At 41.8% G+C, this 114,855-nt stretch overlaps 11 protein-coding genes and 1 non-coding gene across 20 annotated transcripts; 6 read left to right on the forward strand and 6 right to left on the reverse strand.

Annotated features, from left to right (window-relative positions):
- Window positions 1-3,644: 3,644 nt before the first annotated feature.
- Window positions 3,645-7,507, forward strand: zgc:162144 (RD3 domain-containing protein). Its single transcript, XM_056439462.1, has 4 exons — window positions 3,645-3,702; window positions 3,782-4,391; window positions 4,737-5,017; window positions 5,683-7,507. The coding sequence occupies exons 2-4, from the start codon at window positions 4,386-4,388 to the stop codon at window positions 6,053-6,055; spliced, it is 660 nt and encodes a 219-aa protein (XP_056295437.1). The 5' UTR covers window positions 3,645-3,702; window positions 3,782-4,385; the 3' UTR covers window positions 6,056-7,507.
- Window positions 7,508-7,649: 142 nt separating this feature from the next.
- On the reverse strand, window positions 7,650-14,463 carry stx5a (syntaxin 5A). 2 transcript variants are annotated; one of them, XM_056440061.1, is made up of 12 exons: window positions 14,365-14,463; window positions 13,643-13,856; window positions 12,609-12,679; window positions 12,202-12,257; window positions 12,029-12,099; window positions 11,780-11,896; window positions 11,425-11,481; window positions 11,224-11,305; window positions 10,029-10,115; window positions 9,778-9,881; window positions 9,415-9,536; window positions 7,650-9,022 (listed from the first exon to the last, which is right to left on the reverse strand). In XM_056440061.1, exons 2-12 carry the CDS (start codon window positions 13,703-13,705, stop codon window positions 8,863-8,865), a joined length of 990 nt encoding a protein of 329 aa, XP_056296036.1. In that variant the 5' UTR covers window positions 13,706-13,856; window positions 14,365-14,463; the 3' UTR covers window positions 7,650-8,862. The 2 variants fall into 2 exon arrangements, with proteins under 2 accessions (XP_056296036.1, XP_056296037.1); XM_056440062.1 differs by lacking the exon at window positions 10,029-10,115.
- Window positions 14,464-17,283: 2,820 nt separating this feature from the next.
- On the reverse strand, window positions 17,284-33,341 carry vegfba (vascular endothelial growth factor Ba). Of its 2 annotated transcripts, XM_056439635.1 has the most exons (8): window positions 32,305-33,341; window positions 28,034-28,085; window positions 27,759-27,955; window positions 27,579-27,652; window positions 27,449-27,484; window positions 24,288-24,371; window positions 22,903-23,139; window positions 17,284-22,393 (listed from the first exon to the last, which is right to left on the reverse strand). In XM_056439635.1, exons 1-8 carry the CDS (start codon window positions 32,380-32,382, stop codon window positions 22,372-22,374), a joined length of 780 nt encoding a protein of 259 aa, XP_056295610.1. In that variant the 5' UTR covers window positions 32,383-33,341; the 3' UTR covers window positions 17,284-22,371. The 2 variants fall into 2 exon arrangements, with proteins under 2 accessions (XP_056295610.1, XP_056295608.1); XM_056439633.1 differs by lacking the exon at window positions 32,305-33,341 and having other exon boundaries at window positions 28,034-31,161.
- Window positions 33,342-34,892: 1,551 nt separating this feature from the next.
- dnajc4 (DnaJ (Hsp40) homolog, subfamily C, member 4) lies at window positions 34,893-44,093 on the reverse strand. Of its 5 annotated transcripts, none has more exons than XM_056440121.1 (8): window positions 43,851-44,093; window positions 38,987-39,052; window positions 38,380-38,503; window positions 38,116-38,206; window positions 37,527-37,708; window positions 36,672-36,839; window positions 36,139-36,225; window positions 34,893-36,017 (listed from the first exon to the last, which is right to left on the reverse strand). In XM_056440121.1, the coding sequence occupies exons 1-8, from the start codon at window positions 43,942-43,944 to the stop codon at window positions 35,921-35,923; spliced, it is 909 nt and encodes a 302-aa protein (XP_056296096.1). In that variant the 5' UTR covers window positions 43,945-44,093; the 3' UTR covers window positions 34,893-35,920. The 5 variants fall into 5 exon arrangements, with proteins under 5 accessions (XP_056296096.1, XP_056296097.1, XP_056296099.1 ...); XM_056440122.1 differs by having other exon boundaries at window positions 38,977-39,052; window positions 43,851-44,091; XM_056440124.1 differs by lacking the exon at window positions 43,851-44,093 and adding an exon at window positions 39,864-40,604 and having other exon boundaries at window positions 38,977-39,052.
- Window positions 44,094-45,872: 1,779 nt separating this feature from the next.
- On the forward strand, window positions 45,873-50,233 carry nudt22 (nudix (nucleoside diphosphate linked moiety X)-type motif 22). Its single transcript, XM_056439854.1, has 7 exons — window positions 45,873-45,930; window positions 46,924-47,056; window positions 47,774-48,455; window positions 48,526-48,645; window positions 49,501-49,598; window positions 49,698-49,791; window positions 49,888-50,233. The coding sequence occupies exons 2-7, from the start codon at window positions 46,968-46,970 to the stop codon at window positions 50,035-50,037; spliced, it is 1,233 nt and encodes a 410-aa protein (XP_056295829.1). The 5' UTR covers window positions 45,873-45,930; window positions 46,924-46,967; the 3' UTR covers window positions 50,038-50,233.
- Window positions 50,055-63,302, reverse strand: si:ch211-107m4.1 (heterogeneous nuclear ribonucleoprotein U-like protein 2). Its single transcript, XM_056439855.1, has 12 exons — window positions 62,747-63,302; window positions 62,561-62,632; window positions 61,837-61,913; window positions 61,478-61,720; window positions 61,227-61,339; window positions 60,826-61,092; window positions 60,288-60,410; window positions 60,085-60,186; window positions 51,619-51,787; window positions 50,876-51,100; window positions 50,744-50,796; window positions 50,055-50,452 (listed from the first exon to the last, which is right to left on the reverse strand). The coding sequence occupies exons 1-12, from the start codon at window positions 63,169-63,171 to the stop codon at window positions 50,396-50,398; spliced, it is 1,926 nt and encodes a 641-aa protein (XP_056295830.1). The 5' UTR covers window positions 63,172-63,302; the 3' UTR covers window positions 50,055-50,395.
- Window positions 63,303-64,295: 993 nt separating this feature from the next.
- Window positions 64,296-68,291, reverse strand: zgc:153018 (Transmembrane protein 179-like). Its single transcript, XM_056439270.1, has 4 exons — window positions 67,838-68,291; window positions 66,864-67,001; window positions 66,645-66,723; window positions 64,296-66,245 (listed from the first exon to the last, which is right to left on the reverse strand). Exons 1-4 carry the CDS (start codon window positions 68,158-68,160, stop codon window positions 66,048-66,050), a joined length of 738 nt encoding a protein of 245 aa, XP_056295245.1. The 5' UTR covers window positions 68,161-68,291; the 3' UTR covers window positions 64,296-66,047.
- Window positions 68,292-69,499: 1,208 nt separating this feature from the next.
- trnaf-gaa (transfer RNA phenylalanine (anticodon GAA)) lies at window positions 69,500-69,572 on the reverse strand. Its single transcript has one exon. It is a non-coding gene; the product is annotated as a tRNA-Phe (tRNA).
- Window positions 69,573-69,880: 308 nt separating this feature from the next.
- hs6st2 (heparan sulfate 6-O-sulfotransferase 2) lies at window positions 69,881-73,814 on the forward strand. Its single transcript, XM_056439265.1, has 2 exons — window positions 69,881-71,143; window positions 71,612-73,814. Exons 1-2 carry the CDS (start codon window positions 70,563-70,565, stop codon window positions 72,438-72,440), a joined length of 1,410 nt encoding a protein of 469 aa, XP_056295240.1. The 5' UTR covers window positions 69,881-70,562; the 3' UTR covers window positions 72,441-73,814.
- A 1,070-nt stretch (window positions 73,815-74,884) lies between these two features.
- On the forward strand, window positions 74,885-101,664 carry mbnl3 (muscleblind-like splicing regulator 3). 3 transcript variants are annotated; one of them, XM_056439190.1, is made up of 8 exons: window positions 74,885-75,043; window positions 81,022-81,985; window positions 88,702-88,866; window positions 89,163-89,366; window positions 89,454-89,693; window positions 90,468-90,615; window positions 94,543-94,637; window positions 95,397-101,664. In XM_056439190.1, exons 2-8 carry the CDS (start codon window positions 81,812-81,814, stop codon window positions 95,397-95,399), a joined length of 1,029 nt encoding a protein of 342 aa, XP_056295165.1. In that variant the 5' UTR covers window positions 74,885-75,043; window positions 81,022-81,811; the 3' UTR covers window positions 95,400-101,664. The 3 variants fall into 3 exon arrangements, with proteins under 3 accessions (XP_056295165.1, XP_056295167.1, XP_056295168.1); XM_056439192.1 differs by lacking the exon at window positions 74,885-75,043 and adding an exon at window positions 79,670-79,754; XM_056439193.1 differs by lacking the exon at window positions 74,885-75,043 and adding an exon at window positions 80,870-80,925.
- A 1,006-nt stretch (window positions 101,665-102,670) lies between these two features.
- rap2c (RAP2C, member of RAS oncogene family) lies at window positions 102,671-106,515 on the forward strand. The gene is made up of 3 exons (XM_056439848.1): window positions 102,671-103,610; window positions 104,448-104,733; window positions 105,308-106,515. The coding sequence occupies exons 1-2, from the start codon at window positions 103,338-103,340 to the stop codon at window positions 104,724-104,726; spliced, it is 552 nt and encodes a 183-aa protein (XP_056295823.1). The 5' UTR covers window positions 102,671-103,337; the 3' UTR covers window positions 104,727-104,733; window positions 105,308-106,515.
- Window positions 106,516-110,059: 3,544 nt separating this feature from the next.
- Window positions 110,060-113,033, forward strand: zgc:92907 (uncharacterized protein LOC436733 homolog). The gene is made up of 4 exons (XM_056440143.1): window positions 110,060-110,222; window positions 111,841-112,003; window positions 112,543-112,681; window positions 112,764-113,033. Exons 1-4 carry the CDS (start codon window positions 110,142-110,144, stop codon window positions 112,873-112,875), a joined length of 495 nt encoding a protein of 164 aa, XP_056296118.1. The 5' UTR covers window positions 110,060-110,141; the 3' UTR covers window positions 112,876-113,033.
- The last annotated feature ends 1,822 nt before the right edge of the window (window positions 113,034-114,855 follow it).

Consider the following 114,855-nt stretch of genomic DNA (forward strand, 5'->3'; position numbering starts at 1 on the left):
TACAGCTAACCCTTCACTACCCGACTCACCGGAGACCGCTACAGAGGTTCACACAGACCTGGAGCTCCGATACCGACGCTCGCCGGTAACGGCTGCCTCTGGTCCTTCACCGCGACACACCGGACGGAACGTCGTTTCGAGCAGACCCGACGCGAACAACTGACGTTAGCTAACGGGTTTCATATCAGAGACAAGATGCCGCGCGTCTCGTGCAGCTGACAAGCCAACTGAGTCGTTGTGGCGCGAGGAGGGGGTGGAGCCTAGTGACGTAGATCGGGAATGTTTTGAGGAAAGTCCTCGCGACGGTGTGACTTACTGGTGACCTCTAGCGGTCAGACGTGTGAGCGAAGCTGCCGCTTTCCATCGAAACATATCTTTATATTGATTTTGTTTGAAAATAATTTGATTATTTATCGTTTTCTTTGGTACAACGGGAATAAGCTCCACTCATGAACTGATGAGGCCTTCAGGCAGATGTGCTTGATAACCAGAAAGTGAAGGACTGTCTTCCGAGTTCAAATCTGGTTTTAGGACTTTCTTTATTACTGCTGATACATGTTGTGTTCATTAAAATCAACACACATTAAAGCTGTAGCAATGAAATGCTTCAGAGTAGAATTAATTGACATACGTGTGTTCAGGGAGTTGTGGGAAAACGGGACTTCAAAGGGACCCAGCAGCTAATTTCCACCCTTGGCGTTAATTTGTCCATGTTTCCAGCAATAGTTTAGTTTGTTCGTTGTTTTTTACTACTTAACAAATTCAACGATTAATTTCTCACAAACATTTGACATTTTTATTACATTAAGTAAGTTTTCAATCACCAAGTGCAAGTGCGCGGTTGACAAATTCAATTCAATTCAGTTTATTTGTATAGCCCAATTTCACAAATTACAAATTTGTCTCGGAGTGCTTTACAATCTGTACACATAGACATCCCTGCCCCAAAACCTCGCATCGGACCAGGAAAAACTCCCAAATAACCCTGCAGGGGGAAAAAAAGGGAAGAAACCTTCAGGAGAGCAACAGAGGATGATCCCTCTCCAGGATGGACAGGTGCAATAGATGTAATGTGTACAGAAGGACAGATTTAGAGTTTAAATACATTCAATGAATGTGACAGAGTGTATGAATAGTTCATAGTAGGCATATTCCACGATGGAGACCTCCACGATCCATCAGGCAGATGGCGGTAGGGAGGAGGAGTGGGCGGAGTCTCAACAGTGGGCGGAGTCTCAACAGGACAGTGGCGTAGTCAGGAGCAGGAATTCCACGACCCAGACCTCGATGATCCATCAGGCAGATAGGATCTATGTCGTCTCATAGGGTCCGATGACCCCATGAGATGTGAAGTCAAAAGGACTCCGGGGAGAAAGCAGAGTTAGTAACGTGTGATTGAGAGATGAAAATGCATCCTTAAGGAGAGAAAAAAGAGGAGATAGGTACTCAGTGCATCCTAAACGTCCCCCGGCAGCTATAAGCCTATAGCAGCATATCAAGGGGCTGGACCAGGGCAAACCTGATTCAGCCCTAACTATAAGCTCTGTCAAAGAGGAAAGTCTTAAGTCTACCAGGGCTCTCAAGTTTTGAAGACAGGCAAGCGTGAGATTTCCATCAGCACCCGATACAGCTGACCGTTGCGCGCGTCGGCATCGAGCCGAAAAGAGTTGTTGACGGCTAGTGACTATTTTTTTGCTCCATCCCAATGCGCGCAGACCGGCGTCGGAGCTCTGCAGCGGAACAATCGATCGGCGTATTGAGCACCCCTGCATTCAAGCATTAAATAGCCGAGAGGTTTTTTCAGCGTGAGGTATTCGATGTGTGGCGGGAGTGCGTGAGATAAGACCGAAATGCGTGAGACTTGAGAGCCCTGAGTCTACTCTTAAACGAGGTGACTGTGTCTGCCTCCCGGACTGAAGGTGGAAGCTGGTTCCATAGAAGAGGAGCTTGATAACTAAAGGCTCTGGCTCCCATTCTACTTTTTAAGACTCTAGGAACTACAAGTAGTCCCGCATTTAGTGAGCGTAGCTCTCTAGTGGGGCAATATGGTACTACAAGCTCCTTAAGATATGATGGTGCATCACCAATCAAGGCTTTGTAGGTTAAGAGAAGAATTTTAAAAGTGATTCTTGATTTTACTGGGAGCCAGTGCAGAGCAGCTAGTGCAGGAGTGATGTGATCTCTTTTCTTAGTTTTAGTGAGAACACGAGCTGCAGCATTCTGGATCAACTGGAGGGACCTAAGAGACTTATTAGAGCAGCCTGATAATAAGGAGTTGCAGTAATCCAGTCTCGAAGTAACGAACGTGTGAACCAATTTTTCTGCATCTTTTTGAGACAAGATGTGCCTGATTTTTGAAATATTACGTAGATGAAAGAATGCAGTCCTTGAGATTTGCTTTACGTGGGAGTTAAAGGACAAATCCCGATCAAAGATAACGCCAAGATTCTTTACAGTGGTGTTGGATGCCAGGGCAATGCCGTCTACAAATGTAAACACATATTGACAAAGGGTTGATTCCATTAAGATTTTGGTGGCCTTAACGACCTTTGATTGCCACTTGCTAACCCCCAACATTACCAGTGTTATCAATAGGAATGTGTTGTATGATTGTAAAGATACTGTTCAAAATGTAAATTATCCACGCTCACACACATACTTATTGATGATGAGGTAGCTAATTGTGAAAATAGAAATCGGCAAACTTGATTCATATACTGTTACTCAATACCTGTATTACCATTGCAATTGAGATATGAGTGGATAGTGCAGCTATATCACAAACCACATGCTAAAAATAAATGGCATTAACTAATTACACTTCACGCTTCGAGGGTACATGTTGGTGACCCCAAAACAAAACAAATTCCTACATATGTAGTCATGTAAAACAATATTTATAATTATATTGTTATCCAGTAGAGCATGTTTCTTAGTCAGTACAGCTGTACATATTCTTGCTAAAGTTTCAGGTCACTTTGGCCAACTTTTAAAATTGTTAAACAAAACAGTGCAATTGTGCTGATGGATACTCTGTGTGTGTTGTGTTGATGGATAATCTGGATACTCTGATAAAAGACAGCAATTCCACATAAAATAGTACAATAAAATATATACAATATAATTGTAGGGGTCTGATATGTAAAAATAGGAATAAATGCAAATTCATCTCCTCTACTGCAGCACAATGAACATTTCCTACACGTCTAAAGTGGATCAATACTTCAAAAGTGGCCTTTAAAAGGTGGTTCATAAGCTTAGTGACTCTGCATATGTGTTCGTCTTGTGTTGTTTGTTGGATGTTGGAGGAACACAATGGATGTAATACTTTAAATAGTTTGTATGTCTGATGATTGCAGCTATTGCGAAGAATTCTATTATTTTTAACAATCAAATACATTAAATCAGTAAATACTGTTGATCACTTACAGTCCCTGTGTATTTACAGCAGTAACAGCATCCATTCACTGCAGGCAACTGTAATTAGATTATAATAGTCATAGTCACTCATTCTTCCAGGTAGGCTCTGGATTTGAATCTAATCTGGGATTTGGTTGCTCAATGCTGAGTGGTGCGGAAACCCAGGAACTAGCCTGCAGTTACTTTACATATAAAACCACTCGCTAGCCAGTGGCACAAACAAGAGAGTTTATCTGTGAGAAAGAGATTACTTGGGTATCTAATCTATTCCATAACCGTCTGGTAATTACAGTTGTGCCTGAAGGATTATTGTCTGTGAACCGGGAGCCCATTTTGAGACGTATGTTGTGTTCTGTTCCAGGATTGAGCGTGTTGTGATGGCAGCAGGGTAACAGTTTGAAACCAGAAAGTATGCTGGTTACAATTTTCATGAATCCATAAATACCTGTCAGACACTGGGGAAGTGGTTTGAAGGACCTTTAAACACAACAACTGTCCAGACAGCTTGTGGGAGTGAGCTGAAATCTTCAATTTATAGCACAAAAAAGTAAGAAAAAACATAGTAAAAATAAATAAATAAATTAGTCAAAATTCCCAGGCTATTATATAAACACACCACCTAAATTGTCAGTCACAAGCACCAACACACACGACTCGCCCAGTCGTACTCTCATCACTCGCTCATTATTAATACAGGATTACATTTATTCTCAATCCCAAACTCACACACACAGTCCACAGGCTCCTCACAGAAGTGCACACCCTTTCTGTCGAGGACCGTCAACGGTAGCAAGGCAGTCTGGTAGCCGTGTGCCGCCAGCTGGAGTCCGAGGAGTTTCACTCTCTTTGAATGTCACAAGCTCATAGAGACCTGCTGTTCATCTGGCTGCTAACGGAGGTTTTACCAGGCAACGGGTGGATTTCTGTCCGACAACAGTTCACTGAAGATTTGTAAACCCCGTTTCATGACGGTAAGACACAAGTTCAACTTCTGAGAGCATTTAGAGCAAGAGAATAACCAGTGATGATATTCTTCTTTTTAGAAAACAAGGTTTGTATTGATCAGTTGTTTGTCATTCACATTATTGTGAGTCCTGTTTTACTTGAACGAACTGTACTGATAAGATGCATCTGGCACGAAGGTTATACAGTGAGTTTTCTGTGTAATTCTTGAAGCTTCCATTCTCTAAACAACAACAGTACACATGATTAAGTCCCTATATCTGGTAAAAATTGTATCCAAAGTGTAAAAAAATGCTGCGGTTGTATTTAATGGTCAGCAAATGTTAATGACAATTTCCTTTCCTCTGTCCCAGATGTTTCCTTGGTCAGCTGTTTTCTCCCTTGAGCCCAAAGTGCCCGGCCAGCGCAGCTCTGAGGAGTTGGTGACCAATACTCTGATGTTAGAGCTGGAGGCCATGGTGAAGCGCACTGAACGCATCCGCTTGGAGTGGGCGACGGAGGGTCGCCGCCGCCGTCGCAGCTCCTCCACCGCCCCGACCCCACAGCCGTACGAGCTGACCCCCAGCGACCTGCTGGGCCTGCAGGACCTCTGCGTCAAGATCCCCCCTGCACAGTGTGGCCCTCTGATCGTCAGGTGAGACAGACAGGGAGACACGGAGACAGCTGGACATGGAGGAAACTAAAAGGGTATCCTACCGTCATTGAAATTGAAATAGTGAGCCAGACTGAAACAGAGAGACACAGAGCTGGAGAAAGAGCTTAAATACAGGCTGGAAAATAGAATATGAAGAAACAGATGAAGAGCGAGCTGCAAGGTTTCAATTAGGCCGATACGCTCAGATCCAGAACCATTCTTTCTCCAAGAGATGACGAGATGTGACATCCCAACCAGAGATCTTAAACAGTCCTCAAACGCACGTTTTGTTTTTTCATTACAAAGGTCTAAAGCTGAAAGCAATTAGTTCACTTTCATTTTCTATGATTCAACATATTGAAATGTTCCCACTGTGGGACGAATAAAGGAATATCATATCATATCATATTGTTCTGGTTTTATGGAATCCCCCTTCCAGCACCAGTGTGATGAGGGTGCATTTGCTAACAGGGGCATCGTGAGGGATTCTGCACCGCTTTAAAAAAGACTGCACTGCCCACTTGGTGGTGGTGGCACCTCCATTTTTAGGACGACAACTCCCTTCTCTTTTGTTTCTGTGTTGTTTTGTCAAGTACTATGTAAATGCTTGTGTAATTTTACATCAAGCTGTTCATAGAAGTGTTGTGTTGTTGCTCCCACTGCAGGTTCAGGAGGCTTGTGACGCAGATGGAGCCGGAGGTTCACGAGGTCCTCCGGCTGTTTCGCTCGGTGCTACGCGACTGCATGGACGAGGTGACCGGAAACGACGACATGCAGACGGAGGACGCCGTCTATGAGAAGCTACAGCGCAGCAAGAGTCTTCTGTCTTTTGTAAGCTTCCGCAGCAAGTTCCGCACAGGTCCGTTGTTCAGGGGCAGCAACACAAGAGGCTCCAGGGGGAACTTGCACCAGCAGGTAGATTGGTCCGACGAGGAGGATGCAGAAGGGGAGGAAGAGGCCATCAAGGCCAGGGCGAGGAAGGGAAGGAGCAGGAGCATGCCAGAGATCAGCCCTATGGAGCAGAGTGCCCCGGGGTGAGAGAGTCAGGGGAAAGACAATGCAGAGAGGATGGTGGGATGGACCTATGGAGAAGTTCGTTCTGAAAGGGGGAGAACATGAGGAGTAAGAGAAGGAGGGACTGTAGAGAGATGGGTCAGCTGAATGCAAATAAGGAGAGGAGAGTTTTTTTCTTTCTCTTGTTCCAAATATATTTCAAAAGCAGATAAGAGTGAGCTTAGGAGGATTTCTTCCCTTTCAGCCAACCGGTCTAATTGCTATTGAACTTGAAGTCTTTTGTTTCCAAAAGCATCGCCGTTTTGGCTTTAAGATTCTGAAACATGTGATTAGCATTTAAATGTGCTGACAGCAACAAGACAAAGTGTCTCGTCATGCGAGCAGCTCTGTGAGGCTGTACAGTTGTATCTTTCCCATGTTCACCATCTTAGTTGAGCTAATATTTGCTAATTTGCACTAAACACTACAGCAAATGCCAACCTGCTGGTTGGCAAGAAGAGTGGTCAAAGGATCATTCAAATCATTAGGATGCCTTGTCTGGGGACCATAGACGTCTGTAATCCATGCTTTAGTTGTTGTAATATAGATATGAATGGTCATAAAGCCACATCACTAGCATGTAATAACTCAAATGTGCTGCATGGGGTTTAGTTAAATAGAATATTTTTGACTTGAATTGCTGACCTTTACATGCTTCAGGTATCCTTAAAATCAAAAAGCTGCTGAATCATATCATGAACTCTGATCGCTCTTTTAATGAAGTATCGAAACTAAAAATATGCTAAATCACATCGTTTTTAACGTACGGGTACTTTGTTAGTATCGCTACACCGTGTGCAGCGTGACAGCAGCAGATGTAGCGGACTAACATTCAAGCTAACCTAACTTCCCAAACGCTGTGGACATCTGAACGCTGATTGGCCGAGACGCGACACGTCCCATCAAAGATGTTCTATTGCGAAGAGCACCACTCCACATTTTCTCCGCGTCTCACTGTAATCTCAACGGCAGCGGGCCAGGTGAAAAAAATAATAAATCGGAACGCGTCTCTGGTATTGTTCAGGGGGCCGGTCCAAATGGGGAGGCGGGCCGGATACGGCCCGCGGGTCGTAGTTTGGGGACCACTGATCAAGCACATCCTTGGAGGCAGGACATAACTAGAATCATCTTTAAAAGAAATTGTGAATATATGTATTTGGGGATATAATCAGTGTCATCATTATTTCTATGCAGTTATAACATGTTTCCCCCCATAAAGATGTGGTCTTTGTTTAGATACAGTTGTGTAGCATTTGAGACTAACTGTGACTCTTGCATGTTTGCCCATTTATATCCGTCCACATTTTTAAAGTCTAGAAGCCTTTTAAGAAAAGGAATAAAAGCTACAAGGACCTTTATCCCTTTCTTGTGGTTGAGAAGGTTACATGTTTATGTGAAAATGTCTGGGGCCTGTAAATAAATATTAGTATAAGTGTCTTTCTGGTGTAAATATGTTGAATATGTCATACAAAGCTGCACCTGCTTAGCACATCTCTTTCAGCTAATCTTAGCCTCCCAGCATGGCTAATTATATCACTGCCGACTAATCCTCTTATCCCAAGAAAATCTCAGCCACGAATGCCAACACCCCATTATCATTTTATTAATATGCACTTTCTTATCAATACATCATTATTTGCACTTTATACACTGAAGTCAAGGCATTTGGCTAAAAAAAAAAGAATAGACAGGGAAAAAAATAGGAAGAATGTTTTCTCTTTCTTTTAAAAAAGATGTGGTCCTTTAATAGTAACATCCGATAAGTTTAGAAAGATTAAGAGGGGAAGCAACTACAACATGGCATCCAACCAGACACTTCCAGGGAATCCGGCTGATTGAGTCACTTCATTAGACAGCCTTCACAACCAGCGAGCCTAACCCCTTCATAAGCACTGATGTCAAACCCTTCCGATACTTGACCCATTTCTGCAGCATTTAACGTGCAAGGTTTTCACTTTTTCAACCTGCCCAAAGCCGAACAACCAAACAGTTTCGTATAAAACAGTTTTGTGACATCTTGTGATTTCGTTCAGCTTGTATCTGAATACTACTGCAAACGTCCCTTCAGCCGTCTGTAACTTCTTGTGCCTTCCGGACACGACATGCCGGACCACAATACGCCTCTTTCTTTGTGTCACAGTTCTATACGAGTACCCATTTGGCAAATACAGTTTGAAAACATAACAGAATGAGAAAAAAGAAAGAAAGAAAATCATGAAGTGATGAATTGTTGATAAAGAAGGGACACAGTCGTGCTCTTCAATAATAAGTAAACTAAGAAGCAAAATTATCTGACGATAAAAGTTCTGTTGTTCGTCTTTGAAATCGTATGATTATTATATAATTAGAATTATGATAATAATCATAGTTAGAATATTAGAATATGTGGGGTAAACAAGAAAATCAAAGTTAAAAAGACAGTTTGCAGAATCAAACCATTAAATTATAGACATTTTGATTAAATGTTTATGAATAAATTGGTCAAAGTACAATACTGAGCAACCTTTTGCTCTCTCTCTATACAAAGTGGGGATTTTAGATAATTTATTCTTTCATTTGGACAGAATTCAACATCTTCATTCGTCACTGAATTGTCGAGTCCGTGGCTTGGGAATAACCGGAAAGTCTGTTTAATTAATCTGAGCGGGTCCCAGGCCTCCATCAAAGTGTCACTTTGAGAGTGAAGTCTGTCCATTAAATACGTCGCCTGGACATGTCGTCTTAGTCCGGCTTCAGTTTCACTTCACCTCGTTCAATGTGCTTTCCCCTCCTCTAAGCTGCTTCTCCTTTCTTCAAGCAAAGAAGACAACAAAGATGATGAAGAAGACGACGAGGACGAGAAAGATCTTGATCATCAGCCAGCGGTTGGAGGAGACTGACTGGAAGTATTTGAGGATCTCTGTGTGGGCGGACTCCACGTTAAGCTGCGTGTCCTCCACGTTAGCGTCGATCCTGTGTGAGAAGGACGACAGGAGGTTCAGTTTTTAAACAGATGATAATTATCTTAACTTCATACATTTTCTTTAAGACCAGTCAGTTTGGGAGATAAATGGCAAGTTATATATGTGACTCAGAGTTCCTATATTATTTATATATATAAATTCCTATATGGGTCCATTTAGTGAAATATATCCATGTGAATTGATCACAAGCAACACAATTCTGCATGAAATCAAGTCAGATGCTCACCACCCAAATTATAGCAGCAATTCCCTTTTTTACTCACAGTTTCCTGTTTCCTATTGCTTGTGTATTAAAAGAGTAGCTTTTGGGATAGTTGCTAGTTCGCTCGCTTGATCCCCCCCCCACCCACACACACACACACAATTCTTGCTCCGTCTAACCTCTGAATGGTTTCCTCTTGCTCCTTGACCATGTGTGCGAGCTGCTGGAATATAGAGCCCAGCTCCACGATGGTGCCCTCAATGTTCTGCATGGTGTCTGCACGGCTCTGGATGTACGAGTCCTGTAACGGCACAGCAAGATCTCAAAAAGGGCCACATTACAGCACAGCCTATCCATTAAGTTTAAATGTAGTCAAATATTACTAAAAAGTTTAATTTTGATACATTTTCTACTACTAATAATAATACACATTGACTAAATAAAAAAATCAACCATAACTAATAATAATTTTCCAAAAGATATTGCTGGCACACATTCTTCTATCTCTGCCTGATTTTGACAATCACACAGCAGCAGTCTACCTGCTCATCAATAAGCTGGAGCTGCAGGGGATTGGTCTGAGAGTCCATATTGATGGCCACATCGCCCATACTCCTGGACTCATCCTGCATCAGGACCGAGCTCTCTGAAGGGACACAACAAGCAAAACACACACATGTTCAACGAGATCAGACGGAGATCCTCAAGGGTAGAGGGTGAAACAAACAGAACAGCGGGCACATACAGTGGCTAGTTATACCCGCTGGGAGAGTCAAGTGTTCCAGGGAAATACCTTTTAAATTTGAGGTTGTATTGCCCTGGTAACCATTGCGTGGCGAACGAGCTGCATGCGGCTCCTGGGCCCCTTTTTTGCGGCTCCCTAAAATATTTTTTAATTTTTGCATTATAGATGACCAAATACAATAATAATCATTCACAAGGACTTCGATCAGTTCCTCATCACAACAGCTGTTATAAAAATACACTGACAGTCAAAATCATTCTGTACATCAACGGCTAAATTTCAACTAATTGGCTCATGGTAAATAAGCTACAGTCAGGATATCTTTCAGTTAACAGGTGTACAATAACTTTTTAAATGATAAAAGTTGCATTCACAAGTGTTCCACGGATAGAAACTTTTCTATTGAAGTACAGTACCCGTTTCTGACAATGACTTCGAAGATCATAGTATAATATCTATATTATTAAAAAGGTGTACTGGACAGGTCAACCAGTTAAGGACTGTTGTATTCTAATGTCGTCTAATAATTACTGCGATAATAATAAAACTAATTTTCAATTAGTGGTTGGTTATTACAAATATATTTCAAAATAAAAATACTTTTTTTTCACACATTAATTTGTTACCTATAATTCATTGGAGGTAACGGTGAGCACAATTTTTGCGGTGAAATAATACCGTTCATAAGCATTTTACTCGCAGTGTAAACGCCCCCAGAGAAAGCAGCTGTGCTCACTCAAGGACAACATTTGGCTATTTGTATAAAAATGTAAAAAAGGTAAGCTGAGAAGGAAGGCAAGACATTAATGTTTGCCTATAAGCCAAAACAAATACTCAATAAAAAGATGTGTTTACTCCATTAGACAATGTTTATGTTAGATGAAGAGATGTTGAGCAAGCAATGTTTTTGTTAACTATTTTTTTATTGAGAAATTAAAAAAATGAATAAAGAAGAAATTAGCAGTATATAATTTGTATTGCATGTTAAAGTTACACCAGATGGTATGACATGGGTGCCTTTCATCTTTGTCTGTGCTTTAAGAGATTATTTTTAGGTTGTGATGTGAATGCGACACTGCAGCGTTAAGCATTTACTCAGCACACAATGTGGATGAGGTGAAACTTTTCCCACAAACAATAATCAGTAGAGTGAACACACCCTCATGAAGCTGCAACATAATGCTGTGTTTACCCCTTGGTGCCATTACTTTCTATTGTGAAGCCAAGATGTGGACAGACTTACTGAAGTTGTTGGCCATCAGAGGAGAAGACGAGACTGGGGGCTGGGAGAACTGCTCTCTCCTGCTGCGTTGCTGCTTCAGATTCTACAGGAAAAGAGACAAATGATGGAGGAGGTGAATACGGCCGAGAAGAAACCTGTACCGAATCCAATACCTTGTTTTGGATCTTTATAGATGATACAAGTAAGACAAACACCTCTCACCTCTGTTCTGACTTCTAGGACTGACTTGAAGTCATTGGACATTGTAGCCAGTTTGGACTGTAGAAAACAAAAAGATACAACAGGGTTCAAAGTGCAGCTTAATTCATCAGTGTAGAATAGAGCACCAATCTGTGGGAAATAAATCTAAAATGTTCTCCTGATGCCATTATAAATGGAGATTTTACTATTTTGAAAATGAAATTGTCTATTAACAAAAGCACACAATTAAAAAGTTCCAGAAATTAAAAACATGTTAATAAAGAATATTTAAAAAATTGTTTTAAACATTTGCAGGAAAAGCAAAGTAATTAAGAAACGTGGACTCAATGCATGTCCATTACAGTATGAATTGTACCTGTAAGGACACCACGATAGTGTTAGAGTGGGTTTGGATGTGTCGGCCACCTGGAGCTCCGCGGGACCTCACCAAGTCCTGCAGCTGTGCAATCTGTTTGTTTAGACTGTTGATGTCCTAAAAACACAAGAGATAGAAAACAGGGTGTATAGTTTTACAAGATAATACAGGATTAAATATTGCTGCACTATTTATAAATAATGTACATGTTGGTAAAACCACATTTCATGGGATTTTAACTCAACTTACTTGTTTAATGATGTACGTTAGCTCCTCAATCTCCACTGCCTTGTCGTCAAATAGAGATTTTCTTTTTGCCACTAAAATATTATAACAATAACATGAAGAATCAGCACTTTGAACAATATGACACAAAAATAGATGATTTAAGCTAAAATAACATTATAAAAAGAAACACTTACAAATAGTGAGCTTTTCCAGTTTGGCAAATGTATTGCTCAAGTCTTTTCCAATTCTCCTACAAGAAAACAGACAGAAATGTAGCCTTCATTGTCATGCACATACTAAAAGGTGGACTCTAACATGTTGTTGAAGAGACTTATTTACATTGTTACAGGGAATACAATGTTATCAATGTAATCTCTGGGCTGTATGTCTCCCCGTTTACAGTCTTTGTGCAAATCCGCCAAACAAGCCCTGAACCAGCTTTTCCACTAAAAATGTATTTCAATGTTCTCAATCCTTACACAATAAGCATGAGGAGGTGAGAATGTGCAAACGCAAATATTGCAACACCCAAATCCATCACAAAAGAACTGGTACATTCAGCAAATATGTATCAGCTGGTGAAAGACGCAAGAAGACTTACTTGGCCATAACTGTGAAGTCGCTGCGCTGCCTGAGAGCGCTGAGAGTTGGTTTACTGGGCTGGACTCCATTCTGCCAGGAGAGAGGATGAAATACAATTAGAGATGAAATAAAATAAAAGGCTGAGGAGTAACTGTGATAATATGGCTACAGAAATCATCAAGATGTTTATATAAGTGACAGGGAATTTATTTATTCCAACTTATTGACAGACTAAACATTGAAGTCAATAATTTCCTTATTACACGCTTCCTTCCGTCAATAATGCAACTAAAATGTTTACGGTGTTACTGAGATCAGTGGTAACCTCGGATTATAGTCCTTTCAACTCTGGAATATTTAGGCTGGTAACAATGGTGACATTGGAGGGTTTAAAAACATAGAAGAGCACGATAAATTGGCCGATATTATGATCATGGATTAATAACATAAACAACCAAGTTAAAAAATAATCTCCTTGAATTGAATTTCAGACAAAGAACTGGGACAACAATGGCCACCGAGTGGAACATTTTTAAGGTTAAAAAATATATAAAAGCATATATTTGGCATTTCTATTCTCCAATCCGTTGTTTTACATCAGCCAACATATATCAGTATCTGTGATAACTAATAGCTGCTAATACCGTGGCACAGTTGACAGACTTCCTTTCATAATTATATTAGAGATTGGAAATCACACGTCACCACTTTGTGATTTACATTAAAATAGGTTTGAAACATGACTGAAAGACAACAAGAACACCAACTTGTACTTAACTTGAGAGTGCACAGGTGTTTGACGTCTTTGCGTATACAAATAAACAAAACAAAAATATCTATTTTATAGCTATTATTCTATTTAAAACATATATACATGTTGTGCATTCTTGTATTTAATATTGCTTTACTTGTATGCATAAATGCTGCTGTAGCTAAATAACTTCCCCTTGCGTGATGACAAAAGTAACTGGTAATGTCCACGTTGTACAGTTTGGGAGGAAAGGCCTTATTTGACAAAGCGATCAGTGAATGTGCTGCGACGAGTCCACTCACCGGTCTGCTCTGGAGAGATTTACAGGCGGACTGGAACTCGAGGGTTCGGTCACGGCACGTCATCCTGCCGCCGGTAGAGGGTCACCAGCCGGCTCTCGAACCTGGGACTACCGGGTACCTTTCCGTCTGGTCTGTGTGGTCGATAAACAAGGAAGCCCTCCCAAAACTCACATCCACGGTGGGTTATCCTTCAGGGGCAACTGTACACACATGTCTGCAGAAAACAACTCATGAGCTTACAGTTTGAAATGTAACTGATGAATAAACACAGTTTATAATGTAACTGCTACATAAAAATGGTGTATAATGTCGTTAGCTAATTGATACATAAACAGTTGTAAATGCAACTAACTGTTAGCATAAAAATAAACACAGCGCGAGGTCTTACGTTAGTTAGCCGTTAGCTAACATCAGGAGATCGACTGAACCGCAACTAACAGACAAAACGTGACAACTGACTGCCACTGCTCACAAATGAGGCCCCATGTGAGTTAGCTACAAATACAACGAGGTAACAACAGCTCTCTGCGAGTAAAGGCCGTCCATCACGACACACAGCTGATCGCGGCCTGACCGGTGACGCTAACATTAGCTTCAGAGAGCTAACCGTGCTCTCCATACGGTGTCTCCTGCTCTAACGTTGCCTTGTTAAATTCGACCTAAACTCACCATGAGAGGTTACATCTTATTCAAAAGACACAAGATGATCATTTCCTACTCACTTGAATAAACATCACATCATATTTCGGGAGCCCTCGACGTTTCTGGTTTAAACTAATCAACCCAGGAGTTAAACTTCCGATCCGGGTTGTTTCCGTCTCTGACGTCACTGCCACGTCGACTTTACCGAGGGTGAAAGTCCCTGCAGGTTCAACGCGTCAGCACCAGGGGGCGCAACTCCTCCCTCCCCTGTTTGGAGTGGAGCTTCATCCCGTCGTATGTACATTATTACCTTCGCATTGAAAATGCGGAAGGTTATGTTTTGATCGCCGTGTATTTATTTATTTATTTGTATGCGTGTTACTCGCATAACTCAAAAAGTATTAAACCGAATCGCATGAAATTTGGTGGGATGATTGGTTATTATCCGGGGACCATTTGATTAGATTTTGGGATCGATCGGGTCAAAGGTCAAACTATTCTTTGAATCGCATGCAATTTGGTGGGATGATTGGTTATTATCCGGGGATCATTTGATTAGATTTTGGGATCGATCGGGTCAAAGGTCAAGGTCACGGTCATGAAAATGTCAAAATCTTCTTTTTACCATAGCGCGGTCAATTTTTATCCAACTGACATGCAACTAATGCCAAAATGTGACTGCGGCGAAGGTATGCGCTCTACCGAGTGCCCGTTCTAGTTTAGTTTATATGACAGTAAGAAAAGAGGAATATTGGGGACATACCAGAAAACCAATAAAATAAATAGCCAACCTTAATACTATAGGTCTCTGGGTCAAACAGCACTTCCAAGACTTTAATCGCCCACTTTTATTGTGATGGTGGTTTCATTTTGTATTATGCAATGGTATCTATAAATCTTAGAATCATGGCCAAGTTAATCTGCGAGTCTTCCAGTAAAAAATAGTAGCTTGGCCCATAGTAATCCTCATTTCTGCACAGAGAGGGTACTAGAACATTACATATTCTCAGGTGAGTAGATCCAAATCTCATACTATTTGATTTAATTAATCTGAAAAGATTCCGTTGCATTATTTTGTCTAATCAGGATTTATATTTCTCAGGTGGTAGATTGGAGCATCCTCAATGCTGTGTGCTATTAAACCAAAATTATTAACAGAAACCTGTGTAAGTGCACTTATAGAATAAGAGGAACAAAATGATCAATCGGTCACGACAGGCTGACGCCTGCTGAAACCAAAACATGATGTGTCATTAGTGATGTTATGCTGATGTAGTACTGAACCTTTGAGTTTTTTGAGAGGGATCAGACAGACAGAGGATGTGATTAGCTTCTGGCTCAGGTAAGTCGACCTGCATGTAAGGTATGGACAGAGAGATAACATCCAGCAGGCTCTCTGATCTCCTCTGACTCCTACTGGTACCCGCATCCTCCGCCTGACAGGCTCCAGCACGCCAGACCACAGCTATGCTTTCGCCTCTTTACCGGTTATAGACCCCAACCACAAGATCCCTTCACCCGCTCCCTATGCCCTGCACCACCCCTCATCTACGCTCCCTTTCACCTTTTATACCTCACGATAATCCACTGTACTTATCTCTTCATCTGAAACACCAACCTCCATGCTCTCACACATTTTTGATCTCTTTGCCGAACATCAGGACGGAACAGAAAAGTTTCTAATTTGTATCTCTTTTCATGTCTCATTTCATCATATATTGTCTATATTTGTATCCATGCCGTGGCATCTATATGACTGGTGTACCAGCATTCATGGTCCCAAGATGATGAACCTTATTTAGACTTTTCTCAAGCGCAACTATGTGAATTGTGGAGTTGAATAAAATGTTTCAACAACTATTGGATGGGTTGCTATGACATTTGGTGTGTTTATGTATGTATGTATGCTTTTATAATTAAAGAAACACACACACACACACACACACTCCCCACAGAATGATCAGTAATACTTTTGATGATCCTCTGACTTTAACTCCAACACTTTGATTTATCACTAAAGATCTGCAAAACTAATGATATTCCCATCAGCTTCGTGTTTAGCAAGCTTAGGATTCACATCATACCTGCTGAATGTTGGCTTCTGAACATTGTCAACAGTGAGTGTGTTACAGCAGCTCGTTGACATTAGCACACATAGGCACAGCTGTGCATTAGAGTAGTCTCACAGAGCCGATAGCAAGACTGACTCTTAGCCTTGTTAATGATTACATCATGTCAGTGTGTTTATGTTAAAACCATCTGTTGTCTTTTAATATTCTGAATTCTTCCATTTATGTCTTGAATGGACACAACTAGACTTAATTATGGTCATGACAATTGAGTAACGATTGGATTTCTTTGGGGACTTTTCAGATGTTGGTTTCCCATGTCGTAACAGGAGTCGTACATCTTTTATCAAGGTTGATGCCCTTCAGTGGACTGAAAGAGACGAGGCCGGTGGATCCATGTTTCGGTTGCAGATAACACTGTTTGTTTATTTTGTGAAAAAAAACGTTCTTTGTATTCACAAGAGATCCTAGAAAACATTCGCTTTCCTGTCAGTTTAACAGAAACCAACGAACACACGTGAGTCGTCTTTGCAATGCACATATTAAACTCAGTCTTTTATCTCTGTCTCTCTCACTCCCCCCCCCCTCCCCCCACACACACAGGGGTGCTGATATCATCTAAAAAAACACACTTGCAGGCCAGATAGCGTCCAGTACCTGCTTCAACACAGCTGCTGCTACAAAAGCAGGGAGGACTGCGTAGCAAGTTATTAGAACAACATGGCTCTGAACGCAAAGAGAACATGGTGGAAAAATACAGGAAGTCCTGACACAAGTGCAAAGACCGAGAGGTGCGGAGGGAGATGGATGAAGTGTGAGGGCGTAGGGATGGAGGGAGGCAGACATGTGAGCTTATTGGTTGAATATACAGTACACAAGCTAAATGAATGCATGAAATGTATGAGAACGTAATGATGAATAAGACCCAAATGAAATTCTGTGCAGCGCTTCTGCCTCTCCATTTTTATTCATCCGTACAATTACATATCTTTGGGGGTTTCTGACATGCACATAGCTTTAAAAAGCTGATTTTGGAGTAAAAGCATCTTTTCTGTATCGTGATGGATGACTCACTATGCCCTTTTCTCTTTCTCCCTCTCTCTGTCTCCCTAATCTTGCAGCTATATTTAGTACTGGCAGAATGCCCTTCCAGACAGATAGGTTGGCAGCAGCAATTAGCTTCTCTTTCCTCTCCTCTCCTCTTTCATCCTCTCTTCTCTTCTTCACACTGTAGAGTCACGATGGCCAAATTCGGCTAATATGAACGCCATCAATCATTATAACACAATAATATTGTCATGGAAGCGTATCAATTTATAGCTCATACAAATGAGCATAGTCATTAACATATCACCCGTCCTTTGGTCTAAAGTCTGCTCTGTAATGTGAGATGATAATTTGGGAACAAACATCAAATTTGCCAGCCACTTTCATCATCATTATCCTCATCAACATCGTCATCATCGTCACATCTATCACAATCCATGCCAAGAAGATATAAAGTGCCAGCAATAGCAAAGAAGAGAGTACACAGACACAATCTTTATCTCCCCATCTCTCACAGAAACACAAACCACACTGAAACTTTAGTTGAACAGCAACTATTATGGCCACAACTGGTAATTTTGGGTAACTGCTGACAATCAGGTCATAATAGCAAAAGTAGAGAGTGAAGCAACTCAGTTCCACATAAATAGCAGTTTTTCTAAAGTTGCTCATTAGCGCCATAACCTATTGGTCATACCGGCATACAGCGGCAAAACCCCTGAGTGCAATAACTAAGCAATTAGTGCTTATAAACTTAAGTTTTCATCTGTAAAAGATGAATATGGTTATTTAAAAATCAGTAAGTAACCCTATAATGTAAAAATAAATAAAAACTTGTTTTTGTTATAATCTTGACACAGCAGAATGACCCTTGCAAATGTTAAAACATGATATGTTAGATAACTGTCTCAAATAAATAAAAAGTCCAACATTTGGCTCTGAAATGAAGTGGAGTAGAAGTATTGAGTAAGTTGAAGTGACTCATAACTGCCCTTGAGTAAATGAACTTTTGTGTGTGGCTGCACACCTTTGTACTAGACCAGCTTCTGACTCAGCAGTATAAACGAGAGGAGGAGAGGGAGCAATATTATGTCTCATAACACCACGACACATCACACACGCACTTTATCCGTACCCAACTCCCAGGGTGTCACTGTAATCAAAAGTGTCTGTTTACCTTTCATTATCGTCAAAGGAGAGATTAAAACAAAGAGATGGGGGAGATGACGTCAGAGCAGACGGACGTTAGAGAGGATAAACAGTGACAGGAAGAAAGCAAGAGTTTTATATGAAAAATATGACATTTCCTTTAATAATATATGTAACATCACGGTTGTATCCTGGTATCATTTTCAATATATTTGACGATTTAGTATAGACTTCCATGTGGACATTGAATCAATTAATTGGCATTTATATACTAATACAACATAAGACTGCATTGTTTTCTACAAAGACATCATAAAAGGGCACAAATGGTGTAGCAGCAAAAAAAGAGTGTTTTCTTTATACATAGGCTACAGTAGTACAACGTATTGGCAGCGAAGAGATTCATTGCAAGGTTTAGCTAAAATGAAGTGACAAATACATCTCTAAAGTATGCACGACGTCATACACAAGGTCAGGTTAGAGATTATAAAATATGATATAGTTTAGTGAGTGGTCTCTATAGGCTAAGACACTGGAGGCTAGAACAGGGCTACCTTTACAGTACAATGTAGACTGTGCAGATACAAAGCACACTGATGTTTGATACTGACACAGGATCAGGACGTTTGAATAGGATATTAATATGTCCAAGTTGTACATCTTAAAGAGTTGTGACGTTGAAAGGATGGGCGGCAATAGCAGATACGAATGCTTTCTTTTTTGAAGATAGTGTTTTGGGGGCATGTTTTTTCTTTGATAGCTGAGGGTGGAGAGAAAGGAGACAACCTGCAGCAAATGGTCCTGGGAAGCCTGGTCTCCCAGTACGGTTCTGAAGGCAATTTGCTGTTGTTGCTCTTATTGTTCAGAATTTGTACTTTGAAATAAAAGAATTTGGTAACAAGAAATAAACACTGGAGCCCCAGAGTGCCTAAAAAAGAGATCTCAGCGCCACAACTCTTTTAGGTGGAATGTCTTTGATATGTCGTACATATCTGTGTGAGCAGAACTTTTCATTCTGAGTCCATTTGCTCCTTTAGGTGATGTTTTTATCAGTGGACTAATGTAAAGTGTGTACTTTACAGTCTGAAACACAGTGCAATCTATACTGAGGTGCAGGGACTCTTAGATTCCCCAAAACATTTGTCCACAAAACGCAACATTATACAAAAAATGAAGGCTAGAAAATTGGCAAATAATTAAGGCTAGCTGTTTCCCCCTCTTTCCAGTCTTTATGCTAAGCTAAGCTTACTGATTGATGCTCCAGCTTCAAATTAGTGAAGCTGGAGCAGCAGTCAGTGTGCTATCGATCTTCTTTTTTAACTCAAAGCAAGAAAGGGAATGAGTGTATGTCCCAAAATGGCAAACATCTCATTTAAAGCCAAGACTTCAACATCACCAGTAGTTTGAGGCAACAAACACTTTGGGGGACCTTCTCCTGTTCCACATTATCACACAGTGTCTGGTCTGTACTCAGAGGACCAGTTCAGTTCTCCTCATATGAAAAATGCTTCACATCTGATTATTAAGACGGACACACAAAACTCCTATAGGTTCCTCTAAACCAGTAATTATCACTACATATCTGCTGCAGCTCCACATATCTACATTAAACTGTGCTTGTTGCTAAATGTAAATATAAAAATGTCTTATCTTAAAAGAGGTCTGAAATAACTCAAGAGAAAGTAACAACAAGGCTCTAATACTTGGTCATTAATATGTTGTGATATAGAGGTAGTGATTGAAGCATTGATTGACAGGAATAGCAAACACTGAACAATGGACTCAAGCGTGGAAAAATAATCTAATCTCAGGAGTATAAATACAGAGTTTATCACACCAGCCACCGAAACAAAGTTCTTTAGCTCAAGGCTGACCCACAAATGATTCAGGTTTTAATCAGCAGGATCGTATACATCCTGGGTAGAGTAGCGACATTAATTATGGAATTCCAAATATACTGTTTGTCAGAATGATAAGATGTCACTGGCAAAATGCTCTCAGGAAATCATGCACTTGACGAAGTGTCTGAATGAGAGTCAAAAGACGGGTTTAAACTCCATGACCCGTCATAATGGGTCCTCTGAGCTCTGGCCCGTCACGCTGACTGACAAGCTGCTCAAGACCTCGTCCTTTCTGAATTCAAGTCAAGGTTCCCACCCAACGGCCAAGCAGTCATGAGCTAACATGGAGTTAAACCGTGAGATTCGGTCAGAATACAAACAAGTTATGTTCCAAATGAATAATACTCTTTCCATCCCAGCTGTCACATGCAACAAAAACAGCCATGTGTTCATTCACTGCACTGTGAACGGCTATTAGCTTCTTTTCTATGTGCTGCGGACAACACTGCCCTGCTTATTGTTTGAATTACACATTATAATGTATATAGTCTCCCATTTGTGGCCTGTGTGAGCCGTGTCTGTTTGAATTCAATACATTTGGGTATCAGTTTAGATGCTGACTGTATACATAGAAGGCCACCCAGCGTGACTCTTTATGCAGACAGTTAAAGATGAACAAACAAAACAAAGACTCACATTCTACAATATAGAATTTTCAATCAACTTGACAGAATTAAAATAAAATATAAAACAGAGGCATATAATACAATATTAAATGAAGACTTTGCAGTAAATTGCAAATATAAACTACTAAAATGTGGATAATTGCGTGCATTGTGCCTACCTGCATTCATTTCACATTGTGTGTGTGTATATGTGTGTGTGTGTGTGTGTGTGTAAATATGAATGTATGTGTGCCTGCTATAGCACAGAGTGAGTGAGGCTGTGTGTGTCTGCATTTGCAGTGTTGTCTGTGTTCCCAGAATTAGAAGTGTGAATGTTTGTGTGTGTGTGTGTGAAGCAGTGGACAGCCGCCAGGCCTCATTATTATCATTCTCCTCACTGCCTAAAAGAGAGGCAAAGAGAGGCAAAGCGGCTGCTTTCAATCCAGGAGCCAAGGGAAGATGGAGACAAAAGACCCAAATAAAACAAATGCCGGAAAGCGGCTTGGCGAGCCAGCCCATGGTCATACGCTTTGAATGAGAGAGAACGGCTGCAGGGATATCCCATCTGGGTCTTTCAGTGTAGAGACCACACAGATACTCTCCATGCCAGCATTCAGCTCAGCTATAGGCCCACGCACACTGGGGTGCCAGTTCATGTGCATGTCCTATGTCCTTCTGGTATGCCTGAATGTGGACGTGCACATCTATAATCTGTTATGGTCGCTTTTCAAATCCTCCACACAAAAAATTGGCCTTGACACTGAAGCGTCAACACGTAGGACTCTTGCGTAAGACCGACCGACGTCCTATCCATTGTTCTTGTATAATCAGTCAAGTGTACACTGCTCTCTTGTATCATTAGTTCAGAGCAAAAGAACCTCCAAATCACAGTAGAGCAGGAGTTCCAGTGATTGTGTCCACCGAGACAGAATTCTTCTGAAATCCGTGTCTCTCAAAGTTGCCATTAAGCTGCCACTTCATCCCTCCACTCATGGGATGCGTCTGTGACTCTACATGTCTGGACACGCATGTTCATGTGGACTGACAAAAGCTTTGCCACAGATGAAGAGGAAGTGGTAAGATGTTTGGCTGCACATGCATACGTAGATCTATATTCCGGCTATAATGCTGCACGTGTTGCTTAACTAAGAGCACTGCTACAGGTTCTTGTGTGTGCTTCCGTTAATATATCCTTCAGTCTGAGGTTTCTGGATGTCCAAGCGTCTGTATGCTCCATGGCGCTGATGCATAGAGCGGGCAATGAATCAACAGGGGTGGGTGGAAAGAAGGAGGTGAAAAGAAAGTGAGCAGACACATCAAGTCCTCATGGCATCACACCTGGAACAGTAAACATTAAAGAGAAGAAGGTTTTAGATTAAATTGTTTTAGACAGGTTTCAATGCTGATTCACACATGCATTTACTTTTTCCTGACGTTATTGTCCAAACGGCAGACATTTTATTAATTAAATATGCTCACTCTGGGTGCAATGTAAGGTCCAGATACTGTGGAATCAGCACCAACGCTACAACTAATAGTCAACCCACTCTACAATTTGAGTTTCAGCCACTCCCAACAAAACTTTCTCACTGCCTCAAAAGATGAAACATCTGATCAACTGTCCAACTCGCATAATCTGTCTAGAGAATGGATTATGGGTTAAAGAGCACGAGAAGGACACCCTGAATCGGAAACACACCATTTTTAACCAGAGACAGCCTTATGCATTACCTCTCTGCCTGTGTGTTGTATTTGAGTTACATATTGTTCAAAAACAATTACACAGAATTATAATTTTTAAAGTTCTGAGGTATTTTTTGGTTCGTATTTGGTGCCCGTGAACTGACCGACAGCGGCGAGGGTTGAGCGTACGCTCTTTTCGGCTGCAGCTCTCGGCTGTGATGGTGCAGCGGCACTGGCAAGACGTCGCATCCAGTGCCCACTTCCTCCCTCTGCAGGGGCGGCAACGAGACGTCGGAGATGGCGACGGAGAGGGAGTAAGGCTGGTGGGCGGGTGTGATGGAGGATGAGGCGATGTAGGAGGAGGGGTGGATGGGGGAGGAAGAGTTGGGGGAGCATGAGTCCTGGATGGAAGGAAGAAGAGGGGTGTAAGAACAGTGTGGTTAGACAAAGAAGGTCTGTACACCTCACCATACAATGGGTGGAGGAGCCACACAGCAACACGCTGACAGCCACGCTCCAGGATCAATAAGGGTCTAAAAAGATTTCGCTATTTCGCTATTGATCTCGCACCACGCTGCTAAAAATGAAATCCACGGTTTGTTTAACCATGCAGTGCCAGACTGACACAAACCCCAAACATGTAGTGTGTGTGGGAGATGTGTGACTAATGTGGGATACTGTTTCCTTTGCTGATGACAAACGTTCTGCTCTTTGTCTTTCTGTGCTTCTGTTTGTTACCATGGCAATAGTCACATAGCTGCCTATGAGGCTTTCAGCTTCTCCTCTCGACGCTCTGTACTTTTTTTCTCAGAGTCTGAGAGAGTTGCCTGCATCAGTTGGTCCATTAACTGGAGCTGGTTCTGTCTCAGTCTTCCCGGGAGGCCGGCGGCTTTAATGAAGTTATTTAATGAAGCAGAGAGGGGCAATCTTTCTCCAGACCCCGATGACCACGCCTGCCGCTGGCATAGAAAGAGGAGGTGGCATTTGGGAACAAATTACACAGATTTCACCCCTGCCAGAGACTGAATAAAGCCTGTTTTGAGTGATGGATGGTTGCTGAGGGACATCACACCCAAACCGAGTCACCTCTTGCCCCCCGGGGGCCGGAAATGACTGACAGCAAAGTGAAGAGGAAGCAGATGGAAAAAGAGACCGAACTGTTTCATCCTTTGCTGCTCAGGACTGAATCATGGGAATCAGAAACAGAAGCAGACACTCATAGCTCAAACTCACCTGTTCCTATAAGATTACAGTGTAAAAGGTTTTTGTTGTATGTGTGTGTGTGTGTGTGTGTGTGTGTGTGTGTGTGTGTGTGTGTGTGTGAGAGACCTTGACTGCCGTGGCTGTAAAGCTAACTAAGTTATGTGGTCTACATTAGTACTGAAGGACTTCAGTACTAATTTAGACCACATAATTTAGTTTTTGTTCTCATCCAAATATTCATAATGGTAATCAACTGAAGTAAGAACCTCAATTTAAAGCTTGTAACTGAGATTAAAAGCTATATAAAAATAGTAAAATACATGTGTGTACTGAATATTCAACATACGCAGCTCTGATGGTGCCACTTGTCTTCTGCCTGGACTTCCTTCTCTCTTTTTTCTTGTCTGTTCTTGTTGGCTTCAGAAAGTGCCTGGGGATAGCAGACAAACCAAATATTTCACACATTAATGGGTCAGTAGTTATATGTTTGACACGTTTGGATCAAAGAATGTAAGTAGAATGCAACAACAACAACAAAACTAAAATCAGTGAATATATTGAATGCCTCCTCGGATGAAGCCAATGTGTTGCAAATGGTTTTGTAGAAAAAGTTTTTATATTTCTCAAAGGAAAGGATCAAAAGACCGTTTTATTTTAGTGTTGGGACCAAACGTCATGTTTCGTATCTGCACTAAGTTATTGAAAAAATGTCAAACAACACCCAGTTCCCATATATTTCATCTCCAAATTTTGTTTTCACAAAAAACATAGCTTTTAAGTAAGGATCTAATCCAAACATATATGCCTTCAAAAAACATGATAAATCTTTTTTTCAAAACAGGACACTCACAGTGGAGATGTCCAAGTAAACTCCTCATACTGTATGTTCTATGGTGTATAATGTATTACCGTGACACAATATGTATTCAAATACTCCTAAAGTGTCTTATGATATTTGTCTGGTATCAGTATTTTATTTTGTAACTTTGATTTATCTGATCATGCAGTAACATAGTTTCTGTTGTAGCTACTCAACAGTGAGTTTTGAATATTTTTCTCATATCTTTTTATTTGCATTAATAATAATTCAAAGTTATTGCAAGTATCAGTGACATAAGTTGAAAAGAAAAATCACAAATTAAGCATAATTGAATGCTTTTGATACCACTATGTGTATTTAAAATATGTAGGACGATGGTGAAAAGTTAATTTCCTCAACTAGTGTTGTACCTCTATATAGTTCTGAGGTACGTGTACTTAACTTTATACTATTTTAGTTTCATTATACTTTACTTCAATGCCACTACATTTCAGAGCGAAATATTGCACTTTTTACTCCAATACATTTATTCATCAGCTTAAGTAAGAAGTCATCTTGCAGAAAACATATTACTTCAATTCAATCCAGTTACGAAATAATGTGAATTATTGTTCAATATGACCAAATCTAACCATCCATCATTTTATAAAATTTTGAGAAATAACTAGACAAAAATAGTGACATTCTCTGCTGCATTTTGAAAATTTGAAACTTTAGGCACATTTTGCATTTTACTTGTAAAGGATTATTTTCACAGACCAATATTGGTACTTTTACTCATGTAAAAGATCTGAAAACGTAATGAAGGCAGTCTATTATATATTATATTATTATTATTATTATAATATATATTTATGATATATAAAGGAATATCATATCATATTCACATGACATTAACACAAATCAATCAAAGCAATGATGTCTGTGTTGGCAATAAGCAGAAGAGAGAGAGAGACACTCCCCAAAAGGTGGAGACAATGCTTTGGAAACATTACACATATTACTGCCAAGTTTCATCTTGGGGTTATGTCCACATTGCCTGATGTTTACCATGCTCTGTCCATTTCCCTGTCTTCCTTATCATATTAAGTGCTCTGTCTTTATTGAGCACAATCTGATTGACTTTAATGCATCCTGGTGCCCTCAACAACAAAGTGCATCTGCTCACTGTGTAACGCCCTGTTCTGTGTTTCCCTAGCGTGTCTTGATTGTTTCATTCCCTTCATCTGCCCTCAGCCACTCATGTTCCTCTGATTGTTACATGCCCTGCACCTGCCCTCAGCCACTCTTGTCTCGTTATTGGCTAATGCCGTACACCTGTTTTCCACCCCATATATTGTCCCAGTCTTTCCCCCGTGTGCTGTTGGATTGTTGTCTTTAGTTGTGTCTGCGTTAGTCTCTGTGTACCTGCCTTGATGGTCTGCCTTTGTTCCTGGTGCCAACCTGAGTTGTTGTGCCAGTAAAAACGAGTTTTTGTTTAATTTAAACAGAGTCCTGCCTTGCTTCCTCTGCACATGAGCTCTGCCCTGTAACACACTGCTTTGGTTTCTGGCATGACTGGTTTAACTTCCTCTCATCTCATCCGCTATAAACTATGTTAAACTTTTATTAAATCACGAGCACAGTGTCCATTAATAGGCCTAGCTCTGACAATATTAACTGAGTGTGCTGCTGCTGCTGTCTTTGGAGTTCTGATTTACTATCACTGATGTGTGACTCTGAGAGAGCACATGGCAGGGGAGATAAAATCATCGCTATGGTGACAACAGGATGCGGGCCATCCCAGGGGACGCAGGGAGAGTCACACAGATGCTAACTCACTGGTGGACACGCACACACACGCGCGCACACATACACACACACACACACACACACACAGCAATATTATCACACAGACTTATACTCAGACATAGAGAATGTACACACATGGAAATACATGCAGAGATTCAGAGAACAAGCGCAGTCACACAGACTCATGAACAGGGGGAAATAAGATTGTATACACACACATACATTGGAATCCTTTATTTATGTCCACAACCTAACAGGAAGTAGGAGAACATAAACATTAAAGATGCAATCATATGATTGTGTGGTTGGACCTGCCAGTATGAGGTACACAAACAAACATCAGGGATCCATCTGAAATTTTCCTTTTACAGTGAACAGCTGTCAGTCCTGGCTGAACCGCAACATTGATCACTCACCCAAATGCAATTTGTTATAAAGATTCAGGGTGATGATGGAGTTGTTTGTTGTGTTTTTTTGACTTTGTTGATGCTGTATTTAAGACACTTTTCAGTCCAGTCCACTGCAGTAAAGCGTATCAACAGCATACATTGTAATTATTGTCCTACTAGCTGATTATTCACCATGTTTATTCATAATTAAACCTACTTATGGCTACTTGGGTTTCATCTTCTGAATATCTCCTTATCGATATCATCCTCATCAGAAATATTAGAGCATCATTAGTGAACATGGCTTCATATTAGAGATGATGGAACATGACATTTCACAACAGCTGCTCACTCACACACAATTTAACAGGAACAGACAAGGAGAGATTAAATTGGAAAGAAGGGAAGCGGAAGGGGAAATAATACCAATACTAATAATACATTTAATTAAGAGCTTTTCATGAAGACATTTTAACTACACAAGATATAACACAATATGAATTGTACCTTATTGTAGGTGTTGGCTGGATTTCTTCCTTTAATCTGCTCACAAATAAAAAAAGATGTGTCAGTATAAAGGTGCAATCAACAACAGGTATACCAAGTATTTCTGAACACAGACTGTGTGTTTTATTACCTGCACTCACACTGACTGTGCTCGACGAACGACAGCTCCATGAGCTCATGTTTCAAGAAGGAGGTCCTCATCAGCTGCACACAGATCAGAAACATATTCAAACATAATCTCACTGTTTCCAACATTAATCCTCTACACTGAAGCAGGGATTTGTGTGTGTGTGTGTGTGTGTGTGCTTACTTCCATGGTGAGTGTGTGTGTGAGCGAAGGAACACACTCCAGGGCCTCATCAGCACAGCAGCCACCACATCGCCTCACCGACACACAGGATGGGACGAAGAGATGGTGCGTCTCCGCCGGCAACTCCCGCCAAACCTCCACCAGAGTGTCCCGAGGCTCACAGGCGCTGCGCGAATAAACCTCCAACCACCGGCGCACTGGTGGAGATAAATCAATACAGTCAGGGTCTTATTTCTCACTCTCAGCTCCATAACGTGGTGCAGGGGTCAGCCTACCTTCTCGACCTTCCCTGGATTTTGAGGAGTCTGCTGGCCGCCAGTGAGCAAGCTGGAGGGGGGAAATAGAAATAATGAGCACATGTGAAAAGCACTGTTTCAATAAGTTTAGGGTTTCCTGGTCATGTTGACTTGTTAGATAGCATTCAGCTTTGCACTTTGGAGTCATGACAAGTGGTTGAATTTCAATCCAACAAAAACTTAGACGTAATTGTAGTCAGTAGTCAGTAGGCCAACTAGTACTTCTGTATAAAAAGAAAAAAAGAAAACATTTTTAGATTTAAAATACATTTAATACATATAACAACATACAGAATATCTGCTGTTATTGATCAATAATCAAGATTTTTTTCTGAATTTATTATTATATAACAGTAATCTGACTGTATTTCCTGCCACATCCTGTTTGACACTGTTGTAAAAAGACCGCTGGTGCTTAACAGATCAAAGTATTTCATATTAATGACTCCCACAATGTTTCCCACCTGGCACCTCAATATGACAGGCTCCATAATGTATGGTGGTAAATGGAAAGTAAGAAGCTGATTATTGAACTTTGATACACATGTCAGAGCCGCCATACAGTAGTTTTAAGGCTAAATAAACAATTATGTAACTGAACATGTCAACGCTCCCGACCAAGATTCAACCATATTTCAACAACTTGACTGTACTCACTGAACAAAATGAGGGAGGGTGCTGCTGGATTACCTTTGCCCTCAAGTCTATCACCTGACTAGCGTTTGAAACGCTTTCAGTAGCCACGCAGTGGTAGATAGTGAGCGTATCTGCCACTTTCTTAACAATAAATGTCTACAATCTATGAAGCTTTGAGTTGACAAGCAAGACGCCTCATATTATTTCATCAAATGAGCTGACGGGAGTGTAGGTGTTTGATCTGACAGTAATATCAAGCCGATATATAATACTATTTACTGCTGTTAAACTTGCTCACATGCAACAACTGTGGGAGGGAAAATAAGCATGTACAATTTTGAGTTACTATATAATTCAACTCTACATTTCAATGGCAAATATTATTACTCCACTCTATGCATCTTACTGCTATCGTTACAATTTAATTTGCAGATTAATAATAAATCATATTGAATTCAAATCATATGATAACTTTTTTTAAACAGTATAATTACATAAGTCAATGAGTTGAGCAGTTCCACCCAAAATACGCTTTACCCTACAAACTTCTCATTGAATAACTGTTTGAGGCCCAAATTTCACATATAACAGCAAAATATTCTCGAAAAGTCCAAAAGTGAAAACAGATTTGTACTGCAGAACTTAGTTTGATATTAGTTTAGTCCTCTCCCATTCGTCATCTCATGACCCCTCACATGTATCCTATGACCTTTTGGAGGGGCCCGAAAATGCTGTCACATTGTCAAAAGAGGCATTTTACGGTATAAGTACTTTCACTTGTGTGAGCTTATAGCGTAAATTTATCTGATAAAACCTATTTTTGTACTTTTACTTGAATGTGAAAGAGACACTATTTTTAATGGCTCTCTAAAACACACGCACTGTGTGGACCTATGTGTGTGACACACACACACTGTGTGTGTGAAGACCAAGGCCACATGTAAGGGAATGTAGACTTTGTCCAGTTGCCCCCCTTCAACTGTACCACCCCCTTGTACCCACACACTCCCACACACACAGATACACACACACACACACACACTGGTTTGGCCCACATTAATTCTGAGTTAAACTGGGACTGAGGCCATTTTGTGATTGGTAGGATGTGATCTTAAGTAAGTGTGTGTTTTCTATCATTCTTTAAGATGGGGATAAGATGACCTTCTTTTGGCAGCCACACATATAAACATTCACACACACACAACCACACACTCACACACTCCTGAGTGCCAACCCAGTGACATCTGCACTGGTTTGCTGGCTGTCTATTGTCTAACACGTCTAACTCCCAACGACTCCCAGACCATACTGTACATCAGGGACAAGAGTGTGTGTGTCCTACAGCTACACACCACCTCATCTCTACAGAAGTAAGGATGACCCCCTTTTCTCCAGTATCTGTCAGTAAAGCAGACAGCATGAAAGCAGAGCGCCTCGGGTGAGAGACGGCGGCTGTGAGCAGGTGAAGAGTCATACTGCTGTGTGTCATGTAGCGTCTAGGATGATACATTACTAAAACATAGACTGCAGCTCTAAGTCTGGGCTGGCTCTCACACTGCTGCAGAGCACTGCCTGTTCCTGATACAAGCCTCCAGACATAAATAAAGAATTAGCAGGTCTCTCCATATATGCGGGCCTGTTGATGTGTGAGGAAAATGTCAGGATATGAACATTTCTTATCAATAATAACTCAAATGAATGATATCCACCCTCTTTTTTAATAATACCGAGCGAAACGTTAAATCCATATGGCATTATTGGTACCATTGTTTAATGAGACGCCTTGAATGTAAGTTCTATAATCAATCAGTCAATTTGGAGAAAATGACCTGCCTCAAATAATTTATAATGAAAATAATGATGGGTGGCAGCCCCAAATCGTTGTTGATGTTTAATAACAAGTGTACTAATGCTCTATAGATCAGTTATAAACCATTAAGACTTTTTGGTTGCCAAGATAACATTTGCTCAGCCTTTTTTTTTGTTGGATGTTAGCTCTGAAGATCATTAGGAAGACAGTTTGGGAAGTACACAAAGTTCACTTTTGGCTTTTTTACCCAGAGTAAGATGAGCAGATCGATATCATAGATATGATCTACCAGAGTGAGTTGAGCAGATCGATATCATAGATACGATCTACCAGAGTGAGATGAGCAGATCGATATCATAGATGAACTACTAGAGTTAGATGAGCAGATTGATATTAGATATGATCACGTCTCATAGGGTACATTGGACCAGGCTGGGTCTGATGCCATGGCCCTGCTGATGTGCTCCGCCCACTCCTCCTCTCTACCTCCATCTGCCTGATGGATCATGCAGGTCTGGATCGTGGTCCATGCCTACTACAAACTATTCATACACTGTCATACTCATTGAATGTGTGAATAATATATCTCTGTCATGCTTTAATGCTTCCTTCTGTAAACATGACATCTATTGCTTCTGTCCACCCGGGGAGAGGGATCCTCCTCTGCTGCTCACCTGAAGGTGTCTTCCCTTTTTTCCTGTGAAAGGTTTTTTTCTATTTCTTGGGAGTTGTTCCTGGTCCGATGTGAGGTCCTGGGACAGGGATGTCGTATGTGTACAGATTGTAAAGCGCTTCGAGGCAAATTTGTAATTTGTGATATTGGGCTATACAAAATAAACTGAATTGAATTGAATTGATCAACATCCCTCTTATGCCGGTCCAACATGAGGCCACGCCCAGTTAGTTTAGCTCAATGACAACAGGCAAGTCCAACTGCTAAAGCCTACAAGCGCGTCTAAAGCTCACCGTTTAACATATATGTTATTGTTTTTATTGGTAGGAAAAAAAAGAAGCGTAAAACAACAGCTTTCTGTTTGGGCCTTAGGTGACACACTAAACGTTAATGAGCCAGACTATGTATTGGCCAAACTAGTTGCTAGGCAACCAGAGGAGACTCTGCAAAGTTACTGGCAATTTGTTTCGCTTTTACACCTTTTTTGCCCAGATTTCAACAAAGTACTGGACATTTCCTTTGGACACAGCAGGCAATGTTTTCCCGCATTCAGTCTTTATTCTGAACTAAGATAACGTGGTTTAAACTCCCGGTAAGAACGGCGCCAAAAAACACATTTCCCTAAATGTCAAACTATTCCTTTAATATATAACCTACTAAATAATCCATTCAGTAACACCATTGTTAATCAATGAATGTCTGTACTGATGCCCTGCCTTTCTGATTTATTAAGCCAACTATAAGTCAAATGCCATGCTGCAGGAGGATTTTTTACAATCTGGCAACCCAAAAGTTGTTCTTTTGAATGGCATACTGATCTACAAAGCTTTGGGAAATAATGTATTACAGTGTATACACTCTTTGTTTCGGTTGACTCACAAGAACATGCCTGGCACTGAATGGTGATGTAGAGAAGACAATAGCACAATGTCACTTTAAAGTAAATACACCATTCTCTGGACCGAAGTGACAGATGTCATTGACCTATGGGGGGATAACTTCCACCAAACTAATCCCACATGTTCTCCACCTGACTAAATTCATTCATTCCAGTGAGGATTCACCAGCTCATTTAGCTGATGGCAGGCGGACCACCTCAGACAGTCTTTAGGGTCAGATGCCGATACATACCTTGGCATGGGACGTCGGTATTCTTGTTAGCAGCAGGAATAGAAACATTCCTAGAATAACTTGAAGCATAATCCCCATTGTGCAGGAGTCGAAGGGGAGCGCAAAAAAATATATTTTGGACCAATCCAAAAAAAGAAAAAAAGGTGTCTTGCCGGCCGTCTCCTTCCTTCGCTGTGTCCGATTAAAGACGCAGAAATCCCGCTTTCACTTCATTCTCCGGGCTCCCTTCCTTGAAAGGACACCCAGGACGGCATCCTCTGAGCTGGAATATGAACTTTCTCTTGTTGCATTTGAGACCAAATGATGGTCCAAACTAGCAGGAGTCTATTCCCAACCTAAACTCGAATAATAGTTTGTATTTCAATTAGTCAGATTAGAATAACCCTTCTTCCACTAATTACATACATACAATATGCCAATCTCAAGTCATAATTAAATATGCCTCCTCCATCTAATGGTCGCACTATAACCTTAAAATTCAGAATGAAATGTATTTTTACCAAATCAGACTTGTTTGAACTTTGCATGTCTTGTATGTATTCTCGGTCTGTCTATTGGTCCTGGTCCCCTTGAACCGGTGCGGGGGTCCGAGGTGGCGTGACATTAGGAGCATCCAGCATCCAGATTCCCGCTGAAACGTGATGCGATCATAAAATCCTCTGTGTGGCTGAAAGAAATCAAACCATTCCGCTCGGACATTCATCCGGTAAATACCCAACGCTTTACCCCGACGTGCAGCGCTGGACAGTGGCGCATATTCCTCTCCCCGGCTCGGTCAGGCGCTCCACAGTGTCGCTCTCATGCGCGGAAAATAAGATCTTCCCGTTTTTGTTGTTATCCTCTTATGGCTGGTATAATATCCTCCACTGACATGGCAGCACCGCTACAACAGAGCCGGAGCAGCAGGGTAGTCCGCAGACAGACAGAGAGGTCTGGAGTGGTGCGTCCTCTTCTTTACTTGTTGTGATCGGTTTCCTCGTTTCCTTTGCCCTTGAGATACACGCAGCGTAACCATTGCGCTGCCAACTTTTTCCAAACGGGACAGGCAGACTGAATACAGGTGCAGCGTCTCTACTGGTCCCAAAGTGGGGGGGGGGGGGGGGGCTCAGGGGGCCTTCAGGGGCCCCTTGAAAGTGGGGAACAGGGCCGTAGCTACCGCTGAGGGAAATGAGGTCATGTCCTCGGTTTTATCTGTGCACATTTTTTTGTTTGTGTGTGTGCAATATATTCTAATGATTCTGGTCGGTAAATATCTGAAACAATATAGCGAATAATCAGTGAGTCAATTCACAGAGAATGTATCTGTAACTTTTGATATTTGATCGTTTCCGTCATCTGTCAAGGAAAAAATGCCAGAAATGAACTGGTACCCAAATGTGAATATTTACTGTTTTTTTAATTCCCATAGTGATCTGAAGGTTTTCTACAAAATAAACCGACATATTAAATATTCTCAAATAAATTCAGCTAATATTAAACAATTGCATCTGAAGTTTTTTTGCAATTATAAAATATGTAATTATCAAATAATTAACCATTTCAATCCTTTGAGGTCAGAAGATGGTTTGATATTGATATCTATTATACTTGCATTTTATTTTGATTTTCTAAATGTGCACACAGTGAATATTTAGTTTACCCACCTATCAACCTATTTAATCAAAACTCATTGAAAATGTTTGTTTTGGGACAGAATATCAAATAAAGCTGTGTGGTGTAAAAGTCTGAGGGTCACTTTTCTATCAATGATTTATTTTCCACTCCATATCACGATCTACCATTTACTCAATGATAAATAAGAGGGCATGCATGTCTGACAGTTGTATTCAGAGCATGAACTGACACTACCTCTGCAGCTCATTAAACTGAAGATAAGAGACAAGTAAAGCTGTCTTCATAGCTGGTTTTCCTGTGTGTGTTGTGTGTGTGTGTGCATGCGTGTGTGTGCATGCGTGTGTGAGACATGCCAGAATCTCAGTCCTTATAGTGTGTTTGGGTTATGACAGGGCACTCACACGCCACACGAGGGTGAGGGTGTCTGTATATGCAGGGATGTGTTATCTACAGCTAAAGTCTCAGGACAAGAGCCAGTCGCAAAAAATGTTGTGCACCCAGGACGTTCTTATGCATTGTTTCAAAACCAAAATCATGTGACTGTAAATGTGCAAATAAACATGCTGTGTACTGTATTGGTTTACCAGTTAATCCGCAGCTCCAAATGGGAGATTTAAGGTCTAGAAGAGCTGTTCAGATTCACTTTAAGAGCATAATGGAAAATAAACTTGTGAATTCTGACGTAGGGCAGATCAATGATTATCTAAATATGATCTTTCTACAATGTTACAGACTCGTCTGTGTGGTTGCTCATTAAAAGGCGACTGTCTTTATCTGGATGTCTGAGGCTCTTGCTCTTCAGAATCAATCTTTGTCACTATCAAAAGATATCGCTGTAATGGTTACTTTACATCTACTGTCCCTTTTCCAAAGATAATCTAACATTTATTGATATGAGAACAGAAACAGTCTGTTCTGTATCACAAAACCAGAGCCAAAGCATGTGAATGAGACAAAACAAAGAGAAGTAATCATTGATGAGTAAAAGTGTATCTTTTAATCATTTCCCTCTGACATCCCTGAAAGGAATAGGTAAGGCAACAATGTCTAATATCATAAAACTGAGAGGACAGGCGGTAAGTGCTGAAATAACCAGTGTACTTCATAGAATTTCATGTGAACATTTTCATCGTCAATTTTAACACAATAGTTGGACGACATTTAAATTACTCAGCCACTCTTTTAAAGTCATAATACTGATCTCCTTCTTCTTTGACTCCATTTCTAACAACCAAAGGACATTTTATTAGTATTATTATTATTAGGCATTGCGTTGCATTTCTAGTTACACACCGGGTCAACTCAATGAAGGAGTTTGATGGCGATGTCCCAAGATCCATAACCTGGAAAAGTAAATGGGCATTGAAGCATGTTTCAGCCACTTTTGCTTGACGAACTATTATTGCCAAAAAGCGTGACTTTGCACGTGTTACACTTCACCCTTCTCCATCATCTCCCCGAACAGCCTCATCAAACCTCAGAGGACATTACGGAAACGTCCTTGTGTGCAAACTAACATACAATTTCAATTTAACACATGTCTCGTTCAGAAAGAAACATATCGGCATGACTGGTGTGTTTCGTCTTGACTAGATCAACTAGATCTGTTACCTGTGAGCCCCACCAAGCAGCAGTGAGGCCGAGCACCATAGAGGTCCCGTCCCTGTGAATTCAATAGAGGCAGTTTAAACATGTGTTCATTGTGGCTCCTTGGTCACCGTAGCTGGATCATTTAGACTGTCACACCACTTCAAATATTCTCTAGTTCGTGAAAGGTTCAACAGACCAAGAAACCAATGACCAGAGGAAACCCTCACACATACCACCCATGTCCTGTGTGTCTTCCAAGTCCTCATCATCACAACTGAGGACAAACACGTCAAAATGTTTTGTTTAAATAAATAAACTTTAAAATCCTAAAACAAGTACCACGTTCAGTCTGCCGCCTCCCACCAGCTGGCAGCTTGAACTCCATCGTCACAGAGCACAGATGGAGACTCTCCTACTTGTCGTCTCCGTTGTTTGGGATGTTGTATTTCTCCAGAAACTCTGCATGTTTCTGCCGCAGGATTTCGGTCTGTTTCTTAAATCCGTTGGCCCTGAGAAAAAGCACAGAAGACACAATTACGCTCACAAAACCCAAACAAATGTGCTGCTACAAACCAAATGTGCCATTAAGCAGAGAAACATTTCTTTAAAAAAAAAAGTGTGTGCAGTCACCTAGCCCGCTCTTTGGATTCTTTGTAAATTTCTGCGATGGCTCGATCTTTCTCGTCCATGAAGGTATTGTGAACTTCTTCCAGTTTCCTGAGAGAGTCGGAGAAACACTTCAGTCAGAACTCCGCTTGCAGAAAAGCTTTGCTCAACCTAAAAGCTCGTCGCTCATCACGCTCGGTTGTCTTTACGAGTTTGTACAGCTGTTATAACAGCTCGTCAGATCACAAAGCAGCGAATCCCCACAAATAAAAGTGTCACAGAGTGTGAAAACAAACACGAGGTCACATGCTGTGAGGTTGTGCTAACACACGTGGCACAGAGATGTGTCGGCAAACAAGCCCATTCATCTGGATGTGAACGTGCAGCAAAGAAAACTCAGCGCAGTGAGGGATGTCAGGAAATAGGATGGATGGACCGCAGTGAGACGTTTGATACAAGGTTGTATAGTATGGATATTGTTGGATTTCTAACATCCGCCTTTTGAATACTTTGTGGTTTCCTTTTAAAAGTGTGTTCATCGTGCGCCGGTGTTGTACCTGAACAAGAGTATGTGGGCTCCGATGCCGAGCACCATGGTCATGAAGCAGTAGCCCACCAGGCGAAAGTTCGTCCTCCTCCTCCTCTGCCACTCCTCTGACGTCATCTTTTGTGCTCGAGACTGGCGAAACTGCTCCCAGTAACGAAAGCTCTCCTGGGTATCGGCACTGATGGCGAAGTCGTTCAAGAAGAATCAGGATGGGCGACGTCAAAAACAGGAAGTGTGACAGACAGTACAAGTGGTAAAAACAGTCTCAACTGAATCGTTACAGTCTTTAGGATTATTGAGGAGCAAATTTGCACCAAATTGTGATGGGGGAAAAAACTGTTACTCGTTCGGATTCTCTAACTTAAGATGTTAAATCTCATGTGATTGACCAAATATCAAATTATTTTAACAACGACAAAATCTACAATCCAAAACAATCTGCTGAAGACTGGTTTATGCTTCGTGCAAAAACAATGTTTAAAGCACCGTTTCTAGACTTGTGCACGAGATTGAAAATAACCTTTAAACTATGTAGCGCCTCCATCAAGGATTATCTAGAAATATAAATGTAAATGTCTGGTTCATGACGGCATAGGTAGTTTTCCTTCTTTGGGAAGGTACAGAGATTCATTCTTCATTCCGCTTTGCTGCAGCACCTGAGGTTCCAGATACGGCTTCACCAAAGCAGCATGTCCAATGAGAGGGTTACAAAAAATGTCCCGCAAGGCCACAGTGTTGAAGATCAAACTGCAGGTCTTCATGTCCAATCATCTCTTTCCCCTTACATGTTACAGAGTGAGCAGGAAGGTCAGGTAACGTAAGATGAATAAGCAAGCACAAACTGACAGTGGCATTATATCTTCACCTGGCTGTGTAGCTTGTGTTACTGGAGGTAGATCTGAAGGCCTGGCCACCACTGTATGGATGTCTCATTTTGAAGTCATACTCTTTCCTGCTCCGATCTTTGCTCAGCACTCTGTAGGCCTCGTTCAGCTCCACGAAGAGGCTGTGCAGCGCTGGGTTGGATGGGTCACTGTCTGGGTGCAGCTGCATGATGAATGGATCAGTTACAGTCATGAGATCTAAACCAAAACAAAACATTCACCAAAAGATGTATTCTGGAGCAGACTTGTGCTAATTGAGATAACTATACGTGTACATGCATCAACACACATACATGTTTCTCGATTACACAGATGCATTCAAATGTATGGTTATACATGCAACCATGTCTTTTTCTCTGTCACGGCCGAGTTGTCTCCCCCCTCAATTACACCAAAGTCACAAGGTAAATACACATGCACATCCTTATTTACACTGGGAGCCACAACATGAAAACAAACTGTCAGGAAGCCCACTGTGGGAACAGTGGGCTCCCTGACAGGAGAAACTAAGCTGTGAGAGGCTGCCCTCCTGTGGCGTTTTATTTTCCGGTTAACAAAAGAGTAACTTGCCTTTTTGGATTTGTCAAAAAATGCATGTTTTATGTCCTCCGACAAGGCGTCAGATTTGACTCCCAGGAGATCATAGTAGTTCACAGCTTTTCTGCAGGTTGAGAAAGCAAACTTAAAACAACAAAAAGAAGCAGAGAAAAAAAACTAAGATGTGTTCAGTCATCTGACTCAACACAAATACATTTGTGTGTGTATATATATATATATATATATATATATATATATACATACATACATATACATAAACACAACCACACACTCTACCTTTGTGCATAGCTCTGGGAGAGCAGACGCAGCCCGCTCTTGCAGCACCAAAGACAACTCTGACAAAGACGCAGCTGAGCCTCCAACTGCATGATGGAGATGTGAGAGGCTCCACAAAGAGGACCTGTGGAGATATTTTAAATGTTTCTACTAATTATTCAGTTCTAAGTGGGCAGACCTAGGCATCACAGCATATAACAAATACAGATGTTGCACTTTGTATATAAAAAATCAACTTCTGTTCTAGACATAGACTTGTATTTATTGATCTAAAGTTTACATTTAGTCAAATGAACTCTTAAGGACAAAACCAACACTGGAGGTAGTATGACTAAAAAGAATCATGATCATTTTCATATTTTCTAAACTTATTAATATCACCAGTGGTAAGAGATCAAACCATGGAAATCTGTTAAATAGATTGTATGGACAAACTGGCCTTTACTCAAGAGCAATATATAAAATGCGCACATAAGATGTAATCAATGACAAATGTAATTGAAAAGTAATGTTTATGTGTATTACGGTTGAAAACTATTTGATACCAGTTCAGGTAAAACAACAAAGAGTTTACAATTTCTATGAAGAGAAACTTACGGTTTTCTACCTTTTAGTGTGTTTCCATTGAAAATAAAGAAGTCAGCAACTGTGCCCTCATCTGTTGACACGTGACCTGAGTAAAGACAACAACGGGACGAGGTGAGTAAATATCTCTGAGGACTAAAGTCAATCAGACGACACTGAGACTTTTCTTATCACAGGGCTCTCAAGTGTCACGCATTGAGCGTGAGACTCACGCATTTCGGTCTTACGTCACGCACTCCCGCCACACATCGTATTTCTCACGCTGAAAAAAACTCTCGGCTATTTAATGTTTTAATGTGCCGCATCACGCAAACATGAGCCGCGCTGCCCTCACCGTGGAGGAATCAAGCGCTCCCCTGGAGTTCTGCTGTGAGGAGCCACTTATCAGCCAATCAAAAAAAAGAAATGGGCTACACAATAGCCAATCAGAAAAAAAAACGTAATCCAGCAACCAATGAAAATAAAGCATCCTGGAATTGCGCGCGACTGACTAATATCCGAAAATTTCGTTCTGCGGGGGATGCTGATGGAAATGCCACTCTTGCCTGTCTTCAAAACTTGAGAGCCCTGTTATCATCTGCTGAAACACAACACAATCTGTCACATTGTCTGTCTCTGTGACATTGTCAACCTTGTATCTTTGACCCAAAACAATCCAAGATAGTTTTATACCAATACTTTGAATTAATAAGTACTGCGGGTTTTCCGGTAGGAACACTTTGTTCCGCTAACGCTACCTGAGCAACAGAGCTAAAGCTAGTCCGGGTTAGCTGTCCGTCCGCTGTACTATTGTTAGCTTGCTAATAGCGATGTAACTTAGTGGTGTTTCGGTTAAAAGATGAAGAAGACACATGGCACAATGCAATGAAGCCGGAACTTATTAAAGCAGAGTGACATACCAGTAGGACGGCGTAGGACTAGATGTCCTGTGGGCCTGTTACATAAACTCAGCCGCGTCAAGCTAGCAACAATATAGTCGGAAACAGGATATATACCTTTCAAAATAAAACCTAATTTTCGCCACTAAAGAACTATTTTTTTTCTCGCCACGGCCTATATCACATATCGATATATGTTTACGTGTTATTTACATGGATGAACTATAACTGCACTTTACTTGTCAGAATAACATGTCCTAAACAGTATTTACTTTTAACTGGGACTTGCAACCATAGGTTGTCTCTAAGGAATTGTCAGGAATCTTATTTTGGTTATGACCGGAAGTTATTGGTGGTTCTCGGCAGCTTGACACAACAATAAACACGCCCCATGTAGGCGTTTCCCAGGTTTTAACCCTGTTGTTACCGTATTCACCTACAGAGGTGAATTACATGAGTTATTGATCGGATTGCTATATCTTGACCACAATAAAACACATGCACGTTTTTTTAAATACTCGTAATTGTGTCATTCCTATTGTAAATAACCCCATAGAAGGTTTATTGTTTTGAGTTGATTGCCTGTTTTTGCATTTACCTTATTGATTTTGATGTATAACTTTTATTTTGTATTGTTTGATCGGACTGCTATATCTTGACTACAATAATATCTTGACCACAATAAAAAAACATGTACGGTCTTGACTATAATAAAACACATGTAGCCTACGGTTTTTAAAATACTCGTAATTGGGTCAGACCTATAGAGCGTATTCACGTGACGTCAGAATCTCAATCGCGCCATCTTGGGAGAGAGGGCGAGTGCAATCACTGGCACCGACAACTCACTGGCAACTGCCACAGACTTGCCACAGACTTGCATAGATAATGTATTTTTTTAGACTTACTTACAATATGCAATACGATATTGCTGTACAATACTGCTGTACTATATTGAATATTGTTTTGCTACTACGTTTCACTTCGTAATATATAACACTTATATACCATGATATGTATAATGTACCCGCCTTTCTTTAATAATAAAAAATATATAATTAATTTTTTTACCATGTCATACTGTTATACCTCCATGAAATTCTCCTTTGAGGAGATGCCACTGTTAGTCTAAAGTTTAAGCACTGGCACTCAGTGACACTTGCCAGCAGTTGCCAGCAGATGCCGCAGCTAGTCAAAAAGTGCCACGACTAGTTAAAAGGTGCCACAGCTAGTCAAAAAGTGCCACTACTAGTCAAAAAGTGCCAGCGGACGGAGGGTCGGCCAGGCGCGTCTGAGGCATGTCTGCGCATTGACGAGTCTGCGACGACTCAGTGACAAGCTTCACTGAAGTGCCCGGACAGCGGAATAAATCACTTTCATGATCACAGAATGGAGGAGCTGCGGTTTAGCTAGATAGATAGATAGATAGCTAAAATAGCTAGATACACAGATGGATATATATATATATATATTGTCTTTTTGTAGACACTTACTTACAATATGCAATAAGATAGTGCTGTACATTACTGCTGTACTGTATTTAATATTGTTTTGCTACTACTACGTTTCACTTCGTAACCTATTACACTTATATACCATGATATTGTAACGTCTCGGACGTTATGGCACTGATGACACGGAGACGGGACGACGTTATTAATCCTCCCTTTATTAGGCATCCACCAACACAGACAGCGTGCTCGCATCCACCAACACAGACAGCGTGCTCCTCTCAGTTTAGCAGCTCGAACGTCAACAACAACGGTTCCCGTCAACCACCCTTAACTTCCGTTTTCCGACAGGTTAACCCCGCCTCCCCTCTACTCCGCCAATCACAGAATCAGAAGAATCAGAATCAGAAACAGTTTTATTGCCAGGAATGTTTACACAAACGAGGAATTTTTTTTGGCGGTAGGTGCAACATTTGGACATGACAAACAACAATCATCACGACAGAAAGACAATTAATATATATATATATATTAATTAGTGTCTTTTTTATATATATATACACACACATCCATCTGTGTATCTAGCTATTTTAGCTATCTATCTATCTAGCTAAACCGCAGCTCCTCCATTTTGTGATCATGAAAGTGATTTCTTCCGCTGTCCGGGCACTTCAGTGAAGCTTGTCACTAAATCGTCGCAGACTCGTCACTGCGGCCGACCCTCCGTCTGCTGGCACTTTTTGACTAGTAGTGGCACTTTTTAACTAGTAGTGGCATCTGCTGGCAACTGCTGGCAACTGCTGGCAAGTGCCGGCAAGTGCCACTGAGTAGCTGTGGCAACTGCTGGCAAGTGCCGGCAAGTGCCACTGAGTAGCTGTGGCAACTACTGGCAAGTGCCACTGAGTGCCAGCGTCGCTAGGGGGATCTCGCCCCTACTGCATCTTGGGGTCCCACTTATTAAATGTCAGAAGAAGTTGACCTGGCTATCGTGTCCGCTGTTTGATTATGCGAGAGCCCAGCAACCTCATGTCCTTCTGCATTACCAAAGAAAGATTTCAGCGGTTGGAATTGAATATTCACAACGCTTTTTTACCTGATTTTACTCGCTCAACACTTTGTGGATAATTCGCTAGTTACCAGCACATAGCCCGGTCACATTCCTGTAAAACAGTTTTCATTTCCGCTATCGACCATGGGACATTAACAACTATTTCTGCGTTATACTTGTTGTGGAAATACCACAAATGTCGGAACATCAAGCGCCCCGTGTCTGGGTTCATATATGATCCGTCGTCGCACAGCTCCGCCTCCAGGACGAGTGTCTGATGAAGCCGCTTCCAGCTCCTTCAGGACCAGCAGTGACTGTTTGGTGGCCGTGCTGAGTGCTGTTCCCATGGAGCCAGTGTTTTATTTTACCTTGAAATGAATCACAGAGTAAAGGCAGACATCGCCCGACGGAGTTGCCATGTTCATGGCTTCCTCCCAAGTTTCCATCCACAGTTCCTTTTGCGCAAGTGAAAGACATTGATTTTCGCTCGGCGAAAAAAGCAAAAAGAGATTATTGACGAGAGTCAATGGAAACGTGCCCACAACCCGATGTATCAACAGAACAGTCCTAACGCTCATACGCAGAGTGAAGCCGAAGTAGATGCATGACAAGTTGAAGTAATAGCCTCTTGTTGAGCTGATAAACCCATATTCTGAATCATTAGTCCCACATCCAACAATGAGGCACAGTATAATCACAAGGCACACCGCTTTGAACTGAAATCGTGTCTCCTTCAGGATATAATGGTCATTTCTAAGGGAAGAGCGGCATACAAACAAGCAAAACAATGCCGTGGTGGGACCCCAACATGGCCGCCAGAGTTTGTTGTGGTCACGTGAGTGAATACGCTCTATTGTAAATAACCCCATAGAAGGTTTATTGTTTTGAGTTGATTGCCTGTTTTTGCATTTACCTGATTGATTTTGATGTATAACTTTTATTTTGTATTGTTTGATCGGACTGCTATATCTTGACTACAATAATATCTTGACCACAATAAAAAAACATGTATGGTCTTGACTATAATAAAACACATGTAGCCTACGGGTTTTAAAATACTCGTAATTGGGTCAGACCTATTGTAAATAATCCCATTAGAAGGTTTATTTTTTTGAGTTGATTGCCTGTTTTTGCATTTACTTTATTGGTTTTGATGTATGACTTTTATATTGAATTGTTTGAATAATTTATGGAGGTTTTAATCCACTTCCTCTCTTAATAGACAAATCGGACTTTTATTTTGAAAGGTTAAAATAAAGTGCATATTTGTTTGATGTTAAAATACGTACTTGACGGTACGGCTACGGATGTTGCATTTTATAACAAGTTTAATAGTTTAATGGACCCGTATGAGGCCAATTAACGCTCTTATGCTGGTGATAGTTTACTAGTTTGAATTAATGTATTGTCACCTAAAGAAATAAAAAAAGGAGTTTCACCAGCAGTAAGTCTTCACGCCAATTCATATACTGAGATCCGTTACACCTGTATTTGTGATTATGAACCAACCTGTATGTGGTTTGGCCTCTTGGTCACCGGATGGTGATAATGAACACATTTTGCCGTCTGTCTGAAGAAGCGGAAGAAACAACACTTGGCTCATCTACTGCGGTCAAGCCAGCCGCCACTTCGGAAAACACAGTCAAGCCAGCCCGCCCGATATTTTTCAGTACACGTATATACCAGGCATTACGGTACGAGCGTGTGAAAACTGTCTTCAAAATAAGAGCGAACTTCCGGTGAACGTGATATGACGAAACACGTCTTTAAATACAGATATAGTGATAGATTAAATTAATTGAAGAGATGAAAAATCACGAATTGTATGAATGATGAATACAATACATAAAAGAAGGTAATTATTCCAATATTGGATGTTCTGATTTAAAATTTCAAAATAAAAGATATAGAAAATCACATTCATGCGCAAATGTGTCTAATTTCAGAATAGATTTAGAACACAATGGTGCGTAGTTACAGAATATTTTCACTTCTGATTCATGGTAGAGTACCTCAAGGTGTCACCCAGAGATAATCAAGACATTCTGACGTTTGATTTCTAAATGAAAGCACTTCATAAAGAAAATAATATTAATATATTTCCAATATTTGATATTTCTTTAAAGCAGATCCTTACATTTCATGAAAGAAATTACACTACAGTCTTGTTATTAGTGACCTCTGCTAGCCCCATGATTATTTTCATGTGATATTACCGTGTGGATTGTGAATAAATTCAATTTAAAGTTAGCGAAAAATAAATATTATTAATATTATGCCAATATTTGAATTTTATTTAAAGCAAATCCTTAAGTTTCTTGAAAGAAATTAGAATGCACTCTTGTTATTGGTGACCTCTGCTAGGCCCTTGATTATTTTCATGAGATGTCACTGTTTGGATTGGGAGAAAATTCTATTTAAAATTAGCGGGAAATTTATATTATTAATATTATGCCAATATTTGAGAGCTGAACATCAGCTCCATCACTAAAAAGGCACGGCAGAGGACGTTTTTCCTGAGGTAGCTGAATTCAACCTGCCAAAGACCATGATGGTGCACTTCTACACTGCCATCATCGAGTCCATCCTCTGCTCCTCCATCACCATCTGGTACGCTGGGGTTAGCAGAGGTCACCAATAACAAGACTGCATTGTAATTTCTTTCAAGAAAGTTAAGGATTTGCTTTAAATAAAATTCAAATATTGGCATAATATTAATAATATACATTTCCCGCTAATTTTATATAGAATTTTCTCCCAATCCAAACAGTGATATCTCATGAAAATAATCAAGGGCCTAGCAGAGGTTACCAATAACAAGACTGCATTGTAATTTCTTTCAAGAAAGTTAAGGATTTGCTTTAAATAAAATTCAAATATTGGCATAATATTAATCATATTTATTTTTTGCTAAATTTAAATTGGATTTATTCAAAATCCGCACGGTAATATCTCATGAAAATAATCATGGGGCTAGCAGAGGTCACTAATAACAAGACTGCAGTGTAATTTCTTTCAAGAAATGTAAGGATCTGCTTTAAAGAAATATCAAATATTGGAAATATATTACTATTTTCTTTATGAAGTGCTTTCATTTAGAAATCAAACGTCAGAATGTCTTTATTATCTCTAGATGACACCTTGAGGTACTCTACCATGAATCAGAAGTGAACATATTTTATAACTACGCACCATTTAGTTCTAAATCTATTCTGAAATTAGACACATTTGCGCATGAATGTGATTTTCTTTATCTTTTATTTTGAAATTCTAAATCTGAATATCCCAATATTGGAATAATTACTTTATTTCATTTAATGTATTCATCATTCATACCATTCAAGATTTTTCATCTCTTCATTTAGTTTAATCTATCACTATATCTGTATTTAAAGGCGTGTTTCGTCATATCATGTTCACCGGAAGTTCGCTCTTATTTTGAAAACTGTTTTCACACACTCGCACCGTAATGCCTGGTATATACGTGTACTGAAAAATATCGGGCGTGCTGGCTTGACTGTTTTCCGAAGTGGCGGCTGGCTTGACCGCAGTGCTCATCTTGGCGTTACATACGCTTCCACACAGGAAGGTAAGATACACACTAATTGTGTGCTCAGATTTAACATATTATAATGGTAACGTTACAGTAAAATACAGGCGGCGTGTTACACAATAATTTGTGATTGTGTTCTCTGTGTTCAGCTGCTGGATGAAGTGAACGTATAGTTCGTCTCTGAAGTTAATCAGTTAAAGTTTTACAACTCAAACGAAAAGAATCAGAAAAGCAACATCTGTGGGATCATGATAAATTGTACACGCATTTTGGCTCTATTGAAAAGTCTGAACAGTTCGCATGACACCAATTAAAAAAAATCAGGTATGAACAATTTATTTAAAAAGTCAAATAAACAGTAAACCGCACACTGCTGCTTTTCTGCTGGTGATGTTACTATATGTGCTTTTCCTGTTTTTAAATTATACAAAAATGAAAAATAAACAATAACACATCAAATAATTTTTGGGTAATCGTTAAATATATATATATTAAGACAAGAGAGATAAAGATAAACTGAATTTCTATCTTTTAAATGCAATGAAATAAAGTAACATGCCAGGAGTCAAATTAAATAAATAGAAAGTATTTTGGAGCACAATCTCACCGTTTTAATAATTGTTTATTTATCTTATTTATCTTGCTGAAGTTATTGTGTTAATATATCGCTCATTACAATATGAAATGTGTTCATTGTTAAATTCAATTGTAAGTTGCACCATCACAAATGACAAAGAAGAAACAAAACTCATCTCTTTGTCTTTAAAAAAAATGCCGTGCAGAAATATACAAACCGGTTTGTTCCTGGCTGGTATGTTACAAAGGAATCAACCCGATTACTAATGCTGGCCATCGCTCAGAACACACAACTGAATGTGTGTTCTGGGTGTGTCCATTCGTGTATGAGGAGTGGAGGGAGAGGCCTAAATAAGGTCGATACCTCCTGACCTCGGTGTAGTTTCCACAATAAATTGGTTTCTGATACTGCTCTTGTTAACAGTTATTTGTTTCTTTCCTGTGTGTTAACAGGTGAAAACACGTACAGAGACTTCAATGACAATGCACAGTGAGAGATGATGGACTCTGAGGTGTCTGTGCTGCTGCACTGTGCAGCCTGGAGGGGCCTGCTGCAGTCTCAAGTACAAGTGGAGCTCTCTGAAAGGTAGAGATGTCAACAAGGCCTTTTAAATGTGTTAAAACCACAGAATTATTATTATTACAAGGCCTTCCTACTTAAAAGACACAATGGCTTAAACATGTGACATAGATATTGGGATTTGGGATTCATTTTTACAGAACAATATTGTCAGCCCCAGTGGGCCACATACATAGGAGGCCTGGAATGATATTTACCTTTGCCAGACAATATATTGTCCCAAAAATAAAAACAATAAACAAAAGTATTCTCTTTTTAAGACCATTTTACACCACTGAACATAAGTACACAAGTACGCACTTTCAAACAGCAACAAGCTTCTAATTCAGAAGAATATTCAGACATTGGAATGTGAAATAATTTTTTTTTAAAAACACTAAATACATTTAACTACACAACAAATACAAATAATTAAATGGACTCTTGAGCTCTGTTCACAAAAATCTAACTTAGATATATTAAACAATGATATAAAGAGTCAATAATTCTGGAACAGGTAAATATCCTGACAATCAGTCCCGCAATGGTTAGTAAAAGGTAAAAACATATTAGCTATAAGTTAGATAAATTAAAAACAACGCGCAATATAATGTGGCAGGCCTAATACTAGGAACATTTTGTTGTCGATAAGAAATATAGAATAACCCCAGCCTAGTCCTTACATCAGTTGGACATTGGACAAAATGTTACTGACCTAAACTTGCTTCCTCTTCATCTTCCCAGATTCAACAGGCAGACAGATCCGTCCCTGGAGCATCAAATAGACGAGGTGTGGACACAGCGGGTGTCCCAGGAGCCGTGGCTTTTCAACGGGTCCAAATTCAGACTGCACTCTTTCCGCTTGGCCTCATCATCCTCTGTTTCTCCTGAACTCTCACCCTGCACTCATCAGCACCACATCCCCCTCTTAGACTGTGCAGAGCAACAGGAGGGTGAATTAAAACACAGCAGAAAAAGGATGGAGGAGAATGTGTCCATTAAGGATTCTCTGCATGACGCTGTTCAGAGCAGTTTGGACCAAAGAAGCCGACCTGTGAACCACAGAGAAAATGAAGATTGTGCATTCTCACAAGCGACCTCCATTCACAGTGAATCTAAGAGCAACACAGACCAACGTCCTTTCAAAAACACAGATGATGAGGAGACCGCGTCGCTCCTCACTCTGAGACTCGGCCTTACCTGCTACAAAGACTACCTGGGAACCAACTGGTCGGGTGGAGTGTCCGAGCTTCGTCAGCATGGAGAGGTGCAGTTCGGGGATCCTCTGGCGCTGCTGGCTCAGCCTCTGGGTGTGGGTGGCGTCGTGTGTACGGACGACGGTCAGGTGGTGTTGATCAGGAGGAGCCAGAGGGTGGCGGAGGCAGGGGGGCTCCTGGACATCCCCGGAGGTCACCCAGAGCCAAAGGTGAAGTTATTAAAGTGAATGAAGTGTCATTCAAATATGTGTTATTGACACCGTCGCTGCCCCCCTTCAGGTGGTGTGCGAGCGTCTGGGCCAGTTTGTGTGTGAGGAGCAGATCAGTGTGGACATGATGCAGCAGAGGCACGTCGTCTCCGAGCTGTTCTCCTCTGTGTGCGCCGAGATCAGAGACGAGGTGTGTGTGTGTGTGTGTGGGGGGGGGGGGGGGGGCGGCTCCGTGAAGGTGACCCGCTGTATGTAGATTCAAACAGTCCATTCTAAGGAAGCAAAATACCTTTTTTTCAGTTGGTTATACGCAATAAAACATACTTAATAACACATTCCATTTGTGCCAATAGATGCCCCTAAACAATACTACAACACCATTCCTTTGATATCATGAAAACAAAAGGCTGCTGCATTTCCACATTGGCATAGAATAGTAATTACATTAAATTAAAAGTGCAACTTTTAATGCTTCTTTATATCCTGATGATTTGCTGGTAAATAAATGTCCATCGTTTTCACTCTTAATAAATTTATTTTGTATTTATTGATTAATCATTTAGTCTATTAAATTAAATTAGTGAAGTTTGTAGAAATCGCCAAATCACCAACCATCTAAAATATTATGTTCAGTTTATTACCACATAAGCCAAAGAAAAGCATAAATCCTGATATTTGGGGAGCTACAACAAGCAAATATTTGGATTTTCTTTGTTAAACAACAAATTACACTATTCATTAATCATAAAAATAGTTGTTCTTTAATACTGTGTTGATCTGCTTCTGTCCTTCAGTGATAAACTATGAAATCAGAATGTTAAAAGAAAAACTCAAATCACTCAGATTAAAAGATCAACAAAACAAGAAGAAATCACTGTTTTCAAAGAAGATAAACTCTGGTGAAAGTTTATATTGTTGAACAAACCTGTTTGAAAATAAGTCTTCCAATATACAGAAGAGCCCATCCGTCCTTTTAGCACAAGTTAGCAGTGATGGAGAACATCCACCATATTCGCTTCAGAAACTTCCTTCATCCCGTCTGCAGGTGAATATTCCTCTGAGCTCCCTGGGAGAGCCGGTCCTGATGGGAGTCGCTCTGAACCACACCAGCGCTGGCAGACCGAGTGCTGAGTTTTACATCAGGTCCTCATTCCCTCGCTTTTGACTTTATATGATGGAAGTTTGACTTGAAAACCTCTATAAAGATATAATGTAGAATCTGTGTTTTTGGTATGTCCTCAGCTGCTCGTTGACGTCGGATGAAGTCCGAACATTGTACTGGAAAGGAGGCGCAGAGGCCAGCGAGTCCACAGACATTATCTTTCTCAGCAGGACGGTGAGTAAGCCCAAGTTCCAGATGTTTAATCGTCTGAAGAGCAACACGGGGAGGAGCTTTCTTGTGACTGCATTTCGTTGTCCCTTCTTTTTGTAGGAGGTGTTGCAGCTGGACAGGAGCAGCCCTCTGTGGTCGAAGCTGTGTCCCTCAGCGAAAGGAGCCGTGCTGCTTTATCAGACGGTGAAGCCGGACAGCGAGCGAGGCCAGAGCACACGACACGACTCGTCAGAAAATACCTCCAGATGATCAAATGTACACAAACATTAGATTTAGATGTTACTTTATTCATCCCGAGGGAGAAATTTCTTGAAAAATGAAAACTTGAAGAATTGATTACTCTTTGAAAGCGACCAACTGCTGTGTATTTTCATCATTTGTAAACTGTACAGTAAAAACAGGATTGAATTTTAAAAATAATTTGAATAAAAATCCTTTAAAGTGATCTGGTTGCGGAGGAAATTATTAAATACTACAAAATTATCTTTGATCGGTCAAAGCAACATACTGTATTTTTCTAATAATATTACTTGCTGATGTAGTTTAGCAAATGACATCAGCAGAATGATGTCCCTGGAAGCAAAGATGTGCAGCTGCATCTGTTTCTTCACCAGTAACCTTCATATCTGCTGTATCCAACGCCTCTGTAGTAACAGCCCGGATCCTGAGGAGGCACAATCACAAAAAAAGACAATAAGATTGGGTTTAAAAATAAAACTGACGGTGGTTTGTAGTTAATTAGAACCTTTCAGCGGTTGAAGTGAAAGCTAAATGCTAAACTGGATCCGACTGCTCAAATTCAGCTGAAACGCAGCAAACCCAAACGTGATGTCTCCAAGACGACGAGGTTCAAGGCACCACAACCTCTTCAGCTTTAAAGGGCAGCTCAGCAAACGACAAAGCAACAGCCCCAAATGAAGTCACTGGAGGGTTGTTGTAGTTTTTCAACACTCACATATATTGGCTGCTGCCTCCATGGCTGCACGTTGAGTCTTGTGTGGTTCCAACCTACAAAGACCATCAAGAGATCAACTAACATCCTAAAATATCAAGTCTCCCAACATGTTGCCCCTCATTTCTCACTGACCGTGAAGTCCAGTCCGGCTCCTGTGTGAGGGTGGCGGGTCGTGAGGGTGGGGTCTTTTCATGGGATGTCGGGTTTTCTTCTTCTCCTGTTTGGGGACGGGGGGCAGCAGTCGGCGAGCCTCGGCCCTGTACTCCTGCAGGAGCGTCTGTGCCTGCTCCTGAGGCAGCTCAACATACTGCAGCTCCTCCAGCAGGTTGCTGTGCTGCTCTGGAAGACTGCAGCTCACTGGAGTCGAGAGGGGCAGTTAAGGTCGTAGGTCAAGGAAAGCGACGCATGTGACGGTCAGTCTGCGTTGGAACCGTTCATATGACCGCGCTGGCTCTGGTGCACCTGATGGTCAGTATTTCTAGAGACTCCAGTGGAGTTTCAAACACTTCAAGCCTAATTCAAGACATCTAACTGTATGCCCACCTCACTTAAGTTTGATAGCAATTCAAATAAAATATTAATAAAATGAAAACAAAACGATCGGGCTAATACACCTCTGTCAACGCACTGAATCACATGGCCCTTTCCTCTTGTTTCTCTCCGTGGGGAGTGGATTTAATGACTTCCAAAGAGACTGGATGATGTTTAAATATAAATATTAATCTATTAAAATATCCACAATAGAAACACTGTTCAGATTACCTGCCAGAACCCGTTTAACCCACACCTTCTGTGGCCTTAAATTGGCACTGAGGTAGCTTCCTGTGAACAACTTAGATGTTAAACTTCCTATAAAATGTGTGCTGGAGTCACACCTTGAAATTTGAGCAGGGCGGTCTGAGGGATCTGCTCCCCGTTGCTCGTCTGGTGCCGAGACAGTCGTCTTTTCCACTCGTCCGCTGAGGGGAAGACCACCACCACCTGGCGCCGGAAGCCTGTGAACAGCTGCAGCTTGTAATGCCGTGCAGAGAAGAGGATGTTGCACTAGAAATAGAGATTAGAAAAAGAGAATATGTTCAGAGATCTGAGGATGTGGAATGCAAGTGCTGTTATACCCGAGCATGTTTCAGTTGGTTAATCCATTCCACATGGTTGTGACTAAAATAAGTTAATACACAGTCACTTAAGAGGTGATTTCTGTTAATTCAATAATTCCAGGGATAACGGTAGATGTTTAAAGCTTTACTTCAAGCCCACAATAACACCTGTTACATTACATACGTTTCTCTAGAACCACACTGAACTCGCGCATGCGCAATACACTGAATACTTAACCCTTGTGTTGCCTTAGGGTCATTTTGACCCGAATCAATATTACACCCTCTCCCCGCCTTTGGGTCATTTTGACCCGATTCAATGTTTCACCCTCCTGTTACCTTTATATTTACTAACATATTTTACCCTTTGGGTTCAATTTGACGCCAGCAATTAAAACCTCCAGAAAATTATTAGAATTAATATTGTTTTCCAAGTTTAAGTGTGAGGCACTTTATGTTTGTTTGTTGACTACCGAAAGAACACCGACATTAAACATTGAATGGGGTCAAATTAATCCTAAAGCGGGGGGAGGGTGTAATATTGATTCGGGTCAAAATGAACCTAAGGCAACACAAGGGTTAAGAATCTACAACCCATTCCTGGGAATCCCAACAGAGCCACACAGCGCGAGGCTCCTCGAACAGACACTGAGACTGACACCTTAAAGTCGAAGATTGGCCAAATGTTGTGGGTGGCAAGGCAGAGTAGACCTGACATAATGTCTACGGTTTTAGAAAAAACTAATGTTCGTGATTTATTTATTTATTTTAAGAAAGGGGAGTTTGTTAATGTAAATACTTGGTTGCACTCGTATCTGATGATGATAGATAGATAGATATATACTTTATTAATCCCCAAGGGGAAATTTGTCATGACAGAAGCAGCAACACACAAGAGTAAAAACAAAACACAAAATATAAGAAACAGGGATGAAAGATATAGAAGTATACAAGTAAAATAAAAGTAAAATACAAAACAAAATATATATGTAAATATACAACACACATGCATACACAACAACACTGACAAATCAAATACACAAAATATTAAATATAGACAGAGTGCAAAAAGCAAAGTGTGTGTATGAGTGCAGAGCAAATGAAATGTGTGTGTATGTGTGTAGTGCAAACAAATGAGATGTGTGAAGTGCAGATCAACATAGTGTAAGTATTCAGTTATTGCACTATGATCTGGCAAGAGGTGATCTGTTATAGAGCCTCATAGCCGTCGGCAGGAATGTTCTCCTGTATCTGTCCTTGTGGCAGCGGAGCGTGAGGAGACGTCTGGAGAAAGTACTCCTCTGTCCCTGCAGGAGGTGGTGGAGAGGGTGGTCCGGGTTGTCCAATATGGACACAAGTTTCTTCAACGTCCTCCTCTCCACCACCTGTTCCAGGTGCTCCAGCTGGCAGCCGATGATGGAGCCAGCCTTCCCAACCAGTTTGTTGAGACGGCTGGTGTCACGGCTCGATGCTGCTCCCCCAGCAGACAATGGCAAAGTGCAGCACACTGGCGACAACCGACTGGTAGAATATCTCCAGCATCTTGCTGCACACGTTGAAGGATCAAGCTTTCTCAGGAAAAGAGTCGACTCATCCCGTTCTTGTACACAGCGTTGATGTTGGCCTTCCAGTTCAGTCGGCTGTCGATGGAGACGCCCAGGTACTTGTACTCCTCCACCATGTCCACGTCCACTCCCAGGACACTCAGAGGTGTAGGAGCTGTCGCCTTCCTCCTGAAGTCCACCACCATCTCTCTGGTCTTGGCCACGTTCAGCCGCAGGTGGTTCTCATCGGCCCACTTTACAAAGTCGCTCACCACTGCCCTGTACTCCTCCTCCCGTCCATCCCTAATACACCCGACCACTGCAGAATCATCAGAGTACTTCTGCAGATGGCATGACTCCGTGTTGTACTGGAAGTCACTGGTGTACAGGGTGAAGAGGAAGGGAGACAGAACAGTTCCCTGTGGGGCTCCAACATCACTGACCACCGTTCCAGACAGCACACGGCCCATTCTGACAAACTGTGGTCTGTGAGGTAGTCAGTGATCCAGGAGATGGTGGACGCGTCCACACCGACCACCCGCAGCTTCTCACCCAGCAGCAGTGGCTGGATGGTGTTAAATGCACTGGAGAAGTCAAAGAAAGTGACTCTCACAGAGACACCGGTTCCATCCAGGTGCGACTGAGCTCGTTGCAGCAGGTAGATGATGGCGTCGTCCACTCCCACATGAGGCTGGTAAGCAAATTGCAGAGGGTCCAGCGACGATTTCACCTGCGGCCGGAGGTGGGCCAAGACCAGCCTCTCCAGCACCTTCATCACATGGGAGGTGAGGCGACGGTCGGTAGTCGTTGAGGCCAGATGGTGCTGACTTCTTTGGGACAGGGACCAGGCACGGCGTCTTCCACAGCACGGGACTTCCCCAGCCTCAGGCTGAGGTTGAAGAGGCGCTGCAGGACACCAGACAGCTGGGTGGCGCAGGTCTTTAGGACCCTGGGGCTGATGCCATCAGGACCTTCAGCTCTGCGCTGGAGTAGTTTCTCCAGCTGTCTTCTCACCTGGTCAGTCGTCACAGAGAGAGGGGAGGGTGGAGGAGCCCATTGTTATTGAGGGCTCGGTGGATGTGCAGCTCAGCAGGGGGGACAGAGGGGGAGGTGTTTGGGAGGTGTGATGTGTGGAGGAGACAGGAGAGGGCTGTGAACTGAACCTATTGAAAAAACAGTTCAGCTCGTTGGCCCTCTCCAGGGAGCCCCCTGGCTGTCTACCTCCCACCTTGAAGCCAGTTATCTGCTTCATCCCAGACCACACCTCCTTTGTGTTGTTCAGCTGGAGTTTGGCCTCCAGCTTCCTCCTGTAGGAGTCCTTGCCCTCCCTGAGCTTCACCTTCAGGTTGCGCTGGGCTCTCCTCAGCTCATCTCTGTCTCCAGACCTGAAAGCAGCTTTCTTCATGTTAAGAAGCGCCTTCAGGTCCCTGGTGTTCCAGGGCTTGTTGTTGGGGAAGCAGCGCACAGTCCGTGATGGGATGGTGGTGTGTTCACAGAACTTGATGTATTCCGTGATGCAGTCGGTCATACTGTTGATGTCCTCCCCGTGCGGTCCACACAGCACATCCCAGTCCGTTGACTCGAAGCAGTCCTGTAGAGCGTCGTTAGCCTCCAGAGACCACCTCCTCACAGTCCTGGTGGTCACCGGCAGCCTCTTCACCAGAGGAACATACCTGGGTGTCAGCGGACCAGGTCATGATCAGACCTGCCGAGGGGAAGGGCAGTGGCGCTGTATGCGTCCTTAGTATTAGCATACAGCAAGTCCAGAGTTTTATTGTTCCTTGTTGGGCAGTCTATGTATTGATGGAAGGTTGGCAGAGCTTTATCCAATGTGGTGTGGTTGAAGTCACCAGTGATAGCCATGAATGCTCCAGGCTGATGATTCAGCAGAGCAGACACAGTGGAGTGGATGGTGTCCACAGCTTCCTCAGCGTCAGCTGATGGCGGCACGTACACGACAACCACAATGGCGGACGTGAACTCTCTCGGCAAATAGTACGGGCGCATCCCCACGGCCAACAGTTCAATGTTCGGGCTACAGAAGCGCTCCTTCACGCACACATGGTCCGGATGGCACCACCGTTCATTCACATAAACAGCGATCCCGCCCCCCCTCTTCTTACCGCTCTGTGTAGCGTCTCTGTCAGCCCGAACAGTTCTGAAGCCGGGCAAAGACGCGCTGTGATCCGGAAAGTCCGCGTGCAGCCACGTCTCAGGAAAACACAAGAGACTGCTCTCACGGAAGATCCTCTCAGTCATTACCAGCGCGCCGAGCTCATCCGTCTTATTCGCCAAAGACCTCACGTTCCCCGTTATGATCGACGGTACCGAGGGTTTGTATCTCCTCGTTTTAGCCCTTCGCTTGACACCCGATCTGCAGCCGCGAGCCCTTCTCCGTAGCTCCAGCGGGATCACAGGTCTGTCTCCGGGCAGGAGCAGCGGCCTGCACAGCGCGATCAGCTGAGCACGCGAGTAAACGACGGTCCCCGTCATTGTTTTGCTGTGGCTCTCCGATACTCACGACAAAGTGAACAAAAGCCACAGTAGAAGTATCGAATAAAGTAGTTATGGTCCAGTGTCCGACCGTAACTAAGACAAACGTGAAAGAAAAGAAAAAGAAAAAGAGAGGAAAAGTGCAAAAAAAGACAATAAAATAAAAGCAAAACGCCACTACTGGAACAAGCAGCCGTTGGCACAGCGCCACACGCCATGATGCTCCAAAGATTGAACCTCCAGTCCAATGTAACTGAAGCTGTTGTGCTCTTCACATTCCAACTTGAAAAGCAACTTTCAAGTGAGGGATGACTGTCGCGGAGAATGTTTCTGAACCACCCCAGAAGAAGTCATCCACGTCACAAGCAAGGAGTCCCATCACGTTGCAGTTGTCATCCAGCCAGTATAACACTGCTGGATTGACTTGTGACACAGTGGCTCCCAGTTGCTGCATGGTGTCTTTCACTCTGTTGTACCAATACAGAGACGCATCTGCTAAGCCATAAACACACTTTTTTTTAAACTTCCATAGAATTCCTTTGCTCTGAGCTTCTTGGGGGGCACGAATATAGACATTTCGGGTCAACTCTTTGCCTTGTGAAAAAGCTGCTTTAATGTCCATAAAGTTAAGCTGCCATAGGGATGGGTATCGTTTGGGTTTTTTCCGATACCGGTGCTAAACCGGTACTTTTAAAACGATACTGGTGCCTAAACGGTGCCTGAACCGATACTTTTTTTTAAACGCACAATGAGGACATTAAAAACCTCTTCGGCCATATTCCCTGTAGAAGCCGTTATCATGGAGCACTGACAAACAACGGATATCAGACTGTTAACATCCACAATATATGCTCTCCATTATATGTGATATGTATTGTCATGTGCAGACCTTATAGGGTTAATCCTGTCACTGTGTTGATGGACAATGAGAACAACCAATCAGAGGGACTGAAGATGACACGTGACAAATAAAGTGTTGCTTCTGACAGCGAGTTACACCGAAACAAAGTGACGCCCCACGATCTTTATTCCTCCGTCATTATATTCCCGGTAACACCGGGTATACAGCCGGGATCGCTGTACATCAACACATCTGCGAGCAGACTGTCACGCTCGTAGCTCGTAGCTAGCGCTAGCTACGAGCTAGCTTAAACATGGTTATAATGGATAATTTATTATTTCTTGGGCTACTTTTATGAATGCAAGAATTGCAATCAACGATACGGTACTAATCTGAGTTCAGGCTGCTCGTCATCATCGGTCTCCCCGTGTTCAGGGGGACCGGTGACGGTCTGCCATCGCGCCCAGCTTGACGCTGGTGTGCTCCACACGGGCTCACGCCGTCACACACGGCGCAGCCTCCGCTGTCAGAGTTAAATATGAGAGGCTCGTAACCTGCTGACAGGGCGGAGTCACCTGAGAAGTTCACAACAATAGTTTTTTTCAATTTCAATCGGCTCAGGCACCGGAAAGAAGCACCGACATGTGCATTGCGTTTCGGTCCGGGTAATACCGGTTGTATTGGAACCGGTGTTACACCCCTACTGGTTTCCCTACGCGTGCGTGCGTTGTGTTCTCTTAACATCTGCAGTGCAATATGATATGCTTTTATAATTTGTATAAGTGAGCATCATTACAGCCACGTATGAAGACACATCTTTTGTTTCATGGAACAGTTTGGACCTTGTTACATGTTAGCATGCTTGTTAAGTGCAATATTATATGCTTTTATAAATCGAAGCTTTTTTCCCTACCGTTTGTTTGTCTGACACAGTTTCCTTTTATACAGATGTTGCTAATTATGTACTTGCTTGATTGGAATTGTGATTGCAAGATGTGACAGCTGTGCAGCATTTTCTAAACTCTTGTATTATGTCAATACAGTTTATCAATATTATTTTTGTATCATGATGTCTGAATATTATTTATAAAAGCATCACTAAACATGTTTGGAATTATTTGAATATCCGCCCAAGGTAACCAGTTGTTTCAGGTCGCCTCGACCAAACTGTTCCCATGACACATACGAGTTGTGACGTAATGGATGAATATCAAAATTACTTGGCTTGCAGTTAATATCTAGTGGCGCAGTGCATAGACTGCTCGGCTTTAGAGTCGCCAAATTTTGCTTGAAAGAGATCGAAACCAGGTCGTTGCGATCTTTTTATAAAAATATGTGTTTCTTCATGTGTGATGTGTAGTGCTCACTTGTACAATCGTAAATAGATGTGACATGTGGCTTCAAGAGCTCCAGCAATATGTTCTACATTGTTTTGTAGATAGAACATTACTAGTATTCCATTCTTCCTGTTGTTCAGTGTTCGCAATGTTTCTAATCTCTGTTCACAGTACCATCGTCATTATATACTCGTCACGAAAGTCATTTAGTTGTTGTCGGTATTGTGTGGCTGTTGCGTTGCGAACAAGCATCGCTAAACATGTTTCAAAGTGTAAATATCCGAACAAGGTAACCAGTTGTTTCAGATCCCCTTCGCCAAACTGTTCCATGAAATAAAAGATGTGAAGTAATGGTTGAATATATAAATTACTTGACCTGAACCTAATATCTGGTGGCGCAGCGCACAGACTGCGCTGCTTAGGGTGCAGTTTCATTCTGCGTGACAGGGATCGAAACCAGGTCGGGCAATCTTTTTATTAAAATGTAAAAAAAAAAATGTATTTCTTCATCCGTGGCTGTAATGCATTGCTCACTTATACAATCGTAATCGCCGAAATGGATATGAACGGAGGCTTGAAGATCTCCAGCAATATGTTTGTGAATGTGTGACGAATCTGGTGAGCGAGACAGAGCCACGCTGCAGATGTTAAGAGAACACAACGCACGCACGCGTAGGGAAACCAGTAGGTTTGAAAACCAGTAGGGGTGTAACACCGGTACCACATTGGCACCGGTTTCCGGTACCCAACCCTACATATGACTGCCATAACCATTTTTTTAGAGACTCTCAGGCACATGTCGGCGAGTCCTTTGGGAACTCCTCGTTGTTCATTACTTTAAAGCCTCTTGAAACTAATCTAGCTTTCGTTGCAACACTATCAGGTGTCTCCTTGAGTGTGCACACCCACCTCGTAGACATGCTTTTCTGGCCTTCATCTTTCACCTCTTCAAACACATCATTCTTTTTCCAGTTGCTGCGTTCATTGTGTTGGGCAGACATGAAGGCATCGTCGTTCACGATATGTCTTCTTCAGGATGGCTAGCAACTAATTCAACATGCTCAGGTGGGACCACTTGATGATTGTGTACTCGTCCTAAAATCAACAGAACTGGTAATGCTAAACATTTCCTTAGGCTCAATGCTCAGTATGTTTATGTTCCAGTGGCTTTTCCTGCCCGGCTGAGGATTTTTCCAGTGTGTGCTTGGCCACTCCCACTATCTGTGTATGTGACTACCGGTCCAGTTTTCACTTAGGTCTTCACAGGTTGTGGTTGAGTTGTTCTGTGATCCGTCAGATTGAACATGACTACCTCCTTCTGGCTGTCTTGGTGTGTGAGAGTGTTCGCTGTTATCCTCACCATTTGTAGGCGTCGTCTCCTCACTTTCGTTTTCAGTGTCATGGTTATCCTCATAATATCCGGGTTTTGCTCATGTGGCATTGAAGCCAGGTTTTGGTAATGTGGTCGGATATTCAGTCGCTTCCAGCTGAATGTCCCTTTCTCCCAGCACTGCTTGTGGGTTATCTGAAGCCTGGAGTGATGTACGCGAACGTAAGTGCCTCCATGCCTCATAAATATCACCACACCATCTTGGCCGATGACCACACCGGGACCTTTCCATTCTGTACAATCCACCCGTTTGAAGTAGACTTTGTCTCCTGTTTCGTATCGGTCATCAATGTCATCAATGGGCCGTAGTTGTTTACGAAGGGCTCTCTGGATCCTTTCAGAGCACTCAGCTTCTGTAAACACTCTTTTTGCAAACTTCAATCTCATTTTTCCAGCTCTCGTAAGACTTCTTCTCTTCAAACTGCGCCGGAGGTTTGTAATTTCCAGCCGCCATCCTCTGCTATCATATTAATTCAATAATTCCAGTGACAACGATAGATGTTTAAAGCTTTACTTTAAGCCAACAATAACAACTGCTACGTTACATACGTTCCTCTAGAACCAGACGGAACTTGCGCATTAAACTGAATACTTAACAATTTCAGAGTCAAAGTGATGTGTTTAGAAGTGAAGGGTTACCTGGTCGAGGATGTAGTTGCCAGGCGACTGAGCAGCCACCTTGATCAAATCAGTGAGACACTGAGCGGCCTGCTGCAGCCTGCGGATCCTCTGTCCATCACTCTACACACACGTCAAACATTGTGGATCAGTTGGTCAGAAGTTGAACATCATCTTTGAATATGAATATAAGCAGGAGAGTGAAGACTGGAGGTTTGACTGACAATCATACATGCGAGCAGCTCCTCGGTGCCCAGCAGCTTGTACCGCTCCTCAGGGTGCTGCTTCATGTGAGTTCTGGCCCAGTGGCTCTTCCCCGACCCAGGAAGACCAACCATCAACAACATCTGGAGGGAGGGGGAGAAAGATTCAAATGAAACAACTTCTACTGAACACTTTGATTTACTTTCTGACCAGATGTTCTTTCTCGCCACACTAGCAGCATGGCTCTAGGGATGGCCATGTCTGTCTGTTGGTCCAAAAACAACAAACTTTTCCACCACATGGATGCAGGGCTGTCCTTGACGAAAAGAAAATTCTCAGTCGACTAAAAACAATTTTGGCGACAAATTGATAAATTGATTTAATCTACAGATCTGTAAAACTGACTTTCTCCACAAAGAATAATGCAAAAACACTCCTTTAAATACTGTGCTTACTAGAGATGTGCTCAGTGAGCACTTCATGATAATATGAACTCTGCATTCAGCCTTTCCGTCATACACATTCAAATACTGTGGATGGATAGTTCCTGTCTCTCACCGCACACTGTGCTCTGGAGGTAGGAGGCAATGCGGTGCGCACCCTCTGCCGAACAGAGAGAGCTGCCAGCGGAGTGAACTCTGGAGGACCAGGGTACCAGGGACGAGCTGTGGGGTCCAGGAGAACTCGGACTGAACAGCTCTTACAGAGGACGTGAGGAAACAGAGGGCGACCCAGCAGCACAGAGGCAACCAGGGAAAAGGCCTCACCCATGACACAACCGTTCTTATGGAAAGAGAGTTCAACAGCGCCGTCTGTGGAGAAGGACTATCAATGTGTGTAACACACACACACACACACACACACACACACACATCAAACACAAAATAAATGTCCTCAAACTTTAGAAACAGTCAAAGATTCCAAATAAACGAAGGGCTGATAAGAAATGTGTCACTTACAGCATAACAGCCAATGATATCTCCCTCTGAGAGGAGTTCTCCAAACGCTTCCTCCTTCCCACCTGATACTTTCTTGCCGCGCCCATCATAAGCAAAAGAGAGGTCATCTTCACCTGGTATGAGACAGTTAGATATAGCCACAGGGGGAAATAATAAAGGGACATTAACAACAATAAACATATCTACAAAAGTGCCTCTATTCAAATCAATTCTTAAAATAAAATAATCTGAATGATGAACCTATTTCTTACCCAGCAGTAGAGAGGTGTTGGCCAGAGACCAGCCCACTCTCACGCCACAAGGATCTGTGTCTCCTTGTTCCTCCATCTGTGTAGTTACCAACTTCCTCTCCAGCCTCACTTCAAAGCCCACCTTGCCCTGCAGCACCCCGTGTGTGAGCCTGCATCCTGACCACAGCGAGGGGAATCGGGCCCAGAACCGCGGCTGGCCACATGCGCCATCAGGACCCACCTCAAAGTGCAGGTGACTGTCATCTGTGCAGACACCAGAATGTCAGGGATGCTGACATGGCTATCATGGAGTAGTTCAATTAAATAAAATGAAGTTTGTTTCATGTTCCTCCACCAGGAGGTGTTGTCCAAAGACCTACATGGATCTAGTCTCACTTTATCTTCATCTTCCTTCTCTGTCTCCTCTCTGTCCCCTGGAGGTTGTGTTGATTTGGTTCTGGTTTGAGACGAGAAAGAGACGCTGAATTAGAACATACACAACATAAAAAGTCCCTCAAGAAATGTTAAAAGCCCAAGTTTAGGATAGTTTGTCTCATCTGCATATTCAGACAGGCATTGTTGCAACTGAAAGATATATATATAAATAAGTATATATAAGTCCGTACAGGTCTATAATCTTGCTCTGCGATGCACTTAGAGCTGCATTACGGTCTGAAAAAGGTGCTATTTAAATTAAGTTGAGTGTCATGAGTAAATTACATTTTATTTAAAAGGCCAAACAATTTCCCCATTTAACAGTTTTCCGTGACTTTTGTGAGAAGCTCATGATATGTATATTCACATATATGGCTTCATCCTCACATCTATACACATACTACCCATGGTAGTGGTGAAATATGAGGATTCTGGAGTGGGAGCCCTAACTGTTCGGGGACATTGGTCAAACAAAATTCACTGTTTTACAATTGGGTATTTTAACATGCTCCAAATATTCTTGCAGTATACATGCAGTGAGCGTTGGCCTTAACTAACAGTCAATAAACATCTGCAGTAAAGCCCCAATGTGTTACGTTAAGTGTATATGTTGGCTGATCCTAAAACTTTTAAATACATCACTACAAACTCAAATCTCTCTCGTGGTACCTTTTGTATCGCGTCTCCTCTTTGAACTCGTAGAAAGCTCTTCCTCTGCCCTCCTCCTCTGGTGACGGAGCCCTCCTGCCCTCCTCCTCTGGTGACGGAGCCCTCCTGCCCTCCCCCTCTGGTGACGGAGCCCTCCTGCCCTCCTCCTCTGGTGACGGAGCCCTCCTGCCCTCCCCCTCTGGTGACGGAGCCCTCCTGCCCTCCCCCGGGTCCTCCGCACCTCCCCGCTGCATGTCAGCATCTCTCCCCTCCGCCGGGTCCGGTCCAGCCTCTGAAACGCTCTCCGAGTCGCGCTGTTGTGACGTCAGACTGCTGCCAGTCTGCGTGGCGCTGTTTGTGCAGTCCGGTTTACATCGCTCCATAACACCAGCTCCTCTCGGGGGCGACGAGGACCGGCCGTCCGTTGACCCCGCCGGTGCTGTCGGTGTCAGTGAGCGGTCCGCGTGTCGTTTCACCTGTTCATCTTCGTCTTTGGCACCGTGTCCTGCCTCCAGCGCGGACCACAGCCTCCCGAACAGCTCAGCCTTCAGCCCCTTGTTGTCCAACCCGAGTTCTTCGAGTCTGGACCGCAGCTCGGCCACTTTTAACTTTTTGATGTCCGTTAGCTTCATTGTGACCGTCTTCTTGTTCCAGTTGCGGAAAAAACGGAACAAAAGTAAACTGACAAAGTAAATTGAAACAAAAGAGCTGAGGTTCGCAACAAAAATAGCTTCACTGGTTCAATATGGTGCCCGGGTTTGTGATTGGCTCTTAATTTCTTCTTCCTTCTAGTTGTTGGCAGACTAGACACTCGCAGGAAGTTTTGCTGCCACCCCCTCGGTTAAGAAAAAGTACTACATCTGGTGGTGTATCATGGACGATCCACATTTATATTTCATTTGATCCAAAGCGACTTACAATCATGTTTCATTCATTCCCCATAGACACACCAACAGGGATAAATTCAGGGTTGAGTGTCTTGCTCAAGGACACACAGACTAGCGAATTGAACCGCCAACCCCCTGATTGAAAGAAAGACCCGCTAACCACTGACCAACATCTTTTCAGATCCTTTACTTCAATTAAACACTATGGAAATACTGCATTCCAACAAGTAAAAGTTCTGCATCCAAAACCGAATTAAAGTATTATCAGGCAAATGTACTGTTAAAAGGAAAAGTAGTTCACTGTTTTACTATATGCGTTTTTATTTATAATACACGTGCATCAATGTGTATGTTGCATGTTACTGCTGTGCTCATTTTAAGTCATTTATATACTGTTGTTGGGTAGTTTAATCTATATCTAGGCATCATATTCATCATGTTTGTATCATCACATTCTCGTAAGAGCCACTTATCTCTAAAAAGTCAACTTCTCATGCTCAGAGAATCCGTTTTTAGCTTTGTGATGTTACATTTTCCAGGTGATTCACAAGGCTTTCTAAATAGCGTAACTATTATAAGTAGTATGATGATGTGTTCAACCAATAAAGAAACACCTTATCATTCAGTTCATCAGAAAAATTGTGTATGAACGTACATATCAATCTTGTTGACCTGATCTGCTGTTTACTTTTTGTATATTCGTAGGATTTTTTTCTTCTAATTATTTTGTTTTTTAAAAGGCAAGCGATATAAATCGAGTCACAGCCGGCATTTAGTGGGGTAAAATTATCCACTTATAAAAGAAGGCAAACATATGAGCCAGTATTGTGGTCTATGGATGTTCTTATTTTAGTACGCAAGTTGGGACATTATATTATGACGGAAAGCTTTTTATTTTTCGACAAACAAGAGAAATGAAAAGAAACATGAATGAGCACAAACAGGTATAAGATACCTGTCATTTGCTATAGAAAACGTTTCATATATTACAATTATGTTTCAAACGACATTACTGTCTCATCTCTTTACTTCAGATGTCTTGCTCCGCTGTCTGTGTGTCATTACAACCGCTCAGCTCCAGGATGATAGAGGGAAGTTTAACATTCAATCATTTGTTTAAAAAAACTCAAGGTCAGTAACTTCTTTCCTCATCACTTCACCCTCGAGGGCTCCGCACAAATCTCCCTCAGCATGAAAACTACCACAGAGGTGTTTGACCTCTGAAAACTCTACACGTATCATTTGAGGCGATTCGACCGCTTCATTAACGCCCGAGAGCCACTGCTTCCAGACAAACAGCATCATGACAAACATCTTCACAAGAGAGAGGCGGTCAGCAGTGATTTCTCCGTGACACAACAGTGCATTCGGGTCGCGCTCACACAGTGAGCCTGGTACTTGGTGGCTCAGTCACTCTCTCACCACATGCTTCACAATAAAAGTACCTCAGTGCTACTTTTGGATTTGTCACTCAGAACAGTCAATAAAGTGAATTCTCCCTGATGAGGACACAGCTGTGCAGAACGTCATCCTCCAGCAGACATGTAAACAACCATGCATGATAAATATAGTCCAAACGGACCGAAAGAAAAACACTGTGTGGTTCCTTGTGAAGTCATTGAGGAATGTGAATAAACTGAAATGCATTCATTCACAAAGTCATCCTCAAATGACAAGTATGATTATCAGCTTCTAAATAACACTGTTGTTACTATAGATGACTAAATACATGTCTTTTTTATTGTGTAACATCCCTTTTGTTCTGGCACCGAGTTGAGGTTAGTCCCAGTTAGTGGTTCTGATGTTTCACCATTAAGTCGGAGCTAAAATAAACTACAGCTTAAAAAAATTAGAAGCTTGTTTAACAACACTTCAGTCTGCAGCGTGATAATAAATATGTTTTTAGAGTTAATCCAAACAACGAGATGTTTACGTTTTACGCTGTCTACTGCATTGACATTTGTCTTATGTGGCAGAAAACAAGCGAGGAGGTATGTCATGCTGCATTCATGTAATGCACACATTGTACCAGAATAAAAGCCTTACTTAGCTTCTTTTGTTGTATTAAGTATTTGGAGCGGTTCATCAACAAGTGCTTTACCTGTTGTTACTTTCTGGCAATCTCGACAAGGAAACGGGTTAAAATCTTTTCTATCTTTAAGAAAAATTAAAACTTAAGGATTTGGGAACTTGGTTATGATCATATAGAAAGATGTATGCTTAGTTCTGTTACTCAAATGTAATGAAGTTATTTTGGCCCAGCTCAGACGACCTCATGTTATTAGCCTGCCTGATTTTGTGGATGGTAAACATAAACTTTACAGTACTCTCTGGAGGACAAACTATATAATGGAGAAAATGAATGACTTAAAGCATTTCTATTCTGATATTTCTTGTCACATATCAGCTGACATATACACCCATACCAATTATCGGTTAGGCTCTTATTATATAAACTGATGAATTATGAATTATATCAAAAGAGAACCATTCGGCTCTGGCCATATTCTCCATGCAGTAGTGAGGAGGACTGTATACAGCGTGGACATTATCATCTAAAACTGAATTCAAACAGCAGAGTTCACTATAACGTTGTTAATCACCACCTCACACTCTGTCCGCTAGACAAAGATGGTGGGTGTTGCGGGAGGATGTGGGGGGGTGGGGGAGCCGCTTTCAGACAGACTGTGTCCCAGCAGCAGCTCTTTCTCTCGGGGTCGACACGGCCCGACGATGTGCTGGCTGTGAGAGTGGTAGAGACGCAGGAAGGCCAGGATGGACTGAGCCAGCCACAGAGCCGTCACAGCCCACAGGGACGCCTGAGGAACAAACGGCCTGAATGAAGCTTACAGTAACACTTATATAACTTATAAATAACATCAAAGCTTTGGTTGTCGATGTGCGTCTGTGTGTGTGGGCTCCAGTCTTTCCCATACGTAGCATTAGCTGCATATCAACACACAGAGTGAAGGCAGAAGAGCGGTTGGATGCTAGCTAATTATTATAATGCATATTTGCATTAGTCGATACACGAGTGGCACAGAATATCACAGGATCATATCTTAGCATTTTAGAACTACAAAAGGAAAACCCTTGTTGAAAATGCATTGTCTAGTTGAAGGGCTGTGTTGAATAGTGGGACTTTAGCTATCTTTTGGACATGTGTGTGTGTGTGTGTGTGTGTGTGCGCGCCTGCGTGTATTTGTGAGCACTCGTACCTGTGCCAGACTGAGCTCTGTGTAGAAAGAGGAGGTGTTCACATCCAGGTAAAGCGGGACAGACTGGGACTCTGCACAGCTGAAAACAAACCAACCAAAACACATGAGAAGTTTTTGTTTTGATTTTTTGTAAATCAGAATGTTCAGGACAGGAGAATCTTCTGGTTTTGGAAGCACTCTTGTCAACGTAATAGGATGTTCCACCACCCGACGATGTACCTGTATGGCTGTGTGTTGTGATCAGTCACGGTGTCACACCAGGAGTTGAGACCCAGAGACAAGATAACACTGGCCCCTCCAGAGAGAAAGAGCACACAAACACTCAGCAGCACCGTCAGGAAGGAGGAAAACAGGGTACTGAGCAGAAACACAAATACAGACAGCAATCAGACATATGGTACGATTAGAATTAACATAGATGAAAAGCTATATGTAGGGTACGTGGGTAGACAGACCCACTAGAGCTGAAATTAATAGTTGGTTAAAACTGAATAATCATGTATGCCAAAAGGCTACACGTTCTCGGGTTGCTGCAACTTGTTTTCGTTTTGGACTATTGGTAAGAAACAAACAATGCATCTGAAGACAAAAATATAGATGTGCACTTTATAACAAAAAGATGAATCAATAAATATACCCACTTAAACTGAGATGATAAATGGGACATAAAATGTGCTCTGAACTTGTTTGTTTACTTCCCACACACTGTAATTTACACATGATTACTGTATAGTGCATCATGTGTTGTTACTACTGCAATGATTTGTTGCATTTTAATGCAGATGTTTAAAGTGTTGCTACTTTACCTACTTTATATACGGCTGCGTATCTCTTAAAGGTCAACTTCTCCTGAACTGAGAGGTTAAAAGATGTTTTCAGATGCAGAATGGCCCATTTCATAAAATTAAATCAAATAAAATGATACATTATCTAATGACAGTTACTTGATTATACGTAAGGATGCGTACTGTGTAACTACTGCACCTGCTAAAGTTGGAGCTGGTGTTAATTACTTTGTATACTGACAGGTAGTTTAACTTATAAACATGTATCTTTTCTTAAAATTAGAGGAACATATTTGCCTCAATAACGTAACAGTATATGGTAAATTCAAATCGGAATAGTGCATTTAAGAACATTACAAGTTTACAAGTGTATAACAGAAGTGTAATCGGTTGTCGGTGTCCACTCACTCATCGTGCCGTCCGTGCAGATAGAAGAGGCTCCTCCAGCTCTGCGCTGCTCCGTACAGCACCGTGAAAATACCGACGAAGGTGGCGAACTGGCAGGCCGCCGGCGGGCCCCACTCTTGCACCACCAGGTGTGAGACCTCGCCCGGCTGTCCCGTCAGCTCCTCCCGGTCTTCTGTCCTCCAGTAGCCGTTGGAGAAGAGCGCGCAGCGGCCTTTGAACGCAGAGCCGTTGAGAGCCATGGGGACGACCACCAGCAGGCCCGCCGCGATGGAGAGGGCGTGAGCCGCGCAGTGGGCCAGCAACAGCCGCCGGTCCAGCTCCATGTTACAAGTTAAACAAACACTTAAAAGTGAAAGTCATACGTTGATCAAATATATTAATATTAATGTCAACACATGCCCGTTTGTTTCCAATATAACGGTTCCCCGTGGTGCAGGGTATTTAAGGAGACCAGGGCGGGGGCCGAGTCACGTCTTCTCGGTTCAGCCGTTAGACAACGCCCCTCAAAGAGAAGCGGAGAGGACGATGAGGTCTCACTCTGCCGGAAAAAAAAAGACAACAATAAGATTCATCAACAATGAAGTCCTAGTAATGATTCCTGGAATACACGCTTTCGGGTTATAACTCATATCGTGAAATATGAGCCACTAATTTCTGAATCAATGTGAATTTAATAGGACTAAAGTAGAGTATGACTCGAATGTAATTGCATTCACATAATACACATACAGAATATAAGATCTGAAAAACTAAGCGTTACAGATGTCTTAACATTTGTATCAGCTGGATTACTGAAGGGGCTGATTAATTACTTTAATCAAGTAACTATGTGCTTATTTTGTTCAGTAAAAACCTTACTTTAAAAAACAGAATACATTTTTCAAACCTTTTCCTCATCCTGAAGCCTAAAGTCATGCTGGTTTTATACCAGACACTGATATTCTAAAATGCTGATACATATGAGTTAAATCACCTTCAGTTAAATAATGTTAGAGAGGTTTTAGAGGACCAGAGTTGATATTTATGACACTAGTTCATTCAGTCTGGATGCCACTGTTCGGTACACAGGAATGTGGGTGGGAGGAGCATGGGTGAAATTCTTCTCTGTGGAAAAGACCACCTCATTCAAAGTTGATCAGTGACACATTTTCCTGAAAATCATTTGACATTATGTGAAGAGATCATCAGGTTTCATTATGCCAATGCAGAAGAGAACATGTTTCTTTTGTAAACTAAAAATAATATTGACTTATAGCCGAATAATATATGGTACATATCGTATGTCATTATAGAACAATATCATCTTCATACTCACAATGCAGGTGCGTTAAAGGGAACAAAGAATTGAATGAACATAACGTTTGGGATACTCACATAAATGTTCTATATTGGGCAGGCTGCTATTCTATAAACCAGCTGCCAAAAGAAAAGCTGATACACAAATACCTAAGATACAGCCAAATCAGTTGAAAATTAAGGATAAAATGGATTGCATTGATAGTCAGTAAATTATTGAATATATTACATTCTGATAATAATCTAGTAGGTGCACCAAATGGTACCCTTATGTTCTGAAACGTAGTATCATGTTTAGCAATATTTAAATGTGTTTGCAAAAGTTTGACCAAGTTAAACGGCTTACAAAGTGTGTCGACAAAAAGTTGCCGAAACCCGGGATCGAACCAGGGACCTTTAGATCTTCAGTCTAACGCTCTCCCAACTGAGCTATTTCGGCAGTAGAGCAAACGCAATGCCCACGCGCAATTTGTAAACACAGAACAATCACAGATGTTCTTTTCAATTTATTTGCGATTAAAGTCGACATAGTGAAAAAGTTTTAACCGGTGGTTTGGTTAACTTGGTTTCTCCTCTGCTCTGGAATGCTAGCGCGTTCCACACGATGACGTCATGTTGACGCCCACTTTAAGCGCAGAGGCTGCTGGGAAGAAAGGTCAAAAAACACTGCATCTCGTAAATAAACACCCAACAGGACTATGTGAGCACTGTCAAGTACCAGAATCTGTAGAGCATATAATTTGTCATTGTCAGAAATACACGCTTGAGAGACACAGGTTGAAGAGGAAGCTGGGAGTGGAGGAACTAAATCTAACAGATGCGTTAAATTTGGGGGCAGGACAGGTATTACAATATTTGAAAGAAACAGGATTAAGTAATAGAATTTAAAGCACTGACATTTCTGAATCTCCCTTTTGTTTTGTTTGTTTTATTGTTTTTGTTTTGTGGGTATTATTTTTGGGTTTGGTTTTGTTCGTTTGGTTTTGTAAGGGGATAGGGTACTCTGGTCCACACTCCACTACAGCAGGTGGCGGAAATGCACCGTTCACTGGATGCCATCCGCCTAAAAACTTAAAAAGAAGAAGAAGAAGAAAGGTCAAGAATCGATGGCCGTCGTAGGCGCGGATTAAACGTCACCGCAGCTCGAAAGATGCTCGCTTAAATAGAACAAAATGATGGCCCTCGGAAAACTACTTTATTATTTAAAATGAGAAACGAACGCCTTGCTTCCTTTAGAACAGCAAACATTTTACTGAGCTATTGTCTCATTTTTAGACTCGGTCGAGCTAGCTGCTGTTAGCTGGCTAGCATCTGCATTGTTATTGTTTTTGCTACACCAGGCGACCATAAAACACCGTTTCCCGAGGTCCCCCAGCCGAGGCCGGGGCTCGGACTGCCTGAGTGATGGTGTATTGTCCGCAACGGGAAGATGGATGACAAATCCAGCAGTGGCAGCAGCCACCACCGGGTCCTGATCGTCCTGCTTATGGTGTTGCTCTTTGGCGTCATTATGGTCCAGTATGTTTGCCCGAGCAGGTCAGAGTGCCAGATGCTCCACCAGCTGGGGACGTGGTTTAAGGACGGCAGCGCAACTGGTTCCCGGAGCAGTGGCAATACGATTCAAGACTGGCTCCAAAAGGATCCGTATATTGCAGAAGATGGCGCTCTAGTCCGCTTTGTCCCTCGCTTCAATTTCACAAAAGCCGATTTAAATCGTGCTGTGGACTTCAACATCAAAGGAGATGATGTGATCGTTTTTCTGCACATTCAGAAAACGGGTGGCACGACGTTTGGTCGTCACCTGGTGCGTAATATTCAGCTGGAGAGGCCCTGCGAGTGTCATGCGGGTCAGAAGAAATGTACCTGCTACCGGCCAGGTAAAAGGGAAACCTGGCTGTTTTCCCGTTTCTCCACCGGCTGGAGCTGCGGGCTCCACGCGGACTGGACTGAGCTGACCAGCTGCGTCCCGTCACGCATGGATTCTCGAGAAGCTCCGGTGGACCTGCCCAGGTTGGTGTAGAATACTTGTGGGAATTTAAGGCAGTTATTGCACATAAGAAAGGGATCTAACATGTAATGCATGCTTCAGTATGTAATACATGTGTAATGGGACACGAACGTGATGTAGCTGCTCACCTTCACACGGTGTAGTGTGTGACTCTGACCCTTGGCGGAAGTTTTTCACAGAGGATGTACTTTTAAATAAATCTTCAACACATTTTTAGTGCCTAAACTTTGATTTTAACCTAATTCACAAACACTTTTAGTACAAAGAAACCAAACAGTTGCAAGAGCTTCTTGCCAAATTGTAACTAATCTATTCTACAAGCATTACGATTAGTACATCAAATGCTGATTTGGAATAGTAGAACAAATAATGATGATGTTTAATAAATCATGAGAAAAAAACAGTAATTGCAGCACTATTTCATATTACTGGCTTATTACAGAAATATAATTGTGTCTTTGTCTCTCCAGTAGGAACTATTATTATATAACCATCCTAAGAGACCCAGTATCCCGCTACCTGAGCGAGTGGCGTCACGTGCAACGTGGCGCCACATGGAGGGCCTCCTTGCATGTGTGTGATGGACGTTCACCAACACTGTCCGAGCTGCCGAGCTGTTACTCAGGAGACGACTGGTCAGGTTGCTCCCTGCAGGAGTTCATGGACTGCCCCTACAACCTGGCCAACAAACGGCAAACCCGCATGCTGGCTGATCTCAGCCTAGTGGGGTGCTACAACGTCTCGACCATGAGTGAGGAAGAGCGCTGGGCACTTCTTCTAGAGAGCGCCAAACGCAACCTGCGCGTGATGGCCTTCTTTGGACTGACCGAATACCAGCGCAAGACCCAGTATCTGTTCGAGCGCACCTTCAACCTGGAGTTTATCGCACCCTTCACGCAGCTCAACGGCACGCGCGCCTCCAGTGTCGCGGTTCCCAATGAGACACAATACAGGATCCTCCAGCTAAACCGGTGGGACGTAGAGCTGTACGAGTACGCCCGTGACCTCTTCCTGCAGCGCTTCCAGGTGGCGCGGCAGCAGGAGCGCAGGCAGGCCAGGGCGAGGCGGCAGCAGGAGAGGAGGCGGCTCCGTGGAAGGTTCGCCACAAAGCCAGGGAGGCAGCTGAAGCCCACAGAAGCACCCCAGCTCCCCCTGAGCCACTCTCTAGTAACTGAAGAGCAGCTGAGGGGAAAGGCCGGAGGAGATGGCGAGGAGTCAGAACTGCTACTCCCAGACTGGTGGAATCTGGATGAGAACAGCACCATGGAGGATTACATGGACAATGTGGAGCAGTGGTAGTGAGTGACTGGAACAAGCAGTAGGTTGTCTTAATGCTAAGTGTGCCATGTCCTGCCTTGTCTGTTGTTAAAGCAACACTATGTAACTTTTCACTTTTGGCGCCCCCTTCAGGTTTTTAGGTATTTAGGTATCGATTTCAGTGTCGTAAATACCCAGTGACGATAGATGCAGCCTCGCATACACTTGTATTGAGTTGGGATCATGTGTTGTCCTGTATTATAATATTATTATTATTATTATTTCTACATGTCACGGGTTATAAAAGGTGACGAGGGGGAGGTGACGCGAGGTTTTTTTTGTTTGGAGCGCGCTGACCGACGGCGGACTCAGAACGGCAGCAATCCGGCGACTTTCTATTTTGGATTCATACCAACGGGCGGGATCACTAATAGAAGACTGCGCAGGAACACTGTGAACTGGCCCAGCACCTACCGGACTAGGGTGAAGTAGCGCGGGGATTGAACGCGGCGCCTCGCCACGTCTCTGCCTGGTCGATCAGCTGTTTGCCGGCTTTTTGGGTGGGGGGGAGGGGTGCGCGCGTGCAGTCATTTCCTTTTGTTTTGGGGGACTGCAAATGTGGAGTACGTGTGATCGAATACAATGTTGTTGACAACACCAAAAAGCTACATAAAAAAGCTACCCTTATACTGGAGCTGCGAGCGTGGAGTGGCACTATATGACATTGCGTAATCACTGCCAGAAAGCCGGTCGAGTACATCCGCCGGATGGACCGGGCGGCTCCAGAATCTTACATAGCGGAGTTATTTCCCCACAGACCCCCGGAGACGCAAATCGTCATATTAAAAGTCATTGTAGCGGCACAATTTTTTTCAAGCTGTTATTTTAAAGTCCAAAAGTTACATAGTGTTGCTTTAAGTGATCAAAGTCATTTTAGTACGTTTTTTCTCCCCATGAACCAATGACACACATCTATTTATTGAAACTGATTGTATTTCTTTTCCACAGCTGGCATTCATAATGAATCCTTTCTTTTATATATATAGGGAGGCTTGTTTTGGTAACTGCAATGCTTCGCCTTGCTTTGATCACACACGCCTTCTAGATTGTTCTCCTGGCTTTTTAACACATCTGAACTCTTGTCGAATCTTTTTGTTAAAAAGAACAATTTAATAATTGTGTCTAAAAAATAGTATACTACTGTTTGTGATATACAATCGATTTGTTTGCCAAAATGTTGTCCGTCTGAAATGTGTACATTTTAGAACGTGTCTGTGTTTTTATGTCTTAAGTATCAGAAAAGGAGAATGGAATTTTAATCAATACCTCATTGTGAAGCATTAACTGCTCATTTGTAAAATTCTGATTGTGTCTAAAGTCTTAATTTGTTTTTATATAAAAATGCTTTTACAGTTACTACACTATCGTTTTCTCTTTCCATACTTAAACATAGGTATGTGTCTGATGTCCTTTTGTCTGATCATGGGCACTAAAGGGCAGCACGCTTTTGTTTTGCACTTGCAAACCTCTGGACCACCAGCAGGGGGCGCTGCGATAATGTTAATGAAACCAAACTTCCTTGGTGGAGATCCTGAGGTGGGAGTTGACCCCACAGCTTGTTCTTAAACATGTCCTTGTCTAGACAGGATCTAAACATCTTCAGTGCGATCCTCAGTGGATTTAAAAGAGTTATTCAAATGTTGAATTATTCAGCAATATACTAAAAAGGAAAAAGCTTAAACAGGATTGTTAATATGTATCTTAAAGTACAGTTGCTTTGGCAGGGATGGTTGAGGGATGGGAACAGTCAACATGCTCTTTATTAGAAATTAAGTTACAGTGTCTGCTTGTTATACACCACAGTTTCAATTTGAACTAAATTATGTTTGGTTAAATTCTAAACAAAAACGTTTGCGATTTGGAAATATTGTTAAACTATAGGCATTTTAAACTACCTTTTAATAGCCCGACTGCTATTAATATTTAAACTAAATTAAACAGAGTTATCTGTTAAATGATCATCTTAAAGTGACATGTCGTTGGGATATGCGTGTGTTTTGTATGGCTAACGTTAATCTGACCAGCTCCACAGATTAAATATCTTTGTAAATTATAACCAGGTGAGTGTTTTATGAGTCAATATTTCCAACACCACCTTTCCTGTTGGTTCAACACACTGCGACGTCACCTGAGGCTGTTACCTTGAGAACCTGCCGGGCTTTTGGTCGTGACTTAGATTTCTCCTCGACTCTGAAAACGAAAGCAAACCACTCTCGTCCCTCACCCGCTCACACTCCTCTCCTCTCCTCTCTCTTTTGTTGTTCTCCAAATCTGTTATTCTGCTGTCAGCTTCAGTAAGTGCTGCAGCCGACCACATTTAGTTGCAGCAAACATTCTCTCTCTCTCTCTCTCTCTCTCTCTCTCTCCCTCTCTCTCTCTCCCTCTCTCTCTCTCTGCGCGGCGGCACCACGTTGTTTCTACATGATTTTATTGTTCCGATCCGGCGATAACGCGCTGTTCTTGTGTGTTCCTCTTCCCCTTCACGCCCGGCTACAGGAGCGCGTGTGCGTGGGAAATAACCGCACAGTAAACATCGCAGCCGACGCGGTTCTAGGAGAAGATCTATCTGAATCGGCTCGACACAGGTAACAAGAGGCTGAGCACGTCTGGCGCAGTTTGTAGCAATAGCACTGCTGCCTAGTTTAATATTTAAGCCATGTTGGAGTCATTTAAAAGGCCTGTTACGCTGCCTTTTTTATTGTAAAATATAAAACACATGTAATGTAAATGTGTGGACACGAACACAAGGGTTTGGTTGGATATGTCTCGCGGGGCCAGTGTTTCAAGTGCATGTTTTTTTCTTTTGTTGACACCAGAGATTAAAAGCGCAGAATAGAAAAATGAAATAAATATATGTGACATTACTGTTCATTGTAAGACTAAATGTATTTCCATTGCAGTTGGCAAAAAGTGAGGAGCACCTGCAGTTTCCTTCCTGGTTATCTGTCTGTGTGTCTGCAGGATTTCGCCTCTGCGCGTGCATGCAGTGAGGAGGTTGAGTCATTGTCTAGCAAAGCACCATAGCATGCTGTGTATATGCTGTGTATATGCTGTGTATATGCTGTGTAGCATACTCCTTGCATATACTGTACGCAGCTCCAGTGCCTTGGCTCATTTAATAATGCAGCCAGTTGTGACATGTTCAGCACCCTCCAAGGATGTGGACTCTGCACCAGTCTAGCTAGTTTGTCTTTACTTTATATCAACACTGATGAACTGATAACTTTCATGAGCTCATGACAGGGATGTGAAACTCCCAGCAAAGTGAAATGAAATGCTCCAGAGCAATCACTTTATGTGCAGTCTCTTTTTTTTCTGAATTAAAAGTGCAGCAGGAAAGTTAAACTGCAAGTGGTGCATGCGTCGTGCAGGCTAGGTGGTCCTGTGCGACAGGACAGACTGGTTGGAGTTGAATGGGAACTGTGGTGCTTTAATGAGCTGAAGGGATTACTGATGCTTAACCTAATTACTTTGCTCCCTCCTTCCCGGCTGCTATAGCTTTCACTCTCATTGTGATTTATGGATCTTCCACCTTATGCTTTTTACAAAGCACCTTGTCATCAACGTTATCCTGGTCTGTACCTGTCCTAGTCGATGCTCCCAAAACAGCTGACTGTTTCGTGAGCTAAACAGTAATCATAGCTAGAGATCAGAGTTGTGTTTATATAGCGATTCGTTACACAACTACCGGTGCCTCTAAAAAATAAATTCGCCAAGCTTTTGGGAACATTGATTCTCGCTTGAATCCAAACTGACTCTCAGATGTGAGTGTTTTCTCTTCTCCAATGTGTATAGATTCTCATATAGTTGTATGATCATTGTGCTCTCAATTGGATAAATGCACACCAATAATTCACAAGTGCACTAATGAAGCAAGCTTATGTTTACCAACACTTGCAACTTCTTTCAGTTCTTGAAGTTTAACTAAATGTTCAATTCACTTCGTGCTCGCACTTAATTTTCTAAACCTCTTCCATTTTAGCTGATGTATCCAAATATTATTTTTTCAGTACTACCATCTTTCATTATCTGCACTATTTAAAATATGTTATCTCTACATTCAGAGCAGTAAGCACACATTAATTTTCTTCTAAAAACATGGCGTTATTTATTTTGCCTTTCTTCTCTCTCAGCTTGCCGCATTAGCCTACACCATTATGAAGTCACATGTTATATTTTTTAATGCTCTGAATTTTGACAATTAAAAAACAAACAGTAGAATAAAAAAAATTCCATACCACCGAAATGGCTGCTGACCACCAGGATGAACCTCCCTTAACCCCCCCTGCCAATACCGTGATTGTGGAAAAAGAAATTAGCAGACGGAAAAATAAAATGGGTTTTCTTTATTTGTGAATGTGTCAACTTACCTTTGACTTATTACATGCCAAACAGTTTTATCGATGTGAGGCTATCAGTCAGGGTGAGCAGATAAGGTGCTGTGGCATCCGGCCTGCACACCAGCCATAGTGCAGACGTCAGAGCTCCGGTGAAGGTTACACTGTCGGTAGCCCTTTGGTGCACCGTGTTTGATGATGGACGCAGTGCGCCGGAGTCAACAGCAGTCCCCCCTCTGTCCTCCTTATACTGCCCCATCCTGTTCCACCTCCATGTTGACCCCCGCCTACTGACTGCTGGAGCACCTCTTCTCTCTGCAGGCACCTGGTGGACCGGCAGCAGCATGATGTTATAACTGGGGCACTCTGTATTTATTAAGCATGCCGCATCCCTGCAAAGTATTGTTTATGATGCATTGAAAAGGTCGGACGAGTTCAGTGGGCCTGGATTATTTCTCCTGAAGCCATGTGGGAATAAGTTAAGAAATACAGTTGTTAAGTCATTTTTAAAATGTCAAGTTCATCAGTTTATTAGAGGTGACATTATCATTCTATTTATGGATTAGTTCATCACAGAAAACAATCTGCAACTATTTTCAGTTTCATTTATTAAAGCTTCACAGGGCAGGTTACAGCAGCATGAAAACCGTTTTTAAATCAGACAAACACAGTGACTGATATGTTAGACCATTTAAAAACTATTTGTAAAACTATTTTAGAGAATTAATACCATTGAATTGCATGAAGGTGATAACTGTTTTAGGTTTACCCTCCTCAAATGTTCAGATATTTTAAAGAAAAAGTTGTTCTGGGAATTTACTGGATGAAAACAATCGTTAGTTGCAACCATATCGTGTATTATACAAGATTAAATTATGTATTGACACATAGCTACAAAGCCTATTTTCATCCTTTCTTATATGTGGTTTGTTATTGAACCATAACCTAATCATCAGTGTTGTAGGGACAACACTCTTCTAGTTGAGGTGTGTGGGCCTCAAACATGTGGCACCAACCCTCTCTTTAATAACAGAGCTTTGAGCTGTGTTTTGCGATAAGAGGACTTCTAAGTTGTATCCTTTAACTTCATCTGCCTCTTAATTATGGGCTTCTTGGCTGGTTGTTATGCCGGTGTAACTTTTGGCTTTTATCATGCTGTGCTAGGTAGAGTACTGATTATGCAATATTGCGGCTTGGCAAAAGAAAATGCTGATTATAACACAAAACATGAATTAAATGCAGGGAGACAAATGTTGCTGAAAGCAGACAATTCATTAAAGTGTTGTTCTTGTACATATTTAGAACATCATTTTTATTGTTCCTATCAATGGTGCTTAGAAGTTTGTGACAACTTTAAACACACAGCCCTCTTTAAAAGTTGAACATGTTGACGTTATTCTGTCGGATTTAATCTGGTTTATTCATTGAATAATGTGCAGATTATTCCCGTAGCTGCTTTTTACCAAGTTAGTGGTGAGGTTTTATGAATGATTGATCTGTCGCTGCACTTTTGTCCAGACTGAAATATCTAACTGTTGGATGAAATAGTGGCCATGTATGTTTTTACAAACATTCATGGTCCCCAGAGAATGATTCTTTGTGACGTGTGCTGTGAAACATCCAGTGGAGGGATTGACACAAAGTGTGTACATTCACGGTTAACAGATGTTGAATCCTCACAACTTTGGCGTTCTTTTCCTGTCGTCACACATGAGGTTGACGCTTCTGCTTTAAAGTGGTGAGACTGTCACAAAATGTGGTACACACACCCACGTCTCCCCCTGGGAGGGAAATGTTTACTAGCACGGCTGCAGACGACAGTTGACTTGATGGTCAAGGTAGAGATCTGCATTAATCTGCATTAATTCAACGTGATCATTTATTGTATTTCAATCATATCATGATGAAATCTTATTTTGTGGCATCATAATACACAATCATGATGTTTAAATTGATAATAAGCATGTTCTCACTCAAATATTTAAGGAAATCTGATTGTTTTGCACCAAAGTTCTTAATTATATGAGAAAATACTCACTACTTATCATTTGTCAAGTATTTAAGAGTATACATAACCCTGTGGCTATTTCATGCAGACTATTTGAATTACCAGAAGACATGATATATTGTGAGATATATATATATATCTTTTTAGAGACAGGAAATTACTCATATGGTAGAAGATTCTGACCACGCCTAGTTCTAGTTCAAGGTTAAAGCCGCTTATGAGAAACCAACCGATTTAACATATTTAAAGTTCAATTTGAATGTCAGAACTATTAGATTACTAATGGCGCTCACGGGTTGTTGTATTTGTTAATGAACATGCCGTAGTAAACACAACATTGTAGTGGAAACACACACATCATGCCATGGCAGGATCTCTTTATTTTTAACTGCCTCTATTGTCTTTCAGTAACTGTAAAGGGAAGGCTTGAATAAATAGTGGGTGAAATCTTCCTGAGGGTGAATCTCCTGAAAAGCAGAGTCTGGGCAGTTCATATGAGCAAGTGAAAGGTCATTACTGTACACCAAAGGTGCCGGGTATCCTATAAACTACAACAGCAGGAGGAGAGACACAGCTTTCCAAGGATTGTCGTAGTGGCAACTGTGCGCCATTTGGTGTCTGGTGTGGCGAGAGTGAGGCGAGGAAGTGAGGAGTGTTGCTGAGGAGCATTTTGATGATGCGGGTTGCATATTGCTGAGCTGAGTCGTCAGGGTGTGCGTAAGCAAGGGCGCTTGACACTGACGTGGACCTGAATGTAGGACAGGAGGAGTGCTTGTTTTGTCCCCCTGAGGAAAGTTTCTATCGATCTGTAGGTAGGCTGGGTGGGGGGGGGGGGGCACAGACAGGCATAATGGTTAAGCAAGCAACGCAGTTGCTGTACCTGCTCATCTCTCATTCCTGCCTCTCTTTTTTGTTTTGGGCTGGGATGTGTCTTTGTTCTTGTGTTTGAAGGTGGGTGTATCAATTCAGTTCCCACCTCCCCCTTATCCCTCCTTCTCCCACTCCACTGCGGTGTTCTCCTTCTGGGCTGTCTATCTGCATGCACACACACACACACACACTCTCGTTCCCTCACACTCTCGCCGGTTCCTCCGTCTGTGTCTGCCGCCATCAGACGCATGGACAGATAATATCTGCTCCTCCTCCTACTTCTTGTACTTGATCTCGCCTTTTGTTTTTTTCTCACTTTGTTCATTAATGTACTCCCATGTTTCATACAGGACAGCCCTCTTTTCTTTTTAATTTTGACCAGCTCCCAAATGCAGTTTGGACTTTGCTTCCTCTTGTGAAGCGGATTTGTAGTTTCTCCCCTAAGTGTATCTTTATTGAGCCGGCTCACTGATTGTTATCTGTATTCTGTGAGTGTCCGGACACGTGGCCTCTCACTCCCACTGCAGTATAGTCCACTGTTTGAATAAGACGTGACTTTCTCCTCAACGTCTGTGAGAAGCTGCCTGGAGTCAGAGTTGTTGTACAGTATGAATAGAAGCATGTGGCTCAGCCATGACTGTGAAAAAAAAATCCTGGGAGGAACAAGGAGGGAGGAGCCGCTGTGGAAACTGCCCTGTCATTGGTCGGTGATGTGCTCTGCATGCCAGCAAAAGTCTGTCCGATTTGCTGGAGCCTTGCATTGAGCACAGCAGCTGCAGTTGTGAAGACCCCCCCCCCCCCAGCCCCCACATGCCCCACCCCCACTCCTCTCTCTCTCTCTGCCCTGTCTCTCTTTTTTTCTACTTCTACCCCTTCACATGAATAACTGTCTGGGAATCATCAGTGTCGACCACACAAGTGCCAGACTTCAAGGACAACGCTCTTTACAGTATATTGTAGCATGATTCATTTGAAGTTAGTCAAGTACTTTCTGCTCCGTGGCGCTCAGGGGAACTGAAGCGACGTCTCTGTCCTGCCTGCAATCTCCCTCCATCCCCTCGCTCTCCCTCTCTCTCTTCCATCACTTAATCAAGACGTAGCTTGCCCTTTCCTGTTCATTGCTGCCTCCCTCCCTCCCGTATGCTCTGTTCGGCTATTTGTTTGTCCTTGCTTTATTCTCTTTGGCTCTTTCCCTTCCACGCTCCTGCCTCGTGGTTCTCCTCGCCCTCCGTTTAAACAACCTCCGCACAAGGTTGTCGCTTCACATTAATGACATTTTCTACTCCTCAACAGGCTGCTTATTCTTTGTCAGTGCACTGAATTAATGTTCTGCTTTTACGGTCCACAGCGAGACAACGAGAAAGGACATGCAGGAGCGAGGCAAGTGAGGAGGATGACAACAGAAGAATCGACAACGGCAAAGGAGGGATGAGAAAGAGACTGAAGTAAGAGAAGGAAGTGGACCTCCAAAGTGCCGACTGTGAGGGTTCGTCTGCCGCTGTTAAGCCGGTGGATGAGAGCAGGACGTGGCTCGGTGTGGGTTTGGCCTTGAATGGAGGTTATATTTGATATCTTGACAGCCACAGTGTCGTCCATCCCACGTTGCTGAGCTGCAGTCCTCACACAGCCTGAGCTGAGCCGCCGCCTCATCACTACAAGGACACCATCCCTCTAAGGTTCTGCTTTTGTTTCTGCTCTACGGAAGTCTTCTTTTTTTGAGACCATTCAAACACAACTGCAGTGAGGGTCCCGGCCGCGGCCATGTTGACGTGACCGTACTCGTGACTTACGGCGGGCGTCAGGCGATTCAGGTGAAGGCACCGACGCTCAGTGTCACATGCCAGAGGGATGTCCTCAGAGTAGCTTCTGCTTTTTCTTTTCTTCTTGGAGACAGAGCTGGCCTCTGCTCACAGTCTGCCCCCTCTATCTCAAACTTCAGCTGCCACCTTTCCCAGGAAGAACTAATAAACATTCCCTTAAATACACCAACCAGAAGGACTCGCTGCCTATTTGCACTGAGGAAAAAAAACGAAGATATTTTTGCTGGGGATTTTTCTTGGATTAGTCACCCTTGCTGCCATCAGACAGTTTTCCGTCCATCTGCCCTCGTCGCTGCTCAGTGTTTGTGAGCGACTCCGATGGCTGTCAGCATGACCATGGGACGGGACACCAAATGGCTGACCCTGGAAGTGTGCCGTGAGTTTCAGAGAGGCACCTGCTCGCGGTCTGATGCCGAGTGCAAGTTTGCTCACCCCTCCCGGAGCTGCCATGTGGAGAACGGCCGAGTCATCGCCTGCTTTGACTCACTCAAGGTAACAACGCACCAGCCATCACACCCCTTGTTTGTTAAGACACATGCATTGTGAGCTGTATAAAGGTAGCCTTTTGGCACTGCGTAGTAATAACACACATACACACACACACACACATGGATACAAACACACCTTCTTGTCTTGTTTCAAAGCAGAGGTGGTCTTTTTTAAGGTGAGGTGGCCCACCTTCACTGTGCATTATTAAATAAGTGTGACTATTGTTTTGGTTGTCATCTACTAACTCAATTGTTTCTAGATGCACCAGGAAGCGAGGCTCATCACCTCAGCTCAAACATTTCCGGAAACCATACAAATATGTCAGTTGGTCAGCTGATCCACCCTTTTCACCCCCACATCGATTTCAAAGCAGTTTTCTCAGACTTTCTTTTATTTCTTCTACGTACCCTTCTGATCATGTGCTTTTTATATCGTAAATTATGGTGAACAAGTTTGTTAATTCTTTTATAGTCTCTCGTAGAATGATCACTTCAAATAAAATCTTGAGAATGCATCTAAAGATAGAATCGTTGGCCTGTTATCATCCAGTGATAAAAAGGTTGATATAGATCAAATATTTTAACACAGTATAGCTACCTTATTTCATACTTCTATATAAGGCATATTGTTTGTTGTATAGATAATTGAAAACGTATGACGAAATATCTACATGTGACAAATACATTTTTTTCTTTAAAAGCCATTTTTCTTTATAAGATAGCATTTTATTAAGATTTAAACAGAAAAGGGAAAGAGAGGAGGGTTTACTGCCGTAAAGCAGTCTTTAGCATAGCAACCTGCAATGATGTAATACAACAGTTATATTAAAGGGATAGTTACCACATGTAACTTTATTGTTACATGTGGTATGTAATTGCTCTACGGTCCAGACTCACAAATATGGAACACATTTAAAATTTGATTTCCATGGTTCTCCCTCTTATTCACACTTATAAACCGAGCTCCGAGCCCTTCAGCTAAGCCTTGTAGGGTGTGGATTCACTTTTTTATTAAAAATGAATCCACACCCTACAGCCAATCAGAATTGAGGATTTTCCATCAAAAACGTTTCATGCTCTGAAAATAAACACATTTATATATGTATGTTAATGTCAGAGGAAAGTCTCATGATTGAGAAGATATTTAATGTGTTCACTGTGCTCAGCCAAGATGGAAATTTCTGGTGAAGCCACTTTGCCGCCCGTCCGTCAGGGATGAGGGCTCGTGGATCGTGCTGCTTCAACATCACTTCAGCTGCTCTCCTGACTCTCGTCTCCACCGCAGAACCACAACACTAGCTCCACTCGTACACAGCGGAAAAACCAACAATCTGAAGAGTGATTATGCTTCACTGCATTTTAGAAGAGCTCCGACTATCAGTGGCCAATAGCGCTAAAATAAAGAATAGACTGTTGCTGCTTCGGCGTTTGTGTTTTGCTCGACGGGCTTTTTAATGCAGAGAAAACGTGAGACCCAGACAAGGGGCTCTATGTCTGAGGGCAGCTGCTGTCTCCTCGTTTATTGAGTTAGAATTTATTATTCAGCCATTTTTCTGTGTTATGTCCTCCAGAGCACGAGGGAGATAGAGAGGGAGAGAGAGAGGGAGAGAGAGAGGGAGAGAATCAGAGAGGGGGGCCTAGCAACAGCACAGGAGCGGGTACCCATTGGATAGTTTGATCTTCCTGAGTAGCACGGCTGTTTTTAGCACAGAGCAACAGCCTGGCTCCGTACCGGTTGCATTGATGGGAGAAAGAGGCGAGCGGCTTTGTACCAAAGGCAATGAAGAAGCATTAAAGGCCACTTTCGATTGTTTGAAGCCCCGGGGTCATGTTGTTAGAGAAAGAACTGAAGTTGGTGACAGTTGAAGGTCAAAGAGGCTTTCTTTATCAGAAGCTGCAGCGAGGCTTTAGTGCCCGCACAATATGTCAACAACCACCTCTTTACAGCCGTCCTACTACCCCCATTGTTGGCAAGCAGCATTCTCAGCTGACAGTCGTTGTTTTTGGTCGATTCACTGGAAAAAACAAAGAAGCACCTCACTCGAGACGTTCGACAGCATCACTCCTTCCTCCTGCTCTTCTCCGTCCACCCCTCCCTTCTTTGTTAATTTTATGGATCTATCTGCTAATGGCCTCCCTCCTCACTGTCCCTCCCATATCTGGCATCCCTGGCCAGTCCAAGCCTGTCATTCCCTGTAGCTTGTCCATTAGCTCCATCTTGATGGTCTGAACCGGTGGGTGGAGCTCACCGCCTCGTTCTTTTTACCTTGTTAACTGGAGTGTTGCTGTCATCTCAAATGATTAGTGTGGACATCACATCTGCCCGACGCACAGCAGATTCAACAGCAGTGTCACTTTTGGATGACGTGGTTGGGCTGCAACTAACAATAATTTTCATCATCTATTAGTCTTCAGAACACTTTGTCGATTCATCTTTTGGTGTTTAAGATGACTATAAATAGATTAAAATGCTACGTAGACCTTTTTTAAATGCTGCGTTTGGCCAAACAACAATTGTGAACCTAAAGTGCTCCTATACATCTTTCCTTTCGAGAGGTTGCATAATTTAGGCATTTTTTCGATGAACAAGACAAAGAGTTGCTAGCAGCTCTGTGAGGCTCTGTGAACGGTCCGGAGAGCATCAAAGTGACCATGATTCACCGGCTGAGTACCAATTCCAAATGTCATCTTAAGTCATCCAATAGTGGCTGAGACTAGTCTGAACCAAAGTGTAGGATAGACCGACGGTGCCATCAGTCAAACAATTCGTCAAATGAGAAAACTGTTTCCAACTAGCGATCAACTAATCAACTCTTTGTTTCAGCTCTAAATCATCGTCACTTGTGAGAATGAAGCCAAACTCCTTGAACTGAAGCTCGAGCTTGTCCCACATCAATATACAGTTTAGATCGGTTTATTCATTATATTTAATCAACCTCTCCCCTCTCTCATCTCTCTGAATCCATCAACAGCACACTTCTGTATTAACCGGGATTTTATCTGTGTTGCGTAGAGTGTTGCTATGGCAACCAAAGGGAGATTGCTCACCCAATACTCTCAACACCACATTTCATTGGCCTCTTTCTCCAACCCAGATTGGATAGCTTTATACATGTTTTGTTTCCATGTCAACGTTTTTGGTCCAACATTAGTTTTTTGGAGGACACGATGTATTAAATGCATCATTATGCTCATTAATACTTTTCATTCCCTGCGTGTTTGAGTAGGCTTGCTGGCCTCGTGGGACTCACTCCTCATTACAGACTCATCCCTAAACACACAGCTCGCTGACGCAAAGCTCGCTTCCTGCATCTCCAGTGTAGGCGAGAGTGTTTTTGTGAGCCTCGTGTACCATTCGGACCACTTTTCAAGCAGCTACTTGTTTTGTTGGTATGCTTTTTGTGTTGTGTGCAGCCCTCCATGATGCTGGTAGAGGAGACAATGCAGTTTGTCCTATATAGCTCTCCTGCTCCTGAAACCCTTTTTTGTAAATACGTCCTCATCTCCGTGCGACATCATCCATCACCGTCAGAGTCTCTGCACCATGACGTCAGTTTGCCTTCAGAGCAGTGGCAGCTGGTGAAATTTTGTTTGGGGGGGGGGGGGGGGCGCAGTTGGGCGACGCGGTTTAAATAGCACTCAACAATGAGAAGAAAAGAGGTTTTGAGTAGAATATAGTAGAACACAAAGCTTTATTTCAAGAACACAGCGTGCTCAACACGGTCCAATAACAACTATCAACACACTGTAACTTTGGGCATGAGAGGTTCAGAGCAGCTTTAAGGAACATTACGTTGGGTTTCAGAGGTTTACAGAATAAAAGAGTTTCACCCTCACATGAAAGAGGTTCAGAGCAGAATAGAGTCAGAAAGAGATCACATGTTACATTGGGTGACAGAGTAGACCCACTACTGTAAAGACAAGTAGCCTCCTCTCTTTAAAGTGGGCAAACTTCTCCATAACTCTCTGGTTAAAGTCAATCATGTCTGTAACCAGCCTGTTTCCATTATTCTGGAGGGAATGTGTCTGTTTTTCAGAACTTCTTCGTTGTGTTTCGATGCCAGTTCGGTCTCCTTCTGCTGCTCTGCTCTGCAAACAGGGTTAGCTTCATGCTGTTAGCTTCATGCTCTGAGCTAGATAACTGCGGCAAGATTCATGCTTTACACTTGTCTGCAGCTCTTTAGATCCCTCACCCCGTTGTAGTCCAGAGAGTTTCAGTCCCTTTGGAACAACAGACAGGGGAAACTAAACAGCGCATTACTCACTGAGCTCCAGCTGACAGCTCCGTTAGCAACCTGCTCCCGTAGCTCCGTGGAGCTCTCTGGCTGAGGGAACGATCCGTCTCTGATCTGCCGAATAGTCCAATCACGTGAAATAATAAAACGATGTCATTGGCCAGAGCGCACATTTTTGCGCCCCAAGATTCACGTTTCATCCGCCAATGAGAAGCCGTCCTTGCCGCAACGACTGTGAAATGTTTGCTAGCTGCCGTACACACATGTTGGGCAGGTGCCCCGAAAAAGGGGCGGGGCTTCTCTCCGTGATAATGAGTGGCGATATATTATATTTTTTCACATTAACTTAAGTGGTTGTTGACAGGCTGACGGTCTCCCACACACATTTAGCGCGTCAACACGGTATATTTACTATTTAAATAATTTGGCATCTAATGTTTTTTGACAGGATGTATTTTTTTTCTTCTTCTTCTTTTTTTTCATCTCAACATTTTAAGAGAGGCGGCGACCTAGCGCCCTCTATGGACGAACCGCCACTGCTTCAGAGTCCTTTTATTCTCCACTGTCAGTTGTGCGGCACTCTCACCCTCCCGTAATGTGAGCCGGTTGGTGTGGGTGTGGTTTGACGACAGAGCATGTGGCCGACGCTCAAGGTAGTTTAGCGGGTTAGCGGCTCATCTGCCGGGCCAGACAGCTGCTGTCGGCCCAGGGGTTTAATGGAGACTGCAGTTTTTGTGTTGACCTGCAGTGTTCCTGCAGCACCATCTTCACCTTCCCCACAGACTCCGGCAGGGAGGAAGGACACTGCCGTAACAACGTTTGGGCACAACATTAATTGCTTTTAGCAAGTGGATAACAATCTGATTTAGGGTTTTACAAGAAGCCAAAAATGGCAAGTGGAAAAATGAGCTTTAAAATGTCTGTGGCTGCTGAATCGAAGAAGCCTCAGCTGAATAAATACAGAATTACAGCAATGTGCGTTAGTATTAGGTTGTTGAAATGCTTGTTTTGCACATTACAATGATCACCAGATTAATCAATGATGCTGACATTTTATCAAGGGGTTATCTGCTCTTCAGAGGAACTACAACTCCAGTTCTACATCGTTCAACTTTTAGCAAATTTTCAGTTTAATTTTTAACCCACACTATTGCTGAGCTATGTGAACTCTGGGAATGTTTTTATAAATATATCTTGCTATTTTACTCACATTCATTATGCAGAGAATCTGCTTTGCTGAAACACATGACTCTGCGTCACCCAATCGCTCAGCCTTCGTTGTGCCAGGATGTGATAATAAGTTTTGCATGCAAGACAAATATAAATGCTTTGACTGCAGACAGCAGACTATGGCTGCACAGCCAACATGCTTCATGTATTCATGAATAGTATAGTAGTAGTACCGTAGTTCTGTGTTCATTAGATTGGCATGTTTAGTTTTATATATTTATTTATTTTGATTGGAGCTCACTTCCAATATAAAAATACTCAATACAAACGTTCTCTTGAGTTTTATCCTCATGTTCGCAAACCGTGTTCCCCCTGAGTAAAGACTAGTAAAGATCATAAAGCAACCAATAATCTAATAATAGGATGTGCATGGAATACTTTTGATTTGTTAATACTTATAAGTACATCATGCTAATAATGTTTGGTTCTACTTACCTTGCTTATCAGTATCATAACTTTGTGATGTTTCTACTCTAACAGATCTGAAAACATCCACCACCACTGACTGTTGTACAAGTTTCTGTACAAGTAAACCAAAACATTGAGAATAAATTAATCTTACTGGTCTCCGTTTCCCATCTAATCCCATTTTAGCTCTAAACATAACAAGTACATGTGCTGCTGTCAGTCTTTATCCATCGTAGTTTATTTAGTGACTGATAAGACACTGTTGTGCAGGACGTTGAGAGTGGAACATGTGTTTTCACTCTTCATCTTTATTCCTTGTCAGTTAGGTTTATCTGACGTCTGCTGTGCCTCTGTGGCTCAAATACTCCACGTGTCATTTCACATTGCTATAAAATAACTTGTTCAGGTAAAAAAAGAGTAAGTGCAGTTTGACTGCTTCAATGGCTTTAAGTAAGATGAATGACAGCCAGTGACATTTTCTACTTGTTGGCTACGCTCAGATTGTTGTTGATTCCAGCGCAGCATATTTTTAACGATGTAAATGGTTGCATATTTCTCATGAGTTACCCGATGTGCAGTCTTCTGGGACTTCATTAGTGCTTCATCTCACCAGAATGCACCCTACGTAGTTCTGCTCTGTCAACACGCTTGAAAATGTATGTTTAGTTCAACAAATTGTACTTTATTGTACGAAGGTGTTCTATGCTAGACTCGGATCAGTTGCAGCAAAGAAAGTGAGCTTTCCATGTCGACACACACCGGATTGATTTAGTGTTGTATTATTCTCAGTGTCGCCCCAGCTGTCTGCTCTTGCACTCATCTTTCCTCCCTCCTCTCTTCTTCTCAGGGGCGCTGCACCCGTGAGAACTGTAAATACCTGCACCCACCGCCTCACCTGAAGACCCAGCTGGAGATCAACGGGAGGAACAACCTGATCCAGCAGAAGGCCACGGCAGCCATGTTGGCTCAGCAGATGCAGTTCATGATGCCCGGAACACAGTTGCAGCCGATTGTGAGCAGCTTGAAATGTTATATTCAGCTCCTGTGAAAGTTGTCTCCTTCAAGCTTTTGAAAAGCAAATGTACAACTTGCTGATTAAAAAGTGACATGCATAATATTGCATGTTATTCATGCACAGGTAATGACATGTTTAAAGTAGTAGTGACAGAGCAATGAATAACTGCATATTCCTCATTTACCTCAAAAACAACAACACATTGCTGCTTATGTTACCTCCAAATCTTCCCCTGGAGCTCTGCCACAACTTGTTTATTCGCTCTCATCTCTGCCCTTCTCTCCCTCCCTCAGACAACATTCCCAGTGTCGCCCTCCTTGGCAACATGCCCCAGTATGGCGTTCGGTCCCTATCTGAGCCACATGGGCCCCGGCATGGGCTTGATGCCCGAGTTGATGCCCAGTGCTCCCCTGCTGATCCCTGGGAGTCCCACCGGCCTGGCAGCCATGGGCAACGGCACCTCCGCACAAAAGCATGTGCGCACAGACAAGCTGGAGGTATGCGGCATGCGCGCAGTTGTTGTGTTTCTATGTTGGGCACGATGACAGGTAAATGTTGACCAGTGCTCCCACTGGCCCTCCCAGGTTTGTCGAGAATTCCAGCGCGGTAATTGCACGCGGGGTGAGAGCGACTGCCGCTACGCTCACCCAATGGAGGCCGGCATGGTGGACTGCAGCGAGAACTCTGTCATCGTCTGCATGGACTACATTAAAGGCCGCTGCAGCCGAGACAAGTGCAAATACTTCCATCCGCCGGCTCACCTGCAGGCCAGGATCAAGGCTGCACAGCACCAAGCAAGTCACAACACAGCGTCCGCGGGCTTGGTGCGTACAAATACGGAGAACTCTTCGTTCTTTATACCAAAAATAAACATGAAATGCTATTCTATGATAAGCTGAACACGTGGGTGTGAATCAATAATGACCTTTTAAAAAGTTACATTCGCCATTTCTTCTTAATACAGCAATGAAACCGTAGATATCCACCTGGATACTGTGTACTGATGCAATGGAGGATCAGGGTATCGCAGTATCCTTCCGCCAGCTTGAAATGTGATAATGTAGTCTGGGGATTATGTTTTTCATGAATGTCTGCTACTGTGCATGTATCTGAGCCCGTACTCTCGACGACAGGGGCTAAAGTTAGCATTGAGAGCAGCTGTGACATAATCAGGTCAATCTGGTGCCAAAAAACAAAAAAATCAGATTTGGAAAAAAGACTAAAAATAGTATAAAAGAAATCAGAAACTTATCAAGGGGTTATATACGATGGCTTTCATTTAGTTGCGATGCTGATCCTATTTACTGCGTTATTGTAAAAATAAATCAGGTTTATCAGGTCGTATAATAATTAAAAAATTCCACTGTAGTTTCAGCTCTGGCCCCAGTGGTGAAGGAAATCATAACAATCCCATTTCGCTCTTGGCCTGACCTCTGGGCTGTCCTACATCACTTCAGCTAATCTGCAATACTGCAGTGTCCTCTTGTGGTGGTAAACAGAAACATCCACGTCCACTGGATGTCGAGTCTTTAGAGCCCCCGGTGTTTATTTACTCTAAGATAACACCAGATAATAGCTGACTTTTATTGCCCTTTCAGGTTCTGCCTCCAGGCGCCATGCAGCCGCCCCCAAAGAGGTCGATCTTAGAGAAGAGCAACGGAGCTGCCATTTTCAACCACAACATGTTCCACTACCAGCAAGCGCTGGCTAACATGCAGCTCCATCAGCCAGCCTTCATCTCCACTGGTGAGTCTCCACACACACACAAACACAACCCCACCCGCTGACATACATGCAGGAGGTAAACTGGAGTCATGCACTTTCATTGTGGGCAGACGAAGCAAAGGGCTTTTATGTAAAATGGTAATATTTGGTGACGTTGTGGGAAACAGATATACAGTTAGTTATTTTGCTGGCGTAGTTTCAACAGTTGCATGCTGTGGCTTTTCTACTTTGTAAAATGGCAATAAAGTTGTAACGTATCGTAACAGCTGGCCTTTACTCCCTTTATCCCGCCACGCTTCTCTTCTGTACCCTTTCTGTTGTGTTACTAGCATGTTGCTTCACTCTAGGTTGATGTGTGATGAGAGTTGTTGAAGCCATTAAAGTTACGTGACACTAATCAGTCCAAAAAACAGACAATAAACTCATCAGAGTTGAGCCACTATGTGGGACTGTCTGTGCATGGACTGGTGGGTACATGCAGCAGGTTCCTGGAGGTTCTACGCTGTAGAAAGCAGCGTTGCATGTGTTGCAGTTGGCAGCATAAAGACAGTGAGACAGAGCAAAGGAGGTGGCCCACACCAGTCCTACTACTTTCAACCATATTTAAGGTCCCGCATTATATGATCTCTACATTGTATTGGTTTTCATACATTTCGGCTTTAATTTAGGTTTGAATGACGGGTTTATTGGAAGAACTTACAGCTGGATTGACAGAGAATCCATTGCCAACAATTTCCAAAACCATTTAATCGTTTAACTCATTTATCAAGCCAAAATAAATGAGTTAATTAACTATTTCTGGACTTCGATGTATGAAGCAATTATTCTCCAGCCCTCGATGAAACTGAAGATGTGCTAGTAAAATCACAAACAAATGTATAGGGACATAGAGTGTTAGTTAAAATTCATTTTGTTTTCATATATTTGGCACATAATGATACAATTGACACAAGCAGGTGTCGTGTCACGTTAGCTGTAAGGAAACAGGCTCTCAGAATTGAATTATTGATATGCCCCCATGCCTACATGAGGGTTTTTATATTGATATATTGATATACCACTTCTACAATATACTAATGCTGAACAAAGCATCAATGCCGTGTGTGTCCTTGCGTGACATGATGTCACCAGTGTTGCCTGCACCAACCTTCACCTGTTGACTTGCCTCGCCTCGTCCTGCTGTGGCCGGCGACCTCTTCGTCTTGTCCTTGTTTTCTGCTCTCATCCATCTCGATGTGTCGATTCAATATGTGACAGGCTCTGTTCTGACGCCCTCAGGAGACGTTGGTAGGTCATCTGTATCACAGATGGAGATCAGTAACTGTGTTCGTGGACAGGAGCCCTTATTGATTAATTGATTGATTAATCAGATTAGCTGTTGGAGAACACAAAGACATTATTCTTGGAGCTTTCATGCCATCGTCTTCTTCATTGCATCACGTCTATGTGTTTTTGTCTGTGATCACATTGATATCCTATTTGTTTAACGAGTCATGCTTTGTGTGAGCAAGTCATTCATTCATTTCTCTGTGCGAGCTTGTCTGCTATGTGTACATGTGTGCATGCATCTCTTGTGGGGCTAATGAGAACCCCAGATGCTGTGGTGGAGGGGCTCCCTGTAGGTTATCCCGGCTCAGACCTGGCCTGTACCAGCTCCCTTAAACCTCACAGAAAAAAGGCTAAACTGGTCTTAGTTGAACCAAGTGTGGAGCAGTGTTTCTCAGTTTTCATTGTGGCTGTGTGATGAATATATGCACAAATCAAGATACTGAAAACATTAGAATAGATTTTGGCTGTGATGATGGCCAATGCAGCTGCTTTTACCAATTTAGTCATTTTACATGTTTATTCAAGTCTATCAGTACATTTGTGAACCTAAATAGGATCCAGACTTCAGGCTTCTCATCTGTAATCATATATATATATATATATAGATCAAGACGTACACAAAGACAAAGAAGGAAAATTGTCAGCTATTGAGATACTGATCCTAATCACAGTCACACATCTTGTTGATGGTAATCACGGATCATGGCAATCATGTGCGTGTGTGTGTGTGTGTGTTTTTGTCCTCCAGCCATAACATTTACAACTGCTTCATGCTGATAATATGACGGTTATCACTCTTGTTTTTTGTTTAATTTGGACCAGTTAGGAACTCTACCGCTTAAAGCCGCCCTCCTTTAATTAAGCATTGCACTTCCATAATGTGTGTCGACAGATAGTTTAAAATAAAAACGGTAGAAAGAAAACAAGCAGTGGATGACATATCCTAACTTGTCGTGCCTAGTTTGGGTCTAGCTCCAAAATCACAACATCCTATATTTCCCATAATTCAAGAGCATAATTGTATTTAACCCTCCGAAATGTAAAATGCACACAACTTGCAAAGTTCATAAGAAAAGCTTTATTTTAAAGGCACTCACACAGGTGTTAAGATATCTGGTCAGTTTGGAGTGACCACACTCTATGTACTATTAGCAATGATTACCGTATGTTGACTCGCCCCAACACAACAACAAAACCAGCAGAAGTGTGAGTGAGATGTCCATTAAATGTCTTTGGATCGCTCACACAATCTTGAGAAGAGGTGCAATGAGGCAACATAAGTGAAAACACCTGTGTGGCCATACAGGAGATTTATAGATATAGTCACTGAATTCCAAATCACATTTTCATTAGAAGTGCATTCTCACAAAGTACGTAATGTTAGATGCAGTTTGCATTCAACTGGGACAACTGCTGGGTTTCATTTGAACTGGCAAGTTGTTCATTTTCTCATTTTCCCGCCGGACATTTCTACTGGAACGCATCCTGAAGCCGTACGAACCCCACCAACCCTGACCTCACAATCCAAGATGGCTTCTCCGCGTATCAACAATACAAAATATGTATTAATATGCTGTTTATTCGCACGTCTGTCCCATTAAATCAGTCATACATACAACGTGTCAGACTTCTATCTATGGACATGTTGCTATACGGTGTTTGTATGCGCAAACTACCGACATAATGTGCTGTTATAAACTGGTATTGCTAATAATAGCTAACCTTGCAGCAGGAAATCCTTTTGAGTTTTCGGACTCCTTGTCCTGGAACGCGGGCATTTCGGGTGTGATGTCATTCCGTGCTCCGACGTCTGATTTCTGAGGTAAATGGAACGGAGCAATACTACATAGTCGTAGCATTGCACCTTGAACTTTGACCCTCTTGCTCATATATTAACTGGGCAGGGGATTGTAGCTCACAACAGCCAGAAAAGCTCAGTAGGCTGAGATAACCCCTGCTGACATCATCAGGGGTTACTTTCTCTCAGACTATCTGTTTTTAGGATGTGATGACCAATGACTTGTAAACTCAGTTAAAAGTAAAATTAGACATTATCTTACCTACCTCGTTTTTATATTAATTAAAGATGCTGGTAGAAAGCATATCCCACTTGTGCTGTTTTGGTCCAAAGTGGAATATAAAGTAAAAGTGAGATGTCAGTCATTAAATCTGATATAATAATTCATGATTATCCACTCTTTCTGAAGAAAAGATGAATTACTGTCACACTAAAGCTGTGATGTTATTGTCTTATGAATTATTTGCTCCCTCCATACACATGCTCTGTTCATTTGAATACAATATATCAGATACTCCCGTCTGATTAGATTGTATGACTGTGTATTGCCTTGTTTGTTAACCTACCATTTGTTAGTGGAACAGTGCATTTTATTTATTTATTTTAACTGGTTTGCTGATTAAAAAAATATTTGTATTTATGTTTGCATGTGTCTTGATATTTGTTCATCCTGGCAATATCACTTGACTTGTGCCATGACTTTTGATCAGACACAGTTTGCCATGGTAACCATATCATTCCTGTCCCCCCCCCCCCCTCCTCCCCTCCTCCCCGCCCACATCCTCGTTCTCTGTCTTTGGTCTGACTCGCCCGAATAAAAGTTCCCATGATGCACGGTGCCACCACCTCCACTGTTTCGTCGGCTTCGACCCAAGTCACCAATGTTCCTTTCGCTGAATCTGCCGCCTCGAATCAGGTTTGCTCTTTCGTTTCAGTTCCCTTTTATTTATTTATTTATTTTTATAAAGGTTAAAGAAACACCTGCCTGTAGTCACATTTATTATATTCACATTTCATCTGTCTTCACTGTCCAGTCTGTTGTGGTGTGAGCGAATCATAACAGTTCAAATTAACAACTATTTTCATCTAAATGTCATAGTTTGGTGTTTCATGTCTATCTCTGTCTTCTATGTAATTTATGGACGGACAGTATGTGGTCTGGCATTGGCAGCAACCCCACTATAATTTATAATTCTCCTTTATGAAACAATTTGTCTTCGACTACACAGATAGGGGCACATTTTATAATTAAAAAATATCCGAATAGCAAGAGGGTTTGGCAGTTGCTTGTGGCTGTGCAATATAAAACTATTTATTTTTAATTAATAAGTTTCTATTATTTGTATTTCCTGAAAAGGTGTTGTTAACCACCAATCCAATTTCAGTGCTACATAGTTTTTATAAGTTGTTTTTTTTGTTCCTGGATTAAAGAATGAATTTAAGAGAGAAAATCTTAATCTTTTTAAACTAGAATTTAAAAGCTGTTAGTGGCTTCATACCAACAACCATAGTAATAATTATTAATAATACTTTAAGAAATACAAATATTGTCATGAAAATACTGGCTTTACCATATCAAAATGTTGCACACAAACTGAATCTGTCTGAATCTTCAACTGTTTTGGGGCTCCGTGTTTCAGGGTGAATTCACTGCTCCTCCCTCTCTCTCTTCCAGTAGACCCCTCCGAGCTTCTGACTCCAGATCCAGTGGAGCTCCAGTGCGTACCCATGGAAACCCATTTCTGTCAAGTACCCAAACTGCTGGTGGCTGCGCCGATGACCCTCACTCAGTAAGCCTTTCCCAAAACCCCAGTTAAAGCCCCTGAAACCATGCGCACTACCAGAGGGCGGTCATCTTTTCTGAATGCAGCAAAAATGTGCCTCGCCTACAGTGCACACTAAATGAGTGTGAAACTTCTCATAAGATGTTATGAACGTATGAAAGCTGTGATGATGCACGCGATACAAGCCTGGACGTATCACTGTTGCTTTATTGCAGCCATCCCGATACACACTGACTTGGCTGAGCAATAGAGATCCTCGTTTGTACAGACAAACATGCCCACACCTTAAGAGTGCAGCAGACATGCGCACACACACACACACACACACACACACATATGGGATGGAGCCATCACATGATGCGACCCAACACTTTTCACTGTTCGAAAGTCAGAAACCCTGAAAAGCTCATTCTTGAAATTAAGAGCATTCGAGCGGGAAATGGACCTGCTGCTGGTCTACAACCAGTATGTACTGTCACAATGAAAGAGTGTTTCATATCATGTCATGTTTACGTTTCAAGATGGATACAAATGTAATAGTCGTGTTGTACCATGTATATCATTCAGTTTGTTCTCATGATCTTATCTCGCCTGGTGAAACGCCAACGAGTTGTTGTTTGTTCATTTGTTTGTGCCTTTGATTTATCTGCTCAGCTGCAGAGGAGACTCAGTTTCACAGATGATTCAAAACACGAATAGCATACATTATTACATGTTATTTTCAATTGAAGGCAAGAGCTGTTGTTACATAAATGTATCAGCTCCTATTGTAAGGAAATGTATGAATTACAGTAATCGGTACTTTAAATTGATATTGTTTTATGAATGTAATTTGAATCACAGTACCTGCCACTGACGGGATAATAGCAGAAAATTAGACAGTACCTTTATGGTAATGCAACACAATTAAAGTGGAGTGACATTATACAATTGCCACTAAAGGGGTTGAAGCTGAGAGATTTTTAAGAATGTGGCTCTTAACTTCTGGGTTTAGGAAACATTTCAAATTTAACAATATTGTTAAAACAGTATACATTTGAGTGATACGGTATCGTTAGTTGCGGCTAGGCTGGGTAATTGTCAATAATGGAAGAGGAAGGTTTGTTTGTCCCGTTTCCTCCATGATTTTATTTCAAAACGTGGTGTTAAAGAATGACAATCTGTCAAGTATAATGATTGGCATCAGCCACATACCCAGATTTCATGTGTTTGCTCAACTCACCTGGAATCATAGTACAGACACAATATAATTGGCACTTGTTAAACTTCAACACCTGATGTCAGAGCTATTGCACAAGATGGGAGCTGGATTTGTGTCCTGATGTTGTGCCTAAAGTCTGTGTGTGCCAAGTAGTGGTTGGTATATGCTTGGAGCTGCCCCATTTAATGCAATATATGAAAAATGTTATCGTCCCTCTCAAACTCAGATATTTATTTTTAAAAAGGCAGTTTGTTTGTGTAATTCTCTCCCTTCATGCGGCTTTTCAATTGAATACGTGGCACAAGATTTGTATGTTTTATGGCTCTTCAGGTAGAAAGCTTAGAACTTGAAAATGTCCTGTCCGACTTTCTAATGTGTTGTCTTTTCTACTGATGTGTCGTTATTATGGAAAGTAGTAGGACTGAATATTGCATCCACAGCTGTTATAACCAGAATGGAGTTATGGTAAAGTCAGGAAATGGAGGAATAAATCACCCGTTTGATGTCTATTGTAAAAGAGAAGAAAAAAAAGAAAGACAAACCAGTTGGATGTTGGATCTCAAATGACACCACGGAATTGCTTTGTAGGTGCAAAAAAATTGTCCGTAACGGCTCTGGAAACTGCGCTGAAATCATTTTCATCTAAATTCAAATGTGCCTCTTTCAAGTCTCCTCAAGCCACCACTGGCAATACACTGTAAGAACAGACCAGTGCTCAGAACTAGATATGTCGTTTGGTACGTTATTATAACAGTAAATCACATCTCTACAGTACTTGTTTGCTCTCTGAGACAGCTGTGTTGTCTTATCATTTATGTAAAGAAATAGATCAGTGAGTTGTGTGCAGACTAAAAAGACAATGAATCACATATTTGGTTAGTTGTAAATGCTGCAGACGGCATTTCCCACTGAACATTATTCATTTTAAATCATGTTATCGTGACGTGAATGTATCTATTGCATCTTCACATGCCCTTTTGAGAGACAGGCATGTTGAAATTCACGATATAAAGACAACTTCTGAGGTCTCACACTGTAGGTACATGCTTATACTGTGTTAAGACATATTAAAGTATGTGTATTGTTATATAGATTTATATTTAATGTCAATGGATGGTGTGACTACTTTTAGAAATATATTTCACTCAGAAAACGTAGAGCATAATTGTACATCGCAAAGTGCAGATGTGCATCGTACAGGTACAGAACAGTACCCGTTCTTGCTAATCAGCTGTTGTACCCCTCCCTTGGAAGTAACCAAAGTGCCCAAAATGCACCTATAAACAATGGTATAATCATGGGACAAAATTAAGAAATTCTGCATGCTTTTTAGCAAATCTTCTCTTTTTTTGCATAACGTGGATTTGTCAGTGCTCCGTGTGATGCCGTCCCTGTTTCTGTTAACTCCCACTGGGGAGGCTGCATACAGAAGCGCCAGTATAGACCGACCATGCTGTAGGAGTTTGCTAGTGCTATGACAAGTATGTAATCCCTCTCTGGCTTCCCACCCATTAACACAGACAATCGTGTTCTGCGGGGGCAAGTTGGATTGACCTTGGGTTTGTGTGGGGAATGACCTTTGGGAGCACCGAATCAGTGTACTACTGTACCGTTAGTACCCTTAAAGGAACAGTGAGCTTATTCACTTTATTTCCAAGTTAGATGAGAAGATAACTCATGCTCTAATGTGTTAAATATGAAGCTAGAACCTGCAGCCACTTTGCGTAAAGACTGGAAAGAAACAAACAATATAATATGTGTTATTAGTGAGCTGTAGAAGTGTTGCAAGGCATATTTGTTTTGTAGCTCTCGACTTTAGTTTAACTGGGACTGTATTTTTAGGCTGATACTAATAGTGATTTAGGAGTTTTAAAAAAAAGTTGAATATATATCAACTGATTGTAAAAAGAAATTACAGTAAAAAACAATATGTCATCTTGACCCTGTTTCTAAATTACCTTCAACCTCATTTGTCATTTCTATACTGCAATAACTTGTTACTCATCGGCCAAATTATATACAAATACAATATTTCTACAATGAGCTAATATTGTCTGATTTGTTGGTCTCGCTCTACTTTGGCCAGAGCTTGTCTAGCTTTACCCCCTTGATTCTATTATATAGGCTCAAGCTCATTGGCTCCTGGTTCAAGCTTCATATTTTCCTCCAACCTTCTAAAAAAAAGTAAATAAGCTATTTCGCAAAATTATTTCATTTCTATCTTCATGGTGGACGAAGCGTTAGCCTGTTTTATGCCTGTTATCGTCCATCTGTAAAGAAATGTTCTTTTTGGTACCGAAACGTACTTCTCCTTTAAGTTGTTTCCTTGTTTTTTCTTGTGTTGAGCAGCTACATGTTCTCAAGTCTTTGAACAGACATATTTATCTCCTACTCAATGAAATTGATGATTCGAATGTCCAGACAATTTAGTTTGTCTTAATCTTACAGCTTTTAGAGACCAGCTTTGTCCAGCCAAGAAAACCCCTCCCCCTCGCCTTCGCTCCTCCCTCCTTCACATCGTTATGCCTTCACTAACTGCTGTCCAGATGGAAACAACTGAATACTTGATTAATAAAGTGTGCCTCTTGAGGGCATTTTAATTTTTAAGTACATTTAGATGTATGTATTGATGTACAAGACCGTATGGCAGAGAAAAATGTTTTAACCTCTTTCCCTTTCTCATTCTCTTGTACTTGATTTCCTTTAGGTCTCACTGTATTTTTCCCATACAGTCATGAATCATAAATCTGGAATATGCAAAATGCTCTGATCATTGTGGCCAGTGACCAGATCCTTTAGCATGTGGACCGTTAAGTCCTGAGCATACTTCTTTTTGCCGGGGCACAAACAAAGGGCCTTATTTCTTGATCACTGTATAAAGATGTGATAGCTGTGTATGAAAGTGACATGTAATAATGGTAAGTTAAGCTTTTTTAAACTGACATAAAAAACAGCATGTAAATTCAAAAAATAATAATTTATACATAGTTAATAGTTTGTAGACAAGAAGAAAAAGATATAATATGAAGATCATTTCTATACAATGATGAAGTCATTGTTAATGGTAATGGTCGCTGTTGCTGTGGCAACAGATGTCAACATGGCTACCTTTCTACTACCCGAATTGTGATTTTCTTTTTTTTCACATTAATTAAAACAACATACATCACTAACTTATTGAAAAAGGGAATGTCTAATTAGTTTGTCTTGTTATTGCGAAGTGATTAAATATTTTGTATGAAAAACTTAATTATTTGTACTATCCAAAGGTCCTTAGGGGAGATCAGGTGTTTATTTAGTTTTGTTTAGTTGACCGTAATAGTTTTTTTGTTCTTGTACATTGAGTTTTTGAGAAATAAGAACGCGAACACCTACTGTCAGGAAGGTAAAGAGACTTGTGGACTAATAGAAAGATCTTCTTCTTTTTGTGTCAAATCAAACGAGTCAGCATCCCCACTGGTTACCTCCTTCAGACTGGACGGCCCTCGCTCAGTTCTCTCTGGATTGAGGCTGAGCTTTAATTATAGAGTTCTGTTTCAGTTTTGGTCAATAAGGTGGTTCAGTAGTCTCTTTCTGCCCAGCTGTGCTGGGGGATGTTGATCCTTGCTGAAGTGTATTCGAATGTGTGATGTTCACCTTGTTTGCACTTATGTACATAACTATGTCAAAATACTCAAAATTTATTTTGAATAAATATAGATAAAAGAGTTGATTACAAATCAAATCAATGTATTGTTAATAATACAAGTATGTTTATCATTTTATTACAGTATAAAAATATCTGGAGGATCTGTTCTGTAGTTTGTTTGCTTGAGCCCTGTTCTTTGCCAAGCATGACATTGCCTAGCTGTGTACCACAAATGATTTGCTTTTTTTCAGTTAATTTACTGTAATATCTGACCCTGAAATCAAACAAGAGAGGTAGAGTAGAATGAATAGTTGGTTTGGATATGTATATGATAAACCAGGAATAACCTTGTCCTTATATGCTCATCATGAATGCACCAAAATGAAGCACAGAGTTTCTCCAGATGCAGGCCGAATAGCAGCCAGTTATTAAAGTGGAGCAGATAATAAAATCTGACTACAGAGGGACTTGTATGTGAGATGTGTTCACAGGGTTTTAAATTCACTTTACTTTTGTTATTTAGTCAAATGGGTGTGTTCTTTTCTCTCTTGATACCATTATCCAAAACAACAATGAATCTGAATTCTCCTCAGGATATTAGTAGATATATAATTGCTAAAAACCTGATTTTCCAATGTTATCCTTGCAGCAGCAGCAACATCCTTACGCAACTCTGTTCCTGTAGATTTGGGGCCATTCATTTGCTATTAATGCCAGTGATTGTGTTGCCATGGCACACGGTGGTTTGAATGAGTCATCCTGGTGAGTCGGCTCACAGCCCTCTGACTCCACATGTGGATTGGACTTCACATATTGTGGGTCACAAACAAGTGTAATCACATTGTGATTTTGTTTTAAATTGATTTATTGTCATCATTATTTTTTAAACAATTCAGTTGTAATTGTGCCTTTATCATGAAAGATGTAGTTGTTTCTTTATGTTCTATGTTCATATTGACTTTAAACAGCACATGTATTGTGTGTAAAATGTATCCCTTTATTTAAAATCCTTTGTCGGGTTGGTGAGTCATTATGAACTTGAGTATAATTGCAGACTGAATGGCAACCCGTGGAAGATGAAAAGGGCCAAAGACTGTTCAGGACTAAGCCATATGAAATACTCTCTCTTGACACTCTAGGAAAGACTTGAAAGTGAATACCGTTTCTTAGTCATCTATTGTTTCACCCTGTTTTCTGCTTGTGGTGCTTGTATGTGCTGCTGGCTCCATGCCAATTTGTTTTGCAGTGTATAGCTATTAAGAGTAAGTTACTGTGCCTATGATGAGTTCTGCTATTTCTGTTTGACCTTTAATAAAACATATAATCGTGATCCTCTTGCGCTGTGTTTTGTTCATTATCTTGTTGTGTCACATTCAAAGAGTCATTTTCATGTATCTCCTGAATTGTGAGCTTTACATGACTTGATGGTATTTATATGACTAAAGGTTATATTAAAGTTGAAGTCAAGGATGTCTTGGAAACATAGACTTATATATTATATCAAAATATTTTATAAAGAACTGCAAATAATGTGAGCGTCTTGATGATTACTTATGAAAACGATGCAGGCCAACACCTAGGACATTACGTAGCGGAGATCGCAGCGTTTGCAACTTTGAATACCAGAACTAATTAATCAACTTGTTTTTTACAAAATCATTATAGAAGCACATTTTAAAGCGCCATGTGCTAAAAAAAAACTGAAATATAAAGTATAAAGCGTGAAGCATATAAAACTTAAAATTGCCACATCACACTCAACCATAATGTCAGTGTGCTGACTGACACCCTGTACACCACTACATCACTGCAGCAAGGTAAGAGAAGAGATTAGACTGGAGGACAGCAAAAGATGATTTTCAGCTAGTGTTAGAGTACAAATTAAATCACTACCTTGACTAACTGAACATTTAAGCTTCCATAAACAAGGTATAGGTTGAAATGACTGTTTGGGAATAGTAATACATTTTACATTTATCATACAGTAATGTAGTTAGATAAAAATATATTAGAAGTTATAAAATGAGTATTGCACCGCCATTATAGCCTATACTCTTGGGACATTGTAGTTATGTAGTGTGCATTTTAACCACTAACCCTCTGTCTAAGACAACTCTTCAAAAAAAATTGTCCAGTGGTGAACGTCTGACTTAAAACGCATATAAATATACAGTATAATAAATTATATATATATATATTTCTATAATTATTTTACAAATAAAAATATGTTTAGCATTAGATCACAAAAACCAGGAAAGCTCGTTAAAGTATTTCGGGCTCACTGCTGTGGAGACGAGGCTTTTACTCTGAAAACAGCCACACCGGAAACCAGGTTGTCGTTAGCGGAAACCAGACTGTTAGCTTCAGGAAATCAGTTGGTGGAAAAAAAGCTTTCATTTCTGTTATCAAATCTCCCCACTTAGAGTCAAACGTGCATTGGAGTAGCAGCAGACTGTGGGCAATGGACCCTTGGACGACAACATCGAATCTGCGGTGTGTCCGTCAATAGTACGCCCTGGTGCCGAGGCGCCGGGCCGGAACCAGAACAAGGCCCGGGCGGACGTAACCAGCGCTGCGTTTTGCGACACCGGCGGGCTGGTGTGTCTGTGCGGGAATTGTTATGATGTTTATAGGGAACGTGTAACTTGTATCACCGTGACGCGCCGCCTGTAGCCACACGGCACGCTGGTTCACGAGTACCCGGTCCTACGTAACGTCTCGAGGCTCGAGCATGGGACCGCGGGACGCTGGGCTGAGCCGCCAGCGAGCTCGCGTTCCCGTGAGCTAGCGTCAAACGGACGTGAACGTTTACTTGTTAACCAGCGAGGCGACATGAGAAAGGCAACGAGTATGAGCGCCACGGCTGTGTTTATGTGAATGAAGAGGACTTGTTTGACATCGCCCCACGTTCCCCAGCTTGTCGGCTCTTTCACGGGCCTGGTCGATGTTTTTGCGGCGAGTTTAGCAGTGGAGCTCAGTTAGCTGCTAGGTTAGCCCGCCCCGATGAAGGAGTACAAAGTGGTCGTGCTCGGCAGCGGCGGGGTCGGGAAATCCGCGCTGACCGTCCAGTTTGTCACCGGCACCTTCATCGAGAAATACGACCCGACCATCGAGGACTTTTACCGAAAGGAGATCGAGGTGGACTCGTCTCCCTCCGTGCTGGAGATCCTCGACACGGCGGGGACGGAGCAGTTCGCCTCCATGAGGGACCTGTACATTAAGAACGGACAGGGGTTCATCCTGGTCTACAGCCTGGTCAACCAGCAGTCATTCCAGGTACCTGACGTCACTGCACACACCTTAAACTGGCTCTGGCGAGGTAGTTCAAAACGGGATGTGACTCGTACTGGAGCTAATTGTAGAGACTTGCAGCATTCAGGTGTTACTTTATGCAAAGACCATCATTCATTTGTGTAAAATGCCCTCCATGTATCGAAGTGTTTTCGGCAACTTTATAGACATGAAATCATTGTGCAAATATAATATATAAACTTTTCTGCCAAGAAAGATGACATTGTCACGTTATCTATTGTGAAACAGTCTAACTGGATAACCTCTTTAAGCTACCAAGCTGCAGAACTGGTTCCCAGTTAGAATGTGTGCAGGAAAAGGAAACTGCTTTGTAGTTGCCACACGTTTTTAATTTAGCCAAACCGGGTTTAAGTGCCTCAAGAACTTGCATAACACCATAATGTTTGATAGAGAGCGATACTTGTGATGACGTTTTACATGGGAACATTTCATGATAAAGGCCCAAGCTGTGTCCTAGTTTACAAAATAATTGTATTGTAAGTTATATAACGTTGTTCAAATTCTCATTGTATCCAGTTTTTGCAGGTGGTATACAAACATAATACACATCTTCTCTCCCAACAGGAAATAATGTAATCTGGAAAGATGTTGCCAATTGAGCTTAACGAGAAATGTTTATTAAATTATAAAACATTTGACTGTTTCCCCAACATACTCGTTTAGTTACATATTCTGTGATTGTCTTTTGTTTTATTTTTTGCATTGTTTTGTATTTACATCAATAGCACACTCTCTGTGTACTACAAAAAACTGCGGTTTTCCTGAGACGCCACTCTTATGCTTTCCCGTTTCATCTTTTAGGACATCAGACCAATGCGAGACCAAATAGTTCGAGTGAAGCGCTTCGAGAAGGTGCCGTTGATCCTGGTCGGGAACAAAGTCGACCTGGAGTCTGAGCGTGAGGTGGCTGGCTCAGATGGACGAGCTCTGGCTCAAGAGTGGGGCTGCCCTTTTATTGAAACTTCAGCCAAGAGCAAGACTATGGTGGACGAGCTGTTCGCAGAGATCGTCAGACAGATGAATTATTCCACGCTGCCGGAGAAGCAGGAACAGTGCTGCACAGCCTGTGTGGTCCAGTGAGAAAGAGGTACGAGCACCGCCATTCCCAGCCTTCATTGCATGCTTGCGTTCGTATACGGGTGGCCCCAAAGAGCTCACGAGGACAGTTGGCGGCACACTAGTTTTCCAAATGTGATAAAATGTCCCTGGAATGTAAAATAGTTCACAAGCTTGGAAGAAATGTGACAAATGGATGACTGAGGCGTTGCAGTGTCGTGTGAGGGATAGAGACGAGAGGTCCCGTTGGAAGTGAGAAAGACGAGTGGGCGGTGCTGCTCCGTGCAAATTGTTGACTTAGCTTGTTATCATAAAATTGCAGAAAGTATGTGGCACGAAGAACACAACTGTAAGAGCAGCTCAGGGCCTTACAGGCTAATGAAACCGACGGTGCTGCCAGCCGAGTCGGACAAGGAGGAAAATGTGACATCCTGAAAAATAAAATATGCTCCAAAACAGGAAGTTCACTGGAGTCTGAGAGGTGTTGCCAGTGTTGTACACACAGCTGCACACTGAGAGTGCCAGTTGTTTCCATTTAAACGCGTTGTATTAATTTGCTGTTTTTGCTTTTCTCTCTCCGTTCTTCTCTTCTTTTTTTAATATAGATTCCTAATTTGTCTGGATCACCACATGGATTTTGATGTACCATGAACCTGGGGACAAACTGACAGAAACTTACCGGAGCTGGTAATGTTTCTGTTCTGACTGTCGATCACAGAGCATCTGACAGGAAAGACGTCTGTCCTATTTTTGATATCATAACTGTTAGAAGACGTTTCTGCTGCAACCTTAACGGCCTTTTTGATCATCCAGGATGGATTCAGACTGACAGACTTGTAATGAGCGAGAATGGCCATCTGTGAATTTCAGTCTTTTTTTCTCTCCTTTTAGTCGGAAGTATCCCTCAAATAATAAGCAGGAGTGTTTGTGAGGTTGCAGCCTCCTTTTTAAAGCTGCTTTAATCACTATGATATACTTTATTATTAATTGTATTGTGTCTCAAGTTTGGAATTTGACAAAGAATTTCATAATATTGAAACATTTTTACTTTTAGGCTTGCATACTTCAATCAGTTTGCTGCCCAGGTATGCTGCTGGCTCTATTTTTAAAATCTGACATGAACTACAGCAGCGTGTAGACTGCGTTTTTTTTGCTTTTAAGAAAATTAGACGGGATGTACAACTCAGTGGATTAATCCTTTAACATCAAGAATTTACGTTCTTATTATTGCAGTAGCCTAAAGCAGCTAAACCCATCTGAAAACATGCATGCTCAAAATTAAAAATGTTCTACTAAATCAACTTGAAGTGATAAGGAGGAGCCATTTCACTGTCTACAAGGCATGAATCACGGGGACGCAGGTCTTCCATTTTCAGTTTTCTCAACGAGTCTGTGGGAGAATGATTTTGGAACGACCAAAGGAAGCTCACAGTGCAGATTAGTGTTTGAATACATGACGTGTGTTGCTATAAATTCAGAAGATGCTAATTTCTTGTCATCAAATTATTCGCAGCGATGTGGTTTTATAAAAGTTCTGGCACAGTTAATCAGATTTAACTTTGTATTCTTTTTCTTATTGTAACATATTTATTAAAGACTAACAATATGGATAGCCAGTTTTAAACTTTTAAACTACTAGTTTTTGCTTTTTGTGACTTTTCAGGATATCTGGTACATTGTTTTGTTTTTGAAGCTGAGGATTTAACAGAGCCTTAAATAACTTCTGTTGCACCCTGGTGTCATGTTTCTTTTTTTTTTAAATTTCTCAAAGATCAAATCTGTCGTCATTTGGTAATAAACATGCTGGCCTTTCTGCGTTTGTCATTGGGCAGAGTTACGGTGTTGACTTTGATGGATTTTCAACTTCGTCTTACAACACTCGCATGTCCTGTTGGGCAGAGCACCTAAATAATGCTTGGTGCAGGAGAAGTGCAACTACTTTCTTCTATTAACAAAATATTGACAAGCCCATATGTATAATTAAATCGTGTAATTGTTCCTCCGGTTCTTACGGGCCAATAGCACAGCCGATGTGAAAGAATAATTTAAATGTTTTGTAACAAATTTTCTCATGAAACAATTCTCAATCATTCCAACATTTTATATTTAGCATTTTTTTTGGTCCATTTTACACTCTGTGTGTGTGTGTGGGTGGGTCTAGTTTCCACGTCCCGTGGAGCGCAGGGCTGCTGGCTCTTGTTCCCCTCGCTCTGCGGTGGTCAGGTGGCGCATCTTTCACCGAGCTGGCAGCAGCTGCTGTGTGACGTCTCTGAATCAGCAGGGTCACCACAGCTCTTCCAAGCTCCTTAAGAAGGGGGCGGGTGTGGGGACATTTTGACTGCCTTGTCCTGGTTCCTGCTGGTTTTATCTCTGCCCACACCACAAGAGAGTTCTAGGCAGAGACATCTATACAAACGAAAGCCCCACAGAGCCTCTGGGCTGTCAGCTGAGCTCTCAGTAAACACGTCTCTGTCCATGTTCAGCTTACCAGAAAGTGTGAACATCCACAAGTGGTTTAAATAGCACTCAACAATGAGAAGAAAAGAGGTTTTGAGTAGAATATTGTAAAAAACAAAGCTTTATTTCAAGAACACAGCGTGCTCAACACTGTCCAATAACAACTATCAACACACTGTAACTTTGGGCATGAGAGGTTCAGAGCAGCTTTAAGAAACATTGGGTTGGGTTTCAGAGGTTTACAGAATAAAAGAGTTTCACCCTCACATGAAAGAGGTTCAGAGCAGAATAGAGTCAGAAAGAGATCACATGTTACATTGGGTGTTTGACAGAGTAGAGCCACTACTGTAAAGACAAGTAGCCTCCTCTCTTTAAAGTGGTCAAACTTCTCCATAACTCTCTGGTTAAAGTCAATCATGTCTGTAACCAGCCTGTTTCCATTATTCTGGAGGGAATGTGTCTGTTTTTCAGAACTTCTTCGTTGTGTTTCGATGCCAGTTCGGTCTCCTTCTGCTGCTCTGCAAACAGGGTTAGCTTCATGCTGTTAGCTAGATAGCTTCATGCTCTTAGCTAGATAACTGCGGCAAGATTCATGCTTTACACTTGTCTGCAGCTCTTTAGATCCCTCACCCCGTTGTAGTCCAGAGTTTCAGTCCCAGGACTTTGGAACAACAGACAGGGGAAACTAAACAGCGCATTACTCACTGAGCCTCCAGCTAACCAGTCCGGTTAGCAACCTGCTCCCGTAGCTCCGTGGAGCTCTCTGGCTGAGGGAACGATACCGGTCTCTGATTGGCCGAATAGTCCAATCCCGTGAAATAAGAAACAATGTGATTGGCCAGGGCGCACATTTTTGCGCCCCAAGATTCACGTTTCATCCGCCAATGAGAAGCCGTCCTTGCCGCAACGACCGTGAAATGTTTGCTCGCTGCAGCACACGCACGTTGGGCCGGAGCCCCGAACATGGGGAGGAGCTTCTCAGTGATGATGAATGGTGATATATTATTTATGTCACATTTAACTTAATTGGTTGTTGACAGGGGCTTACGGTCTCCCACACACACTTAGCCCGTCAACACGGTATATTTGCTATTTAAATTATTTGGTATATAATGTTTTTTGACAGTATATATTATATTTTTTTCTTTTTTTCATCTCAAAATTTTAAGAGGGGCGGCGCCCTCTGGATGCACCGCCACTGAATACCACAATGTAAACATATTCCATGACAAACAAAACCCCTGTATTCAATCTATTATTTTTAGTAGAAGAAGCTTGTATCAGAAGTAGGTGTTGGTTATGCAACTCCCTAATTTATTGGTGATTAATGCTTGATTTTCATTATTTAATTTGGGTTATTAGTGAAAATGTGTCGGCAGAATGATTTGTTGAAACTGACCATGGTGGAGCTTATTGTATTGGTAAGTTAACAGTGGCAGGTTTTCTTTAATTAAAGCTTTATCTGAAAAGTAGCTTGAAAACAGCTCAGTCCAGATCGCTATTGTCCTTAAAAGAGGACAATGGCAGCATAAATGATCAACAAAATAAGACAATTGAAGACAAAGAGAGCTAATTTTGTTTGAAAAATGTGTTGCAGTGTAATATAGATTAATACTCATGAAAACTGCAACAATAAGTTAAATCTAAATTGTGAGGCTATTTTGTAAGTGTTTATTGTACACACTATAATAACCTGAAGAAGCTCTTTTGCTGTGTAGCCCAGACTTTTTAACAATACTCTCATCCAACCAAGTTCAGCCTATTTTTATACTTTGGTGGACTCCAAATCTTTTGACTTCCAAGTTCCGGTGAGGCAGCTCATCCCTGAGGGCGTGTAAGGTGATCAGCAGCAGTGATGATGCTCCCTTGAGCCCAGCTGTCGGTGTCACTGATTCCTTGGTGGACCTCCTTTGGCAGGTTTGCTGGTTTACACCGACGCCTTCCAGTGACAGGAAGTCTTAACATCACACGCTGCTCAGAGTTTTATGCTTCACCTTTCAGCTGTGTTTGCTTTTTATAAATTATCTTTGAGCATTAATTCACTGCCATTTAGACATCTGGAGTGACACACTAGCCCAGGAAATTGATCTGTGACAAATGGATCGGTGGACTGAATCCTGGATCTGCAGATCAGGAGAGTCACCTGAATGTTTTTCCTTTTTCCCCCACATGTTTATCACCTGAAGCACACACTTTTCCAACAGCTTTAACTGGCATTATCAATATTGTGTCACCTTAACGTCCACCATCAACTACAGTAAAGAACAGTTCACACTGCAGACCAACTTGTTCTGATATACTGGAACATGATGTGGCTCAGGGTTTGCTTTGTGTCAGTTTGTGGTCATTTGATTAAAGGTCTGATATGTAGTCACGTTGTCCGTTGCTGTTTGTAAACACAGCAATCAAACTTCGCCCCTCCTCTCTGGCTCAACAAGAGAGAGAGTGCAGTCGTGGATGATCGAGCTTGACATCTATTAAAGAGAGGGTTCGGCATCAGTAGTAACAGCGGTGAATCAGAATAATAATCAGTTATTTTATAATGTTTTAAAGCACACATTAAAAAAAACATCCACACCTCCAGAAACCTGCATCCTGCTGTGGCCTTTCTGCTCCGTCTGTGTCAACAGGGGAAGCACATGCACACAGAAGCACACATAACACCATTAATGTGACAACCTGTTCTCCGCCCTTTGTACCAGATGATACAGATTGGCATAGAGAAACGTCCCGAACACAGCAGAAACCTCAGGCTAGTATTTTTCCACTCTGCCGCCTCACACACACGTCAGTGTCTTTATGAGGCGGTTACAGCTCCAGGCCTCGAGGTGGCAGCATCCCTCGTTTGTTTCGCCGTCATGACTGTGACGTCACAGACCTGAAGCGGAAGTAGCTGTCAGTTCCACGGCTGTGGGCCGAGGACGAGCTGCTGCGAGAGGAGGCATCTAAGTGCTGCTGAGAAACAGTGCTATTCGAGCAGTCATGAAGACGGTGTTTGTAACTGTCGGCACTACGAGCTTCGATGACCTCATCGGAGGCATCACGTGTCCGGAGACCGTTCAGGTGAGTGAAGTTGGTTATTTCTAGTAAGCTTGAAGTGGCTGCAAATCTGCAATACTGCGACAACGTACTGATACCAAGGGGTGGAAGAAGTCTTCAAAAGTACCAGTACCACAGTGGTACTATAGAAATACTCATCTACAGGTGAAAGTCCTGCATTTAAAATGTTACTAAAGTAAAAGTACAGAGTCTTAGCCTTTTAGTCAAAGTAGAACAGCAATTATGCAGAATGGCACCGGGAGCGCGCGAGGGTTTTTGATAAAGTTAGCGGAAGGATTCAAGTGACAACATCCGGTTTTGCAAAGTTAGCTGAAAGAACCACGTGAAACAACATGTTTTTCAAAATAAGATGTCGACAAATCATACACTAATATATAAAAATAAACAATAAACTGATTTTTTTATCTGTATAGATCATTTCTGAGATTTAGCTTGAATTTGGCTAACATTCTTTTTTTTTTTACTGGACCAAGGATGAGTTTATAAGTCAGACTTTGTAATGTTAAAAAAAGTCCTGTATATAGATTTCCCCAAGAGTTCCAGGAAATGAATAATGCAGATGTGTACCATACATATCTGAAATCCCAATCACTGGCAATCAATCAATTTTAATGTATCAATTAGGACATTTTTCAAAGTAAAAGTCCTAAATGTTTAAAGATATCTGTAATTTCTTTAATGTTTGAGGTGCTTTATATATGTATTTCCTCATAGTCCTAGGCAATAATGCTTCACAATAAATAGAATGCTTCAATCGACACCATGATCGGTATTATCGGATCGGCAGATACTGATTTCAGTGATCGGTGATCGGCACCAAAATACCTGATCGGAGCATCTCTAATGTTCATGATAACCAGGTTTTTAATGTATCTTATTGCTTGTCTGCGGAGAGCTATGTTGAATTACTTCATATTCTGTTGTGCAGTTTAATCTATAATATGGCATCATATTTTATACATCATATTTTATACAACGTTGTCATTTGAAGTAAAATCTTAATCTGAAAAGCAAGTCGAGTAAAATGTACAATATCTTCCTTCTTAAATGTATCTACACGTAAAACATAACATCGATGTACTCAAGTTAGGTACAAGTAGCTCACATTTTTACTTAAATACAGTAAATGAGTTTATGTAGTTAGATACATTTTACCAATGTACTATACTACTAACTGGATATCGAGTATATTATATAGGACATTCATTCTAGAAAAGCATTAAAATTATCTTTTTCACAGCTAATCTTGCAAACAGTAGGTAGTAAAACGAGTAATGTATAACATGAATGGATCTGTCCTGGAACAGCAGTACTTGATTCTGGTTTGGCAAATAAGTATTAATCATCACAGATACAACATACGAAACATGAAACCAACATTGTGACGCTGTCAGCTCTTGAAGTTGGTACTAAGGAAATTATTTTAGAGAATTTACTCAGACCTGCTCTCATGGTTAGTGGGGAAACTTCAGAACACTTAAAGACGCTGTTAGATATTTTCACAGTGGTTTAAAAAAATCCATTATCCAGGTTTTTGTTCTTTGTAAACTGAGGTAACATTAAAGGGCAAATTGTGTACTTTTGACCAGTTTTATAATACATTTCTTTTTTCTCCCCTCAGGTTCTAAAGGCTCGTGGATATGAGCGTTTGGTTCTTCAGGCTGGAAGAGGATCTATTCTTCCAGCTGCTGACAGCTGTCCACACATCAGACTGGAGGCTTATCGGTTTAAAGACTCTATAGCAGAGGACATCAAGCAGGCTGACCTCGTCATCAGCCATGCAGGTGAGTAAATATAAAAACAACTTGACTTCCTGCTACCATGACATGTTCTCCTCTTATAAATAGTTCCTCTTATTCCATCATGCTCCACTTATGCTGCTTCAAGAGCAAAACTACTGTCTGCTTGGTTTAGTTTAAAAACACAATGCACATCATAACTGTTGAAAAGGTCAGACAGAACAGGTAGCTTCCAAAGTCAATTTCCTGCCAAAAAGACATTTATTACTCTGTAGAATTCAAAGCAAAAGCAAATAGAGGTATGTCAGCAGTGTGCAAACAATACACAGAAAACTGATGATTACCACAGCAGAACCTCAGCAACAGACCGGTTCAACCTGAGGGCTTCGGAGGACATCCAGCAAACTACTAGCTGAACGCCTTTAGCAGCAGAGGCATAGATTACCTTATTTGTTTGTGAATGAAGCAGAATCCTACCCGAGGAGGAACATTTGCACTAAAGGATCGTGTGGTTTTTAAAATTTGACCCAGTTTACTACAGATTTTGAACACCGTCTAGTATTTGATCTTGTTTTCGTCCTCAGGAGCAGGAAGCTGTTTGGAGGCGCTTGGCGCAGGAAAACCTCTGCTGGTCGTCGTCAATGACAAACTGATGAACAACCACCAACTTGAGATGGCGAGACAGCTGCACATGGACTCCCACTTGTTGTACTGCACATGCAGGTATGTGCACTTTGTACCTGTGAGGTTGCGTAGCAAAACAAAAGTAACAAGCTTTTTAAAATGTATTTATTTATTCTCTCAGCACCCTGACAGAAACCCTGAGGACGATGGATCTCTCTGTTCTTCAGCCCTTCTTGCCCGGACAGCCCAAGAAGTTTGCAAATTTCCTCGACAAAGCCCTTGGTGTTCAGTGAAACTTTAATCTGACTGCTTGTTTTCTGTTTAACTGAAGTGTGATGACCTTTAGAATATCCTGTTTGAGTAGGTCATGATACTAGTTTCTTCACTGTGATTGCAGAGCACAGCTGAAATATTTTTGTATGCAACACTAATATATATCTTATTTAAAATCCTTATTTGTCCCGGGAATTATTTGTATATATATTCTAGACTTTGTTGGTTTAAAGTTTTTTTACAAAGAAAAACAAAACGACCAGGGGTTTGAGGGGAATAATACTCAACAGTTCAGAGAGTTGAAGGCATCTCTGCCCTTTTGAGATGTAACAAAGAGAGCTGTGTTCCCCCTGGTCAGCTGTTTGTACATTTTGAGTTGTCGGACTTCTTTAATGTTATACATTCAATGTATTTGGTCTGTGTGTCTTGACCTCACCCATGATGATTTGTAAATCTGGAGAGAAGCTTATGCTTAATGCTCACTACAAATTTGAGGTGAAACAAGTTATGGGCTCCATTAAATGAGGATGTGAGACTTTTACAATGATATACTGTGTACTTCCCCACTACCTTTCAGTTCAGTCTCTTATGAAATTAATAATTTAACTTGCACTCAGTGTACACGGCTGTATTTATATATTCATATCGATTTATTTTTTCCACATATTTAAAAGACTGTATTCTACCTTACCAAGACACTAATGTGCCGGGTCACCCAGAGGAGGGTTGTACCTCTTCTTGCCTCCAGGGTGAAACCTCCCAGCACCTACACTCCAACTTCTTCCTGTCCAAACTGGCAAGAACACATGCAGACAATTGGTGGCTTTTTAGTTGCTTCTGTTTTTTAACTAAGCAATTTTCAAGGTTGTTTTTGTTGTTGTCCCTGGTCATGTTGTTAATGTCAGTAGAATTCCTCGTTATATGCCATTACTACCTTTTTTCTCTTAAGTTGAAAAAATCTGTTAAAAAGCAGGAATGCCAGCTGCTCCAGTGAACAGTTTATGAGAGGCTGTTAGATGTCACCTAACCTGTAAGAAAGGTACATAAACAGTCTGGGAATGGTATTTTAATTGAAAGATTTAGGAAACATGCTGATTCAGAATTTCTTTAGTTACAGTTTCTTCACCAGGAGAGGTTTTGTGAAACAGGAAATGATGGGTGAAAGGCATCACACAGCTTAGTTTGGCTCCTCAAACTCTGGACAATCTTTAAAAGCTGGAAAAAATGTTGTTCACGTTCTGCTACTGAGGCAGAAGATTGGTTTACCTGATAACGACCTGTTCATGTTGCTGGAAGAGCAAGTTAGCCCGGTTGCACCAGCGTTTGATGATGATACTCTCAGGTTCCACATGAAACATTGCATTTCAAAAGTTACATGGTAAATCTACCTTGAAAACTTGATTTTATTACTGATTATGAAATGGCATTATAATTTGTTTCACGGCTCTGGTCGGACTGAAACAAATGCATTGGTTCGAGTCAAATTTATTTGACACTAACATCGTGACATTTGGTTAATCTCTTCTGAGATTCACAGTTCTGCCTCATTCCACACTTTCGAGTTTTTTTTAGTCTGTATCTCAATTGAATATTGTAGATTTAAAACGTTTAGTCAATCGAGAGAGTAAATTAAAAACTATTTTTCAGCTTCTCAAATTTAAAGATTCAATTTTGTGTCTTTACCGTTGAAACATTTTATATATCTTTTGGGGGGTTTTCGGCTGAAAGACGTAATTTGAAGACGTCACTTGCGCTTTTAGGACACTTTCAATAATAAAAATAGTCATTGGCTGCAGCCCTAAAATATGTTTTTTTAATCTAGTAGGCTACTCCCACATTGCAGATGTTTGTTTGGTGTTTTCCCCTGAAACAATTGGAACTGTCGCTGAGTGGTTTAGACCGGTTCTGCTCGCCACTGCATACGATTCACATGTTTGTGCAAACTGCATGTTAATCTAATTGGGATGCACAATCTAGGGCAGTGTGACTTGTTTTCCCCA

This window comes from Pseudoliparis swirei, chromosome 19 (genome assembly GCF_029220125.1).
Source record: "Pseudoliparis swirei isolate HS2019 ecotype Mariana Trench chromosome 19, NWPU_hadal_v1, whole genome shotgun sequence".
In the NCBI taxonomy this organism is placed as follows: Eukaryota; Metazoa; Chordata; class Actinopteri; order Perciformes; family Liparidae; genus Pseudoliparis; species Pseudoliparis swirei.

Excerpts from the sequence above, each read along its gene's own strand:
- zgc:162144 (XM_056439462.1), top strand. Across the intron at positions 5,018-5,682 it reads TGTGGCCCTCTGATCGTCAG|GTTCAGGAGGCTTGTGACGC; the intron begins GTGAGACAGACA and ends CTCCCACTGCAG.
- stx5a (XM_056440061.1), bottom strand. The coding sequence starts at position 13,705 with ATGACGTGCCGTGACCGAACCCTCGAGTTCCAGTCCGCCTGTAAATCT. Across the intron at positions 11,306-11,424 it reads TCCTAGAAGTCAGAACAGAG|AATCTGAAGCAGCAACGCAG; the intron begins GTGAGAGGTGTT and ends CTTTTCCTGTAG. Across the intron at positions 9,023-9,414 it reads CAAGAGGAAACCATTCAGAG|GATCGACGCTAACGTGGAGG; the intron begins GTTAGACGGAGC and ends CTTCTCACACAG.
- vegfba (XM_056439633.1), bottom strand. The coding sequence starts at position 28,202 with ATGACTCCAAAGTGCAAAGCTGAATGCTATCTAACAAGTCAACATGAC. Across the intron at positions 27,956-28,033 it reads ATCCAGGGAAGGTCGAGAAG|TGCGCCGGTGGTTGGAGGTT; the intron begins GTAGGCTGACCC and ends TATCTCCACCAG. Across the intron at positions 22,394-22,902 it reads CTCAACCCTCGCCGCTGTCG|GTGTGATGCCATGAGGACTT; the intron begins GTCAGTTCACGG and ends TTACTGTTCCAG.
- dnajc4 (XM_056440121.1), bottom strand. The coding sequence starts at position 43,944 with ATGAGCCAAGTGTTGTTTCTTCCGCTTCTTCAGACAGACGGCAAAATG. Across the intron at positions 38,207-38,379 it reads TCCCAGAGCTATGCACAAAG|AAAAGCTGTGAACTACTATG; the intron begins GTAGAGTGTGTG and ends CTCAACCTGCAG. Across the intron at positions 36,226-36,671 it reads GCCCACATACTCTTGTTCAG|GAAACTGGAAGAAGTTCACA; the intron begins GTACAACACCGG and ends CGACTCTCTCAG.
- nudt22 (XM_056439854.1), top strand. The coding sequence starts at position 46,968 with ATGATGGACTCTGAGGTGTCTGTGCTGCTGCACTGTGCAGCCTGGAGG. Across the intron at positions 49,599-49,697 it reads AGTGCTGAGTTTTACATCAG|CTGCTCGTTGACGTCGGATG; the intron begins GTCCTCATTCCC and ends GTATGTCCTCAG. Across the intron at positions 49,792-49,887 it reads TTATCTTTCTCAGCAGGACG|GAGGTGTTGCAGCTGGACAG; the intron begins GTGAGTAAGCCC and ends TTCTTTTTGTAG.
- si:ch211-107m4.1 (XM_056439855.1), bottom strand. The coding sequence starts at position 63,171 with ATGAAGCTAACGGACATCAAAAAGTTAAAAGTGGCCGAGCTGCGGTCC. Across the intron at positions 61,340-61,477 it reads CAACACCTCTCTACTGCTGG|GTGAAGATGACCTCTCTTTT; the intron begins GTAAGAAATAGG and ends GTCTCATACCAG. Across the intron at positions 51,788-60,084 it reads GCAACTACATCCTCGACCAG|TGCAACATCCTCTTCTCTGC; the intron begins GTAACCCTTCAC and ends CTCTATTTCTAG.
- zgc:153018 (XM_056439270.1), bottom strand. The coding sequence starts at position 68,160 with ATGGAGCTGGACCGGCGGCTGTTGCTGGCCCACTGCGCGGCTCACGCC. Across the intron at positions 67,002-67,837 it reads CTGCACGGACGGCACGATGA|TACCCTGTTTTCCTCCTTCC; the intron begins GTGAGTGGACAC and ends GTTTCTGCTCAG. Across the intron at positions 66,724-66,863 it reads CACAACACACAGCCATACAG|CTGTGCAGAGTCCCAGTCTG; the intron begins GTACATCGTCGG and ends GTTTGTTTTCAG.
- hs6st2 (XM_056439265.1), top strand. The coding sequence starts at position 70,563 with ATGGATGACAAATCCAGCAGTGGCAGCAGCCACCACCGGGTCCTGATC. Across the intron at positions 71,144-71,611 it reads GCTCCGGTGGACCTGCCCAG|TAGGAACTATTATTATATAA; the intron begins GTTGGTGTAGAA and ends TTGTCTCTCCAG.
- mbnl3 (XM_056439190.1), top strand. The coding sequence starts at position 81,812 with ATGGCTGTCAGCATGACCATGGGACGGGACACCAAATGGCTGACCCTG. Across the intron at positions 88,867-89,162 it reads GAACACAGTTGCAGCCGATT|ACAACATTCCCAGTGTCGCC; the intron begins GTGAGCAGCTTG and ends TCCCTCCCTCAG. Across the intron at positions 89,694-90,467 it reads ACACAGCGTCCGCGGGCTTG|GTTCTGCCTCCAGGCGCCAT; the intron begins GTGCGTACAAAT and ends TTGCCCTTTCAG.
- rap2c (XM_056439848.1), top strand. The coding sequence starts at position 103,338 with ATGAAGGAGTACAAAGTGGTCGTGCTCGGCAGCGGCGGGGTCGGGAAA. Across the intron at positions 103,611-104,447 it reads TCAACCAGCAGTCATTCCAG|GACATCAGACCAATGCGAGA; the intron begins GTACCTGACGTC and ends TTCATCTTTTAG.
- zgc:92907 (XM_056440143.1), top strand. The coding sequence starts at position 110,142 with ATGAAGACGGTGTTTGTAACTGTCGGCACTACGAGCTTCGATGACCTC. Across the intron at positions 112,004-112,542 it reads CCTCGTCATCAGCCATGCAG|GAGCAGGAAGCTGTTTGGAG; the intron begins GTGAGTAAATAT and ends TTTCGTCCTCAG. Across the intron at positions 112,682-112,763 it reads TTGTTGTACTGCACATGCAG|CACCCTGACAGAAACCCTGA; the intron begins GTATGTGCACTT and ends TTATTCTCTCAG.